This window comes from Scleropages formosus, chromosome 11, assembly GCF_900964775.1.
Source record: "Scleropages formosus chromosome 11, fSclFor1.1, whole genome shotgun sequence".
In the NCBI taxonomy this organism is placed as follows: domain Eukaryota; kingdom Metazoa; phylum Chordata; class Actinopteri; order Osteoglossiformes; family Osteoglossidae; genus Scleropages; species Scleropages formosus.
In genome coordinates this window covers 18,725,245-18,869,423 of record NC_041816.1, presented here as the reverse complement: position 1 = coordinate 18,869,423, position 144,179 = coordinate 18,725,245, and the positions used below count along the sequence as shown (strand labels likewise).

General features: G+C 43.0%; 3 protein-coding genes and 1 non-coding gene across 7 annotated transcripts; 3 read left to right on the top strand and 1 right to left on the bottom strand.

Annotated features, from left to right (window-relative positions):
- The first annotated feature begins 53,993 nt into the window (after nt 1–53,993).
- On the top strand, nt 53,994–57,998 carry slc35c1 (solute carrier family 35 member C1). 2 transcript variants are annotated; one of them, XM_018763400.2, is made up of 3 exons: nt 53,994–54,273; nt 54,785–55,296; nt 56,801–57,998. In XM_018763400.2, exons 2-3 carry the CDS (start codon nt 54,816–54,818, stop codon nt 57,361–57,363), a joined length of 1,044 nt encoding a protein of 347 aa, XP_018618916.2. In that variant the 5' UTR covers nt 53,994–54,273; nt 54,785–54,815; the 3' UTR covers nt 57,364–57,998. The 2 variants fall into 2 exon arrangements, with proteins under 2 accessions (XP_018618916.2, XP_018618915.2); XM_018763399.2 differs by lacking the exon at nt 53,994–54,273 and having other exon boundaries at nt 54,617–55,296.
- An 825-nt stretch (nt 57,999–58,823) lies between these two features.
- On the bottom strand, nt 58,824–58,894 carry trnag-gcc (transfer RNA glycine (anticodon GCC)). The gene has a single exon. It is a non-coding gene; the product is annotated as a tRNA-Gly (tRNA).
- Nucleotides 58,895–60,664: 1,770 nt separating this feature from the next.
- On the top strand, nt 60,665–79,187 carry cry2 (cryptochrome circadian regulator 2). Its single transcript, XM_018763958.2, has 12 exons — nt 60,665–60,921; nt 62,156–62,264; nt 65,444–65,586; nt 67,113–67,297; nt 69,009–69,097; nt 69,384–69,524; nt 70,734–71,045; nt 73,226–73,377; nt 73,836–74,038; nt 75,717–75,797; nt 76,263–76,407; nt 77,245–79,187. Coding segments are annotated over exons 1-12 (1,719 nt in total). The 5' UTR covers nt 60,665–60,763; the 3' UTR covers nt 77,246–79,187.
- A 3,366-nt stretch (nt 79,188–82,553) lies between these two features.
- mapk8ip1a (mitogen-activated protein kinase 8 interacting protein 1a) lies at nt 82,554–132,208 on the top strand. Of its 3 annotated transcripts, none has more exons than XM_029256511.1 (12): nt 82,554–82,758; nt 103,040–103,151; nt 111,359–111,601; nt 116,256–116,337; nt 117,358–118,272; nt 123,427–123,502; nt 125,500–125,672; nt 126,198–126,301; nt 126,656–126,772; nt 128,015–128,085; nt 128,300–128,398; nt 129,217–132,208. In XM_029256511.1, the coding sequence occupies exons 1-12, from the start codon at nt 82,673–82,675 to the stop codon at nt 129,287–129,289; spliced, it is 2,151 nt and encodes a 716-aa protein (XP_029112344.1). In that variant the 5' UTR covers nt 82,554–82,672; the 3' UTR covers nt 129,290–132,208. The 3 variants fall into 3 exon arrangements, with proteins under 3 accessions (XP_029112344.1, XP_029112343.1, XP_029112345.1); XM_029256510.1 differs by having other exon boundaries at nt 126,195–126,301; XM_029256512.1 differs by lacking the exon at nt 82,554–82,758 and adding an exon at nt 83,808–83,834 and having other exon boundaries at nt 126,195–126,301.
- Nucleotides 132,209–144,179: the final 11,971 nt, after the last annotated feature.

Genomic DNA, 144,179 nt, shown 5'->3' with positions numbered 1-144,179 from the left:
GTCTACTGCCCTCCCCACATTAATAATGCAGTTGATGTGAAGCAGCACTTCCCGCACTCCGACAACACGTGTAAATAAAATGCTCTGCAGCACTGGTGACTGTGACTTATGCAAACTGCTGCTGTGAAGAGCTGAAGGCAAATCTACACTTGTGCAATGCCCTGTTCACTTGCGGGCATATGCAAATGTTCTCTCGAATCAGTTGTCTCCATTCCCCACCCCCTACATGCATACATTGATCTCTTGACTGGGGCTGATGTACTCCCAATTACTGCCACTGGACACAGGATTACCTGTGACTTAAGGTAAATTGAAGTCAAGAGCTCCTTAAGAATGGAATGAGCCAACGGCACAAATGAGTCATGTGGAGTCGGCTCATTGACGCTATAGGCAGTTTAGGAAAATCGGACTTCACGCCATTTAAAACAGTGGCCATCTTAGGGATTGTTTGCGCTGTACAAATGCATCGCATGAGAGAAGCGCTATTCAGAAGAACAAACACACCGGCTTAGCCTGTTGTGACTGAGTAGACAGCTGAGGAAGAATAAAGAAAGCAGACACTGTTTAAATATTCATCCAATTTCCTCAACATGGATTTGGTGGTAATAAGGTGGATGTGTCAGTGTCACACCCATGAGTGCACATGTTGAGGTGAACGTGGCTTTGTTACTGTCAGTGGGCTTGTCTAGTGGCAGCTGTTATCTCGTCACAGGGGTTAGTGGTTCCAGTGTAATAAGGGTCCATGACAATAGTGTGTGGGTTCAGATAATACTCAGGGCAGAGCTGTTCAGAACTAGAAATAGTTTGTTTTTTCCCCTTTTTCCCCTCCAGCTCTGCAGATGGGTAACATACTGCAAGAATAAGTAACTTGGCTTAAATTATGGTTACAGTGCAGGGAATTTGGTGAGACAGCTGCATCCATAAACCTCCCATTTGACGAAATAGCAAGATGCCCATTCAACCGCACAGCAAGACACCTGGTGTATTACTGTACTCCACAGCTGCCCGGTTACGAGTAATTGGTCATACACTGATTGTTGGCAGTTGTTCTGTTCCTGCAAAGCTTGCATTCTTGGTGCACTGGTGGGCAGGACATTTCATTCCGGTCTCCTCTGTGTACAGCATCATACGTCTGAGAAAAACTAGGGCAAAAAGGTTTACCCCACTCTTTTCCTTGTGCTGTATGATATATCTAGGTTGTCAAGGTACGCTATACTTCTTGGCACAATTTTGATGAGTACAGTAACTGTCATGCAAACACACACACAGTGGCCAGAGCTGCTTGTCCTACATAGGGGTGTGGTGAACTAGAGCCTAGCCCAGCAACACAGAGTGCAGGGGACACACCCCAGACAGGACGCCAGTCTGTCACAGAGCACCCCAAGCAGGACTCGAACCCCAGACCCACCAGAGAGTAGGGCCCGGTCAAAACCACGGCGCCGCTGCGCCGCTGCGCCCCTTCTTATGCAAGCAATGGGTTTTAAAAAAGCAGAAACACCCCAGGTTCAAAAAATATAATTACCCCAGGTTTAAAAATGAAATTTCTAGGCATGATGGCAGCTTAGAGTCAGAAAGGCATAAAATGTCTCTCCTCATTTTTGCTGTGTTGAAATAGCGATGTTTCATGGCACTATGAATAATTAATCTCTTTTTAAATGTTTCAACCCCTAATGATTTTGCACTGTTCTTCAGCCGTCGCAATCAATAAGGGTTTCTGGGAATTAAGTAGCTATTGATCAGCTTGCTGCGAAGTCTTCCCCTGGAGCAAGGCTGTCTGTCACCTCCCTTGGCCCACAGAATGCCTACCTCCTGCCCCCTTGCATTCTTTTTCACGGAACACCCCAATCACTGATGGATGGCTCGGTCAGCTCCACTTATCTCCCCGAGATGCTGGATCCGATTTGAAGGAATAAAGCTCAGGAAGATTTATGTCCTGCAGGACAAATACCTGGTGGCCGGCACTAAACCAGCTCTGTCAGGTGTGTTCCAGGGACATGCTGTGTGTTCACCAGGAATAGGCCGGTTTAGGCAAATAGTCACAAGGAAGTCCATCAAAACTACAGAAGCCCTTTTTTAAGACTTCGAGTATGTATTCATGAAAGACATGTTTTATTTTAAAAAGGTGAAAAACTCCTAGTTGTCACGTCCACGTCCACAACACAAGCGACAACACCTGACTCTGCACTAGCTCCTGAGTAATCGCTCACCCTGTGAAGACCCTCTTCAGCCCCCATACCATTGCGGAATCTTGTTTTGGACAACCGCCCTTCCTCACGTTACTTTGCGCGCACACTTACTCTATTCTCTGTTCACGATCTCCGGTTTTTTGACTCCTTGCTTCGTTTTCCGACCACGTCCACGGATCCTCCTTCCTGTCCTGTTCGCCGATCGACCGACCCTTCGCCTGTCCCTGGTTTTGAGAACTTGCCTCTTCCCTCAACTTCAGAGGAAAAACACTGCACTTGGGTTCAGCCCTCCCTGCTCCCTGTGTTCCGCGTGACACTAGTAGAGAAAGGTCCTACTAAAATGTAATTGGATCGATGGAAAAAAGGTGCCACCAGTAGGACAGAATGGCACAACTAGCAGATCTACTCATAACCAATCAATGACAAAACCTGCAAGCATATTTACTTTGACCCATTTAAATTATCCTCATTAACTGATGTCCACATTGGCATATGTGGGTTGTACAGTTTTGGAGATACTAACTTTTAAAAGAGACAAAAGAAATTCAAGCTTTTGAAAGATCTGTTGAGTCGGTTAATACGCAATGTTGAGTCTTCAATGCCAAACAGAAAATTGTACTGTGAGTATGTTTCTTTTACGTGAACATTTATGTTTCAGAAATCTCCTCATCAAACACTGGAAAATATTTTTTTTATTCTGAGAGTAAAGGAATTTTAATAAATGGATGGGCAACAGAATGTTCCTTAGGGCAAAAGTCCAAGAACCTCAGCACAGGTGAGTAATTTGTTTTAAATACTACAGGTCTCTGAATGAAATACATGCTCGAGGTCCTCACAGGGAGGTATTTGCTTATTTTGAAAAGATGTAGTAGGCTGCCACTGGGCTTTAGGTTTGCTGCAAGAAAACACCCGGACTCTGATACAAATCTTGTCTATCTGAGAGCGAAAGAATCTAGTCACATGTGATCAGGTCAGCGTTGTGTTGCTCCAGATTAATGAACGCTGCAGTCTTCCTTTTGTCATGATTCAGACAGGCCGTTTGCAGCAATGTTCCTTTCTGACATTCATTATCTTGATATCCTCTAATGGCATAGTATTAATCACAGACTGAGCTCTTTGTAGTGCAGAGAGGCCCCTAAGAGCACGGAAGCAGAGCACGCAGGCAGTAAGCGAAAATGTTGCTGGATTTCCAGAAAAAAAAAAACACATTTTAGTAGACTTCCTGAAGAGGAGAGCTACCAACATTTTTGTTGTTGTTGTTCTGCTTTGCCACCTTTTTCTGTTTCATTAAGCTGTGAAAAAGTCGTTTCTCAAAGGAGAAGCACAACAGAGGTGTGCAGTCTAATTTCGAGAAGATGCTGAGATTTGTGTTTACCGGAGGAGTAACAGGGAACTAGTGACCTGGGGGTTGCTGTATTCTGTAAATTGCAAACAGAATAAATAGGTTGATGTAACAAGCTGGCAGCACCTCTCCATCCGAGTCTTAATGGCACTTTGCATGAAATGAATTTGTGGAGCCTGCTGACTGAATTCCCATTTCTGTGTGTTTGGCTATCGAGCCGAAAGACGAAAGGGATAGTGCAGTATTTCCCATAGCATTAATATAAAAACAAAAATATGACAGGACTACAGAGAATGGTCCATGTTGATTTTAAGGTAATTGCCTATGCTTTGAGATTTCACAGGATCATAACACACAGTCAAAGAAAATTACAAATAAATGAACATTAGAAAGAGAAGAGACAACAAAATTTCAAAATGTCTTCAATAACAATGCAGTTTGTGGCCAATCTTGATTTCCAGCTTGTGATGGGAATAACATTTTTTTTTTTTTGCATGAAAAGGAAACAAAGTAGATTTTGTCAATCTTGTCAGTGTGAATTTATATCAAGAGTGAAGCAATTTAAGTACAAAATAGATGTAATTTTCTTATTCATTCTAAGGTACAATATAAATATTGTGGTAAGAAAAGAGTTTGTGAACCCTTTGGCAGTCTTATCCCACCTCAGGAAAGCGAATTATCTTCCTGAAAAATCCTTCATGATGTGAATTCTCATAACTTGAAGATGGACATTACATTAGCTTCAATTGTGAAATGCCATTGGTAAAATGCTTTGAGTTAGCTAAAAATGAAAAAGTAAAATCAGAAAACACATCATGTCGAAAAAATAAAACAGACAGATTGTCAGTAAGATAAAAAGCTACATTTTCTAAAAAGACAAAACGTTTATAAAGTATGTCTTGTAAAGGTTACTAAAATGTTCTCAGAAACAGTCTGCCTCACAATCGTCATGAATTCATTCTACTGTTATCATGTCCTGTTGAATTTATTGATGCGACTATGTGTTTTGTGATTTTTAAAATGCCTGTCTCAGCGGAAAATGATGAGGAAAGTCAGCAGCTCAGTATTGGATTTGAACTAATTTAGTTCAATCAATCGTACATGTGTTCCGTAACAACGTCTTAATAGGCAATTGATCTGCAACTCAAGACATACTTCCTTAATCTCTTTCAAGGGAGTCATGATTTTTTATGAGTCTTGACAGGCTATATCTACTATTAAATATTTATTGAAATTCAAGGAGGATTGCTTCATGTCTAACTTTTTTGAAAGGTCATAACAAAAAAAAAATCAAATTAAGACAGTGATTTTGAAGAATATGATATGCACTGGGCAGTGTAATGATATATATTTTATTCAGTATATCAGCAATTTAAAAATGAAAAAACTTATAGAAGTGTGAACTTACAGTACAAATTCCACTCTTTTTGTAATTGGCTTCGTCAGTTTCTTCTCAAGACGTCTTAATTGTTTGTCTTCTCTAATGCCCCAGACAAAATTAGCAGCAAAGACACCGAGGATTATCTGAAAGTATGTCAGCCTATTCTGAATTGTTAGACTTCTTAAAAACTTAAAGATCAAGCAGAGCAGATGACGCCAGCTGGACCAGAAGCAGTAGTTTTGTTTCGGCAACCTCTGCTGATGTCTAATGAGCTTTCCTGGATGATACCCTGAAATATAAGGCCACCACCAGCTGTAGCCCTTAGCAGCACCACGTCCCAATGCCACACATGTACAATTACTGAAGGGAAAGAGAAGATTAAGGACTTCTTTTCGAGACTTTTTTGCTCATGGAAAAGGAATGATCTATGGGTCTTACACATCCAGCGCAGGTGGCTTGGAGTAGTTCCTTGAGAACGGCACACTTCATAGTGTGTATTTGTGGAGCGTAGGTAGATAACTGGACAGTGCAGTGTGGAAACAGCCTCTCTGGTCAGCTTGTCGGGAACACATTTACATTACAGAGAAGAGGGTTCTGACCTCGAGCCGGGTTCCCTCCCCCACCCATCCACTGGGACTCCTCCAGTGGCCGGCTCCAGGCCCTGATGATTTATCATCTTTACCTGCAGGCAGACCATTTGTTATCCTTAGATCTGATCTCCATCAGTGGGGAAGCGTTTATTTCCGGTCATTAGGGCAGCAGCCCCTCATTCATGACGAAGAGGTGCACTTCTTTTGCTCCAGTACACGAGACTTGTAGGAAGAAAGCAGAAAATCCTGCTTACAGTATGCCACAAGGCTTCAGTATTTGCATTTAAATGGCTGGGAGAAGATACATATCATACAATGCTTTAAAGGATTACCTTCACGCTGCGTGTAAATCTTGTTGGGGAATACATAAAGGTTAAAAAGCTAGTACTCCAAATCTCAATGAGAACACCAGTCTAAGTGCACTGGGTGCATTTTAGAGTCACAAGGGGCCTCCCAAAGTGTATCTTATATGAACACACCACTTCCTTCAGATGAGGGGGGGTTTGAAACGAGCAGTGAAAGGACACTCGGCTGTTTCACTCTAGTTTCTGTTCATTTCCATCCCACTGAAACAGACATTATGGGCGGCTGGTGGTGTCATGGTTGGTGAGGCTGCCTTTGGCTCCGAAGGTTGACAGATCGGTCCTTGCCTCTGGCTGTAGTGCCCTTGAGCAAGGTGCTTGCCCTGTAGTTGCTCTGGTACTTTCTCCTGGCTGTGTGCATGGATGCCTAGTGTTGGCCCTGCAATGGAATGGCGTCCCATCAGGGTGTGCCCCCCCACCCCTTCAGCCTTGCGCCCAATGTCTCTAGGATAGGCTCCAGCTCACCATGACCCACTCGGAATAAACGGTTAGTGAAATTGGTTAGTTGAAACAGACATAGCGCACTAAGGATTCATGGTGTAGCTGCAGAGGTCTAACCAACATTCTCATCATAAACATTTACCTTGCAACTGGCAGCAAGTTGAGCTTGTTTCATAAATGGTGGGAAATAAACTTTATTGATTTTGCTTGGCAGGTGGGTAAATTGTTTGATGTGTCCAAGTCTTCAGCATCTTAGCGTGAAAGTACAAATGAGTGTTTTAGAGTCGATACCCATTTCAGGCTAATTCCCTGGTTGAAACGGTGATCAAGAAAGTGGGCTATTTTTATACCTCAGTGGGGACTTCAGGCACTCCACCTTTCAAAGTATTCAACAATTCCTTAAGTTTATAGCTTAATATGTTCTGCTACAACACCCACCGGAGAGCTGGTGTGTACTGAGAGCAGCAAGGTCAACATGATTTGTGTCTGAGAAATTATACCAATATGAGATCCAGTTGACTAGAGCTTCACTCAAAATCGGATGGAAGCTGGGCCTGGCAGGGACCCATGAAGCTCCACCCACAAAGCCCTGTACCTGTCAAAGTAATTCATTAGAAATGAAAGGGAAATGCCAACTTCGACGGTGACTCCAGCCTTCCACGTTGCATTAATTCCGCTGTCTCCGTTTAAAAGTGAGCCACCATTTCAGGCAACTCAAGGAGCCTGGATTGATTGGTCCAGGGCCTGTTTGATCTCGGTAATCGTGCAATCAAAGTCTTGTCGCAGCCATGGGCTCCCGTTGCACAGTCTCCCCAGAAAAGTGTCATTAAGTTGTCTGAAGTGTTGGCTCCTGAAGAATAAAGAGGATCAATTCACTTTAAACTGCCTGTGGGAGTGCTCCTTTCACCAGGGTTGATTTCCTAGTGACAGTGTAATGTGGGCTGTCGGAGGAGCCGCGTCGTAATCTGCAACAATCGTCTTTATGGCTGGCTTTTCATTTCTCCTTTGCGTCCACCGGGAGAATGCTCGTGCCGGTTTGGGCCTACAACAAATGGATGCTATCTGGGTTGCAAAATGCAAATTTGCCACATCAAACCTCAACAAATGTGTTTTCAGTCAGCTGCTGTTTCGCTCAGCACGGCATTTTGTCTGCGCTTTATTTCAGAAGAAATGAGTGTTTTTTTACATCACGACTTTTAAAGCCGCCTCGCCTTTCTGAAACTACTTTCCTGTATTTCATTTTTGCGTAATACAAAAAGAAGGCATTTTATTTGCATTATCTGTACTGGAAATACTTCCGTTGAAGGGTGTCACAGCGGTGTGGCAGGTAGCTCTGGTGCCATGCAGCTCCTGCGTAGTGGGTTTGACTCTGGGTTTCAATCCACCTCAGTCTATATGGAGTCTGTGTGTTCTTCCTGTGTTTGCATTGGTTTACCTTAGTTGCTCGAGTTTTTTCCCCACAGCCCAAAGACATGTGATTTGGGTGAATTGGTGACTTTTCCCATAGTGGGTATGTGAATGAGTATGTGTAGCTCGGGGGTGTGGTGGTGCGGTGGATTGGGCCGGTGCCTTGCTGTGTGGCAGGTCTGGGGTTTGAGTCCTGCTTGTGGTGCGGTGGCCCTGTCTTTCTCCCTGTGTTTGCCTCCCCTGCCATGCAGAGGAAGGACCTGGCAACCCACCTCTGTTTCCTCCCTTAACTTGCCTTGAAAACCACACAAGTGGTTGCTATGGGTTGGCTTTGACTTGGCACGTACCATGCTATGTGTAGCTCATGTCCTATGCTTCTGGGATAGGATCTGTGGCCTGGACAAATAGTCATGGATGGACTTGGTGGCACAGCAGACAGGGCTGCTGTCTCATAGCACCTGGACAGTGCCTTGTGTTGAAGTGGATGTCCTCACACAGTCCAAAGACATGCTTTCGGTACACTGGTAGCCTGAATGAACTTCCCTGCAGAGGTTAATGAAGCAAACATATTATTATGATGAATGATTCTCATGTGAGGGGGCACGGTGGCGGATCCTGCTCTCTGGTGGGTCTAGGGTTCGAGTCCTGCTTGGGGTGCCTTGCAAAGGATTGGTGTCCCATCTGGGGTGTGTCCCCTCTCCCTCCAGCCTTGTGCCCTCTGTTGCCGGGTTAGGCTCCGGCTCGCCGCAACCCCGCTTAGGACAAGCGGTTTCAGACAGTGTGTGTGTGTGTGTGTGTGTGTGTGTGTGTGTGTGTGATTCTTTGGTTGAATACTTTGTGTCCACATCACATACAGTAATGAGCAATTGCATTAAGAACCAAAGTAAATAATATTAGTGTCCATGTATAACCGAATGGATCGCATCCCATAATGGCTACTGAGAACTGACCTCTGTCAACCATTTGTTGGATTGTGAATGAAGTTTTGGACTGACAGCTTTTGGACAACTAACAATGTTTCTGAGGAGGGGAGCACTCAATGGAGAACCCAGAATGTGTCGTGTGATTGACAAGCAGATGTTCAGGTTGGCTGTTCATAAATGATCACCAAACCTTGAGCATTTATCATGCTTTACAGACTGACAGCATGCTACAAGAAGCATCTTTGTCTTGAATACACAGTGGAAATGCAGTCCTACTCTGTATAAACTGAAACAACTTAAATATATATTAAAATAGACTACCGTTTTAATTTTACACAGCTCTCTCACATATTTCAAAAAACATATTCACCCAACTGTATCAGCATTTTCCCGTCTTTTTTGTACAATTTATACACATATGGCCATAACTTTTGAGCATGTGAAAAATGCGATGAATGACTTTCTCTGGTTTGTAATTCATGTACACCACAGTCAGTCAGCCAACTAAAAACACGATATGTGCGCCCAATCCTGCAAAGGAACAGCTGTAATAAAATTACTTGTCTCATTATAGCTATAATGTCTTTCACCTTCTTCTCTATCTACTATGATTCCCTCAACTTTGGGCATATCATAAAATAAAAGCTATGGAAATTGGAGTCTCTTTCATATGCTTAAAAATGCACAAAGTACTCTTTGGATTGGGTCCTGGGGTCTCTGTAGACTCAATTTCCTGCTAGACAGAATCCAATACAGAATATCTCTTGCATCCAGTCAATTAAAAGTTATATTTTCAGCACATTTCCTTCTGTGCTTGCCATTTGTCTTTCTAATTATTTGAATAGCTGCTTGCTAACAAACTATGACTTTCCTAATGATCCTGCATACATCGGGCCAAGCAGATCATCCTCTGCTGGATCACGTCTGGGTAGAAAAACCTTGCTGGCATAGGGGACAGCTATGACATTGGGCACATGTCACATGTCACATTGCACCTCTCACATTAGAATTCCACCCTCTATGTTCTAATTAGCAGCAATGCAATGGTGGGAGCTGCAATCAACTAATGTTGTGAGAGCTGATTAGCACCTACATGCCCTTGTAGCCTCATTCTACAAACGCATACCTGGGCTTCTGCTCATTGCACACCCTGCCAGCCTGTAGCAAACCGGTGTTTATCTTGAAAACACGTGTGTTATAAAAGTAGGCACCAGTAACCATGCCACCATCTTCAGGCATAATATCCGAAGATTATTCCTTTACCAGAAAAAAAGACTTACCAATGGAATTTCTGGACCAGATCCACTGAAGCAGGCCTACATTTGCATGTATTCATTTAGCTGACACTTTTCGTCAAAGAGACTTACAATGCTGAGCTACTTAAAGTTATTATCCCATTTATACAGCTGGGTAATTTTTACTACAGCAGTTTGGGATAAGTACTTTGCTTAAGGGTACTACAGCAGAAGCAAGTGTTCAAAAGAAAAGAAGCTTGGACTACCACCTCTCTCCATAGCATCAGATTGTGCAGTATTGGTCCTTTCGTACAAGATGATTGTTTCGCGGACACTTTTCTCAAAAGCATCTTACAGTGTTAAGTTACATACAATCATGTATCCAGCTGGGTACTGAAGCAGTTTAGGGTAAGTACCTTGCTTAAGAGTACTACAGCTGGAGGAGGGATATGAACCTGTGACCTTGTGGGCTACAGGTAGCAGCTCTAATCCCTACACTACTACATAGGCATACGTTCAGTGATGTCAAGATGTAAATACAGAATGCGGTTATTCATAGGTGTTGGTCCTCCTCTAACAAGAAGTGAGCTTGGTGTACCACAACAGATAATTGTTGATAGATGAGTGTTGCTGAGGATTAGATATTATTCACAACAAAGTGTAGTAGTTCTTGTGGTAGTTCAGCCTGCATTTTTACCTTCTTAGCTTAACTATTATTTATGAACAGAAGGGTAAATGGCTGTATAACAAATATTAGAATATTAAAAAATAATTTTCTTAGGGTTAGTTGAGAAGCAGTGGAAATAATCGGTTATGTCTTTTTTATTTTCACAAATACTGAAAAAAACCTGCTAAAGCAGTTGCTGGAAAATGAAAGAGCCTTTGTGCAGTGCTCACAATGCTTGACACAACAAGGAGTACATGAAATATAAAAACAATAATAGACTTGTTCCATCAGTGACTAATGTAGTAAGTGGCACACACAAGTACCATGCAGCCTTGAGCTCAGACATCCTGTGTGGGAACTTGACACCAGACCTATAGTGAGCTAAGATATGCACATGATAACTAAAGGGAAAAAACGGAAATGATCAATATTTTTACAAATGCCTGATTAGTGCATATGTGGTACAAAGCACCCACTCTCGGTCCAGTCTTCAGATACATAATAATAAGAAAAGATAGACTCTTTTATCTTTATCAGCTGCAGATATGGCAGATGTTTCAATGCAATGCTTGATAATAGAAAAATGGCTAAATATTTAGTACCAAGTTAGACTTTAATCTAGAAAATATTATAGAAAATGTTTTAAAATATTCATAATATATTCCTTTGTTTAAGCTGTTTATATTGCAGTTTTCTGACAGTTTTCCAGAAATAGATGTCCATTGACAGAAACTTAATAGCATAATTGCTATAACTCGTGTTAAAGCCCATCCATCGAGCCCAACATTTTGGGGATTCCATATCATTGGGACAGGGATCCTTTCTCTCCAAAGCATTTAACTGAGTTCATGTGAGGTCAGGTGTTCAGGTAGGCAACACTGTTAAAATGGTAAGGGATGAGTGTGACAGCTGGACCAAGGTTTCGCAATTCCCAGTTCCCTTCATCTCTTGTTTAGCAGTTTTTTAACTTTACATAACAGCGTTTACATAATAACAGTTTACATAACTTGAGATGCGGTTGTTATATATATGCTTTACTGATTTCACCACATCTCTACAAAGAATATATCATTTGACCATTTTATGAAGGATCAATATTATTTGAAATGAATCCTCAGATTACTAGTTGCAAACCGGAGTATGCCTGTTATGTAATGTTAAATCATCACCCAAAAAAATCAACATATCTGTTTGAAAGGGATTATGATGGTTGACATTAATGAATAAAAATATTATTACAGGAAACCACTACCACTTCGAAGAGATTTAGACAGAAGGGCCATTAAGTACCTGTTGTGGGCTAATGGGATTTATGATCTTTGAAATGCTGAAGCTAAGAAGTGCTTTTGGAAGAGGTTTGAGCATCGAGCAATGCACAGAGTCCATCCAAGGAGGATTTGAGAGTGGGCCGCAAAACCAAGCTCTGACCGATGGAGCCCAAAATTAAAACTGATGGCACCTCTTTGCGAACACCACGGCATGAAACAGCTTATTTCATGGGCTAATGGCCAGTGGTGTGTGTTCCCCGCGGCTGCGTAACGGACAGGGCGGAACGGGAGGGGCACGGTCGCCCCTTTCACCCGTGTTCAGCGTTTGAAGAGGCGGCCCCACAGAGCAGCTCGCTCTTCTCTGAGCAAAAACAAAAAAGCTGCCCTTCTGTAGCCGATACTTGAGCTGTGCTTTAATCCCAAAGATCCAGAGTATGATTTTCTAGAAGTAAACTTTGAAGTCTTTCCAAGAACTGAGGAAAAGCAAACTTTTTGTCCCTTTGTTTGATGACCAGATTTTGAGGACACTGTGTCCAAAAAAGAAGTAAGATGGCCCCAAACTGCTGTACGCACGGTGCAAGGATTGGTTATCCCAGACCTAGGAGTGGCCATACACAGTATTTAATTTTCTCACAGTTATCACAGCTGAGGTTCCATGTAACTGGAGATCTGTGGTCAATGGTCTTGGATTCATGGTGATCCAAGAGTTTGGGTGCTTGTGTGTGATGTTGGTGCCCTTTGGTGTATAATCAAGTTAATTTGGTTTGTGAAGTCACAATATAAAGTACACTGTGAACATTTATTCAGATGTATAATTTGCATTCTGAGATCTCTTGGACAATCTATAAAATATTCATACCAATGTACCGTTTTACCTTGTAAACAACTGCTGTTCTTTCAGAAAATCAAAACACTTCCTGACAATTTTGAGCAATAAGAAGTATATGCATTAAACTAGCAAGTATCCACCGCCAGAGATTTAAACTCCTTATTATTTTGGATAAATCCTTTAGCACATAAACAAAGCGCAAAAACAAAGTAGCCTGGGGACTTTGCAATCCGATTAGCTCTGCATTTTTGACGCTGAGCTGTGATTCCCTCTGTAAACATGTCTGCCTTTCATTATCCATTGAGATTTAAACAAACATATTGACTTCTCTCAAGCAGTTTGACAGGGCCTCGGCAAAATTTAATTTCCTTCCGTTTTAACCTTTGTCTCTCAGGCAGTTTTTCATGTCACCAAAGGCTATTTAGTCTGTTAAAAAGTGAGTTTTCTGCCATTGTAGCACAACTCAAGTCAGTAGGAATCCAAATCTGTTTTTTTTCTGAATTTCCCAAAGTAGTGAAAAGCATTTTAATTAGATTTTACATTTATTAGGACAACCAAGGAAAAGTTCATTCAAGGGTCTTTCCGGCATGTCATTCAGAATTAATATACTCCAGTTATGATTCACTTTATTACGGAGCAAATTTGACCAGCTAATATTATAAACCCAGCACAACTTGCAAAGGTTACTCCTGGATTTTCAAACCTGTGCTTTTAAAAGCTGTTTTTTTTTTTAGTGTTTGCCAAAATACATATTATCCAGTGACTTATAGCTTTAAATCTTACCTTTGCTTGGGCTAGCATAACTGGAATATATTATAACAGCAGCACGTTAAATTGAATTATAATTTTCAGCTATGTTTGACTGCTGTTAGAGGTTAAACATTTTCCTTCTCTCAAAACTTTCTAAAGAATAACAGCCATTAATAACTGCCATCAATACTCACAGCTTGTGGTGAAACCAAGCAGACGAAGGAAGTTAGGAGATTGAGCGGCCAGCTGCTGTGTAATAAAGTCCCTTTATGCATTTCCTGATTGCTTCTCTGTCCAGGGGATATGCTGAGCATGTTCACAGCTAACCAGCTAATTCCTTTTCATAAAATTGCCTTTTGTTGAATCCAACACAACTATATGGATGTTACTGTAAATTCCGATTAGGTGAGTTGCCAAACAGGTGAATTAATCACTGTTGCCGTAACAATGTGCTCACCAAGCTATTATGATGATGGCGCTCATTCATCACGGTGGCAAAGCTATGGCCTGGCACAGCTTTTAGCAGCACGTGTTGATCATTACTATTTCTGCATGCTTCCTTCTCCACTCTCCCCCCTTACCTTCTGACCTGTCGCCTATTTTTGCACAACCTGTTTATGCAGAAAGTGGGTTTAAAGTTTTCCTTTGCCCACAACAAAGCATACAATATGAAGAAATGTAAATATGTGTTATGAAATCTCATTTGTGTCTGATTTGGGATAATACCCCATGTATCTTCTGGCACAAACTTGTACCAAGATTCATTCAAAATACCTGTTAACATGGAAGTAAAAAAAGAATAGCTGAATTATCCAGGCTTGACTTTAAAGGTTGCAAATGCTTATCATTGCGTACAATTGCTAGACATTAGACGCAAAAGCTGGAGTGTGAACTTGAAATGGTATAGGGCTGTTTGGGACTGAACTAGTTCAATCCTCACCCATTATCCATGTAGTGTAGTGGTGCAGCAGCATCTCATGTAATGTCTTTTTCACATTTTCCTCACTGCTTATAAATTGTACCCAGTGATTTAAAAAAAAAAAAAAAGAAAAAGCAGCCATGGCAAACCAGCAAAGTAGGTCTGCTATTTTCAGAGAGTAAACCTTCAAAAGAAAGTGTGGATGCCAGCTGAGCACAGGTTAGATTACTGGGCTAACTTTTTGGAGAAAGGCATTAAGTACTGCCATGAATCTTCTCCTTCGTCCAAATGGTGGACTGTCAGGATGGAGAGAATTGATTGTCCTTCCTCCTCTGTTGCCCTTTCTTCTCCAGGACCCAGGATTCAGCTGAGAGTGGTATAATGCAAATGAATGGTGGTTTTACCAACAAATCAGTCCTCGGGATGGTGCCCTGCCCTTTGTGGAAGGAAATACTTACAAAGCATACGTACATCCCAGTGATGCTATGATGAGAGCATCAGATGGACCTTAGAACAGATTATAATGATTGCTTTTACATCATGGTTTCTCTCTCCTTGGCAGACAGATATACCTATTAGCAACACAATAAATTACCCCATTATTTGCTTTGAAAAAAATCAGACTTTACTCTAAGACTTTTTGCACTAAATCTGAAAGCATGTTTCAGGATGAATTTTCCACCTACACACATAGCGCAGGCTTAGTCTCTTGCTGCACTAATTTGCACTGGAAAAAAACAGCGACCAAAGTCGATAAGTACAACGCAATATCTCACTCTCACATCCACAAGAACACCCTTTAATGATAATTAATAAAAATGAAGGAAGGGCTCTGCTGGGTGGAAAAAAAAAACAATCATTATTCACCCTGTTTAGAGACTTGATGCTCTGCATGCAGTCGGAGTCTGATTGAGACTAAAGTAACTACAGGCTGTGTGCTACTTGAGTTAACTACCGCGTAACGATCACAATTACAACTCGCGTGTCTGCTGCGCCTTTTCATCCTAGCATCTGCAAGTGGTTCACGCAGAGGTGATAGCTCTTCCGATCCACCGCTGGGGCACAGCGCGAACGAAGAACGCGGCCCTTGCGGCTTCGCCTGCCGCCCACCAATCCGTGCAGAAGGCCTTCATGCTGGCCTGCAAATGCAGCGAGCCAGAAGAAGGGAGTGCTCTGCTGCTCCACTCAAAGGGCAGCTGTCAGTCAGAGGTTAGGCCAAGTGGCCATCTGTTTCCCCACTGCGGGGGCCATAGTGGGGCCAGGGGCATCTCGTTTGCTGTTTCCGCATGCTCATCATAGGAGGTGTCAGGCTGTTAGAGTACAGAACTCTGCGGGCACTGTGGGCCGCTTCCTTTAAATATGGTTCTGCAGAACCCATCTGCATTCACATTGGATTGTGGCCTTCACCTCCTGGGATGATAAGGAAGAAGATAACTTCGCATAAATTACAGCAAAATCTAGTAAAAAGATAGCGAACGATAAAGAGAAAATTCAAATCTGTTGTCCATTTTTTGGTTCGCTTATAAAAGGAGACGTAACACTTAAATTGTTTTGGGACAGTTAGTGTAGTGGTTAGCGCTGCTGGTGCCTTTGGACCCCCAGGTTGCAGGTTCAATCCCCACCGCTGCCTGTGGTACCCTTGAGCAAGGCACTTACCCTAAATTGCTCCAGTAAAGTTACCCTGCTGTATAAATGGGTAAGGGGGTGCGGTGGCGCAGTGGGTTGGACTGCAGTCCTGCTCTCCGGTGGGTCTGGGGTTCAAGTCCCGCTTGGGGTGCCTTGCGACGGACTGGCGTCCCGTCCTGGGTGTGTCCCCTCCCCTTACGCCCTGTGTTGCCGGGTAGGCTCCGGTTCCCCGTGACCCTGTATAGGACAAGCGGTTCTGAAAATGTGTGTGTGTGTGTGTGTGTGTGTGTGTGTATAAATGGGTAAAATATTGTAACCTTAACATCTGAAGGTGCTCTGGAGAAAAGCATCACTTAAATGGACAAATGTAAACAGAAGAGAAAGGTACACAACTTGTCAAGTTTCAGTTCCATTTTAACCCTTCATTGTCAGTCATGCATTAGCTAGATTACCCCTTCCGCTAGATTTCCCTTTACTACCTAAACAGATTACCCCTTCCGCTAACGTTACTGTTCTTTCCCGGCACAAAAGGTTTAATCAAAATGTAATTAACTCTATCATGTGCATATTACTTATTGTTTGCAGAATCAGATTAATCAAATTAACTTTTAGGAAATCATAACATTTTTTATATTTTTGGTAGACTTTTGGGTTATTATTTAAAGTGGTCTTGTCAATTTACCAATAGATTTGGGAGATTTATAAATAGCCAAATATTAATCTTATAAATGAAAAGGTTAAGCAGTTTAATGTCTTTGGAAAAAAGGTTTTGATAGCAATCAGATCTAATAATTTAACATGCATCTAAAAATAAAGGCATTTAAAAAACAATATTGTCACACCTGGCGTCCCGTCCTGGGTGTGTCCCCTCCCTCTCCGGCCTTACGCCCTGTGTTACCGGGTAGGCTCCGGTCCCCCGCGACCCCGTATGGGACAAGCGGTTCAGGAAATGTGTGTGTGTGTGTGTGTGTGTGTGTGTGTGTGTGTGTGTATTGTCACGCCTACGACAACATGCCTAACAGCTGCACCTGCGACCACTCAAGCAGGCAGGGGAAAAAAGGACAGCTTGGAATCTCCTGGGTGCAGAACCTCTTTTTGAGAAGACACAACTCATAGCAGTCACCTGATAGCCTCTTTCCCTGTTTCCCATATTGTTCCCCTCTCCTTCCCCCACCTTGTGCTCCCTTGGTTTTGGTTTCCCAGTTCTTCGATTCCCATCCCGGTTCTTCCGTGACCTCGACTCTGGTTCTTGTCTACTCCTCCGAACAACATACTATGATCGATCAACCCACGCCTGTCCCTGCCCCACTGAGCCAACACACACCAGCATTTGAGTCTGTCTGCTGGATCCCCAAGTGCATGACATGACAAATACACACACACACTTTCAGAACCACCTGTCCCAGACAGGGTCACAGGGAGCCAGAGCCTATCCAGCAACACAGGGCATAAGGCTGGAGAGGGAGAGGACACACCCAGGACAGGACACCAGTCCATCGCAAGGCACCCCAAGTGCAACTCGAACCCCAGACCCACTGAAGAGCAGGACTGTGGTCCAACCCACTGCGCCACCACACCCCCAACATGACAAATATTTACATATTATTGTAATCTGCAGTATTATTACAATGCTATATATAACACACTGCATTACGTAATTCATTATACTGTATATATACAATAATAAAGCAAATGATTTGCATAATTCTTTTGAAAATAGGCCTGCAAAGAAAACACAGCATAATTTTTTGTTCAGACTTGACAAAAGCCCTGGATTTCACCACATCGCTTTCGTGATGAAGAAAGTTCAGTGTTTTCGAGCGTTCAACTTGTGCCTTTTTCTTGAAATGGAATGTCATTTCCATACAAATTACGTTTGTCTTCAGACACTGCAGCCACGTAATGAAGACATCAAGCTTTCCAAGTTGAACAAATCCCATCTCATTTCTGTGGACCTGCCTTGAGTTGTATTCAATTTTTCCTTGCATTACAGAATGTCATTATTCTTTGACACAGCTGCCCATTACAAATGGTATATTTAAAACCTGAGTCTGCTATTCTATACCCTGAGTACATTTTTACAATAAAAAATGTGTCAGCTATCATGCAGCTAAATATATGATAGTTGTCCCAATTTTAAGTCGTGAATTAAGATTATTGTGATTTATTTCAGCAGGCTAAGTTTCTTTCAGAGAATTTAAACTGCCAACATGTAGTAACACAACAGGACATATCAGGTGCTAAACAGCATTTTTGGAAAATCAGTAGTGACAGAGTGAAGGCACTCAAACAAAGCAAAATAATCATGCCCCTCATTTGGTTATTCAGGTTCAAGGCACTTTGTCGCCAGTCTTTGTTCTGTGTGTTTATGCAGTGTTTCCGAATGTTTCTGTGTCGGCTGCTGTATACAACCGACCCCCCTCCCAGGAAACAATAAAGTATTTATCTATCTGGTGTATTTATTTATTGTGGAAAAGTAGGTGACAGTTGTTAGAGCTGCAGCCTTGCATTCAAAGGACCAGGACTGAATCCCAAATCCTGCTGTAGTACCCTTGAGAAAGGTACATAACTTGAATCGATAAAATAAAAATTACCCACTTGTATGAATAGGTAAATAATTTCAAATATGTGAACATTGTGAGTTGCTTTGGAGAAAAGCATCAGATAAATGTATTTATTTTTGCATTGTAAGTTCTTTTGCAGTCTTTAATTTACTGGTACCATGGCCTCCACTGGGGTTTGAAGATATTTTTCTAGAGCTATAGTAAGCGAGCTGGTGGATGGTCCAACCGAGGGCAGGAGGTGAGAGCATCACGATGGACAGTTCCCGAGGATCCAGCCAGCTGCATCCGTTCAAGGACAACGAAGGGGACTATAAAGGCAGCTGGCCTGAAGGCTTTCGGAGGGGTGTTTGGGAATGGCCTTGTGGAGGGCAGCCTTTGCCCCCACCATACACCCCCCCTTTTTTTCTTCCACTTTGATTATTCTTATTGGTGCTCCCTCAGAGAGGAGTCCGCTTTGGTTTAGAATAAACCAAAAAAATTTTTCTTGGAAAGGTTGCTGCCATTGCCTGCGCCTGTTGCTGGCTCTGCCTCCACAACTGGCCACAGGTATAAAGCAAAAGTGAGCCTGCTGGTTCCAGCTCCTGTGTACCAGCTCACTTTTAAAACCCTCTGTGACATATTCTGGAAAGTAGAGAGGTGTGAGGGGTTATATCGGCGCCCTAATCGTTTCGATCAATCTTCTACCTTCCCTATCAAAGACAAAGTGAGATTTTGCCTCGTGCAGCAGACGTGTTATCAACACGTCAAAAAGCTCTTTCTTGCTGCTGTACAACAGGGAATTACGAGCGTGTGCCAAATCCCAACGGCGCTATAGGTGGAATGCTTCTAAATAGGCCATTTGAAATATCTGATTAGCTGCGATATGCTCCTGTTTGGATGTAAATGTTCTGTTATCAGGCTGTTCATGCCATCTCTGGTTTGTTTGCAGGAGTCTATTTATTTCACGTTACTTCATTTGTGTTCTGTAAATTGGCTACGGGCCTGCATGGCAGCCCTGTCTTCCGCGATTTGCTCGGCACCGCATCCTGTGCACAGAAACCCAGCAGCTCCGCTCCCTCTTTCCATGCTCCCCGACTCTCTACATCTCCCCACGTTTCACTGCTTTGGTGACATCCAGCTCATAAGAATTTAAAAGACAAGAAACTGAAAGTTCATACTGCAAAGTGCAATTGGAACATCTGTCATCTAGTGTTCTATTTTTTATTCCCCTTTATGCAAAGAAAAGTGCTTTGTTATGAATCCAACCTTGTTATGGAGTGGTTGGTAGAAATCATCCAGATAGAATAGAATTTTATTAGAACACGCATTGCTTTGATTTTTCGCAGGCTGTAATGATTTTGATTATTTTTCTGTAATATGAGTATGTTTCATACGCTTAGCACATTTCCTTCAGGGACCAAACAAGGAGAATCATCGGAGATTAACAAACATGTTCTTTCTTCAGATATTCGTTGTCTCCATAACTAGATGTGAATATATTTTTTAAGGGCTGTAGGAGTTGTTAAAGGTGAAATACATCGCAGCTTAGTTAACAAGCAGAAAACCTGGAAACCCTAAGAATTTTCAAAACTCAGCTGCATGTACTCAGTGATATTCAAGTAAAACAGTGTGCTGTGTGTATATCCACATATATGTCTCTGTATAATCAGTAGTATGAAATATTAAAGAATGTATAATTTTGTTTTGATTGACACATCAAAGTTTATCTAATGAAGGCCCTGAAGTAGATACCAATCTTTTTAAAGCTCACTACAGCCCAAGAGACAGTCATTATTTCTCTGGGTTAGAAGACATGACCAGAGGGGTAAAATAATGATGTAGCAATAATATAGTTGCTCCTTTGGTATTAAAATAATTTTTTGCAGGGAACAGTTCTTTGACAGCTTACAAGATGGGCAAGTTACCTAATAGTGTAATATTAGCTATTATGACCAAAGACTTCACTGAGGCTTTTTCAGTTGGCGACAGCGGAATGGTTTACACCTTCTCCCTGTCTGTTTGCCAACAGTGCACTGTCTTTCCTTTTCCTATTTCTCTCTGTTATCTCCAGTCTCTCCCCTGTCACTGCTTCTCTTCTGTATGCACATGGAGAACCAGGACAGTCCTGTCCGCGCAGGCAGCGTGGAACAGAATGCTAGTCCATCTATTATGGCCCGTGAAATTCAACAACTGATGCATAAAATTAAAATGAATAGCTGATTCCCTCCATAATGCCTCATTTCCTTAGTCCACACTCAACATTAATTCTAATTACACGCAGGCTGTCCGCACATCCATCAGAGGCAGGTTTCTTCAGCTGGCGGCCTGGTGTCAGCAGTGCTGTCAAAAGAAGTCTAGTGTGATGGAGCAGGGGGAAAACAAAAGGTGCTTAATTCGCACCTGTAATCAGATTTATCAAGCTGTCCTGGGCTCGGGGAGAAAAGGGCAGTGAGCCTGCTCTTATGGCGCCCCCTCGTCATCAGCGGTCACCTCCTCGCCGGAAGCCCCGGATTTACTCACCTACACTCACCAGGCTGCTTGTCGTCAGGCGTAGGCAGAACCCGGGTCCCATGCATACATGCACACACCACATGAACGCCCACACGTGCACGTGCACGCGGGAACGGGAGTCCACGCCCACGCATGAGCCCATGTGCTCCAGCCCATAAACAGGAACTAATACAGATGACCTCCAAATGCAACAATCAGCTCTGCGTTTCGAACAGCCCCAATACGAGGGAACAAAAGAGAAAGTTTGTTTCAAGCTGACAGCCGTAATGGAGGTTTAAAGTTCATTCATTTCTCACAAGTTGTACAAATTTTCATTAACAACTTATCTCACCAGATAGTGGCAGTAACCAATTGGAAATTACTTATCTCCTAACTCCATTAGCTTGGGTATCTACATTATGGCTGATATTGACTTAAATTTCAATTTAATGACTTACCTATTTTTTTCCAATCCGTACTGTTAGATAAGGAGTTGTTTTTTTTGTTTTTTTTTTTATAGAAGCAGTTTACAAGCTCAGAACCCGATCAAATTACGACATTCCCACACAAAGCAGAGCTGATTTTCATTTGATTCTGCTGCAGCGGCAGGCTGTGCTGTGCTCCAGTGCTGTGTTGGCCTGTAGAGTTCAGTGTGTCTGAATGGAGACTCACGGCTGCCTCAGGTTGGCTTTTGAGGAACAGGCTTCAGCACCATGGACAGATACAAACTAGGCATTTCCTCAAAAACAACATGATCAGTTAAATGGCTGCGCACAGAAAAAAGATACAGGTCATAACACACACACACACACATTTTCAGAACCGCTCGCCCCATACGGGGTCGCGGGGAGCCGGAGCCTAACCCGGCAACACAGGGCGTAAGGCTGGAGGGGGAGGGGACACACCCAGGACGGGACGCCACCCTGTCCCAAGGCACCCCAAGCGGGACCCGAACCCCAGACCCACCGGAGAGCAGGACTGTGGTCCAACCCACTGCGCCACCGCACCCCCTTCCAGGTCATAACAATTCATCACAAAAATTTAATCTCAATGTAAATTATTATTGTCTGAAACCGTTTGTCCCATAAGGGATTGTGGGGAGCCGGAGCCTAACCCGGCAACACAGGGCGCAAGGCTGGAGGGGGACACACACTCAGGACGGGACGACAGCCCGTCGCAAGGCACCCTAAGCGGGACTCAAACCCCAGACCCACCGGAGAGCAGGACCCGGTCCACCCCACTGCGCCACCGCACACCCCAATTATTATTATTATTATTATTATTATTATTATTATTACAGGGGGCGCAGTGGGCACTGGGTTGGACTAGGTCCTGCTCTCCGGTGGGTCTGGGGTTCGAGTCCTGCTTGGGGTGCCTTGCGACGGGCTGGCGTCCCGTCCTGGGTGTGTCTCCTCCTCCTCCGGCCTTACACCCTGAGTTGCCGGGATAGGCTCCGGTTCCCCGTGACCCCGTATGGGACGAGCGGCTCAGAAAATGTGTCTGTGTTTGTGTGTGTGTATTATTATTATTATTATTATTATTATTATTATTATATTGGTATGACCGCTGGCCTTGAGTACATGAGATGGTTTTTTTAATACGGTTTGCTGACAAGCTGGAGGCACATAAATTCTTATCTGGCAGATCCCCACTGTGCTGCCAGAACCTCAGGAAATCAAACATGCTAAAAATCAACAGTTACCAATGGGTTTACATTCAACGAAGCATGCAAAATCACATTCATTATTTCAGCTGTGTTTGCCCTAAATTAACAAGGAAAAACATGGTTTAGTTCTTTGGTTTCAAATTATCTCAGCTTCTTTCACGCCAAAACACACAAAAAAAATATTGTTTAACTGCTATGTAGTAAATGGTGCAAACCCAGATTTGAAGCTCCACTATGCTGTACGGTAGATTATGCTATATGCTGAGATGTACGCCGTTTTGGAGAAAAGCATCTGCTAAATGAATAAATGTAAAATGTAAATGTAAATGTAACCTGTCTGTTTCAAAAAGGCTCTGCAGTCACAAATTGGACCACGTTTCCTTAGGTGGGTAATATTTCTGGGGTCGTCTCCTCGTCGCCTGTGATGCCTACGGGGCTGCAGGCTGGAACTGGATGTGTTACATTGCCCAACAACATGTGCAGCGCGTAGAGTGCAAAACACGAGAGGTTCGCCGCATGCACAGCAAAGGTGTGTCCCCGCGTTCACCCTTCCTGAGCTGGCGCTGGCGTCGTGCTTCAAGGAGACGTAGGATCTGTGTAATTGGTTACGATGACATTGGAAGAAAAAGGCGAATACATACCATCATTACAGGTTATTATCCATTTAAGAAACAGTTATACGGATGTGTTCGTTTATATACTGGTATTGGAGCCCTACTCTTACTGTTATTCATATTTGCATATGAATGTGCATTTACTTTAACAGACATTCAAACATAAGCAAAAAGCACATCCGGCATGCCGCTGAACCCATTGTTCCAAACAGGAACACCTGTACCGGTCCGTAATTAGTACTATAACCTTCTAGTGTCTCTGCTCTCAGTAAGCAGCGATAGCACAATTAATGCAAATGTTGTATGATTGTTTTGGCTTTGATCCTGACGCGGACTGGAGCAGCGCATTAAAATGTATTGCTCTCACAGCCTCTCACAAACACTGCACTTACTAATCTCCTGCATGAGTTAGCACTTGGGACAATCACACAAAGTCAAATAATATGGACCAGTGCTCCTCAGACAAATGTTCCGCATTACCATTTGAATATGTATTGTGGTCTAATCTCCTTTCGCTCTGGCACATTTTAATTTGAATATAAACCAATTTCCCTCCCCTGCGTTCTGAATTAGCCGCTCTGCATTTTGCGAAGGGCTCCTTTAATATTTAATGCTGGGTATTTATATCTTATGTAAGTTTCCAAGGTTATACTTGAGCATTAAACTATAATACTGTTTCAACAAAAAAAAGGTATTATGTGCGAGAATTACGAGGGAAATTCTATTTTTCACCTCGGTGTCCTTTGTCATATAAAAGGTGACAAAGTACAGTACACCAATTTTCTTTCCTCCCCCCAATAAACCCATTCAAAATATTTCACGGAGATTTTAAAAAGCCTTGTTTCTGTTTCTTTTAATAATAGATAAGAAGCACCGTGAGACCAGCCCCTCTCCCCCCACCCCATCAACACTGACTTAATAAAAAAAGTTGCCTTTCCCGATAGCGGGCTTTGTGGGACATTGAGAGAACATTCATAATTCTCTATTTGATGATGTCAGTCTGAGGCAGAATGCTGAACAGCCTTGTGCTCAGACACCCATATTAAAGATACAAGGAAGCGAGCCCTATCGCCGAGATAAGTCCGCCACCGCGGGGTCTGCACCTGCAGTCCGTCACAGAAATAGCAGCCCGTATCTGCCGGCCTCCAAGAGCGGCCCACCCACGCCTGAAAGAGGCGCGGCCGTTTACCCTGCTCACGTACGCCGTCAACACAGAAAGCAGGAAAAACCAGCATGCCTTTCAAAGGTAGGGGCTGCTTTAACGTGAGCTCTTCAAACATTGTGGAAGCAAAGGTTCTGCCTATCATTTAATTACCATCTAATAAGTCTCGAGCAACCGCTCAAAGACCGGCGTAATTGCGCATGTGTTCAGCAGAAGAATCCCGCCTTTACTACGATCAGCATGCTGACTCACGCTGTCTGGGCTCTGCATTTGGATAGGGGTTCTGACCTGGCTGAGTCTGCGTTCGCGCGGGTGTCCTTCAGGTACTTTGGCTTCTTCCCACAGTCCGAAGATGTGTTTCCGGTGAATCGGTGACTCTAAATTGCATACAGTCGATACATTTGCGCCGATATTGTCACGTCCACACCCGCAAGCACGACGGCAACGCTCGGTACCGTTCGGCCCAGCCGGGGATAAAGGCAGTGCCATCCTGGTACCGGGTGCGGAATCTTGCAAACGCCTCCCTACTTGGCTTTGCGACATTCAGCGTTCTTCTCCCTGAACCCAGTTTCCCTCTTTCGTGTTTTGACTCTCCTGGTTTCCGACCCCTGCTTGATCTCCTTGCTTCGCCCCGGAAACGACGTCCACGCCTCGAAGACCCACGCCTGTCCACGACCTTTGTTTTTGCCTGTCCCTACGAACGCATCCGCACTTGGGTCCAATCCCTTACCTCTCCCGGCCTCGGCGCTGACAGATATACTGTGCTTTTGGGTGAACGATTAAAGGGAGTTTAGCGCATCTAGTTTTGTAAGTCAACTTGAATGAAGGCATCATCTAAATACAAGTTAATGATCATTGCGTGTCGCTTTGGAGAAAAGTGTCGGCTAAATTGATGAGCAAAGGTACTTGCGGGCTGTCACTCTTTGACAATTCTGCGTTATTACAGAGTCTTTCCTTTTGTCAGGCAAGAGAATTTGTACCAGTGATGACAGCGAAGCACACACTTAGAACATGTTCGTGCAAACTATTTTCAAATCGTCTTTGAGAGCAAAAAAACGCAACTAAAGATGATGCATATCAAAAGCTTGAATTTATTCCATAATTTGAACATCTCAAAGACTTTCCTCCAGAAACAGGCCCGTGCTCCTGGAGGACACAGCTGCCTGAAGGCATTCAGTAAGTGTTTTCACACCATTAGTATGCAACAAGCAGCAGGTTGTGCAGGAGTCTTTGCACAGTTACAGTCATTAGCTCATTGTAGCAGTAGAATTAATGACCTTAGACTACTTCTGCATTCTTCCATCTCTTCTCAAATTACCTTGCAAATTAGCTGCGCTGATGCCGGCAAAGCAATTATTTCTTATTTCTCGAAACACTAGCTCAGCTTTCCTATGGAGATCTTACTTCAGTCAGGGATACATGGACAGTACTTTTTGTGTAGACAAGTTTTTCTGCACCCCCCATCTTTGTTATGCCACGAAAAGTAAATGCTCTAAAGGCCTGTTTGTGTGTTTCTGGTAATCTAATAAGTCTTCGGGGCTTTCGGAGTACATAATTGCTGTTTAGCCTGAAATGAAGCACAGAGGTACACGGGTGAGTGGTACGCTACGGGTGAGTGTCCTCCGTACTTAATATTTGTAGGAAATCACAATTAAATAAACTGCAATCGCATACTATGCTGTACTTAATAGCAAAAAAAAATGAACTTTTTAATTCCAACATCTCAACTCTGAAAAACATGCAAATTAAAATAAGTTCGATTTTTTTTTTTTTTTAACGAGGCTCAACAGAAACATAATTTAGAATCAGAATTACAACGATTAACAAATCCATTCCAGAGATGTAATATAATCTTGCGCGAAACACAAACTGGATTTAACCTGACCTGTTGAACTGTAAATATATCAGGAGTCATATGACACACACTCCTGCGCCATAAGGAAGAAACACATTAATAATACATAATTACAGTAGGCCGTTATCGATGTAGCATGTGCAGTAAGGGAGAATCTGGACCAAGCTAAGTGTTTTCATGGAGCGGATCTCTCCGTAATGCATCGCTCTTTCAAGAGGAAACAGCAGAACTGAAAGCTGCTCTCTCATGAGGGACTCTGCATTAACCCTCCAGTGGAAGTAGGATAATGGTGTGTAGGTACTTAGCCCTCATTTTATTCCAAAGTCCATAATGACTGATGCCCTACTTGACATAAATTACACAATAAGAGTGTAATTCACTTTGAGACAAAGATGGTGGGTACTAACAGGATTAATGTGGGGGCCTACTGTTGCGCCTATGATCCGAAAAGCCGGAGGCAATGAACCGGTGACGAAACACCAGAAGGTTGAGTGTGGGCCTGTGGTTTGCGTGTATGCGACCAAGGCGGGAGCTCACTCTGCTTCAGTGGCTCCTGCAACCCAAATATAGCAAATGATTACGTCGCATCTGAATAATTTCTGCTTTTAATCCCTGCAGCAGGCATTTTAAATTGAATTTCCTATCCGGCGGAAACTTTGTGAAAAATGCGTTCGTAGATTTTGAAGGACAAATGGTCAATTATGAAGCGCTGCCTTTTGAAAATTGCTGCACGTCCTGCCTTATTCTCGACAGCGAACATCAGCAGGTACGAATGCAGAAATGGACGTTTGCGAGCGAGTGAGTCCAACGCCCCTAACGTGCGTGCAGCTCCAGCCGAAGGTCACGCTACAAAAGCGCATTCCTGCTGATTTCTCAACATCAGGGGAGCCTCTGAATATACCAAACAAAGTGCCATGCCAGGAAAATCTGGAAAGGCAGCGTGACCTATTTTAAACCGGGGACGTTTTTTTTCCATGAAAGGGAAAGGCACAATCTAAAAAATAAAGGAAAATTGAAATAAAAAAGTGGAACAGCACAGACGGTAAAGCTTTACGGAGTGAGTCCCGAGATTTGCTGTCCCTATTTCACGCCGGTAGCTCTTTGCGGTGTGGCTGACCTTGCATGCCATCGTATTTGCATGCCGACACATCGGAGGCCTTGCCGGCGCACCCCTGCCTCCGCAAACATGGCACATTAACTTTCCCCCCGCAGTCCCCTGCGCTGTCATCCAAGGCCAGTTGTGCCTGACCAGGCATCCCACTGCGCACTAAACTCCACATACATTATTAAACAGACTCTCACACCATCAATTTCCTGTAAGACATACCACCGGATGTCCTCCAGGCCCTCAAGTGCTCCTTCACTGACTTGCATACTAAGACTACCATTGTGTGTTGCCCCATTTTATGCCTCCCTGGTAGAGAGTGGCTGGGCCATATTTCAAAGGCCCCCCCTTCCCTCGAACCTCCTTTTCCTCAGGTGTTTTATGGCCTTCGCCCCACTGTCAGTTGCTCGACTCCGCCACATGCCCTAATTGAAGGATGATATTATGCGATAAAGCAGTTCATTAAGCGTGGCCTTGAGAGCACTGATTGCCCGATTAGCGCACTCACGTGCTCCGTCGTTCCAACCAAAAGTCATTTTTAATCCCGGAGTGCTTGAGAAAGCGGACAGACCCAGCCGCTCGTCCCGCCGGCAAGGAGGGTGCTTTTCTCCTTCACGCCCCGCAGAACCTTCTCCTGGCCGTTTCCCCGCCGTCCACTGGTGGGCTTCTACAGATCGGGCCGATGGCTTTACGCTGAGGTGCCACCTGCCTGGACATGGCCCATTTCAGCATCATCGGCCTTTCTTCTCTGAGCACCTGTCTCTCCGACACGAGGAAAACAGAGGCACATGACTCAAAGTTCTTCATGGGAGTCATTTTAACAGACAGATAGAGGCTGCTTGTGAAATAACATCTCTTTATGCAAGATAGAAGAAGACATGGAAATGTGGGAAAGAGAACAGGAAATCACAGGAAATTACTTGAAAATGTTATCATTGTGTTTCGTTAACACGTGCATGCGCATTTCCACTGGATTGTGACGATCCAGTCAAGAGAAATACAATATTATTCCCCAGAGTTAGCAATTGTAATGTTTTTTTAAAATGCTCTTTAAAGTGAAATGTTTGAAAATCGTTTTTCCCGTCACAGAAATGAGTCCCAATTTTAATGAATAACTTAATGCTATCTTTTTCTCAAACATATGGAATTCAGTTAAAATTGCCCATAATTATATATCTTGAATAGTACAGCGGATGAATGATACTTGAATACTTAACACAAAATGGAAAGTATAAATTTAACACATTCAGTGTGGGGTTTTTACAGTAAATGTATGGCTCTGCAGAGGGAGGCCTTTAAGGGAATGTTGGTCAGACATTTTATGATAATCATATGACTGTTGAGTTTCTGGGTGGAAGGCAGGATGCAGCACACAAAGGAGCAAAGCGGATCTTCAGAAAGCGGTTGACGTCTCATTGACGTTTCCACAGTGGTTGCAATTCCCAAATTCCCAGCTGACAGGCTAAGTAATAAACAAGCTTGTAGCAGTGCATCCCAGTGAAAGAGTGGCTTATAAATTAGCTCCAAATTGTTCAAGTAGGTCAGCGCCTCACATCTATTTAACTTGAGAAGCAGTCTCTTATTCCCTTTATAGGAGTGGAATAATGGAGGCCAGTACAGCAGCTACCACAAACAGCTTTAAAGTTTTAAAGTACTGAGTGACAGCAGCACCTTGTCTTGCACTGAATATAGATTTCGTGCGTTTTCATGGCTGATTTTAGATTCCTTCTGTATTTTGTGATTTTAGAGAAAATGTCTCTAGATACAGAGGCAAAATAAGTTGCTAGGGAATAAAAAGCCATGTCTAGACTTTCATGCCACACTTGTTCCGAAACGTTTCAGTAGATCACACTGAGCACTTATAAGAAAAGGCTTTCAAACATAACCGAAAAATAGGGCAAGTTAGCCTAGTGGCTCATGTGAGGCCAGACTGGCCCTTGACCCTCAGCATGGACTCCCTACAGCCAGGTGCCACTGATAACCACATCAATAACATGGGTTTTGAGGAAACCATCGAAAGACCTTAGAACATCATCAGCTGAGGCCGTCACTCTCAATAGTCATCACTCTCATTAACTGACATAGCATTGGCCCTGAGCACTCCACCTCTGTCAATCCCCAGCCAGCCCCAAGATAACAATTCCCTCTGCCAACTTTTGCGGCAGCGTGGTTTTTCGGTAGGCGACACGTTTCCACATCAAAGATTACCTCCATGATTATTTAATGCATCCTGCTTTGAAGGTACCAGGGAGGAGGGGTCCAAATTTGCCTCCTCCATCCTTTGTAGAAAGGGGCAAGAGCTAGTTTAATATTACACCAGGATTGCGTTTCCAGAGATGATAAGCATGCTGCTCCAGACCGCAGGGTTTGTATTACCTCGGGCTGAGGACTGCACATATAATGACCATGATACAGGTGGACATTTGGCTCCATCAGTGCCCCATATGCTTTCATCTTTGATGTTTTTATTTATGCTTTCTGATTGTCATTTGACATATACAAGCACAGAGTTTGTTGGGAAATGAGTAAACATGAGCATTTTACCTGGACATTTATGGTAATATCCCATCAATGCAGTGGTCATGTGGATATCTTCAAAACGTGGAAAACTTGATCTGCAGAATTTAAGTCCTTGCATTTCAATGAATGAATACAAACTTCTCGACATTTTCAAGAATTTATTCATGTACTCATTTTTCATGTGGAAGATATGGTGCATTTAAGAAGTACACTTACCTCATGGAATTTATTTTGAAGGTGTAGTATTTGGTACCGTTATGTGAAATCAGAACACTAAATGTACATATGTACTCTTGTAAACGTCATTAACTCTGAAATGAAATGTGTTTGAAACCCTAATGATACTTACAAACTGCATGAGAAATAGGCTCAGTCCGAATGGATTCCTGGTTGGATTTTGTGAAAAACACAAAACCCATGGATGGAAACCATGAGAAGGGAGAACAGAAGACTCTTTGAGGATGAACAGAGAAAAGGGTCAAAACAAATGTCACGACAAGCTAAAATAAAGGAGAAAAAGAAACCATCACTCCAGCATTACAGTGTAAATGAGGTGAGAAGTCACCAATCAAAGCCATTCATTAACAAATGCAATGACCTTTATGTAAAGAATCTAATTCCGAAACAAATGCAATATCACTCTTCTGTGCTTACTGAAGACAGCTGGATTTTTTTTTTTGCCTCCAGCTATTTCTTGTTGTTGTTTTTGTCTATTTACATAAGAGGGAACTCAATCAGATGGCCTTGATGGTTTAAATAATAGGATACATTTCACCAAAAGCATAAGCATTTGTGAAGTACTATAAATGTAATTAAATTCCTTCTACAAAAGTTCTAAATTTATAAGAACAGAAATCATTGTTTTTGTCCTGAATACATAATTTCAATATGGAAACAGTGACAATAAATGTAATAAAGTCTACTGCTGCACTGTGGTTTCTTAATGTTTCTCAAGCTGGAAAGCATTATCATACTGCCACAATATGTCTATTTAATGTTTCTTCCGATATGATGTGCACTTCACATTGTGAGCTGCTTCTGTCAGCACTAAGACACCAAAAGGATTTGAGGAGGGGTGAGATTTTGGAAGAAAAAGTAGCCTTGTGAAAGTCAAAGCAATGACAACATGCCATACAAGAGGGTACATCTGGATCCGCAAACGATTAGCGATGTATTGTATGCTAAGGTAATAACAAGTCACAAAAAGAGCAACCAAACGCCTGAATGTTGCAAATGTTGCATTACACCTTACATTGCATTGCTGCTTAACATAATGAAAATCTGTATTGCTTCTTGAATGATGACACACTTTATTCATGATAATGGAAGTGCCCATTATTTTATGTTATTATGGAGGACATTTGATTCAAAATATTGCATTATGCAATAATACCTATGGCTTAGTGAAGATGATTTTATCTCCTTAATTAAAAGACCATGATGAATAGAGGAATCTGATTTACACTGATCTGCATTCCCTTCCACAGACATACATATTCTAATCACCGAGATAAATATAGGGGCATAGCATGACTCCCTTAGGACTCTTGAAGTACAAAGCAACATAATATTATTATTACACTGCTTACCTAATGCATTTATCCAAAACAACTTTAAATGTAGCCTTTTCACTGCTGTTTTTCATTAATTTGAGTCAACTCTTTTTACATCTCATTAAAAATAATTTTCCTTTGTGTTCTTTGAACATTGATATCTCCAAGACTGTACACTCTCCAAATGCAGTTATAGACTTAAATTAAAGATGACACTTTGGGGCGTACATCAAGTTTTAAAAGTAAATATTTTCACAATTTCGGTTATTGAATGAGATACAAGTAGATTTGATGGCTGTGGCATTCTATCCCTCGGGCAAGACAGACTGTTCCATGAATTTATTAAGTACTTTGCAATAGCTGATCCCCTAGAGGGGCTTGAACTAGAATTGCTCAAGATAAAGCCTGTGTCCTTCACTAGCACCTTTTCTGCTGCTGTGTCTTTTTTCTCCACAGCACCTTCAAAGTTCTTTCGCTGAAAATGCCTCGACAAGGCACTGGCTTCTGGGTGTGGTGGGGAAGGAGAAAAAGACCCTTAATGTGGCAAGAACATTAAAAAACATAATTGGCTACAGTCACCAAGTACAAATCAAATATTACTTTGGGAAAGGCAGCAAGGCATTTCCACCACATTTGGTGTTACTGCCATCAGTAACCTTCATTTTTTGCTATTGCAGTCACACTTACGTACTTTCGGCTGTCCTAAGCTCTGTGCTTTGTTCAATAAGAGCGCCTCTGTCCAAAGCCATGGGCCAGACGGGTCAGGACTAATGTGTGTCCTACAGCGAATACCAAGAGAGTTCACATTTTCCTCCAGAGTTTCCCTCATGTTGCTCTAGCAGAAGCTTTAAATTGCAAGTAGATTTAATGTCAGCATTCATTTTCCTCGTGGTAATTGAAGTGGAGGGATGACAGACTTGGAAACAAATAAGAGGGAAGCAAGGGAGAAATGGCGGCCAGAAAAAGGGAGGCAACATCGACCCTAACAATGTTTTTTTTGACTGTACGCCTATGTGGGACTGTCAGGTCCCCGCAGTCCAAACATGAGGGCGCAAGCTGGATTTGCTGATCAGTGCCCTGTGCGAATCCAAAGACTATGTACAGAGAGGAATTATGGACCACTGAGTATGTGCGACGCAAAGTAAACTAACGGACGGTTATTCATGCAGTCGCCATGGTGCTGATTCACTAGCAGGCTGGTTCCATTTGTGACTCCGTGACGCGCATCAGAGCAACAGCCCTTGGGCTGAAAATCCAGCTCTCCGGGGCACAGCAGGGAACCTGGTTCTCGCTCTGAAGTGGGGAGGCACATCCCCGGAAGGAGGAGAAGGATGAGGAAGAGAACGGAGGAATCCAAAGGAGGGTCCTGCAGCTCCTTGTGAATATGCAGCAAATGCAGCACTTCCCACAGTAAATGCACCCCGCGATTCATGCAAAGGCACCATTGTAAGCAGCTGATTGCACAATTCTCAGCACATGTTGGCCATTCTACCTCATCTAGCTGACTGAACTGATTGTCTCCCGTGCCTAAGGGAGAATTTTTCAGCTTGGGAAGCATGTTTCAAACGTGCTGATTTCAGCAAAAAAAAAAAAAGATGCGTGTCAAAGGTCAGATGAGGGAAACTACGATTAGAAAAGGCATGGAGAATAGGATGTAAAGCTGAGTATATGAAATAACACAGCTGCCTGTACCCTGTCATCAAGAAGTTGGACTTTGGCTGGAATTAAATTATAATTATAAGGCTGCCAGTACAAGTCCCTGCAGTTATACTCTTGAGTAGTGTACTTAACCCTAATTGCTCCTGTAAATATCCAGCTGTGTAAACATGAAGAATAGTAAGTTACAATGCATGAAAGTGTCAACTAAGCAGCAAAATAATAATACACTTAGAATTTGCTGAATTAAATAATGGGAGATGTGAAGTAAAGGCCATTTGGCCTCAAGCAAATTAGATTTGCTTCAGATTTGTGTAATGAAATTAGTGGAAATGGCAGCACTTTCAGTTTACAGCTATTTATTTTAGCATCTATTGGTGATTTAAATGTAATTATTTCAAGAGTAGTGGTGACTGGTGCATATGAAAAACGGAGGTATTAGTGTAGAGTGTGTATGGAATGGTACTCGTTCTGTACCGATTCAGAAAGTCGTTAATCTATAGTACAGAGAACAGAATGAAGTGTTACTCACTGCCTTATAGAGGCATGTTGTGATAAAGTGACTCCAACCTTAAAGTGCCATCATTTTGCTGTTTTTAAATTTTATGGTTTTCAGTAAAGATGTTGCTTAACGATGGGGGTTATTAAATAGTGCAGATCTAAAAATTAAAATGTTTCCTATGTCTTTAGATGAAAATCTCAAAGTCATTAAAGACTTGGATACCACACGCCACTGTATGTTACATTATTGCTTGTCCGAGAGAGTAGACTGAAGCACCGAGGATGCATGAATATAACAGAAATACAATGGAAACACCAACTTTGAGGCAAAACTGAGATAGATAGATAGATAGATAGATAGATAGATAACAATAATATAAAATAAAAAAGAAGTAAAGGAAAAAAGTGGTACAGACAGTTCAATACCAAGCAGAGGTCACTACCACCCCAACATAGACAGGACACATTACATATTTACTATATTACACAGACTAATGGCCATTGATAGGATTGACCTTATGTGGTGCTGCTTGGAACAGCACAACCGGACCAGTCTGTTGCTGAATGTTCTACTCTGTTCAGCCAGGGTGGCATGCAGAGGGTGATCTCACTGGTCATTTATTCTTAATTAAAAGTATATTACCGCTGGAATCTACTTTCTTTGTCACCATCTGCCTGTGATGGCATTGGCTATTTCACAGAAAGAGAGAGAAAAATTGCCGGTTTGCTGACTGTCGTAACTGCAGCCCTTAATATAGCTCTTACTCCAACTACAAAGCACTACCACACCAACAAGATAACCAAAAAACGAGTTAATAAAAGACATGGCTGTTCACAAAGTTTGTTCTTTTCATTTTCACATAGGATAAGAGAGGGTAATACTTTTTAAATCCCAGCAGGGAAATTTACAATATGGAGACGACTTTTGTCCAAATCAGGAGACAATCTAAGTTAGAAAGGCAGGGCAGAATTGTCAATGCACATGTCTTTGGAGAACATTGGAAAAACAGATCTCCACAGACACCAAAAGGTGGATAAGAACCTCAGCCCTCAATCTACAAGGCACCAGCACAGTCCATTAAGTCACTATGCAACCTGTATAAAAATCTGTTACTGATACAACTCAGTGAAATATGCGCTTTGCTAGTATTTTATAGTTACAAAGTCAATGCATGTAATCTTTGATAACATCATCTGTGAGCCCATGCAAAACAAGATTTGGGCTTTAGCTTTTTGTCTGATGCAATTTTCTTCATTGTAACTGCCCACTTGACCGGCAACCACCAAATGTTAATAGTAATGAATGAAATATCTAAGCGCTATATCTGGAGAATGCCAGATCTACATCCTGGGGAAATCACATTTTCAGATGGCTCTGTTGTTTATGCTGAATTCAGTTTACTGTACACTTTATTGGTTTTTGGTATTTCAAATTTAATTTCAGATCATAAATTTTGTACATTAGTCCTTTAAAATTTTCAGAATTTCCTACTGAGTATCGTCCTCATTTCCTTCCCGTAACAGCCACTGCTGGTCAAGAGAAATAAATCTATCTGGTCCTAGAGTCAAATGTCCTGGATCAATCACCCCTGGGACCAACGGAAGCAAATTACTTTTTTAATGTAGTATAATACAGCAGTAATGGAAAATGATATTTCACCATGAAAAATAGGGACATTGGAAATGGCCGAGGGGTCATGAGCAGTGATTTATCTCCTCAAATGAGCTAATATCATAAATATTGGATTATGCTTGTGCAAAAAAGCTGAAGCTGTCCTTTTATCAGCATTTCTCAACCTGTCACAAGAGGATATCAGGTATTGGAAATGGAGGCTAGTATGGAAATTAATTTTCTTCCATTGCTTGTAAAGGTTGCACGTTCTTGGTTGTCATGACTTGAATGCCGTCAGCTGTCCAAGTGAGAAGTGAAGCGTTTTTACTAATCTCATTGTATGAGGCTATCTATATGAAATATTTTAATGGAAAACAGTTCAAGGATTTTTTCAGGAGAATATTTTAAAATGTTGGCGGGAGCAATCTAACCTGAGCCCTATGAGCTAACGTGTGGTTTTTAACCTTGCTCGTGATTTTAAAATCACCTGTATTCCTGTGCTTCTCATAAACATATTCAGGTCTGAGCAACCTTCAGACTAGTTTTTTAGTGTTAATGTATTTTAATGAATCGTTTTTTGTCAGCGTGCTGTTGATTCAGTAATTACTTATTAAAAATGCGCAAGACACATCGACATACCATATTATATAGAGATTAAAAGTTCAGTTCAGCTCACAAGTTGGGTTTATGAGGGATCATTAAATGAGGGCAAATTTGAAGTCCTAGTTTGAATGTGTTGGCTCTGTGCGGGGATTCATGTGTAATGTATGATCATAATTAAAAATTCCACTCATCGAAATATCTTATTTTTTAATACATTATACATTTTGTTTCCTTTAGGTCAGGTCAGCCTTGACTTGAAGTATCCTGCACTGAGGCTGTTGAAAGAGTCTGCTTAACCGCGCCAGAGTAAATGGTTGACGTAAACCTGCTGCAGTAGTCTTGGGTCTCAGCAACATGAAGCAGAGCTGCAATTGTAGCAGAGGCTCTCAATGTAGGAGCAGCCCATGAACGGTCTCTGTGATGCTCATTCAGCCAAGTGCATGCCTTTTTTTAAGAACATTAAGGCATAGGCAGCTCAGCTGTGTCACATTTCCTTAGTGCTGGGCAGTCCTCCAGCCCAGCTGTGTCCTCACTGAGTTCTGGTTCAGGTGTGTCTCGCAAGCCTGTCCTGCACACTCCACGAAAGCAGCCAGGAGAGCCTTCGCATGGCTCTTTTGGAACCGCTAGAATTTTCTGCCCTGGAATGGGATTAGGTCTCACAAAAACAGTACTTATGTTCGGAAAATCCATACCCTTTCAAGAGGACTTTATTACATTGTGCAGTCATTCGATATAATGATTAGTACAATGAGGGTCAGTGTTAAGTTAGTGGTTGGGTATGCACAATAAGAAACAAATATCCTAGTTCAGTCAGTCTAAAGTGGTGTAAGATATGCATAATAAGTAAGGGACACGGCAAGGATATCGTCTTCCCCCAAACCTTCTGAATCTGATATAACTCGATGACTTGAAACAGCACATAGTGCAAAGATGATCTTGATGACTAATCTGCCCAAAGAAGAATGGATGCTTTGTTTGCAGATGCTAAAATGACTTTTACTTTAATACAACCAGAGCCCATTTCTGTTGAAACCCCTAGCAATGGCGCTGAGATGTTTAGTGTTACGGTCTCAAGGGTGTTCTGTTAATATCATTGTGATGTTGAAGAGGTCATGAGAATAGGTTCTGAGAATTAAAAAAAAAGACAAAAGAAAACACTTGTTGTCTCTATAGCTTTCCACAGCTGGTTCGGCTGTACTATCTGCTGAACAAATTTTATCTTGACTTTGACTGACTGACATTGTAACAATGACTGACAAAAGATTAGTTTGACATTCTGCACAGAGTTTGTAAAAGGGAGGTTTCCCACCAAAAGGTCCATCGTGCGTAATTAGCAGTAATTCGGTAGCTATTTATTAACAATAAGAAGATTCATAGCAGCGGAAGCAGCAACAGCGAAATGAATGTGTACAGTTTGGTCGTTTGGCCTATTCAAACTGTGAAAAGTCCGCGTGAAAAGTCAGTGAGCATGCTCCCTCATTACAAGAATCACTACAAAGCCCAGAGACTTAATCTCACCAAAAACTTGCTCTCCTCTCAGCCCGAGTCCTAATTCTGCAAATAGCATATTTTCATTATTCAGGGTCTTTGTTCAGATTCCTTAATCTCTCGCCTGTCGTGCCGCACTTTTATTACTGCGGCGTGTTCCTGTTAATTAGAGAACTCAGTAGACATACATAACAAGTTCCATTGCCCTTAATCCTCGCTTTTCCGTAGTCGCATTGGAAAACGGGTGAACTAAGAGGTGGGTGCTCCTTGGCTGTTTTGCAGATTTCTAAATGCAGAAAGAGCCAGGAGCAGAGCTGCGTGGTACCTGCTGGGCTGAGCTACAGCTGTGCTTTTAGTTAATCTGAGAGCATGAGAGTCTGGAAGCACTTGTTGGATGGCGCTCGGTCGGATAGCGCAGCATTCGCTAACTCATTATTGACTGATTGCTCAGCACCCAGCAAACTCACTCAGTGGGGCTGAGTTCATGATGCAGTGAATTCCAAAGGGACTGGAGAAGGACATGTGCTAGGTTACAGCTAGAGCAGAGCCGTGGACATGGTTGTGAAGCCCAGTACAGCCAAAGTGGACAAAGAATATGCATTCTTGCTGGTGGCTGGGCCTAGGGCTGAAGCAATGAATGGAATTGGGCTTTCAGCTGACCCTGTCGCTATGGGTACCTCCAGTGTCTGTTGGAGGGATTTTATACTCACCATGCCACAGTGTTTGGTCATCTGTTCCTGAGATGCTGAGGAGTGTGAAGGGGAAAAACTGAGGAGGAGCCATAACATTACTAGATTATTACAATTAGAGCACATAAACACAGCTAGTAGCATAGTGGTTAGAGCTGCTGCTTTTGGACCTGAAGGTTGTTGATTTGAATCTCACCTACTGCTGTAGTACACATGAGCAAGGTACACACACACACATTTTCAGAACCGCTTGTCCCATACAGGGTCACGGGGAACCGGAGCCTACCCGGCAACACAGGGCGTATGGCCGGAGGGGGAGGGGACACACCCAGGACAGGACGCCAGTCCGTCGCAAGGCACCCCAAGCGGGACTTGAACCCCAGACCCACAGGAGAGCAGGACTGTGGTCCAACCCACTGCGCCACCACACCCCCTCATGAGCAAGGTATTTACCATAAAAGTGCTCCAGTAAAATTATCCAGCTGTATATTGATTGTAAGGAGCTGTCATACTTGGAACAAGCAGGCTGGAGACAGGTAGGTGGTGGACCCAACTGCAGGTCAGTTTTAATCTTTCAACGAGGTTCTTAGGACAGAACACAAACGAAGTCAGGGACAGGCGAAGGTCTTGCAAGGCACGAACGTCACAGTACAGGCAATCCGAAGTCAGTAGTCAGGAAGAAGGGGTCAAAAACCAGGAACAAGGGAACAAGCAAGGAAAGGCCGCTGAGACTGCAAAACCACGAAGGTGTTTGCAAGAATCTGCATCATGGTGTGGACTCAGAGCTCCTTATATCCCGGGGGTTCTCAATTAGCTGCAGGTGTTGCTGCTCCGCTAGTTCCCGGGGGCGTGACAGTAGCGTATCTAACATTGTAAGTAATCTAGCATGAATAAGGTGTGGGGTGATACTACGACATAGTGTATATTGGAAGTTGCTTTGGAGAAAAGCATCTGCTAAATGAATAAATGTAAAATGCATAAATCAGTAAGCCGTTGTAGGTAACTTAAAATTGTAAGTTCCCTTGGAGAAAGGCAGCAGCTAAATGAGTAAATGTGAATCATCAAGGTGTTGAGATTAGAAAAGGAACTTTCCTAGATCCACCCCACACATCAAAATCCCTTTTCCAGATGCTCAAACTGCTAGTCAGCTGGGAACACTAGGGTGAAGAAAAAAAAGCTAAAAGAAAACAACAACCATTAATCACAGGACCCTTAGTTTTGCATAGCAGCCCTGGCCCCACTTCGGCCCCTGACTTTGCACCATCTGTTCCGACTGCTATTTCCAAACCACTGGCTTCTCACGCCCCTCCTCTTGCCCGGCCGCATCCTTTTTCGAATAAGAGAGCCGTGACTGAGCAGTTTAGCCGTTGCTTTAGCACAGACTCTGCACCTCGCCAGGCTCAGCAACAGCAGCAATAAAACAACCCAGTATAAGAAATCACATGCCAAGTAACAATGTAAGGGCAGCTTTTCCTCCATTCAGTGCCACCTAATTAAAAATTACCGGGGCAGGATATTAGAATTAATTCCCACACCTAGAGCGCCGCAATAATTCTTTTTCCTTGATATAACTCTGCATCTCATCAGCAACCTGGTTGATTAGCTGAATAAAAATTGCCCTATAAAAACAACCGGTATATCTGCTGTAATATTCAATCTGCCATAAACACTGCACAGGCCAGTGGTAACCATATAAATTTGCATACGTTGTAATTTTTTTTCAAATTTCACAGCTTTTTAATCTTGGCCTCTTGGAGGCCATAAACTGTATCCAGTTAAATTTCCAATCTAAACAGACGGTTGGCCAAAATTAAGCTTGTCAGATGGGTGTGGGGTGGGGCAAGAGGACTGAGTCCCTACAGAGAGCCAGTGGTATATCTCCTCATAGGATGCTTACTGCATAAAGTAACTCCTTAATGTAATTAATAAAAATGCCCATCCAGAAGGCATGACATTAATTTTCTCCAGAAAAGCCTGAACGTGTAAGAACAGAAGACAGCAAGCAGCATGCAGCATGCTAGATAAGGACATGGAGCTTCAACACAAAGGAGGGATCCTGATTTGGAGGAAGTCTTGAGAAAATCTTGAGAAAATGACATAACCATTATCATAACGGTTAAAAACCCAGCAGCAAAAACTGCTAAAACTGCACGTTACCTTGGAAAAGGCAGAAAGCCTTCACATGTCTGCTGGGGAAGCTTGGATGGGTGATGTAAGTTTTCTCCTCCATCAGATGATGAAACAATGAGCACACTTAAAACAAACTGAACCTTTCTAAAAGCCATATTGCAGCGAGCTGGAAACAAGAACAATAACAGAGCATGTAATGTCTGATGCAAAATGTGTTTTTTTATTTTTTAATGTTAACAAAATAATTTTTAAAATAAAACATTGTATGGAAATTATTGGATTTATGGACTGAACTATGCTCTTGCACAAGTAACACACTGTAGGTAATGTATTGCGATGTGTTTTTTGTTTGCCAACGGCAGAGTTTCCTAAACTTCATGAAGGAGTATTGTCAAAAGTTTTTAATCACCTGCTAAAGCTACAATGCTATAGTGTGTGCATTTTCTCCACACCTAGACTTCCTAGATAGCTGGGCTCCAGGAGGTGGCGGACCACGAGCTGAAGGTCTGCGGTTCTTCACAGAAGATCCAAGAATCACGAATACCGGAGTAGAGATTTTCATCAAAGCTGGTGCATATTTAAGAGACCTAAATACAAAGACGCGGGTATCTTGGTTGCTATGAACATGCACGTGAAGGCTGCAGACTGCTGATTCAAGTCCCAGAAGGGGCCCTGCTGTAGTACCCTTGAGGAAGGTAATTACTCAAAGAAGAATTGCAGCTGAACAAATAAAAAAATCCTCTGCATGAAAGCACCGTCTAAGCAGTGAGACGATTAAGTGGTTCTAAATAAAAAAGTTTTTCCTAGGTGGTTAAGGCATATTTCAAGTACTGATTGAATACTATGTATGTCCAAATGTCTCAGTTAAGGTCTTGAACAACTAACTGGAAAAAATGCACAGGTGGCATGAGAGTACCTCTCCCTCCTGTGAGACATGGCAAAGGCTGTCTGATGGTCAATAAGAGAGAGATGAACAGCCAGGCCCCCCACAGAGCCAAAGCAGGCGGGAAACCACCGCCGGGCCTCTGCGGTGACGGACAGCCAGCAGTGGAGCGCTGCCCAATAAATCACCAATGTGTTCGCTTTCAAAGACAATCTACCCTGCCTGGCAATGAATTAGGACTAATGCAGCGTGGGACTCTCCAGCACCTGCTCCCCAGCGACAGGCTGGAGTTGGAGGGAAAGTTCAGCTTCCAGGTGCGGACACTAAGGTCACTGAGATGGGCAAACCAAGCTGGACGAGCCAGTTACACGGATCACCACATGAAGGTCAACTGCCCCCCCCAAGACCGAAAAAAAGCGTTTGCTAACCAGCTCCTCAAAGAATATGAGGACTCACTTGGGACATGTACTTTTCAGTACAACAGCACTCAATAATTTTGATAGGATGCACATTGGAACGATGTTCATTCGACCACACTTACTCATTTAGGTCCAACTTACAATGTGAAGCTACCTATAACTACAGTATTTACCCATTTATACAGCTGGGTAGTTTTTCGTGGAGCAATATAAGGTAAGTATGTTGCTCAAGGGTACTATACTACCAGTTGACCACTAATAACCTATTAAAAAGATTCACAACATTTTAATTGTCCCCTTCTATGTACCTGTTAACCCTGAACCCTTGTTTAGCTCTCACTGAAGTTATGGAACGTATGCTGATTATTCGGATATATCTGGCAGGGAAATCTGTTTAATCGCTGTGGTCCACAACAGAAGTTTCCTCCACAAATGTGTAGGTGACTCAAGAGTCTTTCTTCCATAAGACAAGTTAAGGTTTAACTTGTATTGCAATTCTGCTGAATTTCGGAAGATATGGGCAAATTTTCGGAATTACTTTGATTCAGCAGGAACAGCTCTGTTAAATATTTTAACCTTTTGCTCTTGTACCGTATATCACTGTAACTCTGATAACTGTCTATTTACATGATGTAATCTCTCAAATTCATGCTGGTTCACTTAAAAAACATGTTTGAAACTGTTTTCTTGTTTTTTTCCAGTCAACTGATTCTGATTTGTTGTGACCTTGTCATCTTGTTATTTAAAATATTTTTAATAAATGTTAATCAACTACAATTTTTTTAGAAAGTCTTGACACCAAAAACCAGATGATATCACCAAGATGGGACTGGGACAAGTAATCCCACCAGAAGACCTACTTACCATCCCTAACCATCCTAATCATTGGAATAGATATTACCAGGCATACAAAGTTTTTCGTTTGTTTGTTTGCTTGAATACAGTTTTACGCCTCATCTTTTATCCACATGTAATGTACCTCTTTTTTGTATATTGCATTTGCTGGACCACAGAGATAAAACATCTTATAATTATGCTTTATCTTTCTATATCTGGACGTGCATTAGAGGGGCGCTCGCAAAACCCATTTTAAGATGCAGCATCTGTCTTGTGCCAGCGACCATTAAAGTGGGGGGTGCGGAGCAGCACTTTGCTGTGATTTAGATTTGCAGAGCGATACAGCAGGGACAGCGCGGCCCAGACAGCACAGCACAGAGCCCAGCTCTAAACACAGCAGACCTGCCAAATGCAGAGGCTCACAGCTATGATCTCAGAGTGTTCTGGAGCTCAGAAAATAGAGGGAAGGAGCAAGACACAGAGAGGTCATTGACACACATCCAGCACCCCTGTACACACCTCATCACTCAGCAACGTGTTATTCATCTGTAGCGCATCAACTCGAATCCAGGGACAAAGGGTCAGGGGTCGATGGCATGAACAGAAGGATTTATTGATGTGAGGAATATCTTCTGCATATAAACCCACTTTGTTTTGACACAAGATTTCTGGAAAATGATGACATTACATACACAACTATCATATTTTGAATTTCTATTATTATTATTATTATTATTATTATTACTGGGCAGCAGCTAGTGTGTCAGTTACAGCCATCACTTTACGACTGAAGGAGCCAAGTCTGAATCCCTGCTCCAGCTGCAATACCCTTGACCAAGGTACTTAACCTGAAATGGTACAATAAAAATTACCCTACTGTATAAATGGTTAAATTATTGTAAGTGCTATAGTACATAAAACATTGTGTGTTGCTTTGAAGAAGGGTGTCAGTCAGATAAACACATTACATGGTAAAACTATTCATAATTAATATGTTTTAGGGCAGTCATGAAAGGAGAGTCGTCAACTTCTGTGGTGTCACAATCACGTATCCCTAACCGAGAACTTGTGAAAGTTTTTTTTTGCCAGTTTTCTTTCCCTATTAGCTTCGGCAAGCAAGAAGGTTTTAGAACATCCAATAAAGATGCCAAATCACAGCACATGCTCTTCATCTTTTCACTTAAGCTGATAAGATTACCTAGACAACAAACCGTTGAAGTGTATCACTATTAAAAACGCCAGTCTAATGTGATTCATCAAAGTAAAGCTCATGAGACAAAACATTAAATATCTCACTTGAAAATGGAATTCTGGTGGGGGGAAAGTACGAACCGGATCTGTTTGAACGCAATTAACTTTGAACAAATTGCCCTGCCAGAACAGGCCATAATAAAATGCTCTGCAGCCTTTGTGGTAGAAATAATGAATTCAAGTGAAACATTGCTAAAATCAATCTGAAGTATCCAAAAGCCACCCTCAAAACCTACATGCATTATTTAAGGTTTAATTAAAAACTAGTCCTTTGGCCCTCTCTATTGCACACAAAGCACTGACTCACATTTCCATGCCAGTCCACTTTACAAATGTTCCAGAGACATGTTCTTACAAAGCCATGCATATGAAATATGAATGACCCCTCCTTTCGGGATCATATTGCTGAGTCAGGTTATTAAGCACACATTGTTTTGGTGGATTAAAACTCTTCTCAAAGGATCAGACACTTATCTCTGAATTTTAACACAGAGCTTTTATCAAATTCTGCAGCTGATGGATTATTGCACAGAAAGGAGAAAGGCCTTCATGATTGTTTTAGGGTGGCACTATTTTCACAACAAAGTGATTTCTGATAAACTGCCCAGTTTGTTGTCAGAGCACCTCCCAGTGGCAAATTATAGACAAAGTGGCACAAAAATGTAGAATTTTAGGGTTTTTTTAGGAAAGAAGCCACGAGTTCAGAAAATTTTTCAACGCCTATTGTATTTATGTATAATAAAAAAGCATATTAAAAGAAAGCAAAAATATTTGAACTGGACACTCACTACAAAAAATTTTAATTAAATATGATTAAACGTACTTTTGGATAATAAAACTCGTGGCAATCGAAATTTAATTGGCCTGTCCCTGTGCTTTGACTTATAATAATTATTATTATACCAATAAACCGATTAGCGCAATCAGAATTTTTGGGAACATTGGAAATCCCTCCTCTACCACTACAGCTCATACAATTTGCGTTTTAGGTTAGCTTTATTTACACCTCCCTTAGGGGTACTTTGTATTTTGCTGAGGAACAAAAGCACCTGAAATCACACATAAAAATTTGTGATTTGTAGCATCATGTGCCCCCCCCCCCCCCCCCCCCCCAGCAGTAGGGGGCAGTAGTGGTGTCTCTGGGGCAGCACTGCTACAGTAGACTGCCACATGGAAGAGGAAGCAAGGGGTAGTGGCAATGAAAGGGCCTGGTACCTTTAGAGTCTTGTGTAAACTCAAAGTTGTTCATGAGTCTTCGCTCAGTCATAGTTAATAAAAAAGTAACAATTTCTAGTGTAATTTCCTCCAAGATGAATAGAGTTCATGTCTAAGTTCTTTTGTTGAAGCACCAAGCCTGCCATTGCTTGCAAACCCCTTTGAGTATTTGACCTTGGTCTCCATCCGATTCTGACCTCTCCCAGCCTCACTTCTGTTGCTGAACTCCTGCCTGACTTACCTCGGTTTGTGTCCCGTGCTACTGCTTTGATTCCACACTTTGCTCAAGGTCACTGGTTCAAATCCCCCTCTAGCTGTAGAACCCTTGAGCAAGATACTTACCCTAAATTGCTCCACTGAAATCACCTAGCTGTATAAATTGGTAAATCAGTGTAAGTCACTTTGGAGGAAAGTGTCAGCTGAAATGAGTGTGTGAGTTTACATTTATTTATTTAGCAGACGCTTTTCTCCAAAGCAACTTCCAGTGAACTCTATGTAGTGTTATCAGTCCACACACCTTATTCACTGCAGTGACTTACACTGCTAGATACACTACTTACACTGGGTCACTCATCCATGCATCAGTGGAACACACTCTCTCTCTGTCACTCACACACTATACGTGAACCTGAACAGCATGTCTTTGGACTGTGGGAGGAAACCGGAGCACCCAGGGGAAACATTTACATTTATTTTCTGAGTTTTATCCTCATACACTGTGTCAGTCATTTAAAAACAAAGTGATACTAAATTTCACTGTATTTTAATTAATCAGTTTCATAAAGAAGAACTCAGTAAATACACAACCCAGATATAGTTGCTATGAGTTTCATTCCAAGTGAAGACAGGTCTGCCTGTGGTGAGAATCAAGCCACAGTCTCGGGACGGAGGCCTCAGGTGCAAAAGATCAGTCTGGACACCACTACTCTACCTGTCCTTACCTGTTCAGTCAGGGAGGGTTAAGTGTGAGTTACTTGTGTGTGGAACTGGGCACTAAGTGTGTGTTTGAGTCACAGGTCACTGAATGGATTACTTCGGTTCGACTGTGAGACACTCAAGTTTGAGTGAAAATCATTCTGTTTAAGAAAGCTGCTGGTTGAACCTTTGCAAAATGAGAGAAAACGCATTAAAGTGTGTTTTTTCTGCATTCCTTTAGAAAGCATATCAAAAGTAGAAATACTACATGCAGATAATGTGGGTTATAATAAAAAAAAAAACCTGCAGCAAAGGTTTACTTTGAAAAGGTGATACCGCTAATTCTGCAGTGTAATTCTTTACAGAAACAGTTAAACTAAATAATGCAATGCCCTTTTGTTTATTCTGAGTTGTACATGGCTTTGGAGAAAGGCCACTGCGAAACGACTAAATGTAAATAAACCTCAAAACTCATTATTTTTTAATGACTCATGGCTCATGCCTCCCCTGACATTTCTAAAATTTTCAGACGTCTAGTCCCATGACATAGTAGCTCAGGTGTGACTTCAGTCTGAGTGAGTCATTTACCGGAGTGCTGCTGGAAACTGAGGCACATTGCCCTGCGGAGACATTTTTCTTCTTGACTCCGATTTTATTATAAAGTCTAATTTTATTACTCTCTGAAATAAACTATAACTGTAAACGAAATAAATATTTTAGTTGTGCACATTCCGATGCGAGAGGCAAAGAAAAACACGTAATGGTTTTTTTTTTTTTTTTCAGCTATTTATATCACTGTGGGATTTTTCTACACCAATCAATACACTCAAGCTGAGTAGCGCTTCCTACCCATCATGTGTCCGTAAGACACAAGAGCACATGTGAGATCAGCCAGTGATGCGGAAGCTGACAAGATGGTTGAGACAATTTTCAGCCTATGCACCGCTGAGCATATTCCACTGAAGCTGGATGGGGTGATCATAGACAAATGGGACCGGGGATATTAGACATCCCTGGAATAATCACATATAGGCAAAGACTGCTTAGTGACGCCTCTAAAATCACTACGCTGCTGCCTCCCATGTGGAGCTGCCACAGGTGAAGGGTACAAAGTGAAGAAGCTCCTTGACTTGTTACAGTTTGTACTTCTGAGCCCACTGTAGTGACACTGCTGAAGACAGCCCGTGGAGAGAATCCAAGACTGATCTCCACAGTTAAGCCACCCACCCTGGCACCAGTACAGCAACTTCTTTGAGGATAGAACATGGTGAAAATAAGCCCTGATCTCACGGACTGCAGGCTGTGACCCAAACTGCATCACCGATAGGCTAAGGCCTCTAAGCAAGGCCTCTGGGTTCACTGCAATATATGTAAATCCATCCAAGCGCAAATTTTCAATAACCATCTGCCCACTGCAGGGTCAGGGTGGTCCAGAAGCTGCTCCAGAACTACAGGGTGGCAGTGCACACCCTGGATGGAATGCCAGTCCATCAAATGACAGTCACAGTACACACATGTTACATGCAATTTAAAGTCATCAGCTTACCTGAATCACATGTTTTTGGACTATGGGAGGGAACCAGAGCACTTGAAGGAAACTGAGCCCAGCTCCAAACTCAGAGCCCAGAGCTGTGAGGCACAAGTCCTACCTGGTCTACTGAGTCATTCATTATACATTGCTTGCATCATAGGCATCAACCACAACTAAGCTGAGGAACAGCGTAATGGCAGCAGGTGCGAGTCAGTAGAAAAATTATGCTTATGCAGCTTCATCTAGAGGGGGGTGTGGTGGTGCAGCAGGCTTGACCTCTACCTGCTCTCTGGTGGGTCTGGGGTTCAAGTCCCTCTTGGGGTCCCTTGTGACGGAGTGGCATCCCGTCCTGGGTGTGTCTTCTCCCCCTCCAGCCTTGCCCCCTGTGTTGCCGGGATAGCCTCCGGCTCACCGCGACCCCAGTTAGGACAAGCGGTTTCAGTCAATGCGTGTGAGCAATACTGAGCACTGAGGGGATGTGTCTTAGATGCTTAAAACCCCATCGATACATTTCTTGTTTCCCAAAATGCCCAGCAGTTGGGAATGGATGGAAGGAAGTACCATGGACTGAAGACCAAACTCACGTCAACCAGAGACACCATTTCCAAGGCAAGGGAGAGAGCAGATGTGGTTTGTCAGCGGGCTCTTCCGTACACGCGCTGCGCTCAAACCTCACACCCATCGGGCTGCTTCGGAGTTTTGAGGTGCCGGCGTTACCCGCCGTGCCACTGTACCCGATGATAGGGAGTATACGAGTTCAATCTTCTGTTTTATAGAAATGAGTGAAAATTGACATGGAGAAAATCAAAGAATTTTTGCGCAGTCTTGATTAAGTTGTGCTTCAGTCGGTACTCATTATTTACTAGACTGAGAGAGGACAGAACGGAAGGAGAGCTGCGGAGTTAAAGCTCGCTGGAGTGAGTCATACCCCAGGCTGTTCTCTAATAAAAACTACTCGGCTCTAATGAAGGCACTGAAAGCAGCGCCGAATCCCCTGGTTTTAATGGCTGGGCAAATTCTATAATGTGGACCTCTGTCATTTTGGGCTGTTACAGTTGAGGCTCATATGAAGTTTTTTTAAAAAAAAAGAGCTCTCATAGACTCTTAGGTTGTAGTGGGAAGGGGGAAATCGAGTCGTCCGTTCACCACCCGGACGCATCACATCCGGTCTCATAGGTGTGTTTCTGAATGCGTGCGGTTATGTGCGTTTGCTTGTTAAGGGAAAAAAGAGGAAGCTTAAGAAGAAACCCGTAACCCTGAAGTCCAGCGACTCCGTTCGCAAATAGCAGAGAAGTACTGTATATTAAACTAAAATAAGCATCAGAGAACACTTCAATTTCACATACACAGCAGAACGTGTGATTTCAGACCCATCGGTATTGAACAAAATGTATTTTTCTACTATAATGATTGTTATGGGTGTTGTGAGTGTATTGTTGTGAGCATTTGTTGGTGTTTTACACAGTGTTATAACCAGTAGAAGGCATTTTATTTCCAGGTTTATGGAGAAAAACATTCTTATGAGGATTTGAGATGGATACATTGTTCATATTCCAGCTTTCAGAGACCACCTTCACAGCGCTCGGTTTGTGAGCTCAAATCAATTGTCTGCTGCTACAAAGGAGAAATAAATGGAAGTAAATTTAAGGACCTCCGGTGTGAATCTCACACACGTCGGCTCAATACTGCGAACACATCAAAAAAAAAATGAGAGAAAATGTTCAAAGCGCACGGGCAATGCCATGCTGTATACAAGTAAGACTCGGAAAGAAGTAAAATTTTATTTTCACAAGCATCACCCAACAGAAGTGCTATTGCACAAGATTTTAGGGGGCAATAAAAGATGCGTTTAAAATCGAAGCTTGCTCTTAGTAGGCTCCTGCGAAACAGCTCGACAGCTCAGGCTCCTATCGCACTCAGATGCTACCGGTCGCATGGCAGCGAAGCCTTTTTGACACGCGGGGCCCTCTGATGTGTGACGGCGGAAACCGATCGTGATGCCCAGACCCGGATCGAGCCCTTTGCTGAGGTGTGCCATAAAGCTCATTGCGCTGTGCATGACTTGAGGTGCTTCTGCGTATGTGAAAGGAGCCCTTACTTGGGATCCTCTAAACCGCAGGGTCAGTGGGAGAGCAACAGCTTCCGTCTTATTAAAATCACCCCGCATTTGATGTTTTTGTCGTGGCTAGAAAAAAAAAAATGCAGAAATGATGTAGTATAAGGCGACATGATTAAAGTTAATGTGGGGTTGCGCAGCCTTGTATTTCGGGATAAAGCTGACCTTTTGTATGTGAGCGTTTTCCATTCTCAGCAACTGGGTCCATTTATATGCAGGGTATGCCTGTACATTGGCATCTGGGGTTTGGCAATATGAATTCATACTTTCAAAAAAAACATCATAACTCTTCTAGATGGCTGTTTGCTTTTCTGAAAATAAAGGTTATTGTGAAATATCCGTTGAGGCCTTTTGACTGATGGACACGTTCAGGTTGTGTTATGCAAGACTGCCACCTACTGGGTACGCACGCGCTATGGGATACAAACTCATTCCGGTTAGAAATGTTGGATAGGGCCTCCGTCTGAGCCTTTTCTTTAATAAAAGGAGTCATTCCCGCAGGCAACCAAAGGATGAAAGTGAGGCAGAGAAACCAAAGTGATGTGAGATGTAAGATAGACTTTGTTGCTGAAGCTGACCATGAGACGCCTTATCCCACCACCTTCACAGCCCTGGGCTTTAAACTAATACACTCGAAGGCATCCTGTATATACACAGTATTCCCCTCTTCTAAAAGGGGGAAGAGCATCTTCGGAAACAGTGCAACTCACAGGAATAGTCTGGGCTTAAAAGCGCAACAAATATTTTATCAGAAATTAACCTTCAGAGACTTCTTTGAACATATAAGTAAGCTATATAATGCTATATAATTAGTTCAAGTGAAAGGACAAAATGTTGGCTAATTATTTTATCTGACGATGAATTCTGTCTTCTCCAACAAAAACTCAAGTTCAGATTATGAACTATGATTAATTTCATTCATTAATGAATTTGTCAGCTTGAGAACTATCTGTGGTTTTATTTCATTTTGTTTTTATGGCCGAGGGGGTGCAGTGGTGCGATGGGTTTGACTGGGTCCTGCTCTCTGGCAGGTCTGGGGTTTGAGGCCCGCTTGGGGTGCCTTGCAATGGACTGGTGTCCCGTCCTGGGTGTGTCCCCTCCCTCCCCCTCCAGCCTTATGCCCTGTGTTGCCGGGTTAGGCTCCGGCTTGCCGGGACAAGTGGTTTCAGACTGTGTGTGTGTGTGTGTGTGTGTGTGTGTGTGTTGTTTTTATGTATTTGTTGTTTCTCATACATACAGGGCAACTGGTAACGTACTGGTTAGTACTGCTGCCTTTGGACTCAAAGGTCACAGGTTTGAAGTTCACCTCTGACTGTAGTACCCTTGAGCGAGGTACTTACTCTAATGACCCAGCTGTATGAATGGGTAAGTAGTTGTAAGTATCTTAACAGTGTAAGTTGCTTTGGAAAAAAGCAGCATCTAAATGTATATACTCACTGTTACTATATTTTTCTATGGATGAGACATGGGGTGACACAGTGGTACAGCGAGTAGGGCTGCTGTCTCACACGAGGACATGGGTTTGATCCCTGCTCAGTCTGTGTGGTGTTTGCATGTTCTCCCCGTGTCTGTGAGGTTTGCTCCAGTTTCCTCCCACAGTCCAAAGACATGCTGTTCAGGTTCCCCCATAGTGTGTGACAGAGAGAGTGTGTTCCGCTGATGTATGGATGAGTGACCCAGTGTAAGTAGTGCATCTAGCAGTGTAAGTCACCGCGGTGAATAAGGTGTGTGATCTGATAACACAACATAGAGTTCATCGGAAGTTGCTTTGGAGAAAAGCATCTGCAAAGTAAACAAATGTAAAAGTACATGCAATTACCTTAAGTTGAATTTAGTCTATGTCTAATAAAGCATAACAACATCTAGATGTCTTGTTAAAATTTTCAATTGTATTTTTGTTTGCCTTGACATAATGTTGTGAAAAAGGTTTTTTTTTTCCTCTAGGTTGTCATTATAAAAATTCAGTGGGAAAATATAAGGGGGGTGTGGTGGTGTGCAGGGGGTTTGACCAGGACCTGCTCTCTGGTCAGTCTGGGGTTCAAGTCCTGCTTGGGGTGCCTTGTGACAGACTGACATCCTATTCTGGGTATGTCCCCTCCCCCTCCAGCCCTGTGCCCTGTGTTGCTGGGTTAGGCTCCGGCTTGCCACAACCCTGCTTGGGACAAGCAGTTTCAGAGTATGTGCGTGCGATATGTTACAAGGTCAGGGGAAAAAAGATCAGAAACATAACATAATACAATTGGTGTCCTTAAGCGAATCACATTATTGCAGAATTGGCTATTGCTCCTCCAGCTATGGGTTAAAAAGGTGAGCTATTCATACGCATTGAGTTATTTCACTTAATACCAACAGCAAGAGCTTAATTATAGCTTAAAGTTTGTCCGTAAAAATGGAGTAGACCTAGCAAAAGAGCACTTGGCCTGAGCTCTGTTATAGTTTGTGAAGACTATAATTCAGCTCAAAGCAGCAACTATTTGATGAAAACTGTATTTAAAGCACCAAGGATGTAAGAAAAGTCTTTGTATAATTTACATTGCATTTCTCTTAGTAAAAACCAAAGGCTGCTGAGAGCAAGAATATGATTTATTCAGACTTCTGAAGCACATTTAAAAATGAACATGCACATGTGGATTTGATGATGATTCAGGCAACAGTGTCCTGTTAAGGTCAAACAAATTTTATTAAATCATTCAAATGAAGTTACTATTGACGGACCGGGGAAATGCAGACAATCAGTTTTGTTTCATTTCTCGTGTGTTGCATTAAAATTGGTTATTGTACAGTTCACCTTCATTGGTCTGACACTATTTTACTGGAAAAGATGAAAAAAAGATGTAAAAATCTATTAATAATGAACTTACACAAAAACCTGTTCTTGGTCAAATAATTCAACCTGCATGTACAGTACATATTTGAGTCCAGAAGAAATGTTTAGGTATTCATTGCATGCTTTGGCTTATCTGTTCCTTCAGATGAAGCACAGGTTCTTCACGGCCTCTGATGGCTTTAGAAGCAAAGAATCACAAGACATTACAATAATATACAATACACACACAATCTGAAACCATTTGTCCCGTACAGGGTTGTGGGGAGCCAGAGCCTAAGCCAGCAAACCAGGATACAAGGCTGGAGCACACCCAAGACAGGACACCAGTCTATCACAAGGCACCCCACACAGAACTCAAACCCCAGACCCACTGGAGAGCAGGACTCAGTCAAACCCACTGCACCCCCCCCCCCCCCCGCACAATACAATAGAATACTGATCTTTCTTTTTACTTTTTTCTGAAGTGAGATTTTAGAAAAGATCTCTAGATGTTTCTCAACAACCTCCTCATGAATAAGGAACCTTTTTCTTGAACTCAGCATCTTAAAATATGATATTTTGCACCTACTCTCACAGGTCTTACCACAGGTCTTCCCCTAGAAAGTATCACTTTCTCTCCTTCATCAACTTCAAAATTATTATTGTCCATTATTCAGCTGACCCTTTTGTCCAGAATAATGCAAAGTGTTACACAGTCAACTGTACCCATTTATACAGCATGGTATTCTTACTGTATGAACTCAAAGTGCTTTGATGTGGGAACCAACAACAGTTTCTGCAGGCCTTGAAAAGGGAATGAATGAATTAGTGTGTGTGTGTCACAGAGGGGGGGGGGGGGCGCGGTGGCGCGGTCCTGCTCTCCAGTGGGTCTGGGGTTCAAGTCCCGCTTGGGGTGCTTTGCGATGGACTGGCGTCCCGTCCTGGGTGTGTCCCCTCCCCTTCCGGCCCTACGCCCTGTATTACCGGGTAGGCTCCGGTTCCCCGCGACCCTGTATGGGACAAGCGGTTCTGAAAATGTGTGTGTGTGTGTGTGTGTGTGTGTGTGTCTCACAGAGAGAGTGTGTTCCACTGATGTATGGATGAGTGACCCATTGTAAGTAGTATATCTAGCAGTGTGAGTCACCACGGTGAATAAGGTGTGTGGGCTAATAACACTACATAGAGTTCGTTGTAAGCTGCTTTGGAGAAAAGCGTCTGCTAAGCAAATAAATGTAAATGAAGGAACTATAACTACTGTAGGCCTAATCACTCATAGTATATTACTCATCTCCAGAGTGACTTACAATATTAGTCTACCTACAACTACTTACCCATTTATACAGCTGGGTAGTGTTACTAGAGCTATTCAAGGTGAGTACCTTGCTCAGGGTTACTAGAGTCTGAGGCAAGATTCGAACCTCACCTTTGTATCCAAAGCCTTTGGCAAAGGCAGCAGCGCTAACCACTACACTACCAGTGGTCACACTGTCTGAACTGCTTGTCCCATTCAGGGTCGCGGGGAGCCGAAGCCTATCCCGGCAACACAGGGCGTAAGGCTGGAAGGGGAGGGGACACACCCAGGACGGGACGCTAGTCCATCGCAAGGAACCCCAAGCAGGACTCGAACCCCAGACCCACCGGAGAGCAGGACCCGGTCCAACCCACCAGTGGTCCCCTCTAGTATTCTTCTTCTTCTTCTTCTTCTTCTTATTATTATTATTAATTAATTAATAATAATAATAATAATAATAATAATAATAATAAGAAGAAGAAGAAGAAGAATAGTAATAATAAGGGGTGCTGAGTTCATTGAAGTTGTTCTGTACGATGATCTCTGACTAGCAGCGATGGACTGGTGGTACAAGTCGAACCTGCCTTGTCTGTCCGGTCGGTCAGGATGCCTCGCTGGTACTGCACGTGCTGCAGCTGAGAATTCAAAGTGTTTCGATGCAGCTTGAAACCTTATACCAGCGAAAAGTAAACGCAGCGTGAACAAGGATACTACACGTTATTCGTGTTTCACCCCCAGCCTCACGGATACGGGTCCGGGTCCGGGTCCGAGTCAGCTGAGCGCCGCGTTTATTAATATTCACACTGCGCTACTTCCTACTTCCTCGAGTCGAGGCAGAGCAGAGGCTCCTCGCCGGACACACGGCCACGGAGAAACACACACCGCGAACGCGTTCCGTAAGTACATGATACTTCACTTTACACCTTTCGTTTCAAAGCAAGCCTGCTGCTTCTTCTTAAATGAAACCAATCGCCATGGTAACTACGGTATTTTTTACAGCAGCAGCAGGCACAGTGATTGGGGTACTAGGTAGGTAAGTGGAGTGAATGAGTCTTGAACCGACAACTTTCACTGGCCTGTGTGTGTCCTTTAAAAGTTTGTGTTACACTTGTAGCTGTGTAAGCGGGGGGGACGTTATCGGGCTGAAGTAGTGTCGCTCTTTCGGAGTCCTGTCGCTCTTTCGGAGTCCTGTCGCTTTAAGAAAACGGTGTCGCGCGCTGTGCGTGCAGAACCCGGAAGTGCACGTCGGCGAGCAGGCAGTCATGTTTTGAAGCGAGAAGACGTAGCTAGCTCAAGAGCTAGCTACAAGCCGCAGGCGGTCGTTGTTGTTTATATATTATTGCCCGCACAAGTACCGTATCGTTAACTTCGCTCTTTCTCCCGCCTCCCCCCCGACACAATGAACAGGACACAACTGAAGCGCTCGAAAATTCTGAGGATGGCGCTAGCCGGCGGCTCGGACTCCGAGGAGGACGGCAAGACGGAGACGTTCCTGCTGCGAGCCGTGAAGATCGCCTTCGTGGTGGCGCTCTACTGGTTCGTGTCCATCACCATGGTGTTCCTCAACAACTACCTGCTGGACAGCCGCGAGCTGAACGCGCCGCTCTTCGTGACCTTCTTCCAGTGCGTCGTGTCCGTGTTGCTCTGCCTGGCCATGAACGCGCTGTCGGCGCTCTGTCCGAACCTCGTGGACTTTCCCTCGGTGCGCTTCGACCCGAAGGTGTCCCGCGAGGTGCTGCCGCTGTCCGTCGTCTTCATCGGCATGATCACCTTCAACAACCTGTGTCTGAAGCACCTGGGGGTGGCTTTCTACACCGTGGGCAGGTCGCTCAGCACCGTGTTCAACGTGCTCCTGTCCTACCTGATCCTGAAGCAAACCACCTCTGTGTACGCGCTGCTCTGCTGCGGGGTTATACTAGGTGGGCTTATTAATTAATAATTAAGAATAATAATAATATTATCCTCTATCATTATTATTATTAGAACCGGTAAAATAGTGTGTAAAGACTTGTATAGTAGTAGTGGATCTTTGTCCAAGATCATTTATTTACAGTGTTAGATAATTAACCAAACACTGATTTACCTATTTACATAGTAGGTTAATTCTTACTGTATCAAGATCACTTACAGTGTTACATAATTAACCATACACTGCTTTACCCATGTATAGTTATTCTTACTGTATCAAGATCACTTACAATGTTAGATAATTAACCTTACACTGATTTACCCATGTACATAGTTATTCTTACTGTATCAGGATCACTTATAATGTTAGATAATTAACCTTACCCAGATTTACCCACTTACATAGTAGGTTATTCTTACTGTATCAGTTCAGCGCAAGTACCTTGATCAAGGTACTGCAGTAGGAGGTGGGATTCAAACCAGTAACCTTCGCAGTGTAAGACGACATTCTTGAACACTACCTGCTGCCCAAGACTTGTAAGGTCTTATCATAGATTTACTGTTGATTGATATCATTTCTGTAGTGTATTTGTACAGGAATCACACATTACTTTGGCACTCTTGTACTGCTGCCTTCAGCAGTTTATGTGATGTTAGAAAGTGTCAGCTTTGCTTAATTAGCATTCATGTTCATGTCAAAGTCATCATTTGCATTGTCCCCCTTTTTTAAGTTAGTGTCTTGCTCTGCCACAAATGAATTTTGGTCTGCAGACATACAGGGCTTGATCATCTCCTACACCGTCAACAACAGTTCTGCTCTCCTCCCCCTCTAGTCAGCTACTCTTTCTATCCACAAGGTGTTCAGATTGAAAGGATGCAGCTTCTGGGTTTTGGCTTCATTTTATTTACTTATATATATCATCATTTGCTATGATCACCTTGGTATTTGAACATTACATATTCTATATCTAAATATTCTCTATGAGCAAAATGGTAGGGTCAAACAAGCTTTATTATTGTCACATCATCATCAACATAACATGTAGAGAAGAGTGAAAAATCTTGAGTGCAGCTCCAGAAAGTGCAGTATTAAAAGTATGTCATAAGAAGAATAAAAAATAAATAAAATAGATTAAAAATAAATAAATAAATAATTAAGAAAAATAGAGAAGTAAAAAACAAAACAGAGAATACAGGGAAATAAAGCAGCGGATTTGAACAAACAAGCTGTGTTTTAATAATCAAGTCTATGTAAAGCTCTTTAACTGTTGTTAAATGCACTTTTCTTAACTCTTGAGTTTTATGTCACATTTGGAGAAAAATGAATGAATATATTAATGTAACCTAAAAATGTCCCAGGAGCTGAACTGAAAAGTTTACTATGCATAAGTTTAATTTTTCATCTTCTTTTTTTCAGGTTACATACATTTATAGCGAGATGCATTGTTTAATGTTTGTCACGCAGTGATGGGCAGTAGCCATACATAAAGCCTCTACTTTTCTGTCTTGAAACAGGGGGCTTCTGGCTTGGTGTGGACCAGGAGGGGGCACAGGGATCACTTTCCTGGTCTGGGATTCTATATGGGGTCCTGGCCAGCATGTGTGTGTCCCTAAATGCAATCTACACAAAGAAGGTGATGCCAGTGGTGGACGGAAGTATATGGAAGCTGTCATACTACAACAACATCAACGCCTGCGTGCTCTTTGTGCCGCTCATTTTAATCTTTGGTGAAATGGCGAAAGTGTACAGTTCCACTCGACTAGGTGACTGGCATTTCTGGGGTATGATGACAGTGGGAGGTGTGTTCGGCTTTGCCATCGGCTACGTTACAGGCCTTCAGATCAAGTTCACAAGCCCGCTGACGCACAACGTATCAGGCACAGCTAAGGCCTGCGCGCAGACAGTATTGGCAGTCATCTTCTCTGCCAGCATCAAGAGCTTCTTGTGGTGGACAAGTAACATGATGGTCCTGGGTGGCTCCTTTGCTTATACCTGGGTAAAAGGGATGGAAATGAAAAAGGTCCAGGAAGAGCCGCAGTGCAAGACCAAAGCAGAAAAAAGTGGCTCCGGTGTATAACGGATGCAAACGTGAGCTCATGATGTGAAATGAATGTTTCAACCAGGACCTCATTTATAATTACTTTGAAGGATTGATGGCCTTACTCTCTTAATGAGGATTGTTAAAAAATTGTTTGCAAATAGATCTTTTTTTAAAAAATAAAAAATATTTTATATATATGTATAAAATTAATACAGTGGCGAGAGACTATTTTACAGGGTTGGTGCACTTTTATTTTTTCGTCTGAAGATGATCTGTCTGATTCACCAGTTTATTTATATTGGTTATAAGGTTTATATTTGGAAATAATTTTGGTTTACATGTCGGATGCAAAGGACATGTTGGAAGTTTCAAACTGAGTTTTTCTTTGCGTTGAGCAATAAATGGTCAGATTTTCATTAGCTGTAATTTTAATGTATGTTCCTGACAAGAATTTTTTGTTAAGCTGGTGGAACCGCTTACAGAAAATTGACTGAAAAAAGGAATTTTCCATGTATACATTGTATACCAGCGTTTTTGGAGTGAACACAAAAGAACAATCTAAACACTATGGGTTAAAGCTTTTATCTTTTCTGGTTGTGGATAAAAGTTGAATTAAGGCTTTTATGTTTCATCTGAGATGGTTTTTAAAAGAGAAAAATATTATTTTGAACTGGGTGCAGTCAGTGTAAATGTGGTTATCAAAGACATTTTTAAAGTGAATAATAAACACTGATGGTACTGTCAAGTGTTTTCTAAGTGCTGTGCAAGTTTGTGAAAAGACGGTTCCTTCTCAAATATCTCAGTATGTATTCCATATTTTCTCATTATCGGGGGGCGCAGTGGCGCAGCCGGTTTGGCCGGGTCCTGCTCTCTGGTGGGTCTGGGATTCGAGTCCCGCTTGGGGTGCCTTGCGACGGACGGGCGTCCCGTCCTGGGTGTGTCCCCTCCCCCTCTAGCCTTACGCCCTGTGCTGCCGGGTTAGGCTCTGGCTCCCAGCGACCCCATATGGGACAAGCGGTTCAGACAGTGTGTCTGTGTGTGTATTATAAATCTATCCTCTTACATGTAATTGCATTGTTATTAATTTGTCAAGAGTCTAACAGGGTCAGGTTTTTGTGGTACGTGAGTGATTTCAGGATTTTAAGGTTATGGCCACAGATGTCAGAATGTCTGACTGGGGGTAGGGGTGTGTGACCCCTCATCATTAAAAGTAACTTACATGAATGCATTGATTAGTACTGCTGATACGTTAGGATGGGACATGTTAGTAGTAATCAACCATCTGTGTTTCACATGTTACACTTCTAGGTTACACAAACGGATGGAGAATGAATGAATGTCAGAACTCTATAGCCGGTAACTATCCATGGTAATCCTTCCTCTGAAGAAACAAATATACCGTGGCTTATATAATACTGGGTTTTTAATTGTTCCAAAAGGCTAAACCCATTAAAACGACCTCGGAAAAAAAAATAAAACAAAAACTATAATTCTACTGCATTGGCCGGGAATCGAACCCGGGCCTCCCGCGTGGCAGGCGAGAATTCTACCACTGAACCACCAATGCACATATCTAATGGTTTTCCAAGGATGTATCTTTGTTACATTTTTAGCATGATTCTAAACATATGTATATGTGTATTTGTGTGTATGTATGTGTATATATATATATTATAAAACATTCTACATTATGCAAATATAACACAAACAGAAAACCATCTGAGGAGCAACACACAGTGTGCGTAGAAACTTGAAACTTAAACACGCGTTTTACTTTTCACAAAGTAGAGCACTAACTGTAACTCACTGACTAAACTGAACTGAGTGAGTTTTTCAGTTAAAACCCCCTAAAAACCAAAAAAGTATATAGGTTTACTTTTACACCAGTGCTAGTCATTTTAAATTTCAGGTATTTTATGAGTGAGGTGTATTTAATAAACTAAACTGTACTTTGAAGAAACGCGTCTAAATTAAATTCATGTAATTAACCTTATATAAACCTTTAGATGAATCAGCTACTCGTGATGTAACATCATTTGTGGAAAGAAACAAAAGTAACTAGTCTGTACTTTAGAATCACACGTCTGCAGCTAAGTCTCTCTTCCTGCTAATTTAATGCAAACATTGAATTTTCTATGAGAAGTACGTCGCTTTGGAGAAAAGCATCTGCTAAATCAATAAATTTAATTGTAGATGAATTAGGGTTTAAAAAGGAGAACGAACGTACTGGTGGCAACTGCGTTAAACAGTGGCAATTGCAGAACCTAACCGACAGGTGGCGCTCAGCTCCCGATTCTTCTCTTTATTAATAATTACATTACCGTATACCGAATAGTACATGAATTAAAACTTCTGCATAACATTATCAGAGAATAATTTTACCATAAAATGGAGGAGTAGCTGAAAACCGTGTTGATGCCTGTTCCGGTTTCACTCAGTGTTCACGTTTCATTACTACTTCTCAAAAGGAATAGCAACCCGTATTTTTCATTGTAATCACTATAATTTACACGGAAAACATGCATGCATGATGATACAAAGTGAAACCCTTCATTCAGTAATAAAGTAAGTTTAATGGGCGACACAGGACTGTACAGTACTGCAACGGTACTGCACGAGACGTTTAAAGCAGATTAATATCATACTATAATTGCGGTAATTTAGTTATGCTAAGTTCTTTTAAATATCCCGTAGACAACTTATATAAACAAGCAGGGGTGCAAGGAGGGCCCTTATTTATATAATCTCTGGTGGCGCAGCACGGACCACGCGCGGCGCTGCATGAATGTCATAGACTCCCAAGCCCGTCAAATACTTGCGGCACACTTTCAAGGATAATTTATTACACATCCGTTTATTTTTCAAAAAATGTTGCAGATATATATATATATATACCTATTCACACACACGTGTATATATTATTTTTTTAAAAAATATAATATAATATATAGCGTATTATCTAGTGTGTAGCTGTGGCTGGTGTTCTTGATTTAATTTGCTATCTTGTGATTATGGTTCGATACTACCTTTAAAGGTTTACATAAGAAAACGAGTTGGCCCAAATACTTCCTACTCCAGACCGGGACCGTGACGCGTCTAGCGCCGCACGAGCCCAGCGCTGCTCCGCGTTCTCCGGTAATTATGACAACACGCCTCGGAAATGTTCATGGGCGGGAATACACGTGCCGAACGACCAATCGCCGCCGACCGAGCGCGGCGCTTATTTTAATACTCGTTACACGTGTCGCTTCGCAGCCAATAGGAGTGCGCGGAGGAGGGAGACGGTTACGTCGGGTCCCGTTGAGTAGACTCGAGGCAGGAGCGGTGCTCAATGTGGCGCTCTCTGTCCTGAGCGATGGCTGCGTGTCCCATCTAAGACTAAGTGAGGTTAGCTGACAGCATCTGGACTCGTTTCTATCCGCCTCGTCTGACAATCATGGTGGTGAACTCCGTGCACTGGTTCCGGAAGGGGCTGAGGCTCCACGACAACCCGGCTCTGCAGGAAGCGCTGAAGGGAGCCGACACGTTGCGCTGTGTTTACGTGTTGGACCCCTGGTTCGCGGGTTCGGCCAACGTGGGAGTGAACAGGTGGAGGTGAGTGGAACCGGTCCGCTTCACTCCGTCGTCGGCAGGCACACCGCTGCTTCACCCACGAGTGAGGAAAAGTGGCATGTTCCCCACCACGCACGCGTGTCTTCCTCGCTGACTTCTTCAATTCGTCCCGCTCTGCACAGACAGACGCGGCGTTCGTTTCGTAACGAAGCGTACGGTGCACTGTGCAGTGTGTGACTCCATAAACGTCACTATATATGGAAACGCCGCGCGCGCACACACACACACGAGACACGGGCGCACGGGGTCTGCGCTGCTTCCACACCCTTCTTCGCTGACACACGACACGTGCTGCACGTTCCGCTTAACTCTGCTCGTTTCACTCAACTTTACTGTCCTTTACTACAGTATACTAAAGGTCTCCGTATTTTCACAGTGAGTAATGCCTTTTTCAGGCGTCCCTCCCTGGTTCATCTGATCACTTGACTTGTTGTTGTGGCTGGACGCACGCCCACCAGTGACTTGCATTTTATGTAACGCACCCTCAGTAGACTGGAGAGCCCGGTACTTCACAATCACTGCACTCCACTGAACTCACCTCCTAACCCTGCCCCGCTCTGCTGTGTCCCACTGTACTAAGGGTTTCCCATGACAAAAGTGGCTGTGCCAACAACATCACATGACTTGAACCTAGGTTAGTATGTTAGTATAAATAGAGCAGCAGGTAGTCTTTATTTAGGGTCCATAATCTTGCAGGTGAAGGTTCCCACCTCCTGCTGTAGTAGCCTTGATCAAGGTACTTATCCTACAGTGACACGTTAAGAATACCCTGTAAAGTTGATTATGTAACAGTGTACATTGCCATGGAAAAAGTGTCGGATACATAAAGGTTAATAATAATAAAAATAGTAGTAATAATGATTGTTATTATTCCCTTTATAATTGTCACCATAATAAAGGTAAGTGGCCTGTATGACGTATCTGCTGTCATGCACAACCTGTTGTGTTTGAACTCTAAACACTGACAGCAGGGGTTTCGTGTTCTTCAACCGAATGTTATTTCTGGCATTCCCGTATCTTTCATTGCTCAGCTTTTGTGTCCTGCTCCAAACGGTTCGGTTGCGGGGACGTGACGCTAACCCAAGGTCTGAGATCAGCCCTTTCTGTTACTGCTGCTGGCCGAAATTACCAGCAGAAGATTCTGAATGTTAACTAGTATCAGGTGAGTTGAAAGGGGAACTTCTTGAGTCACACTCTTGTCATTGTGTCTCTGCAGATTTTTGCTTGAATCCTTGGAAGACTTGGATGCTTGCCTTCGAAAATTAAATTCGAGGCTCTTCGTGGTCCGGGGTCAACCTGCAGATGTATTTCCAAGGTTGTTTAAGGTCAGTGTGGATACTCGGAATGCGTTTACCCTCATTTTAAAGAGCTAAATAATTTGTCTGTGTGACATCTCAATAAAATTTGTTTGTTTCATACTTGTAATACTATTAATAAACAGTTAAGTTTTTATGGTCAGATAACAAAGCTGAATTCATAACTCATTGGCAAAGTTGTTAGACCTTTACAGAAGTGTTGCGATGGATATGCATGTTAAATTTGTTTCACTGTTTTGTAACCTGGGTTTTACCTGTAGGAATAATGTATTTCCAGTGCCTGGTGAATTTTGGAATGTCTATTAATGCCTGAAGTACTTTGTAATAAAACAATTAGGTATCTGATAATCTTAAATAACTGCAGTACAATGTTTGGTAGATTAGAATGTTAGAAATCCATGCCATGATGAATATGACTGTACCTGAAATAATTGTTCTCCCTTGAGCCTGTTTTTTTTTTTTAAATTTAAAAAAAAAAAAAAAAACCTTTTATAATAATTATTTGTAACTTTTTGAGCTGAAAAAAAGATCCAGCAAAGGACATAAAGGGCCACTAATATTAAACTAAAGGATCAAGGTATTAATTTAAACCTTATTATAATAATGTAATATTTGTTGTAATAATTATACTGTGGAATACATAATAGTTGATACAGTAATATAGTAATTGTTCAGGTTTGACTGTTAGCATTTGGACATCCTTTTACCATATTATCTTCTCAGGTTCCGTTGGAATAGCATCGCACATGTCTCTGTGACACCACAGTAATCGGGATTAGTTCATATGTACCATGCCACCTAAGGCATTATGTACACTTTTATAATGCCCATGCCAAGGGTCACAGATACAGGTTGTGGCTTCTGGGACAGGAAGGCATACAAAGTTCAGGTTAGCCCATCCTCTGTAATATAAGGAAGGGTTGGGTCACTCAAATCACTTACCTCAGGTCAGCCGAAAGGTAACATCATCGCTTAAGATACAGAAGCTGCTATGTATTAGGATATGAATGAGGTTTTAGTGGGGATGTCGTAGCTTCCTTGTATCGGTCTCATTTTATTTTTAAAAAAATCCACATTATTTTTACTTCCAAATTCCCAGGTCTACCTTGACTATCATAGAGGCAAAATTGTAGGTGCAGTTGTGAGAAAAAGTTTTCGAACCCTTAGTGATTATCTATTTCTGCATGAATGGCTCCTAAAATGTCATCTTTATCTAAGTCATAATAATTAAGTCTTATTCAACAAACTGCATAAACATTTTTCATTGCTATGTCTTTATTGAACAAATGTTTTAACAACAATTAAGGTCATTAATTGAAAAAAAGTGTACGAATCTTTAGGATAATGACATCTTGTGGGGGGGGGAAGGGTATTTGTGGTCTGGTGTTGCAGTCAGTTCAGGTGTGCATTTGGTCTGCCCTGCCATATATTTAAAATTTAAAAAAAAAAAAAAAAAAAGTCTAAGAACTAAGCACAATATGACCCAATCAAAACATGTCAGAGGACTTCAGGAAAAGATTGGTTGAAGCGAATAAGACTGGAAAAGATTACAAAAGAATTTCTACAAAGTTCTACAGAAGAAGTCATACAAAGATCAATAAAGGGGCTTTATTGCAGGGATCTCTTGCATTTGATAACATCTGTGTTCATGAGCCTACCCTAAGAAAAATACTGAAAAACTATTTTGGTCAGGAGAGGTTACCACAGAGGACACCACCTGGCTCAAAAAAAAGAAAAACAAACATTGCTGTGTGTGTCAAATTTGCTAAAAACCACCTGGATGTTGCACAGCGCTAATGGAACAATGTTATGTAGACAGACAAGACACAAGTGAACTTGTGGCAATGTGTTTGGAGAAAACAAATCACTTCATAGCAAAAACGAAACTTCGTGCCAAACGTGACGCTTGGTGGAGGGAGTGATTTGTTTTCTCCAAACATGTGTACTTGGTGCGGTCGTTGAGGGACCAATGATTTCCAAGCTGTATCAGGACGTTCTAGAGCAGAATATCAGGATGTCTGTCTGTGATCTAAAAGTCAGAAATGATTTGAGTCGTGCATCATGACAATGATCCGAAACGTGGGAGTAAATCAACAGAGCAACTCAGCCAAATTTTAGAAGGGCCAAGTCAGAGTCCTGACCTTAGTCTTACATTTATTCATTTACCTGATTCTTTTCTTCAAAGCGACTTACAATGTTAATCTACCTTCAGATACTTGCCTATTTGTACAGCTGGGTAATTTGCCTGGAGCAACTTAGGATAAGGACCTTGCTCAAGGGTACCGGAGCCCGACGTGAGATCTGGATCGGCGCGTGCGAGAACCTGCGTGATTTGAACATGGGTCCAAAGGCAGCAGCAGCTCTAACCGCTATCAGCTGTCCGTAGTGTTACGATGCGATGTCATCTGAAGCAGGCTGTTCGAACAAAATCTCCCAAAATTATACATGAGTTGAAAAAGTTTTATAAGAGGAATGAGCCAGAATGCCTCCTACGTGTTTGGATTGCTGATCGCATTGCCGATCAACAGCTACAGAAAGCATTTAATTAAGGTCATTGCTCAATAAATGAGGTTCCACTAGTTGCAGAATTGAAGGTTTCATATACCCTTCGAACAATGAGCTTAATTGTTAAAAAAAGTTGTCCAGTAAAAGTAAGGCAGCATAAAATGCTGTGTGTGTTCTTTCTTAAACAAGACTATTTTTATGACTTCGATGGAGATCAGACCACATTTTTTGCAGCCTTTCATACAGAAATCCAGATTATTTGAAAGGGCTCACAGATTTGGCTCAAAGCTGTATTATATGAAGGACTGTTCAAGTGATGAACATGGTAGGGACTTAGGATATACATCTTCTGTGAGAATGCGCGCAGGCTTTCGCAGTTATTTTGCAAGTTGTGTGGGCGAAACCAGCAGGAACCGGTGAGTCACTAATTGATATACAGAGCTAGAAGCTGCCTTATCGAAGACCTGCCCTTCCGTCACTTTCTGCCTCATTTCAGTCAAACTTTGCAGGTTCCAGCCTCTCGGTTTCTGTCATCACCATTGCAAGTCACCTTCGAGACTACAGTTTTGACCTCATCTTAACCTGATGTCACGTTGTCACCATTAGAGCTACGCTCAGATTTTTCCTTTCTTCTAGCCTTGCCTATTTCAGACATCCCATTTCTCCATGTTGTCCTCCATCAGGAGTGGGGAGTCACGCGTCTGACCTTCGAGTACGACTCCGAACCGTATGGGAAGGAGCGGGATGCTGCAATCATTAAGATGGCCCAAGAATTTGGAGTGGAGACGGTGGTGAAGAAGTCGCACACGCTGTACGATTTGGACAGGTTGGAAATTTCTACATTAACTCAACACATGTTACGTGTTATCGGATACACTGTTGACTCCTACTTTTAGTAAATGGACTTTCAGTATACTTTGGGACAAAGGGAGAAAAATGGCTGGCATGGTCATCAAATTGAGCATCTCATGCTATAAGCAGAAATGTCCATAGCTTAGATCAAAATATGGTTCCCGTTTTATAACATTTACAGGCAGTGTTATTAGTGATTATCGATGATGGTGGTCAGTGCTGGGATTGGCTCTGTAATTATTACAGTTTTGAAATTCCTCTTCTTACTCTGCATTGCTACCTTTAAATATGTATATATTTACTCTGGAATGTTTGTTTGTTTGTTTTTCTTTTTTTTTCTTTTTTTAAGACCTTTTTTTTTTCCGGTCCAGTACATGCAGGGATCATAATACTAATGTTGAGTAGTGTAGTGTATTTTCTAACCGTAGAAGATACAGTGGTAAGACCGCAGTAAAATGTCTAAATGGACATCAAGGAAAGAACAGAACTGGAAACATCTTTGATTAAATTCCACTGGACTGAAATCAGTACTTGCATAGAAGATAAACTGCTTCAAACTATTAATTACGGATTATTATTATTAACAACACAAAAGGTAATAATAGGTATTGGTCTTATCCAGAACTGTATTGTGAGTGTGCCTTTCCAGTTATATAAATCTGATCAAAGTTGTTAATAAGAGTGTAGGTAGTCGAGGCCCAGCATCCGACTCGAAAGGGAAGAGATGTTGCTTACGCAGGTTTGGGAAGCCTGCGGCAGGACGTGACGCGCTGCTCACCCTGGAAACGCTGCGCGCGTGTCGAGTGCTACCACCTAGTGGTCCTCCCGGCTCGTCCAGTCACGCTGCAAAACACGTGCTGGTGGTGGGAGGGGAAATAGCTTCAGTCACCAGCGCAAGCATGTGTGTGCGCGCGTGCTCCGCCGTGCTGCAGCGCACACACGGCGTCGTCCTGACACGGGGGGAGCTGGCAGGAAGTGACCTAATGGGCGGAGTCAACCGGTTCCCTATGTAGAAGCCATTGTGTAAGCTAGGACAGCAGCCCAGGGTTATGCGCGTCAAGTTACAAGTATAGTAACATTGAGGGCATGTTTTGATATAAAATTATCATACTTTGCATTATTTTTAGATTTTTTTTTTTTTTTTTGCTGCCTCATGAATTTTTTTTAAAAAACGGTGTTTTGCTGTAGAGATAAAAAAAAAAAAAAATAATCTTCCCCTAGGTAAACAGTATAGATGAGCAGGCAGAGAACAACTATAATGGCAACTCTTGCTTGACCTGTCTTTCATTCTTGAGACCAGCATATGAAATTTAAAAAAAAAAAAAAAAACATGAATGAGAGTTCTTATCAAAGCGGGCGTAAATAAAAAGTACAAGAAAAAAAAATATATAAAAGGTTATGAAATTGAGTAGTTTTATGTTTTGAGAACACAGTGTTCTTTTGTCAGGTTGCTGCCCTTTAAAACGGGTCATCGACATTTCTTTGGTCGTTGTTGTGCAGAATCATTGAGATGAACAACAGCAGCCCTCCTCTCACCTTCAAGCGGTTCCAAGCCATCGTGAACCGCCTGGGGCTGCCCAGGAAGCCCCTGCCTACGGTAACCCGGCAGCAGATGGACGGCTGCTGGACGGACGTCTCGATGAACCATGACGAGCGCTTTGGTGTGCCCACCCTGGAGGAGCTGGGTGAGGGATTTGTATTGCTCTGTCAGCATCCCATCTCAGACACTAAGACCAGCGCACACCTCGTTTTGGGCTTCTGGTATTGACCCGTAGATGGATACTTGCGTATATAAACTGTTGAACAACGGATAAATCTTCCCGCAGCTACTCGTGTGATGTAAATGTTTAAAAAAAAAAAAAATCATTAGGAACGTCATTAGGAATTGTCAGTTATTTGGATAAACCTTTTTATGCAGCTACTTTTGTGATGTACATTGGTTTGCATGGTGGAAAGTATCTAACTGTACTTTAGAATCACGTGTCTGCATCTAAGTCTCTCTTTCTGCTGATGTAATGCACACATTGTATTTTCTGTGAGATGAATAAATCAGTAATATATATGTACAGCGCTGCTTGAAAGTATGCGAACCCTGTAGGGATGGTTAATAATGTTGTATAAAATCTAAATCATAAAAGGAATAAATAATTCCAATTTGCACACCTGATTTTATTTACCTACTTAGTTCAACCAGTGCATGTTTTTTGCACTTATTTTTGTACCTGCACTACTTCCATTTTTCTACTACACACGATTTTGTGTAAACTAACATATGGAATTGTCATTACACACCTACTATGTCAGATGAGGAAGATTGTTTCTGATTAAATTACCGTTTTGTAGTAAAACTTATGGGGCACATGTGCATGCATATGTAGATAAAATACAGTATATATGTAAAATCTTTGTTAATCTCAAAAGAAATCGCACATTGGGAAAGAAAGCAGAAGTGTAGAAACCCATAATAAAACCAGTGTACTATCTTTTTTTTTTTTTTTTTTTTTAAAAAAAATGAAATGGCTACTCAGTGTGGATGTACATTATAACCTCGAGCTGCTGTTTAGTATTTCTTTATTCTGGAAAATTCTCCAGTGGTGAGGAAAACTTGAACTACCCTGATGAGAATTTCCCACCTGATATCTGCAGGACTGCTGAACCATTGGTTAGTGAATGCCAGTACAGGTGGTCCCTGATTAATGATGGTTTGACTTCTGAAATTTTTTTTTTTTTTTTCACTTTACAATGGTGAGCTGGCAATAGACATTCAATAGAAAGCGTACTTCCAATTTAGAATTTAAATTTTTTCCTGGGCAAGCGATACGCGAAGCGATACTCTCTCGTGATGGTGGCCAGCAACAGCAATCCGAATCTCCCATTCTGTCACGCAAAGGTGTGTATTAGGTGTATTAAATGCATTTTCGACTTAGGATATTTTCAACTTATGATGGGTTTTGGGGAACGTAACCCCATCGTAAATCAGGGACAACCTGTAATGTTATAAAAATCTGCATAAAACAAGGTTACAGATTTTATGTAAGGTCTACCTGTTTAAGGATGAAAAAAACGTATCAGAAGAGACAAACAAGGAAAGAAATGGACATTTTAGACACTGTGCCAGGTTAATCTGTTTCTGACTTTGAGGATTGCAGTGACTTTTTAAGGTCTGTATTGTTAGAAAACATGTGATTAACCCCAGACTCTGCTTTGCTTAACTCATTTGCACCGAATTATTATTTTTTATTTTTATTTTTTTTTCTGTTTCTCCCACACCTAGTAGCCGCACACCACACACAGCAATAAACCTTCTTTGCTGACTCGTTAATGCGACTTCAACACACGCCATACGTAACGCTGCGGCACTGCTGCCATTAAGGATGCCTTGTTCTTGCTTTGCAGGTTTTAAGACACAAGAGCTGAGTCCTGCAGTGTGGAAGGGGGGTGAGACAGAGGCGCTGGAGAGGCTTAAGAAGCACTTGGACAGAAAGGTGTGTGAGTGTGTGTCCCGCTTCTCTGTTGTTGTAAGCTTGGAAACGGAGCACCCCCCCGGAGAATTTTTTTTTTTTTTTAAACCTTGAGATGGAGGACCATAATGGGGCCAGGTTAAAAAGACTGAAAGGAGGCTGTCAGCATAACTTGTTCATGAGAACATGCATGACTTGGCAAAAAAAAAAAAAAAAAGAAAATAGCTTTCTTGAAGCCTAAGATGTATGTGGAGAAGCTGAGCACGTGTTGCCCTTCTAACTTAATCCATTTCCTTCTGTTTGCTCGCAGGCTTGGGTGGCGAACTTCGAACGGCCCCAGATTAACGTGTGTTCGCTCATGGCTAGCCCCACTGGTCTCAGTCCTTACCTGCGGTTCGGCTGCTTATCGTGTCGCTTGTTTTACTATGAGCTGCGAGATCTCTATCTCAAGGTAACATCCTGCCGCATTATGTTGGTTTTCCTTGAACTGTCATACACATTTATTTTACAGGGAATCATGCCAAAGGCTGATGGTAAACATTCTTGTACTGATGTCTGTGCCAAACGTGTCACTGTTCAGTACTTGGAGTGTTGCTGATGTATCGTGGAGGTTTATCCACGTATGTTTATTGGACGTGGGGGGCGCGGTGGTGCAGCGGGGCTGTCCGGGTCCTGCTCTCCAGCGGGTCTGGGGTTCGAGCCCCGCTTGGGGTGCCTTGCGACAGACTGGCGTCCCGTCGTGGGTTTGTCCCCTCCCCCTCCAGCCTTACGCCCTGGGACAAGCGGTTCAGATGGTGTGTGTGTGTGTGTGTGTGTGTGTGTGTGTGTGTGTGTGTGTTTATGGGATCTTTGTTGACGGGGACAACACATGTGAGGCAGTTACACGGACAGCGGTTGCGTAGAGTAGCCAGTAGGGTTAGAGCTTTCGCTCTGTTGTCTGAACATCCTTGGTTTGAAGCCCGCTCCTGCTGCAGTACCCTTGAAGGATATTTACCCTGAATTGATACAGTAAGTTTATCCTGCTGTATAAATGGGTAAATCCTTCTAAAGTGAATTGTCTAAGTCTCTTTGGAAAAAGGCATCAGGTAAATAAACATTCATAATAAATAACAAATACTGTTCTCCTGGCAATGTATTCTGTTCATCCAATTTAAATAGAGATGAGTCTGACTGATGGTCATCGAGACTTAAAGCAATACTGTGTCATTTGCGTCTTGTGAATTTCATATTAGGCCTATTTTTGCGTCTTGTGAATTTCATATTAGGCCTATTTGGCCTTTTTATTAAAGATAAAAGAGGTGAGGAGCTCTCTGTGAACAGAACCAGTGTGGTTTTGATAAATATCGGGTCCAGTTGGGTCTGGAGATATTCTGCAGCACTCATTCTATAAATGAATTTGAGTTTAAAATTCGAGCGTAACTCTGAGAATTGGATAGGAACAAGGTCTCCATTGTTTATAGCCGCAGAACTGGAACTGATCTGGTTCATAGGCAGAGCGGTGGTAATAGGCCAGCAGAATGGATATGTATTTCAAAGTGGTGAGAAACATGATTGGAATGGAATGGAATTTTCCTGAATGCCAATATTGTTAACTGTGAGACGAACGTAACAGAATGTCTGGAAAAGTCATACACAGACCCCGCTTCCTGCTCTCCTCAAGGTTCGCAAGCACAGCAGCCCACCGCTCTCGCTCTTCGGCCAACTGCTCTGGAGAGAGTTCTTCTACACGGCAGCCACCAACAACCCCAACTTCGACCGAATGGAGGGCAACCCCATCTGCGTGCAGATTCCGTGGGACCACAACCCCGAGGCGTTGGCCAAGTGGGCAGAGGGCCGCACGGGCTTCCCCTGGATCGATGCCATCATGACCCAACTGCGGCAAGAGGGCTGGATCCATCACCTGGCCCGGCACGCCGTCGCCTGCTTTCTGACCAGGGGGGACCTGTGGCTCAGCTGGGAGAGCGGCATGAGGGTATGCCGCCATGCAAAACAAAGCTCGTCTCTTTTTAGCCTCACCCTCTTCTCCTATCTCTTTGTCAATTCGCAAGGTTAGGGTTAAGTACACGTTTTCCTGTAATGGGCTTCGCGGTTGCTCGTTAAATTCACTGCTATTCATTTCCGATTCTTTTCTCCAAAGCAATGTGCAGTTCAGGATAAACAAAAGTGCATTCAGCAACGGATGAAAAAATTTCCATATATCTACACAATTACTGAAACGCAGCCTGTTTGTTCAGTATCGCCGTTTTGCAGGGACGCATTACTCGACAGCGGCGTATTGAAGTGGGAATCAAATGGAAAATGCATAAATAGGTGTAGCGGATGGTGTTGAAAAAAAAAATGTTTAAGCTTTCTGGATGAGAAATGGGTCTAAAGGAGAGCGGTTTGTAGTCCCCTCTTGAGTGTTGGGAGGAATTTGGGGGCTTCTGCAATTCAGAGGTAGAAGGGGCGCTTGATTCGACCACTTGGGGGTTTTTGATTTTGTGCCCCTTGGGAGAGGGACAGAGCGGACAGAGGTGAAGGAGTTCGGCCTTCTTGCCGGGGTGCGTTGAGCGATCGAGTCTTGTAGGTATCGGGGAGCAGGTGCGTTGTCCGTAGGCCATAGGCACAGCGTCACAGCCGGTGGAAAGACGCAAGAAAGGGAGACGCATAAGAACACTTTTTCTTCATTTCTGATTGTAGCCCTCTAATGACTCCCACCCGCCCAGTCCTGTAGCTATACCGGGGTGTTATGAGCGGACTGTCCACTGTGGACTCTGTTGGGAGGTTTGGCAGGTCTAGGCAATGCAGCTGGCTCTGGATGAGTTGGTGTCAGGCGTAGTAACATAAGTGCGGTATGGCTCTGTGTGTCTTCACTTAGTGAGAAATACGTATTTGAAGGCAGTAACCAGCAAGAGTATCTAGTGTCATAAATTAATTACATTTTAAATTATGTCCGTATTGAGTTAGCTACAATTATTCCTCTCAAAACGGTCTCGTAAAAGAGCTTGTGGAAATATTACACAGTTTTCTATCACATCAGTTATAGCCTGCAAAGACCTTTTTAAGGGAAGCTTTTGATGTGAATGACTTTTTAATAAGGGAGCATAGGATAGTTACGTGGTGTGGTATAATCCTGGTTTAAGATGATCACGCGTAAGCAATTGTTGTTGATATCCAGGAATTTGCAATCTTTACATTTATAAATTTGGCAGATGCCTTTCTCCGAAGCGCGTACGTCTCGAAGAAAATACAATTCGTGCATTAAATTAGGAGAGAGAGACATAGCTGCAGATGTTATTCTTAAGTACAGTTTCCTTCCTTTCCCCATATGTTCTGGCGTTCATCTCGGCGATTCCTAATCACCTTCCTTTTTTTTTTTTTTAAAGACTGCCCCAAGCATGATCATGAACATCTGTACCTTAAGGGCATAAACATTTATACCTTACATGGACTTAAGAGATCATGGGCAAAGTGACTTCGGAAGAGGTTAATTATTTTGTGGATTTTTTTGGTGGGTTTTTTTTTTGTTTTGTTTTGGGTGGGGGTGTTTTCTTTTGGCTGAAGACTGTCCCAATTTCCACCGTGTTTAACTCTCTGTCCCCAGCACGGTGCATTGCTGCGTAAGCAGTTCCTTGGTTCAAACAATGAGCATTTGTGAACAGTACAGTTGATCTATGGTAGAGACACCAGGGTCTTGTCTTCAGAGTCCATATTACTATGGAAACAGTTCATTCAGCACTGCCGAGGGGAAAGGGTGCGAGCAGGGGATAATGCAAACCTGCCGTCCATCAGTTACAAGCTTTTCACTCAGTCTAATCCATTGTGTTGCACCACAACTTGGAAGTTCGGTTACTGAGCTGTTGCGGCAGTTTTAAGAATAAAGCTTCAGGTAATTTAAAAATGACGTGAAAATAATGTTACATTTTGTCGTTATGTATAAAGATGATTATTATGGCCAAGCAGGACTAATCTTCAGCATTTTCAGTTTGCTTACATTGGTAGGCAGAAATTGTGTCCATGGAAAAGGTTGTGCTAAGTTCCCGTCGAGTCCCCCCCAAAAAAAAAAAAAAAAAAACTGAGCTGGAGTCCTACTCCTCTTTGACCATGGTAACTGTGGTGTTTTACATGTGTGCTGTGCCTACGGACTGCTCTGACCCTACCAAACTCCCCTAGGTGTTTGAGGAGCTGCTGCTGGACGCCGACTGGAGCGTGAACGCGGGCAGCTGGATGTGGCTCTCCTGCAGCGCCTTCTTCCAGCAGTTCTTCCACTGCTACTGTCCCGTGGGCTTCGGACGCCGCACCGACCCCAGCGGAGACTACATCAGGTACGCAGGACTCCACCCGACAAGCCAGCACTCGCGTCTGCGGTTTATCTGGGATCAGCTGGCCTCCTTAACGTAATCGCTGTCTAATACAATTACCATTTATTCTTATATTGCGCTCTGTCCCCGCAGACAGACTCAGAGTGCATTCAGAAGGCTAAAGCAAATGACAGACCATCACATGGAACACATACGCATTTAAGACACCATAAATTAAAGTAATGAGACCGCTCAAATAATAGGAACAAAGGTGCACCAATGTATAATATAATATAATAATAGTTTATAAATAGTTTAGTTTCCTTTTGTTGTCAAGTGCAATTTTTTTTAATGTGTAGTATAAACTGATATAGCACAGTGGGCAACTTTCCTGTTTCTCCTCCTCCTCCGCCTCCGCCATGTTTGCCTACTTGCTGGTGAGTTAAAAGGAAACGACACAGACGTTCGTTTTCCTTTCATAGGAAGTACATCCCGAAGCTGAGGGACTACCCAAACCGGTACATTTACGAGCCCTGGAACGCCCCCGAGTCGGTGCAGAAGGCAGTGAACTGCGTGGTGGGTGTGGACTACCCCAGGCCAATGATAAACCACGCCGAGGTCAGCCGCCTCAACATCGAGCGCATGAAGCAGGTCTACCAGCAGCTCTCGCACTACAAGGGACTCAGTGAGTGATACTCGAACCCCCGCCGCGCTCTCCCGGGTTCGCGGCCCCTCTGCTCGGCTTTTAACCGCACGAGGAGCGCGCGAGGTCCGTCTGCGATGAGGCCGCCCTCGCCCCCGGGGTCGTACTCTTACACGGACGCGCTGCGTACCGCGGTAATTGGCCCGCGTTCGGTCCCGCTACCTTGACAGGCCAGAGTGCGGGGCCCACTTCCTCCGCAGTCTCGCGCCTTTCTCGCACACCGCATTCCCAGAGTTTTTTGCGCACAGCACTTCGTCACAGTTTACACCTCGCTGTAATCTCTCTGCCTTCACGCCTTGGCGCTCTGGGGTAGCCGGTTCTAGTTTTGCACTGCTCTTCCTTTTTGAAGTTCTCGTTTCCCCCCTCGAAACTTTTTGAACCCTAAAGTTTCAAATCGCTCTGAGACTGTGCCGTCAGGAGGGGGGAGAAAAGGTTTTCATATCCAGCAGTTTTTGGCATTTACCGTGAAGCTGGCAGCCCCATATTGGCATACTCCTTATTAGTAGCCCGAGTTACGGTGATTGTTGTTGTTAGCTGGATGGTAATTTGTGGTATCTAGGTTGTTGGTCAGCAGGGTAACTCTTGCACATGGACCAAGTGTGTGTGAGACAGGAGTCAGTCTGAGTGAGACTGACCCCCCCCCCCCCCCCCCCACTGTGGTGTAGACCCCATTGAGTGTGTGCATAACTAACACTTGCAAGGCTTTTGAAATCCACAACTTTTTTTTTTTTTTTTTTTTTGCAGCCTTACTCCAAAATTTAAAACGTTCACTGTATTTCCACCTGCCAGGGCCCTCATTAGGATGTTACAAAAGCGTACCATTTTCTGTCTGAATGACGGTCGGAAATAATGATTTCTACCTGGAGCTGAGCAAATCGAAACGCGATGTCACAAGTGCCCCCATCCACAGAAGAAGATGAAAAAGCTGCGGTTGATGACAGGTGTCATATTAGCAGGGTGCTAGATTAGCGTTGCATCATAACCGTAGTCCAATCAATACGGTACCCCAGCGGGTCATTGCTTATTATAAAACTGTCCCCGGCACCTGGGTACAGGATTTGCAAATTGGGAATGATGTCTTTTTACGTTTTCGATTATATAAGCAGCCTAGATGACTCCGAAACATTTGACATGAGCAGTATGACATTTGCCCTGGTTTTGTAATGTGAAGTGAAGAGGAGGGCATTTATTGGGTTTTAACAGCGCTGACACAGCACGGACACCGTAGATGGCCTTTTGGAAATATGGCCATGTTCTAGCAGCTGCAGTGCCATTTAACCTGCATTTTCCCTGTGGTTTTACCCCAACTAATGCTGTTGGGAGTGAAAAAAAAGAACTTGTTTGTTCATGTTTAAACGCATGCTTCAAGTGGTTCATCAAACAAGAACAAATAAAATGTTCTTGTTAGATGAGCGTTTAATGTAATTGTGAGCAAGAGTAGCTGTTAAGTAATAACGTTATTGAATCTTATTGCTGTTTTTAGTTGGCATTTGGGTAGGTTAATACAATGATCTCATCTGTGGTCACAATGCCCATGTCATGCTCCTGCATTCAGTGCTGACTCACTGTTCCCAGATTCCCCCCTCCCTTTGCATCCTCCCATCACCAGGCGAGTGTTTGTTCTCCCATTGTGCTGAGATTTGTCTGTCCCTTTGCCCAGGTTTGCTGGCCTCGGTTCCCACCATTCAGGAGGAGGCAGAGCTGCCGAGATCGGACGACTCGCAGTCCCACAACAGCAGCGGTATTGATTTCATTGCTTTTCACATGACGGTGACATTTGCAAGAGGGGTTAATTTTTGGTGTGAAACGTATAATAACGCTTAATGCACCGAGGCGTTCATGAGTGCCAGAAGGTGCGAGTTGCCACGGCTGGGTAGGTTTACTCTGAACCGTGCTGGTGTCCTACCACACTGAAACGAATTCGTGCCCAGGAAAAGGCGAGTGCTTGTCACCGTGTGCCCCCTGCTGGATAAAAAATATTTATTGTAAAGTTGTTTATTAAGGTCCATATCCTGTGTATGTCAGCATTTTATACCGTCAGTGCTGCAGTGTTTCAGCAGAAGTCCTTAAGGAGAACAGCAGCACAAACGTTTAATGAGAAAACCGCTTCTTTTCCTTTTCGTGTTCATTGTTTGTAAAGTTCCGTTTGACCTGGAAAAAGGATGTTGAGTTGGGGCTCTGTAAGCAGAGGAATTCTTTGTTCCAGATGTGCAGTCTGATGAACCCAGCAAGAAGGCCTCTTTAGGGAAGAGGGAGAGACCTTCAGAGCTCCAAAGACCCCCTGCATGCACACAGCCCAAAGTCCAGCGCCGCAGCACTGCCGAAGGGAGCTCAAGCAAACAGCAATATTAGTACGTACCTGTGAGCCCGTTTCGCTACCGGCTGTCTCCACGTGGACCGTAACCACAGTCTTGAACTTGATGCAGGAAACTAATGAAAACAGCTGGTAGTGTAGTGGTTAGAGCTACTGCCTTTGCACCCAAAGGTTGCAGGTTCAACCCCCACCTCCAGCTTTAGTACCGTTGAGCAAGGTACTTACCCTAAATTGCTTCAGTAAAATTACCCAGCTGTACAAATGGGTAAATGATTGTAATCGTAACATTGTAAGTTGCTTTGGAAAAAAGCATCAGCTAAATGAATCAATGTAAATTAAAAGAGACAACGAGGGGAGATGTGGAACACTTTACCATCAGGCATAGTGAACTCGACGGCAGAGGCTAGAAGACGAGGCGGGCGGTAGTTGCACTAGTCGAGGCCGAATATCATCATGGCTTGGACTAAGGAGTTTTATAGAGTGGGTTTGACGCTATGGCAGGATCTTGTGGAAGTTATATAGGAGGTGTATATAGGATCGGGTTAGGGGTTTCATCTCCTGGAAGAAGCAAAGACTTTGAAAATGGAAATATGAAATGAGTGAATTGCCCATGAGCTGCCAAATTGTGAATTTGATAAAGAATTCCCAACAAGGGTTGGACCTGCTGGGATTAAAAGGATCCCAGTCTTGGGGAGCGTGAGTGTTTTAAATACTTGAGTAGTTTGAAATATCTCCAAATTGAGAGTCCTTTGTTGCAGAATCTTAAGTATCAGATCTTTGACCCCAGGCCTTTTCATATGCATCCATTCATCAGCCCATGTACACCAAAATTGATTGCAGTTTATTTTATGGTGTCTGTTTCTCTGTTTCCCAGGAAACACCCCAGAGATAAGCCATGCCTGTATGATGCGAGAACTACTGCAGGAAAGAGCTACAGCTGACCATCAGGCTCCAGCCCTGTGGGTAGATTGAAATCTGTAGTAGCTGTTTTTTTTTTTTTTTCTTTTTTTTGAACAACTGTAAAAAATAACTCACCTAAAAACACATTGCCAAGAATGCTGCAACAAGATTAAAAAGGATGCAATGCTCTTGCTTCAGCATTTCCAAACCATTTATTTTTTTCTTTTATTTTTCATTGCCAGCCAAGCATTTACTAAACATGTGAGTGACGGATAACTCCCTGCTATCTTCATCTCCAGTATGAGATTTTTTTGGACACTGAAAATTTTGTGGAATCAACAGGAATGTCTGGATGGCTTAGTAGCACGAAAGCTTATCTGCAGTAAACTAGCGTACATTCCGTGTGTTGCACAGCAAGCCATACAGCACTGCTGTCGTATGAAAGGTGCAGGATGACTAAAGAAAAGCGGTCTCTGCTACCACAGCTGTCATTGATGTGATGCCACCTCTGCAATTTCTGAAGAGTAATATTCTTTCCCTATATATGCACTCTTCTTTCCACATATTTCAGCCTTATTTGTAGAATACAAAAAAGCAAAAGAAACTCATTGCCAAGTTTGCACAGCGATTTCTACTAATCCAGAGTCGTGTTTTTAAAGCCGTTCGACGTTTGTTACACCATACAGTTGAGGTTGACTTTAGTACAGATGTTCCTTGATTTACATTGGTTCTCTGTTCCTACACCCTCTATCCAAAATAAGTTAAGCTTTAAAATAGTTTTAAAAGCAATGTCATAAATGAAAATTAAGTGAAAAGCCCATTTTTTTTTTGAAGAGCCATGATCCAGGTATTGGTAATCAATAGATAATTGATAACTCAGAGGGCTCCGAAAGTATATCTGGTTCCCTTTGTGTCTGTTCTCAGTATGTCTTTACTGTGGGATACGCTCAAAATATTATTGGGAGCAGAAAAAAGTTAATACTCTGTGAAAGCGGTTATGGAAAACAGATTGCTGCGTGTGTGAGAATAAAAGAATGGGGACGCAGGAGGACGGGGTAAAGCCGGTGCCTCGCAGTTCCTGGGCAGCTCAGTGGACGTGGGGTTCGAGTGCAGCTCAGAGTGTGTGGAGTTGGCACCTTTCTCCTTGTGTTTGCACCCCCAGACATGGGCAGAAGAAGGCGCAGGCAATCCGCTTCTGTTCCTCCCTTGCCTTTTAAACCACGCAAGTGGCCGTTATGAGTTGGGGTTGATTCGATGGGATGTCCGTTGTCATAAAAAGGAATACCAGCGTTCATAAAAGGCCAAACCTTTTTTTTTTTTTTAATCCTATATTAGACTTGTAACTGATGCAGACATTCCAAGTAAAAACACAAGTTCACAGATACTACATCTTCATAAACATAACTAATATTATTTCCTTTTTGTATCATACAGAAGTTTACATTTATTTAGAGGACTAATTGAGCCAATTAATTCCTAAGATTAGAATAATTCTACATGCCAGAATTCATGTAGACACTCCCAATGCATTTCACACACGGGCTAGTCATATATAGCGAATGAATACAAAAGTAAAGAAGAAACCAAATTGCTTTCAAGAGAAGCGAAGCCTGCATAAATTGTCTCTTTCGTTTGCTGGTGTGGCAATACCCAATGGCGGTGGAAATTAAAATGCTTAATTCCCCTGTGCTCTTTGTTAATTAGTCCAATTTCAGATTGTTCGTTAGTTTAAATCGAGAGGATTAACCCTCTCTTCTCTGTTGTCGCCAAGCCTCTCTCTAGGAGGACAGTACTCGATCATCTGAGAATGTAGTGTGGGACAGAGTGGGACACTGGCCCTTGCTAGTAACACTTTAATTTTCAAATGCAAATAGGCATTTGTCATTTAGGCACTTTGGATAGTTTTTTCCTGTGAAGACATGCAGTATGTCTGTCTCTTGTATCTTTGATTGATGCATTTAAACCAGTTTTTTAAATGTATCTTACTAGAAAGGATAATTTGCTTATGCAATACATGTACTGAAAATGTCTATGAAATACTTACTACTTATTTATCAGAGTAAATGAAGAATATTTATGTGCTGCAAAGCTGAGTTTATAAATGTTATGACTAACCATCTAATTTGCATAAGACAAAACTGTAGTTTATATTTCAGTCCACTGTAACAAGTGGAAACATTAAACTAGACTCAGAATTCTGCATGGATGCCTTACACATGTGCAGCCCTGTGTATAGTATTGCTCAGTTCTCCTTTTTCCAGGCCTGCAAGTGCATATCAGATGCGATGATTTATAATATGCACATACGGAATTGTTGGAAATTATTTCAGGGGTCATATTTATTAATGTTTGTTTTGTTTTGAATGGCAGCTTTGGGATGTAGAACGTGATACAGTTTCCCATTACCAGTTTGCTTCTGTTTCTTACATGTGTAGGCTGCATAAATACATACTATTTGGCAATCCTTGCATCCTAGGTACACAAGGGATATGCCAGACCCATTCAGCAACCATATTTGTACCAAAAGTAAAATAACGTATATTCAAGTGTTACTAGTAGTTACTGTTATTTATTTAATTTTATTTAATTATCAGTTCTATCCTGGAACACTTGCTCCCCATAATAGGATGGATAAACATTTTAAGTTTCCCCTTTTGTTCTTTGTAATGCTGTGGCAAGGCAATAACTTTGCTTCATCTTTACAGAAAATTGGGAATGAGATATATGCCTCATTAATCCATTTATTTAAAAAGTCTTTTCCAGAAGTTGTAAATTTGGATGTAGTTTTTATTTTATTCTTTGCCCTTCACTATTAATTTTCCAAGACCTTTTGATATGTGTGTATTATAAATCTTTGTTTTTGTTTGTTTTTACATAAATTGTAAAGAATAAACTACTTTTTTCCTAAATAAATTCAGCTTCTGTAAGTTGCTGTTTTGTGGCCATCTTTTGGTTTTTCAGGTTCTGCCTCTGAGGAGAACATAAACCGGCTGTATGCCGTCATGTTTTATGTTCGTCACCACGCCGGTCCGTCCACTGTAATAAATTAGACGGAGCTGTAGCTTTGATGCCCTGTGATTGACTGGTGTTTTGTCCAGGCTGTTCACTGCCCTCTCTTCCTATGCTTCAGGGACAGGCTCTGGACCACCATGAGCTTGCGTCGATGCCAGAATTATGGCTACCATACAGTGAGCAACGTGCCCATTGCGTTTTCCATTTTGCGCGTTGTATCCCTCACAAAGGAATTGAATCCCCGAGATCCGAGGGAATTTCACAAAGTAGGATCTCTGTTTGCTGGACTGCCGAAAAGTCGAGGTGTCCGAACTGATACTTCTGACATGAAATATCTCTGTGTGAAAGGCTTGTTTACAAGATGAGAGTTTTGACTGGGCCACTGCAGGACATTCACCTTTCTGTTCTTGTCATTCCAATGACTTATGCTTGGGATTCATGTCCAGCTGAAATGGGAACTTATGCCCAGGCTTCTGTTTTTCTAGGAGACTGATGCAGGTTGTCCTGCAGTATTTCCCAGTGTTTTTTCCATCCATTTTCTCTTTTATTTTAACTAGTATCTGTTGATGAAAAGCAGCCCCGCAGCATGATGTTCCCACCACCATACTTCATTGTAGAGATGTTCCTTAAGGCATTGGAAGCATTAATTTGGCACCAGATATAGCATCGTCTCATCGTCACACATCATCTGAACTGCTTGTCCCATACAGGGTTGCGGGGAGCCAGAGCCTAACCCGGCAACACAGGGCACAAGGCTGGAGGGGGAGGGGACACACCCAGGATGGGACGCCAGTCCATCGCAAGGCACCCCAAGCGGGACTCGAATCCCAGACCCACTGCGCCACCACACCCCCCGCCAGATATAGCTTTTAGCCAAAATTCAAAGCCCTATGGGTCCAATGCAGGAGCACAAAAAGGCCCCATGTTCAAGTCCGCAGTTGAGTTGCTCTCGTGCTTTCTGGCAAACTCCAGATGAGTTATGCTTCACGATGGTAGTTTTGGAGTAATGATTCCTTTCCTGTCGCCATATGCAAATCTGTTTTAGTAATTTAAATGAGCAAGGCTTACCCATCACACGGAATTTAGGCTGCAAATTCAGACAGTGGCACAACAGAAACTTGAACACATTCACAGTTTTGCCTCCCTAAAAGCAAATTTATGACAGTGTTTGTTTCTTCACTAATGATGATGTGCTCCCCTGTGAAAGAAAACTACCTGATAACCAGTTTCTTGAAGTCACTTCATTCATACTGAAAAGGAAACATTTTTTGTTTTTGTTGTATTTAAGTGAAGTAAGGAAGCTGTTGAGTGTTTGCAGTTTGGGGCCTGTTTGAGGACCTTCAATAACACGCACAATCAGTACTTCTGTGCCTCCCGTCAGCTGAACTGAGCTGAGCCCAGCCGAGGTCCAGCCTAACCTCACAAGAAAGGTAAGTTATACAGGGTGTCTCAAAAATGTAAACACATTGGACTTTCGCTACTCGCCCACCTACCAATTTTTGGACGTGCCTGTATCTTAATGGTGAATATTTTGAACCCTTGGCCTATTTCAACAATGTGAGAAACCCTTATTTCTTTGATCACGGGGTATGTCTATTTCCAGTAAATTATGTTAAAGACCATTGAGGGACATTGCAGTGTGTATGTATTTAGTTTCACACTCGTTAACTGTTTCCCATTTCAATATTAACTCATTTATGATGCATATGCCATATGTTGAGCACAATATTTCCACCATAGTTTTTTTTTTTTAAATTTTCCACCATTGCATCTTTTCCATTGTTTACAATGGAATTTAAAAAACATTGTTTGGGGCAAACCATGCACGCTGAAATAAACAATACTTGAAAATTGTGAAGTGAGTCACCTCCAAAGAGATAATAGGCTTAATGCCTGTCCAACTGGTCGGTTCCATCTCTTGGTTTGCGGGGAAATTGAGCAAGCTTTGGAATCTATTAATACTGTTTTTCTGTAGTCTTGTAAGGCTTCAGTTAACCTTTCATCATGGCCAGGGTCGCGGCGGTCCGGAGCCTATCCGAATCACTGGGCACGACACTAGGGGAGGGACACACCCTGGAAGAGACTCCAGTCAGGTCGTTTAAGAAAAACATGAAAACTGAGAAGAACAAAGAAGAACAAAGCCGCGTGGCGCGCGTCCCGCTTTGTGCAGCTACTGACTTTTTTTTTACTGCGGTAAATGTTTGGCACAAAGCAGAGACCGTCGTCGCTGTGTCTCCGCGGTCCGTCCCTCGAGCTCCTTCACCCCGCCCACGCCACGCCACCCCACCCACCCGAGCGCGCAGACGGCGCCCTCAGCCCCCCGCGCGCGGCGCGCGTCTCAGCATCCTCCCGCATCGCCGCGCTCCCGCACGCGTGAGTGAGCGCGCGGAATGGCGGATAGAGACAAGCGAAAGCCCCCAGCATCACCCGGCTCTCCCTTCCGCGGCTTGAGCATCGTGTCTCCCCCGCACTTCAGGTGAGCGTGTTGTTCGTGCTTCCGAGAGGATGGATGCGGGGGGTCTTCCGACACACACACACACGTATGCATACATACATGCATGCATGCATACATACATGCGCGCGCACATACACGTCCGCTCTGCTTGTTGATATCGCCAAGAGTGTTTCGCGAAAGCCCCCCTCCCCAGGCTTCTCTGTCTGTGTCTCTCGGACCCTCCTTGCGATGTAAGCCAAACGCAGAAGAACGCGAGGGCTCCCCCGGCGAATGCGTTTTATTCTTCTTGTTTGCATAGAAAACAATATTTGTTGTTTAGGCGTTTCAACGCGCGAACGACAGGGCGTGGGCTCGTGCCACACCCCCCACCCCCCAGGTACAGAGGCTCCGACACGACAGCAGCCGCCCTCAGCCTCCGCGGCAAATATGTGCTGTTTGGAAACAATATCACGACTGTTTTTGCACTCAAACGTGTTTTATTCACCGTGTTTCGCTGTGTTCTTAATCATGTCAATATATCGTAGTTTGATTTAAACAGCTGCTCTGACGTTTTCCACAAACGCCGGGTGACGGGGTCGGTTACCTCAGGTTAGCACAGCCGCGCGTCGTCGGAAAACGGCTTTTAGAGCTATTCCGACTCCGAGTGCTAACTGGTGAAAACATTATTAAAATAAAATAAGCAAACAATTACAGCCGTCTGAAAGATACGTTCAAACAACGTTATCACCCAGTTAGGTGACGGAACAGGCGCGAAATGAAACGGATAGAGTCTGATAGACTGGCTAAACTTGTACGTTGCGTACTCTGGCATATTTTCTATTTCTACAGACCTAAAATATGCCACCCATTGTTTTAGCTTGCTGAGGAGTTGTGCGGTAGAATTTCGTTATTCCACGCTTGGGTAAGTCTTTTGAAATCATAAAAGGGGAAAATGTGACGTGTGCGACCCATTAGACTAGTTCACTGAGACGGGACGATAAACGCTGTTTTTAACTCGTCTGGACTGGACTGGACAGGACGTTAAGTGGCAAGGATCACAGTACACTCTGCATTTACACTGAAAAGAAATGCCCTTGGTACTGATCAACTAAACAAAGGTCAGTAATAGTGTTTGTTAAATGGAAGTTTTCTCTCTAAGGTGAATTACAGTGTTTCGGTATCAGTTTTATGGAAATTTACTTTTTTTTTTTTATTTTTAACAGCAGGGTCTTCTTGTATCCATTCATAGTGAGTGCTGTGGTTAAGGGTATGACAGCAGGAATAGGATGATGTGAACCAGCAACCTTCAGATTGCAAAAGTGGCAGCCCTAAGCACAATGCTGTGCTCCTTTACATGTCTCTTGAGACTTGCTTTGTTTTGCATGGCTTTGTGTTCTGTAACAAGGCGCTGCTGAGAGATTTCGACTCGGGAGAAGCATGTCTTCGCTGTAGCCCAGACATCACCAGCTCTTGTCTATCATATGTCAACAGCCGACTGCAACCAGAAGGTTCAAACCTGCCGGTTACTGGCACTGTGAATTGAGTGTGAATCACATGCATCTCATGTTTTTTGCTGTTCGACAACATCAGTTTATTCAAATAGTGGTTTAAATAGTCAAGCATCAAGCAGTAGGGCAGCAAGTACACACACGCTGGCTGAAACCGCTTATCCCAAGCAGAGTCTAACCCGAAACACAGGACGTAAGCCTGGAGGGGGAGGGGACATACCCAGGATGGGATGCCAGTCTGTCGCAAGGCACCCCAAGCAGGACTAGGACTCGAACCCCTGCCCCGCCAAGTAGCGTAGTGGTAAGAACTGCTGCCTTTCACTTGAAGGACACAGGTACAAATCCCACCTCCTCTTTGTAGTGCCCTTGAGCAACATCCTAAATTGCTCTATTCAAACTTACCCTGCTATATATAACATGTAAAAAGTGTAAAATTATAAGTTACTCTAGAGGAAAACGTGAGTTAAAGTTGTTGTTGGTGCAGTGAGCCAATGTTCAAAGCCAGCTTAGTCTGTATGGAGTTTGCATGTTATCCCGTGTCGGTGTGTGTTTCGTCTGGGTGCTCTGGTTTCTTGCCATACTCCACAGATGTGTAATCCAGATGAATTGTTCAGTTGCCTGTAGTATGTGAGTGAGTGTCTGTCTGTCTGTGTGTGGCTACCCTGTGATGGACTGGCCTTGCGCCCAGTGATTTCAGGAGAGGCTCTGTACTGCTATGACTCTGACCAGGACAAATGGTTAACATGAGTGAGGTTGCTACATTGATCTCTGTCATATGCAGCAGTTATGAGGGGACAAAAGACGACATGAAAAGGCAGACTTCCAAACAGTTATGCAGTGTGTGTGAGTGAAAGGTCAGAGGGCGTTCAGACTAAACAGTAGCAATCTCCTCTTGCTAGGCTCTGAGCCAGCGGGCTGCAGAAAAAGCACAGCTGCTGAGGAAGGATTATGTTTGCCAGTAGGCAGCCAGGTGAGATGTACAGCTCCTACACCTTCTGGAGCTGTCCCAGTGGCTCCCACAATGCCCTGCACAATCATAAATCTGCCTGTTCACATCCTGCTGCTTGTAGCAAAACCGCTGTAAGGGCTGAGGAGAGGATGCAGCTGGTATCCTCTGGACATGTTGTTTCTTTGCCAGTGAGAAGTGCCACAAAGGAAAGTGATATTTAGTTTATTCATCAGTGTTATCAAGCCTACAGATATCACCTCAAGAATTGAAGTTATACAAGAGTGAGTTTGGAAAAATTTGTTTTCGTAAGTACTAATATGTATGATTACTAAGAGCAGTAGTGGCATTTCTGGAAAAATGTTAGTCTGAATCACAAAAAAATTACTACTGTTGTTTTTCAAAATATTACTTATAATAGCTATGCAGATATATTTGTATGTCATGGCAGTAGACTAAAGTCACCTTTTGCTCAAACTACCCTGGTTTAAATCACATCCTGCTGTAGTACCCTTAAGCAAGGTAAACACTTTGAATTATGCCAATAAAAATTACCCACTTGCATAAATGGGTAAAATCACTGTAGGTAGCATAACACTGAGTCACTTTGTAGAAAAGTGTTGGATAAATAAATGTAAATAACTTGTCTTTAAATATTGTATATTTTCTTTTTCACAGCAAGGAAAGAGGCAATCAGCAGATATGTTATGGTCTTGAATTCAGCATGAGCCTTGTGAGGGTTGTGTGGTCTGTTGGCTAGAATATATCAATAGACCTTTTTTCTAGAGTTTTTTTATACCCACTGTCAACATGTACTTTTGTCTATATGCTTTCATGCACTTACATTCATATGTGCGCACACAGAAAGGCAAACACAGAAAATAATCTTTAAAAAAAATCCCCAACTCCCCAGACGTTGGCAGATTCCCAGCACAAGGCATCTGTTGAGTTGCTTTTTATTTGTAGCACTTGGCAGAGGTCAGCTATGCTGAAACGTATGGAAGCCCTTTCATTTTTTTAAATAAAAACCTCAAACAGTGCTTTAATGGATTGCTGTTCTGAGAGCTCTCATGTACTGTGTGGGGATTTTTCCTCATGATGAATTACTGATTATATTCTGGAAAAAAAAAAAAATATATATATATATTGTATTATTCAGGGAACACTAATAGGGCCCAGCAAATGGAAGCACTAAAAAGGAAATGTGTTTTTACAGCAGACCATCAGTTCTCTGGCAGCCTCTGTCCATTTCAGATATATATGTACCCATTTGTGACATATTAATCCTCCGGCAGAGATACTGAGATTATTCTTTTTTTTATTTGTTGTCATTATGGAGCACAGGTGAATTTTCTTCTTTGGCTTGGGTTCCTTGCAGTGTTTTAAAGCGCTGAACATTTTAGTTGTGAAGAAATAAGGCTTCTTCAAATGAAATATCACTAATAAAGAAAATGCTTTTTCGGCAACAAAATGGGAATTACCATTTGTATATTTTATATGTGTAGTGCGTAACGTTACTGTTCACATCTATGCTTAATTACAAGTACTGCAGTTATTAGTAAGAGTCCTTTTAAGTAACAGTGGTCAATATTAATAGAAATAGGACTGAAATAGCTAAAGGCTATAGTAACTACAGCGTTCTCACTGTGCTGCAGTCATTACGTACAGAGAATTGTTTAATCCCTGTGAAATGTGTCTCACGCATGAAGATCTTGTTGAGCTTATGGCCTTCTGAACTGACACTGTTCTTGGCTGCTGAGCTTGAAATGGAATTGTTGTGAAATGCACTTTTTGTTGCCTCTGAGCTGTACATGGCTTTGGAGAAAAGCATCTGCTAAACAAAAAAGTGTTCATAAATGCCAGCGCAGTTTTTCAGATCAGACCAGTGCAGTGAGCAGTGATCCATTTTCTTCTACTGCAAAAAACATGGATTAGACTGAGGTCAGTAAGAAGAGCTTTGAGGCTATTGATCATGCTCATTGTGTATGATGGTCTTCTCTGGTGCTCAGAGCAGGAGTGTGTGGCATGCATACTGAGAGGCAGCAGAAAAATTGAAAGGGGTTTCTTGACGAGGTTCCTTCATGCATTCATTACATTATCTTCAGTGAAAATGTAAAAGCCATATAAAACACTTATGTCTTGAGCAGTCTTTATGTTGTTTGAGCCTCTGATGTGAACATGGATGTTGCTGTTGTAATTTGTATGAATTAGGTGCAGTCGAGTAGGAGATGGACTCAGCTGGCTGCTGTGTATGTTAATGGGCAGGATTAGGCAGGTGTCGAGTGTCTGAGGGTCTGGCAGCATCGGGGCCCTTCCAAACAGTAGGTTCATTTTTTATGTGCGGTGATGCTTCCATTACTAGTCTTTTTATCAAAGTAACTGACATTGTTCATAATAAAGCAGGCAGCACCATCCTTTATTCAACAATAATTTTCTAGAGATGTAATTGTCGGGTGAGTTTGACAAATCCCTTCTTCACATAAAAACACTTCCACAGTGCAGAGTTTAATATAAAACCCTGCCATCACACTGGATACTCCTGGTGAGCAATAAATAACTAAGTGCTAAATAACTGCCAGCCCTGTTCTTTCATCTCTAGTCATTCACCTTCTCTATTCCCTTCACTTCATTTAGTTTTCCATTTGGAAATTAATGTCAAAGCAAAAATACTTTGAAAGAGGAGAGAACTTATTGGCCGAACTTGAGACTCACGTTTGCAACCAAATCTCTCCTTTTGTTTATGGAATGCACCTTTTGTGTAGTTCTGGGAAATGTGTGCCACTTTTGCAAAAAGTGTCTGCTAAATTAAATTTAAATGTAAACTGTAATACCTTATGCTTAAAATGTGGCAAATCTTTTTAACTGCTCAGGAGCACCACGAATCTATCTTTATGGAAGCTTAGATACTTTTACCTTTTGCAGTTACATTGTACAGGACAAATGCTCTATTTCCTTGTACAATAGGATGCGGGGATTTCATGAGTAATTGTCTGAGCTCTAGACACACTATCATCTTCAGTCATCCAGAGAAATTCCCTTTCCTATATTTTCTGTTTCCTACTGGAACTGTATGGGTTTCTGTATTAATACATTTAACATAGTACTTTGTGTAAAATAACTGTGTATATCTTCTACTGTACAACACCAGTATTTCAGTATAAGTCAGAAGTGTGGGTGCACTTGCTGTAAACCAGTTTTTTTTCATAATTTATTCATTTAGCAAACGCTTTTCTCCAAAGCGACGTACATCTCAGCGAAAATACAAATTTGTGCATTACTTTAGGAGAAAGAGACATGGTTGCGGACATGCGATTCATAAGTAAGCCTAGTTTGTTACCTTCCGCTTGATGCACTGATGTTCATCACTGGAGCAGGTGCACGATTGAAGTCCTGTGTTGAGTAAATATTTGGAAATTCAAATGCTGAAAATTCTGTAAATCATGGATTTGTCAAAATAGTGACTGTAACAGTATCACAAGCACCAGGCATTTCAAAGGACAGTTTTTGCAGGTGTATTCAAACTTTTGACTGGTACTGTGTGTACATACATGTTTAACCTATATCCATCCATTTTATAGGACTACCAGCACTTTTGCATATAAGTTGTAAGTATATAAGCATGGTATCTGTATGTCAGACAGTATGAAAAGCAAGTATTACTCTTAGTTTCAAATGCATATGTACTGTAGGGTAAGCTGCACACAGCGGCACATGCTTATATACCTATAACGTTTGTGTTACAGACATGCAACTCTGGGAGGTGGATGATAGCTTGGTAAGGTTGTGGCTTAGCTGCACATCAGAGGGGACTGTTAATGAAAACATGGTACGAAGAGAAATGTGTCTGTGGCCTATAAGCATCATGTATCTTGATGTGGAAGTGCTAAACTGCTAAACCACCATGCATCATGGGAGAGATGCTCACAAAACCACATCCAAAATCATTGGTGGCATCTGATTGCAGATAATAAATAGTATTGTAGTGATTTTACACTGATCATTGTGTTAATCATTTTGCATCCATTCTTTTCAGTGACATGTGCTTGTTTTGAAAATATTGCTTGGAGAAGTGAATGAAGTGCTGCCGTGTGACTTGTTGCTGATCTGGAAGTAATAGTTCCCGAATTCTGAAAGCATTATGTTTGTTTGTTTAATAATGTAGCTTTTAGTCAGTCTTCAAAAGAAAAGATTAAAATGAAAAGTGAAAGTCTGTTTTTTAAAGTGGATTGCCATGTCTCTCACAGGAATTATGTATGGTTGAGATCCCAGAAAGGGCAGTGCCATGCTGCAAAGCAGCAACATCAGCATATGAGCCTCCAAAGCACTGCCAATGTACTTGAAATAAAAAAAATTATGCATAGCACCACAATTTACAGACTTCATTGCCTAGAACGTAGACTTCAAATGTGCTCAGTGTATTTGAAACACACAGACAGTCCATGAATTGCTATGGGTAGTCTCAAATAATCCAGAATGACAGGGGTGCCAGGAGTTACACTAGCAGTTGCATTTGATTGCCGTTTCCACAGGCATACATAATTTTTCCAGAAAGAAATGATGTTGAAACAGAAAAAATAATTTTGGTCAAAGAAAAGTTAGACATTGGTGAATTTGGTGTACGTGGGCCTTTGTTGCCGATGTTACATGGTCTTTCACTATTATTATAAAGCGCTGCCTAACTGGCCCTGCACTTTGCTGCTGCTGTTTAAGCTTAGCAGGAACACTTATGGTGGAATAGGGGTCATTTAATCAAAGTAGACTCTTGTTGACCATTTAAATGGTGTTCATGGTAAGGGAGGGTATGGAAGTAGTTTACCAATATGTTCTTTCCCACATATTTTGACTCATAACACAGAGAGCACAAACTCCACACAGACACAAGTGGATTTGAACCCTAAATCTGGGGGGGAAAAAATCTCAGGATTTTAAGGCTGTGCCTTTCTGCATATGATGTACATAAATAACCCAGTCATCTGCCTGTATAGCTGATAGGGGCCATCAGTCTTACTGCAGGAATCTCAGATGAGTGGTAGGCAAAGTGATACAGGGATATGAAAAGACTTTTGATTCAAGGATATTTTTTTTCCTTGTTTTGTATTTGTTTTGCCATTACTTGTCACTTCTTAAAGTCAGATTTTTCTTGTCTTGTAGAGAGTGCCATTGTGCCTGTAATTGCATCAACTGTCTGCCCTATGCCATTTTCAATGATTTGTGCTTGTATTTTGGGAAACTGAGCTAGTAGGCCTCTGCTGGCAGGATGAAGTATAGAGATGAGGCTGCAACCTTTCCCATGCAGGTGTCTCTCAGCATTCATGCTGACATCATGCTGGCTCTGCTGGGACTGCTGTCCTCCAGGTTCAGTACTGTCAAAGCTTTGGGCTTTCTGCAGCCCGCTCCTGCAGGACTGTTGGTAAACTCCGTATCAAAACTCTGCACACTGAGCAAGTCTAAGCACAGTTCTTGTGGTGTTAAAAATGTTTTCATATAATTCTGAAGTAGGAATAACGAGATGACAAATAGTTTCTTGTTCAATGCAGGTCGGTTTGTTCTTTTGTTTATTTATTTATTTATTTATTTATTTATTTTTTTTTTTTTAAATGGTTTACTTGCTTTTCCACACTCTGGCCTGTGCCAGTGTTTAGTTTTTTTTAGCTGGTGTCTATTTCATTGCCAAGCTGACACTCTGCAAAACATATAATTATACCCACCTATGCAGCTGTGATCAGGACTGGAACCAGCAATTCTCAGAGTGTACGTCTGTCTTTATAGTCATAATGTTATCTGCTTTCCTAGATGACAGGCGGGAGTCAGCTAAGGTGAAGGTACTGAACTAGCCTTGCTTCAGATTTGATCCTCTGTGAGCCTCAGGACAAAACATCTCTGACTCATTGAGCTGGTTGAATGGTCTCAGCTAGAGAATGGTCTCTCTCTGCGGCAGAAAGCAGGTAACTTACAGTGATGTCATTAAGGTCACCAGTGGCACATCACCATGGGTATCAGTATCATGCCTTTGCAAAGTTCTTGCCCCTTTTTTTTTTTTTTTTTTTTTATTTTATTTTTTTTTTTTTAACTGCTACAAGGTCAAATTGAAATACATTTGAAGATGTTTTACTACTGACAAATGAGTGAGTAAATTTATTTATCTTGCTAATACTTTTCTCCGAAACAACTTACAACATTAAGCTGCTTACAGTGATTTATCCATTTAGACAGCTGGGTAATTTTTAAGATAAGTTCCTTAGTTAAGGAGGTGGATTTGAAACCTGGATTCTTGGAGTGCAAGGTGGCAGCACTAACCACTATACTATTTGTAATCTTGAATTGAAAGTTTTTCTGTCTTTACAGTTATATTAATAATAAGAACCTTAAAGTTAATGTTTTATTCACGTTTATGTATTGTCAACCCAAACTGATGGTGGCTGTATCATGCTATGGGAATTTTTAATCTGTATGAATTATGGGGATTCCTGTCAAGAGCAAGATCTATGAAATGAAGTACACTAGACCCTTCCTCCAGGGGTTCCATGCACAGCCCCCCATGAAAATGTATGCAGAGAACTCACTATTATCTTGTAGGCCCAGTAAACCTTAATAAAAATTAGCAATTATGCAGTAACAAATCTTTTATTTCTCCATAATACAGAATAGAAGACACTAAAATAAAAATGATACAAATTCATTGTTTTTACCCTTATTCCAAGTCTAGACTAAAGACAGAGTGGTGAGGAAGGGGCTACAAAGAAGCCTGTATTTGCTACAGTCTGAGGAGATGGTAGTACAGCAGGAAAAGCTGGTGCCTCATTCTCCTCGGTGGGTGCGAGGTTTGCATGTGCCTTGCCATTTGCCTCTCTGAACATGCACAGAAGACAACGGTGACAAACTGCTTCACCAGGTTCCTCCTCTTGTTAAGGAGCGTGAGCCTGCTGACCCTGCAAAGAAACCTCACTTTGGCCACTTACATCTGCAGCCTTATTTCAGTCATTACCCAAAGCTTGGATGGGGTTGTAGTTTGAGCAGTAACCTGTGAGCTTTGTCCCAAGGCTCAGCTCCCACTTGACCACCACAGATGGATATAGTGGCTTCAAAAAGTGTTCATGCTGCACCAATCCACCGTTTTGTTCTTTTCTGTCGTTTTGGAACAAGATCTCAAGAGACTTGAACGCCTCCACTAGGTGCGGTTGTTCTCGTGGAGAGAGAAACACACTTTTCTGGGGGACAACCATGGCTTTATATTTGGAGGTGTTTTTTTTTTTTTTTTAATCGCAGCCACCTCACACTTGGAAGTTATCCATTTGAATGTACACTAGATGTGACTGTAAGGGGCCAAAAGGATGACATAATCTGCAAACAGCATAAATGTCATGCCTGGTCTTCCCAGCTGGACACAAGATGGCTCCACATCACCATTTCGGGATGAGCTTGACTGGGTTATGTGGGTCTTCCAGCGGTTGGTCTTGTAACCAGAAACTGGGTAGGTATACTTTTATGCATACTTAAAAGAAAAATTGTGCTCATGGTGGTCTTTATGAGCTATTCTTTGTCTAGACTCTCTCCTTAGATATGTTCACCATGGGAGACCCTGTTGGGACCATAGGGCTCCAGACAACATATCTGTGAGGTTCATTGACATACTAAGGCCCTACCTTCATGCTGAGGTGATAGTCTTCCCCCTCCAGTGAACCACCATCGGAAAATTTCCATGGATGCAGTTTTTATAACTGAAGAAAATGCAAATATTTACAGAAGGCCTATAGATGAAATTGTCTGTTCTTCTGCATAAAAGGTTAGGGTGTCACAGATGGTTGAGACACTGTTACTGCCATTCCCTGAACTAAATATAAGGACTTCCAAATGTATCACAAAACGTACAAGCTACACACACGCAAAATTTGCACAATAACAATGTTATTCTCATTTATAGTAGAATAAAAGCATGAAGGCATTTAACTTTCAAAGCATTGCTGTTTTCCACTGGTGTCATAGATTTTTACTAAATGCAAATTGTGCCAGTACAGTTAAGAATTACCCAGAATGCCTGAATATGCCGATGTACCTGTTATCCAGAGATGTACTGAGCTGTTTTACTTCTCTGTTTAGCTGCTACTGCTGCCTGTGTTGACCTGTTAGAAGTGATTGATGCAGTAATTTGTTTTGCGTATGAATTTACTGACACTTTTGCTTGAGCTGCATTTTAATATCTCAGCACCAGAGGGCATCCACCTTCCCCTTGTCCCTTTTTTATATTACAATAAGCTTTCACTCTATGAATATGCTGATATCCTATTTTTCTGTTCGGTGGGAACATGTTTGTTTTTTTTGTTTTTTTTTTTTTTTGTTTTTCTTAGACACTGTAACATGCTGTGTGTGTTCCTTAATGGTACCACTGAAATGGATTGTTTTGAAAATAAGATAGTGATGAAAACAGCGAGTCTGAAATCTTACATTTATTTATTTAGCTGACACTTTTCTCCAAAGCGACTTACAATGTTAAGCTACTTAGTTTTTTACTCATTTATACAACTTGGTAATTTTATTATCGCAATTTAGGGTCAGTACCTTGTTCAAGGCTACTACACCTGGAAGTAAGAGTTGAGCCTGCGACCTTCAAGTCCAAAGGCATAAGTTATCACTATGCTACCAGCTGCAAATTGTGCAGTTTTAACTAGGTGGAAGGTGTCACTGTTGGATGTTTTTTCTTCATCAGCCTTGCCTCTGACAGTTTATTATCTCTCATATTTAAATGTTACTCATTATTTACATTTACATTTATTCATTTAGTAGATTAACAGGAAGAGATATAGACGTGATTAAGTACAGTTAGTTTCTTTCCACCATATGAATCAATGTACATCACACAAGTAGCTGCATAAAACTTATCCAAATATTGGCAATTCCTTCCTAGTAATTTAAAATATATATATGTATAAACATTTACTTTATAAGGGGGGGTGCAATGGCGCAGCAAGTTTGGCTGAGTCCTGCTCTCCGGTGGGTCTGAGGTTCAAGTCCCGCTTGGAGTGCCTTGCGACACTGTCGTCTTGTCCTGGGTGTGTCCCCTCCCCCTCCAGCCCTACGTCCTCTGCTGCCAGGTTAGTCTCTGGCTCGCCGCAACCCCACCTGGGGTAAGCAGTTTCAACCTGTGTGTGTGAGATTTACATTACATTGCATTATTACGAAATTATGAGTTTATGAAGGTAATATGGCTGTGCTGCCATTTGAAAAGTCAAGAAATGTAATTATACTTGGTAGTTATCTACTTGAATGTACAGCAGACCTAGCCTTCTCCTTGGTTGATTATTATCCGCACATGCATTGTCCTGCTGATGGATGTATGAGTTCAAGTCCCTCTTTTGAGGAAGGGATTCTTTTAATGTCTCTTGTGACAACGTTTTTGTCTGTAAAGCTGAGGCCTTTTGACAAAGCCTTGCCTCTAAGGCCAACCTGTCCTACTTTCTTTGTCTGAGCCATTGTCCTCTGAATTTGTGTCAGAGTATACATTTGATGGACGTCCTGATGGTCACAACTGTGCCGTGTGCCCACAGGCTGCATAGATAACAGCCCATATGAGCACATCTGTGCAGTATACCACAATTCTCTTAAAACATGTCTCAGACATTGGCACCAAGGGTAAGAGAACATTAAGGTTTACTGGTTCCATGCAACATGAGCCAGGTTTGCAGAGAGGTCTACCTAGTGTGTATAGAAAAACACACACGTCAACAACCACTTGTCCCGAGCGGGGTCATGGCGAACCGGAGCCTACCCCAGCAACACAGGGCGGAAGGCTGGAGGGAGAGGGGACGCACCCAGGACGGGACGCCAATCCATCACAAGGCACCCCAAGCAGAAGTGGGACCATGCTCTTTGCTCTTACTGCGGTGCCCCTAAAATACACTCACGCTGATATGAAGGTAGAGACTGTGGAGAAAACAAGTTTGCTTCCATAAGGTTTTAAAATTTAGTACCTTTTTGGAACAGATTTGATGGTGAAGGGTTTAGCATTATATATATTAGCATATTTTATGTTCTATATTTTTACTGAAATATCTTATCCCTGAATTTTGATCAGACTAGACTGGCTTCTCACCTTACAAGCATCATTGGGTTTGGCAGTTTGTAACTTCATGTGTTTGCAGTCAGTAAAATTATTTTAATAATACAGATGTTAGTTGATTTATTTGTTGGTTCTGTGAAACTTCAGGTAAAGCTACAATAAGTGAAAATACTCTTGATTTTTAGTTCATCTTTTTATTAAGTTAAAAATGAAATGAGTCAAATTAAAGTACACACGCACACTGTCCGAGGCTGCTTGTCCCAAGCGGGGTCGCCGAAAACCGGAGCCTAACCTGGCAGCACAGGGCACAGGACTGGAGGGGGAGGGGACACACCCAGGACGGGTTGCCAGTCCGTCACAAGGCACCCCAAGCAGGACTCGAACCCCAGACGCGCCAGAGAGTATCACAGGCCAAAACCGCTGTGCCACTGCACCCCCCTCCAAATTAAAGTAATTGAAAATAAAAATGTTGTCTTCACAACCTCCAATTCCAGTTGTCACATTATGTTTGCATTTGAATTAAGGTTGCAGACTCCTGCTTGACTACGTTGTATTGCCAGTCTTCTGCTGGGTGTGAAAACACAGAGGCTTCTGCTTCACAACAGGCTAAAATTTTAGAAAATAGATCAGTGAAGGCAATGCAATTAATGTATAAGCAAATGCTCATTTATGAAAATGTTATACCTTATTTATAGAAAATTTATAGTGCAGAGCCAGTATATACTGACCTTTACTAAAACCTGACAAATATATTGACTGGACTGTTTTTTTGTAAATTACTTTGCAACAATTTTTAAAGCAGTCTGCTTACTGAACAAATGTGAACAAATAACAGGAAGTACATTAGCATTTGCTTTAGTGGGTGTTGATGTTGACTCTGGGACTAATCCTCATTATGACATCAAGGAAAAGATCTGACATTTGACCACTACTTTCTTGACATGATTTGCAGCAGCTCCTGGAGAAAATACAGTTCTCAAGATGTTTCTTGAAATCTCTACCGTATCCGAGTGCTGACACACACACACACACACACACATTAATTTTTGTCTGAGATAAAAATGTCTTCCAATTATATGATCCATTAAAATGCAGTTAAATGATTAAAATGAGAGCGTTAAAGATGAAAATGATTTTTAGAGACTGACACTGACAGCAGAATTGTGTCAAAATCCACACAGATGGATGCAGAAATACTCCTGGCATTGATGAAATAAGTGCTTTTTTAACTAGGTCAGTGTAGTGTTACAATTAAAATTCACACAGATGCTTTAAAAAATTCAAGATTCAGTTTTTGGGAAAATATTTAAAAATTGCACTGTATTAAGAGGGAAGTTTCTCTATATGTCTGCGTTTTGTAAAATTATATGTGCTCGTTTGCATCCTTGCAGGTTTAATTCATAAACACCCTGATTCATTGTTGTGTAGCTTTTTTTTTTTTGCCTGACATGCATAACCGGTGTTAAAACGAGGATTATTTGTGCCGTTGTCTGAGAGATCTGACAAAAGTGCGGTCAGAATAACCTTGCCTGCTCCGCGCAGCCCTTCACTCTGTATTACAGTCTTTACTCTGGGGCGACGCACTAAAAATAGGCAGGCCAGCTGTCCCCTTGCGCCGCTTGTCCACGTACAGCCACCCCTGGAAGGACGCAGGGAGGGCGGAGGGGCGGGAAGCACGTGGGGCTTGAAGGAGGCTTGCGGTTCCTCTCTACGTGCTTCTCACCTCCCCAGCCTGCACCGCTGGAGAGCAGGAGGCTGATTTTTCAGCAGATTCCATTGATCACGGCGACTCTACGTACCGCTTTCTCTTGGCTGGACTAACAGATGGGGGGGCAACCTGAGTTGCATTGATCAGCTGTTAATAATTGAGGAAGCGAGCTTTTTAGTGAAGTGCCTTCTGCTGAGGCTTGAGGTCAGCGCTTAGCTTTTTTTTTTTTCCTGTACAGAACAGCATTCTCCCCTTCATCAGGGTAGTAAGTCTAAGGGTCCTGTGCAAATGTAAATAAAAGAGACAAGTGTGTCAGCTGCAGTGTGGGGGGGAGATATCAGACCTCTTATTCCAGCAGCCAGTCTTCGCTTCCTGAACCCGGAGCTCCAGAGAACCCGAATGGCACTCGGGAGAAAGGATAGCACCGTAATTGCCCGTTAGATCGATCGCGCTCGGTCCCGTGAGCAGCCCAGCACATGCCGCTCAGTCGCAACATGGAGTCCAGTGAGGAAGGAGAGAACTGGATGGAGGATCAGTGGGAGAAATGGTAGGGTACCAGTCAGACGGGTTTGAAAAAAACATAAATACATAAAAAGGCCAGGTTGTGGCGTTTTCCCTGGGACTGCAGCATGCTGCTCTGACCTTGCGTGCATGTGCATGTGTGTTTTCGTCCGCTTTTGCTGATGGGCTTCATGTGTGCTCTATGTGATGCTTCTATCTAGGGATGCCCTTGAAAGTGAGAAACTGAAAATGCATGGTAAAGGGGGTTTGTTGGACTGCAGGTCATCTGATTACGCTTGCCTCGGGATGAGGAATATGCGTTAAGGCAAGAAACGTCCTTTAAAGCTGCAAATATGCGCTGCTCTTCCGAAACTTTGTTTTTAACTCCGTGGCTGCTAGTTTTGTGCTGTTTCTGCAGCTGTTTGCACGGTACATGCAAATAGTAAACGCTCTACAGATTAACGCCATCTTATATATGGATGAATGAAGACATCTCAGATGCCTTGTGAGGTCTAGCTGTCACTGTAGTGTATTACAATATAATTATACTACTGATATTTATACAGTATAATGGAATTGACAATACCAGTACTTAAAAAATGCTTACTCTTTGAGTTAAGAGCAGAATGGCAGTGGGTTTGTATTTCAATGAAAATGCTCATTATATTTTCAAGATGTTCTGTGCTTTTGTAAACGTTACAAATGTTAATTGTGGACTAAATTTGTGCTACCGCACGTGTTATTAAATTCCTTGGTGATAGTATCAGTTAATGACAACCAGAAAGTGAAAGGTGTGGAAGCTGTAAGGTGTGAGTGATCAGCTGAATTTCAATGTAATTCTTACCACGTTCTGGTTATTGCACGTAAGAATGAATCTGCGAGAGCTGCAGTGCAGTGATATCTAATGAAACAGCACATCAAGATAACATGTTCGAATGGAGAACATCCCTCGAACTGAAAAAAACAATTATAAAGTATTTCTATGAAGGGCTTCACAGGTTTAATTCTTCTTATTCTTCTCTTCTTTCCTCTTTAAACAATAGCTGTAGTTTTCTTGAAGCAATTTCCCTTTTGAAATTACTTTATTTGTGTGATGATTTCATGACGTAGAGAACAGGCTGGTCTGATTTTATATGACCCTTGTTAACTGATATTAGTCCATTTGTTTTAATATTTATAATTTTGATCTGATGTCATGTGCTCTCTTACGTAGATCCAAAATTTTTCGTAATTCGGATAGTAGCCAAATCGTATTTACTGATTTCGGCTCTGATTAAAAATGAGGGGTTTTGATTATCCAGTCGAAACTGGTCTGTCATCACATGCAAACGGATGCTGTAGCAATGTGGTGCTTTATTTAGGTGTCCTGATTTGATTCCTTCAGGGCATGTGTGCATCAGAGGGGCTCGTTTTGCAGGGACTCTTCTTGGGACTTTTCCAGTTTCGCTTTAGCTCCGAAGATGCTGAGTCATTTGGGACCAATCGGAGGTCCCCTCTGTCTGCAGTGGTGCTGCTTCTCTATAGGTTTTAAAAGGCTTCTCCTTAATGCCCTGCTTGGGGGGAAACCCTGGCATGCGGTTCGCAGCGTCTAACCTTCTCTCGTGTGAAAGCAGCTGTTATATCGACCACTAAACTCGCTCCACTGTAAATATGCAAAAACGGGGCCAGATGAAAGCCCAAGCCCAAGCAACATCCAGTCCGCAAATCCCTACTTAAAGCTCGATACTCCTCAGTGTACATGTTTGGTATCGCTCCCAGATCCAGCAGCCCAGCGCGAGTATCCTGGCTGCAGATTTATTGCCCAGGACACTCCTTAGAGGCTTGTGCTCCCAGCAGTTAATTGGTCCTCTTTATGGGATCGATAGCTTTTAATGACCTCACCAAGAAGATGCGCATTATTTTCAGGAAGTGCAGGAAATGACTCCATTGAGGGGACTAAAATCGTACGGGACATTGCTTTAGGGAGCATATGACAAAGAATCTATTGAGCAATGCATAGTGTTTCTTAATAAGGGTATTAATTATTTATTATAATTTTGAACAGTGTATAAAATAAACGGCAGCTCCAGTTACGGACATTTTCTAGCTCATATACCATCTCTTTCAACGGCTGCAAAATACTGCATATCGTATTACGCGTTGAGACGGATTTAACATTCATAAGAGGCATAATGGATATTGATATTTGTAATTAGATATTTCATTTTTAAGGAATTTGCCTGTCTCACAGACTGATGTTCTGTGAGGGGAAACTGATGTATCCGTGTTGGGACTCTGCTCGTAACAAGCACAAGTTTTCCGCTCGGAGCTAAAAACAATGGTACAACAGCGACGTGGCGTGGAATTCAAACGTTTAAACCACTCGTTAATGAGTTACTTAAATTTATTGGTATTCATGGTATTTAGTGGTATTCCTGATTTGTAATTCAGACTTCAAGCCTCATGTATGACCGTCTGCGGCACATAGAGAAGAAGAAGAAGAAGGTTCTTCTGGTCTCTGTGCATTCTAGGTTTGCTACATTGCAAGAAAATACAAAGTTGCCTATATTTATCCACAAAGTACAGTTATTAAGGATTTTGATGCAAATGGAGTGAAAACCCAACACTTCACACCATTTCTTAACCACTTGTTCAGCATGGCAACCATGGTGGTCCAAGCAGAACTTTTATGTTATTGTTTTTCATTAACTTCAAACGACGTGTGTAGTATTTTTGAGCATCTGACCACTTTGTTTGCTTTATGTCAATACAATCAATACAAGCACAGTAGTAGAGCATTAGGGGACACAGTGGCACAGTGGGTAATGCCTGCTGCTTCACAGTTGCTGAACTATTCGGTGAGTGTGGGGCTAAAGTGCAGCTCAGGCCGCATAGAGTTCACATACCATTCATGAAAGAAGGCACTTCCTTGAATTGGAAGTCAAGCCTATAATTGCTGTGAGTTGGGCTTCACTTGATGACATATCCATCCAGTAGAGCATTACTTTGATTTGTTCACGGGGTAGGTTCTGTTCAAGGCTTGAATATAGCTATAATAAATGAAAAATATACACACACAATGTCTACAACCACTTGTCCCCAGCAGGGTCACGGTGATCCGGAGCCTAACCCGGCAACACAGGGAACAAGGCTGGAGGGGACGCGCCCAGGACGGGACAGCAGGCCGTTGCAAGCGGGACTTGAATCCCAGACCCACCAGAGAGCAGGCACAGGCCAAATCCGCTGTGCCACCGCCCTCCGAAAAATACACTCTAAGACTTTTAATAAAAATGTTGATATATTTACTGAGCTGCGTCTGAAGTAAAACAGACAAAAATGCATTGTCTGCACTTATTTATTTTTTAGTGCAGATTGATGACTGATTTTCATATAAAGATGTGCAGCATTCTTTATCTTATTGATCACCAGCTTTCACGAACACCAGACATGGTTGTAAACCCTGGTAGCAAGCCAAGGGAAGGCAGTCCTGCGCTATTATTCTGTTTCTCTTATGTTTTCGTGTGTTTTTCTGCCAACTAATGACTGAACACGGGAACACGAGTCACAGTCGCTCTGCAACAAACACTTACCGACTACCGGTAAGCACTTGTCCCCGTCAGGGGTATAGCAATCTGGAGACTTCTCCACGGTCTCATGCTCCTTCATGATGATGGGGTGGAGCTGAAGACAGGGAAGTTTATTCTAACGTAAGCAATCCGAGTCCTAAAGTCACCTCGCTTACTGTCAGAAGCTGTTAGGTCTGGTCTGGCAGACTGCTCCTTCCGGGCCCTGTCGGTCCGCCCCGGTTCTCGTCCGGTTCTCCCCAGCTACCGCCCCTTCCGTGCCCACCTTGGCCCCCATCCTCTCTCTCTCTCTCCTGCTAACAACACTTTTCTGGGTTCTCTAGCTGTGGCTGCTCACTCGTACAGCGGACAGAGGTGGACTTCTACCTGCCCGAACGTTCTTGGCTTTTACAAAACGACTGTTTGCTGCGGAAGGCTGCAGGCTGCCTAAAATTGCGTCCGCCAAAATAGCATTAAAAACACAGCACGCTGTCACGTTTAATTGCTTCGCAACCGCTCATTCCCTCAATACAAGATACGAGAATTTGACTGCGCAAGGGGTCTCGTTTAACACCCCTGCTTCGTGTTGCGAGACTTTTCTTTGCATTTACAAAGAGAAAATGTGGATTTTGTGTGCTGAGCAGAAAACAGACTGTGCTGCAACACTCACATCCTATACATTTAAAAGTACAGTCCAGATGTGCGAGGACTTGTTTTCCATCACTCCGTTCTGGGTATTAGGATGGTGGACGAATGGGATTTATATTGCTGTTGATCATGCATTATGCTAGGGCTGTTCGACTTTTCTTTCCCCAAACATATGTCAGTACTGTAACTTTTTACACCACATTCTGAGACTTATTAGATCTTTGATGTGTTCTGTGTTGACCAAAGCTGTGATGTAAATCACCTTTGTGCAAAGTTGTTTTCATGTGGCATGTACTTGTTTTAAGATGCGTGTTTGTTCATTTAAGGACTACCACTGAGCACTTACTGCATCACTAAGGCAAAGTGGAGTATTTTTATGAAAACTAGTGAACAGGCAGGAATTGTCACCAGATGAAGTGGTAATCGCAGCGCCTGGGTGATGCGAGAAGACGTGGGTTCGATCCCCGCTCAGCCTGTGTGGAGTTTGCATGTTCTCCCCTTGTCTGTATGGGTTTCCTCCAGGTGCTCTGGTTTCCTCCCACAGTCCAAAGACGTACTGTTCAGGTTCCCCCATAGTGTGTGAGTGACAGAGAGAGTGTGTTCCACTGATGTACGGATGAGTGACCCAGTGTAAGTCACCACGGTGAATAAGGTGAGGGGGCTGATAGCACTACATAAAGTTCACTGGAAGTTGCTTTGGAGAAAAGCATCTGCTAAGTGAATAAATGAAAATGTAATGTAATCACTGGTGATTGCGATTGAAGAGGTCTTCCTAGTGGGTTCTAACATCCTGAAGCAAGTGATGGAGGTCATTATGTGCAAAGTGTGACCAGACAATGTGCTGGGAAAAAAAAAACCCACTGAAAATGGGTGAAATATCAAACTGTGCAAGCTGAGCATGTCATCTTGAATTTGAGCACTTAGATCAAATCTGTTACAGGACGTGTAAGGCCACTGCTTTGCTTTTATGTTACATTTAAATGCTATTTATTGTCCTTCCCTTTAGTTCTGATTTCAGTGAGCTGAAAAATACGGTGGCGTTTACACCAGTGCAGATGTGTTACAATTACTGCTTTTTGGAGCATTTCCGTCTCCTTGCAGCAGTCAGCACTTCTCTCCCCTCCACATTGACTTCAGCTGTGCCAAAACTTATTTTTTTCTCTAATGCATTTCAGCAGAATTTGAAAACATATAAAAATTATGCTTGAGTTTTAATGTTTGTTAGTATATATTTGATGTACTTAGCAATTAGACAATGTTTTGGAACCAGCTCTCAGTGAAATATTGTCCTATAGATAAGAGGATATCAAAATTTGCAACTGAACCATTTTCCAGCAGCAGTTCTGTGTAAGCAAAAGGAGGGGTAGAAATATTTTTGACCCAGCTATCATAACTGTTCATGTTCTCTCCCCTCAGGCTGACCCATGATATCAGTCTGGATGAATTTGAGGATGAAGACCTGTCGGAGATTACGGAAATCACCGACGAGTGCGGCATGAGCCTCAACTGCAACAATGTGGATATCAGGGTAGGGTTCTATATGCCCCATTGGCGAAAGATGGGCTTCTTATGGATTATAACGTGTATACTCTTTGCATTTTTTTTGTAAACTGAACCCTGGGAATGGGGCCATGGACCTGTACTACAGCTCTGTGTTTTTAACTTTTACTAATTCCACCTATGATGTCCATTAGGCAGAATTGTTAGTTATAAGCTGGTTCACAGATTTAAGTATAGAAACCCCTGAGGAGGGAACAGTTTTGTCCCTGAGAAAAGTTCTGAACCGGAACTGATTTTCTGTTTGGTGAAGCATAATTCATTAAAAGTGTAAATTCTAATGTAATTTGTATAAAAATGTTAGTAAACTAATTAATATTCTGCTGTTAAAACTAGAGGGGGGCGCAGTGGTGCAGTGGGTTGGACTGGATCCTGCTTCCAGGTGGGTCTGGGGTTCAAGTCCCACTTGGGGTTCCTTGCCACGGACTTGTGTCCCGTCCTGGGTGTGTCCCCTCCCCCTCCACCCTTGCACCCTGTGTTGCCGGGTTAGGCTCCGGCTCCCCGCAACCCCCGTACGGGGCAAGTGGTTTCAGACAATGTGTGTGTATTAAAACTTTCCTTTCCGCTCCATGAACTTCAAAAAACTGACAGGGGTCATTTTTCGTCACTTTGTCAAGGCCACAGCTACAGTCTGGATACCACTTATAATCTGTTAGATCTCTGAAATTGCAATCGTTAAATGGTCACATTAGGGATACCTTTGGACCCAAAGGTCATAGGTTCAAATCCCGCTTCCAGCAGTAGCGTCTTTGAGGGAGCTGCTTATCCTAGAACTTCCCAAGTAAAGTTATACAGCTGTCTAAATGGGTAAGTAATTGCAGTTATCTTGACATTATAAATTGGTTTGAAGAAAAGCATCTTTTGACTAGAGATACTCAATTTTTGATTTACAGTATAAATAAGTATAACAAAGTTTTTCGGAAGCCTGCCCAAAAAAAGTTTAGAAGTCTTGTTTTGCATGAGTGGAATGAAGTGCAGCAAGGTACTGTTGTCTACTGAATAGAAAATGCAATTTGCTTCCAAAGTGTATTGCCTAGAAACATACCCATTAATGACCTCATTGTTTGTTAATCATGAAGTGTTTTCTACCATCCTGAAATCGTGGTTTGAAAGTTATTGTAGCTGCAGCGTAATAAAGCTCTATGTTCATTTCTTTAGTTCACCAACAGCACAGCAAAGGTGTGTAGTGGCATCATATATATGTTATGCGGTGTTTTAGTGATGTTTGGGGTTTTCGGGTAAGTGGGGAATATATTTTTTTCTTGTTTAATTGGAAAGGGGCTTGGTATTCGAAAATTCGATACCGGTAACGTGTTCTGTAACAGGTTAGTTTTGAATAGCAAGGGATGCCTGTATTGTAATAAAAGCCTTGGTAAGCGCTGTGCTCACAAATGTGCATGTTATGTACTGAGTTCAGGGTATTTTGAAATAGTGGAAGGAGGTTCCCACAGGAGGGGTGCGGTGGTGCAGCGGGTTTGGCCAGGTTCTGCTCTCTGGTAGGTCTGGGGTTCCTTGCGATGGACTGGCGTCCCGTCCTGGGTGTGTCCCCTCCAGCCTTGCGCCCTGTGTTGCCGGGTTAGGCTCCGTCTTGTGGTGACCACGCATGGGACAAGCCATTTCGGACTGTGTGTGTGGGTTCCCACAGGTGAGCTGGCTGGTACATGAGGCAACAGCATCCAGCAGTGAGAGTAGCTGTGCGGAAGCTCACGCCAAGTACTACTTCCATTTTTTTTTTTTTTTTTTTTTTTTTTTTTAAAAAACTTCTGACAAGATTTGGGGTGGGCAGCTGTTTTGAGCCAGCTCACTGAAGAAGGGCCAGCCTGTCGCCCACACATTGCTTGATGGAAAAACAGTTCACACAGCTAACTATACCACAGTAGCAAGATATTTTAGTGTGCATCAGTTAGTGTGGCTGAAAACTGAAGCGTCACTGTTGTTCATGTAACAGCAGGCACCGAAGTGGTTAAAGGCACTTTGAAAGCTGAAAGCTATGAGTTTGAGTCCTGGCATGGGCCTGAACTGCTCCAGTGTAGCCTAATATCCCACACACACACGCACCCAGTCTTGCTAAATGCTATAATTGTAATTTGCTTTATGCAGAAATACTGAGCGAGCAACACAATATTTATTCCTGGTGAGGGCATTTGTGAAATTAGGGGTGACTTAAGGCCTTGGAATAGTGCAGTGATTTATAAAGTGCTGTGGGAGAACTTTGTTGGATGGTTAGTATAAATTGCAGCGGAATGGTTTGTGTGTTTATAGCGTGGTTCGAACCAATATAGTTTGCTAATTGAATGAATTTTGCAGCAACAGTGAATTTAAGTACTAATAAAACAGGAGAATTAGAATTACTCTATGTGAAACTGAAGTAATTAGTTTTACTCTATTTCTGGGTTATTTATCACATAATTCAGATATGATAGGGACATGCTGCTAGTGTAGAGGTTAGAGCTGCTGCTGCCTCTGGATCCGAAGGTCACAGGTTTGATCCCCATCTCTTGCTGTAATACCCTTGGGCATGGTACTTACCCTAAATTGCTCCAGTAAGATTACCCAGCTGTATAAATGAGTAAATAATTGTAAGCTTCTAATACCTGTAGAGTTAACGTTGTAAGTTGTTTTGGAGAAAAGCGTCAGCTAAATGATTGTTTTTCGGTAGCCTCAATTTTACCGTTGAAAAGCAAGTAAGCCGAGTTGTACGTCGCTGTGGAGAAAAGTGTCTGCTAAATGTAAATGTCAAGCAGTTTTCACAGAAAACATGAGTGTTTTAGAAAACTGAGGCCGTAGACCTTGTCGGGATTTATGACAGGCAAGTGGAATTATGAATCTTGTTTATGAGACACCGGGCCGCACGATGGCACGGCAGGAAGCTCTGCTGCCTTACGACTGTTGAGCTCTGCATTCTAAAACTGAATTGAATGCAGTTCAGTCTGCATGGAGTTTGTATATTGCCCACATGTCCACGTTCGTCATTATCCTGAGATGGTCTAGTACCCACTCCTGTGTCATGCCCTTTTGCGTAAAACTCCATCTGCATTGTCTTAAGACGAATTATAATCAGAGCCTGGACGTTATTAATAACTTAGTTATTAAGTACCTTGCTGAACAGTCCTGTAGCTTGAAGTGGGATCTGAACCTGTGGTTTTGGGTCCAAAGGCTGTAGCTCTTACCGCTATTCTAACAGCTGACCCCTGTGGCTTTGTTACAGCAAAAGAAAGGAATGTGTGAATATACTTTCAGTGGAATATCAAATAAGTTAAAATACTTTTACATTTATGTTCATTCATAAATTTATTTAATATAGCACACACTCTTTTTTTCTAAAGCGCGGTACAATGATTAATCTGTATTGTTATATCTTGTAAAAGACTGCAGTAATGTATTTTCTGACTAATGTGCAGCCAGCACCAGCTGCTCGGGTATTATGTTCTCCGTTTCGATGACGTATAAAGTCTCAGTAGACAGCCGTGCTGTCACAGAACATCACAGAAGATTATACATTTCAAAAGCGTTTGTCTTGATTGAATCGCATCCCACAGTTTCCAGGTAAAATGAAGTTGCCATGGAAATGGAACTGCACCATCCATTCAGAAATTCTTCCCTGGGTTCGTTTGTCTGCTCGTTATAGATAAAGAGCTCCTTGTCGAACAAATAATCCAACTTGATCATTTAAATTTGGCTAGCAGTTTTCAGTGCAGTTCAATTTCAACAACCGCTTGTCCCAAGTACGGTTGCAGGGAACCGTAGCCCATCCCAGAAGCATTGGGCATAAGGATGAGGGGGGTACACTCTGGAAGGGATGCCAGTCCATCACAGTGTGGCCACACATGCACACGCTCATTCACCCAGTTCTGAACGCTATGTCTTTGGACTGTGGGAGGAAGGCAGATGATGAATAATAATTTTATAAAATTTTGCAGGATAGGAAAAAGTATTACATTTCTTGATAAACTGTACCAGTTACAATAATAGTGCTGTCTTTTATAAATGACAAGTGTCCCATGAATGCACTGTAATCTCAAATGAGCAAAAAACACGAGTGGCTTTCGACCTCCTTCAGCTAACATTTTTCTCTCGTAGACATCCTTGGATCATTGTACTTCTCCTCCCATTTTTAAAGGACCCCTCATTGATTTCCGCTAGGCTGTGGCATATTCCTGTCAACCCCTATCACCATAATCCATTCCAGATGAACTTGAGGTGCTCATTGGATCCTTTCTGGTGACTTCTGTGAAAGACTTGCATATACCTTTACCCCGCTTCATCAGCCGGATACCACCCCTCGCCGCCATGCCCTAGTCAATAATTGAAGAGGTGGGGCAGAGCAGTTTCCCAAGGGTGCTGAGCTCAGAGATGAGGTAATCCCTTCCTGAGCGTTTCACTGGGCACGTGCACAGACACTGATCTTCCCCCTCCTGCCTCACTGGGGCAGAAGGTAGGGATGCTTGCAGTGAGACAGGTGGTTCTCCCCTTTTTATGACGGCATATTCCTCTGTGTTAGTGCGGATCAACGAATGTAAATGGGAGGTGGAAAACGGAGGAGGTGTATACGCATCTGTTGTAAACTGAGGGTCATATGTGGAGCCCGTTGTGTGGGTGATTCTCGCCTTGGGAGGAATCGGGAAGCAGAGGCTTTATGGTTCAGTAGGGCTTTGTTACATTTATTTTTATGGCTTATTAATACCACTGGAGAAACAACCGAGAATCTCAGAAGTATTCCACTGGATACAGTCCGAATATTTTTCTAATGAATTGTTCCAATTATTTACTGAAGACTATATGAAGTTTATGTGCCTAATTTTTTCCTTATGTACATTATTTTGCATCTGTAGACTAGGGAAAATGAAGCACTCTAAAACATGTATCAGAAATGTGATTAGGAATTGTCGAATATTTGGATCAACCTTTATGCAGCTGCTCATGTGATATTGGTTCACATGGTGGAAAGTAGCAAACTAACTCTAATTTAGAATCACGCATCTGCATCGTCTCTTTCTCCTAGTGTAACGCACACGTTGTATTTTCTGTGAGATGTACGTCGCTTTGAAGAAAAGCGTCTGCTAAATGAATAACTTCACGCATATACATTTTCCGTTGGTACGTTTAAAGACAGAGAGCACTTCCTTCATTATGACTTTGGCAGCCTTTACACTCTGGAATATTCAGCTGCATAGGACATTAGAATATCTGAAAGTCTGCAAACACAACATTTTAAATGATGGCATAAAAGCATTTTATTTTTTGCTCCTGGGACCTTCCTGTCTGAGACAGTCAGGTAGTCTGGAGCCAAACCTGGATGAACAGCATGCTGGACAAGTCAGGATACACCAGTCTATTGCAAAGTAGCCAGACAGAGACAGACAAAAATGCGATGCAGAGTCACCGATCCCCCCGAGACACATTGATTGAGCAATTAAACTGAAGCACCTGGAGGAAACCCACTTGAACGTGAGGAGAACCTGCGAACTTCGTGTTGACTTGGCTGGTTTGAAACCTACACCCAGAAAACACGCATCCTGTGCCACCTGATTATTTTATTCTGGAGCCCATAAATGTTTGAATTACGCTTACTTGGAAATCATCGAAAGTGTAGAGAACATTTTAAATATTAAAAAAAAATATTTTTTCAGAGAATGTATGCTTATTAAGCTACTTTTAAAGATATAAAGGCATATTAGTTCTAAATTTGTCTCTTTTTTTTAGGTTTTGGTTATGTCACATCATGCAGATCCCAGATCTATCCAATGTGGGAAACAGCAGGGATGTAAGCAGCCAAAGCAAGCCTTGAAATTCTCCGGCAGTGTCTTCTGACCCTGTCTCCAGCCGGTTGCCTAGCAACAGAAGGAAAGTTCTTAAAGGGACCTTGTACTTCGTAACATACAAAACAGGGATTAAATCAAGTCCCTACGGAAACCTGACTGATTGTTTTGTCTCCTTTAGTGGGCAATTTTACTGCAACTGTCGCAGTAGCAGTTTCACTACTCAGCTGTAAAAAAAAATTTCGTGTTTTATTTCATGAGCATTAAGATAGGTTTTTATATTGTTTGTAATTCTTTGCACTTTATCCAGAGTTATTAACATTATGCTTGTAAAAATGATTTGTTTAGTAATACAGATCCTTTGTGAGGAAAGCATGAAGTAAATAAAGATTTTAGTCTGATGTCCGTCTTATCTGACAGTGAAGGGTTTTCAAGTGGATCTCTGCTGGGGGAAAAATCAAGCAGCTAAGCAGAATTTATTGGTTAATTTTTAGGTTTCTTATAAAAACCTGAGGTGAGGATTTGAAAAAATAGTGCTTTGCTGCAAATTCATGATTTATTTATACTTATGCTTAATTTATTTTGTGTAATTCTAAGTAGGATTAGTATTTAACACATTGATTTAAAATGTATTTAGGAGACTTAATCTGTACTAATCCCATAAACATGGAGGTTTTTGTGCCATCTTTTTACTGCTCCAATCTTGATTTTTCCTTTAACGTCATTTGGCGCCGGAGAACAGTATGCAGCTAGTGGCTGTAATCAGTGGACTCTCTTCAAAAAAAAAATAATATTGGACTATGGAATATGGATGAGCGACCCATTGTAAGTAGTGTATCTAGCAGTGTAAGTCACCTTGGTGTGGCCTGATGACACTACGTAGTATCCACTGGAAGCTGCTTTGCAGAAAAGCATCTGCTAAATAAATAAATGTAAATGTAAGTATTGTATTCAGTCTGGATTTGACTCTTTTTAACACTAGTTGAATGAACTAGATGATATACAGCAATTTTGAAGACCAGGATCTTTTCTTAATACATTATATGTTGGGCTGTTTGAACCTTCTTCCTCTATCTAGCCAATATCATACTACTTATTTGCTTTAAAAATAAGGAAAAGTGATGTGGATCCGTTACTCCTGCGACGGAGTCCTGACGATCTGTATTTGACTGAGAAACATGAACAGGTTGCATGTGATCTAAACAGGCCGTTCATTTATTGGCTTTATGTCGGCACTGACTTCACACAAGCAGAGCGAACTTGAAGTGATAGGTGTCACCTCTCATTAGGCACAACCTCTACTCGTTCCAATTTTAAAAGCAAAGGACTGAAAAGTCCAGGTTAATTGACAAGCCATGGGTGTTTCAGGGATGATTACAGACCTGGACTGAAAAGGTATTAAGTGTTAGAGGGAATCATACCTGCACGGACACAGACTATGGAGGGTTTCTCTACTGATCTCCCAATTGTTTCTCAAAATTATTATTACAGTTATTCTTTTAGGTGATGCTTTTCTCCAAAGTGACTTACAGTGTTAAGGTTACAATTATTTACCCATTTATACAGCTGGGTAATTTTACTGGAGCAATTTAAGGTAAGTATATTGCTAAAGGGTACTATAGCCGGAGGTGGGGATCGAACCTGCGACCTTTGGCTCCAAATGCAGAAACTTTAACCACTATGCTACCAGCTGTCCGGTCATATTATTATTATTGCTATTATTGCTGCTGCTGCCAATGTTATTTTAATATTTTTTTGAATATCACAACATATTTAAATATTGATTGATTTAGTTTGTCACTATTTTTTTATGGCGATGTGACTGCACGTGAAGACAAGCCATTCTTGTCCAAGAGATTTTTTATTTTTTTTAAACTGCGTTTTAATTGATGCACAAATTAGGTCATGTTTCCGAGTTCGGATTCTTATCCAGGCTCGTGACCCCCCATATCACGCCTCGGTTGTCACTAGTACCGTTTCAATTCACGCATCAAGAAATGGCCGTGTTTTCCGGCCCGAGTCGGTAGCGAGAAAAAGGATCTCTCGTGGAGCTAAACAATGACTCACTCCCACCTCAGGCTGAAGGAGTGCCCCTCGCAACCTTAATCGTTTCCTCGAAGTAAAAGGCATGAAACGCAGCTCCGAAAGCACGTTTCTCGTGTTGAAACGCAACGGCCGTATGTTTGGAAGAAGATGTCAGGAGGGGGCAGCGAACGAACAATAATTCCTTGTTCTTTGCCGTTAAACATGGCCACGTTCTGTATCGTACCGCAGTGGCGCTGAGAGGGTTATGCGCTGATGTCAAGCCGAGCTATAATTGGCTAGCGTGCCCCACCCCCAACCCCCAACCCCCAACCCCACCCCATGTTGCTGCAGCCAGCTCCCCGTTGACAGAAATGTTGCTGCCCAATCTTCCCAGGGCCATGTGACGCGCGAGTCCAATAGCGGCGCAGGGAAGGTGGACCGGAGCGCAGCCAGCAAGCTGCAGGCGGAGATGCTTCACTTAGACTTGATCGATGCTGTGGGTGAGATTCAGGACGAGGAAGCTGCACTGCCCTCCACAGAGCCCCCAGCCCAGGAAAGTGCTCCTGTCACCATGGATACCTACCGCCCCAAGAGACCCACCACGCTTAACCTCTTCCCTCAGGTGCCTCGGACACAGGTACTGTAACACGGTCTTCACCGTTCTCGTGCCGCCTCGCTTTCCAGGACTGTATTAAAGCCTAGGGGTAGATTATAAGTATGTCAGGTGGCTCATCATTTTGGTACCCTGAGCTTTGTCTGGCATCCCTCCGATGGCTTGTCATAAGTAAACGAGCTCATGTTCTATGACATTTTTGCGTGTGTGTGTGTGTGTGTGCGAGCGGCTGAGTGTCTGTCTTTCCCTTTACATAAAGAGCTCATTATTATGTGTTCTACACACCGAAGGGTTGGGTTGGGCCCCTCTATGTGTCATCGTGTGTTTGTGTGTGCCAAGTGTTTGCTGCCACCCCGGGATCTCTCCTGCCTCACAATGGCATCACTTGAACACGAGTCTCAATGAGCTTCCTGATTGACCGGGGAATGAATTCAGCCACACGTTGTCGGTGGCGTGAGATTCGCCACGGCCGCGATGGGATACTTAGAAATTCTGGGTCAGAGGTGCTGGTCAGGCCTTTGGCCAGGTACATGGGAGACGGCGGAGGCGGTGCAGAGGAGGAGTAGCCTTCCTAGTAGCAATCCAACACCCAACACCTCCCTTCTCGTCTCCTGCAAGGTGGCCATCTGAAGATGAGAGAAGCTATTTTTGGCCTCCAAGGATGGTTGTTTATTCCAGCTTTGATAAGGAGCCGATCTGCTTTGGCTTTGATGTGAGCAGCTGTAAGAGTCGAAGGCAGAACTGTCAAGGAGGAGAAAAGGAATCTTTAAAAGGATTTCTCAGTTTGGCTTTTCTTAAGCACTGTGGGGGGGGGGGGGGGGGGAGACTTCTGCTGGCATGGCTGCTCTGTGCATTTTCTGCTCTTATGAATAGGACTTAATTCTTGTTCCTAAGTAGGTTACAACATGACATGTGCAAGATCTGAAGCAATGCTCTTGGAGCACTGACAGTGTGACCTATTGTTTGGGCAACAGTTGCACAGTAAACTTCCTGTAAACAGCTGGGGGTGATGTGTGGTTGTACTGTGTTTTTTTTTTTCTTTTTTTTAGTGGCTGCAGGTGATGTTTAATAAGGGCAGAGACATGATACCTTAAGGTTTTTTTCCCAGGAAGGCTCCTGCTGTTCATGCACTTCAGCAAGTCATTTGCTGCTGTTAAATACCCAGTGGTTTATAATGGTAAAATTGGCTAAGCAACAAGACATTATAATAATCATTTAGATGAATGAATTAATCATGATTGTGGTGAGTTTTATCACATCATGTTGTGATATAATTTTCAATAACCATGTTCCATAGAAGTCAGATTACGTGTCACTGATTATTGAAAATCAGCTCAGTTAAGAGAATACATTGGCCAAGAGCACTTCATATTGATTTTGTTTTTTATTACTAAGACCTGGTTTTCTTTTTTGCTATTTCCAAATATAGATACCTGAATATCTTTTATTTTTTGGAATTATTTTCCCTTACTCAACTTTAGGTACCATTATTTATAACGACTGTGGCGTTCCTGTGCTTTCCTTTCAACTAAAACTTTGTGTTCTCCAGCACTCCCACCCAGAGAAAATTGATATAATTTCTGAGACTTCCAGCACAATAAGTTAAAATGGGATTTTCCTTGTATTACAGAAAGGACACACTCGGCACCCTCAACCTAAATAAAAAAATCAAGGTATAACAGTGGTTTACGAACCAAAACCAAAATGTGAATTTTCGAAATCTTCCATCGAACTTTTAACGTTCTTGTTAGATTTCCACATTACTTAAAACAATTGTTTTATGTGCTATTCCTGAAATACAAGGTGATTCAAAAAGAAATTAACAAAGTGTATTACTCGGTAGCTACGTATCATATGAATATGTAGTGTGTAATTTGAGCATTTGCAATATAAAGAAAAAACTGCATTTCTTTACGAATTGGTTTAGGCGACATGTTCATAGGTGCTTAGTTACTAGGTAATACATTTTTGTATTAAGAGTTTTGAAAGTGTCTTTTTTGAGCAGTTTACATCTGTGCAGCCTAGTATGGGTTTCAGCAGTATTGAACATGATTAACTTAATATAATCTGCAGCTTTAGGAGCTTCAGAGTACATTGATGTGACTTCTGCTTTGAACAGAAGTGGTCCTGTAAACCATGTAGCGATCGGGTACTTCACGTAAATGTGTTTACCGAAAATACAGTTTAATGTAGATTAAAAATGTCGAAATGTGCCGACTGCACAAATAGTGAAATGTCACTGTAGATAAATGTAAAAATATATATAAAATGTACAAATTGTAGGGGAGGTGAGTCATTAACAATAATGAGTTCCAAGGTTTATTTACATTCACGTTTACTTTTATTCATACAGCAGGCATTTTTTCCAAAGTGACTTGCAGCTAAGAATAAACAAAAGCGCATTTCACAACCGATAGCTATAGACGCATACATGCGATTGTCTATACGCAATAACTTTGTCAACGATGCCTGTTTTTGCTGGCAAATTTTACGCAAGTAACTGCCTATATAATTGATACGAAATTCACTGGTGATATCTCTGAAGCTGTCTACAGCCATTTATATCCTCAATCAGTTATTATATTGAATTATTATAATGTAAATATGTGGACAAGCTTTGTTTCAAGTGTTCTCCAGGTGATGATCAAGAAAGTAATGAGGGGTCCTGGCATTAGCATGTCTCCGTCCCTCGGTGTTTTGGAAATTTCACAGGCTGGACTGCCTTTCTGACACGGTTCTTTCTTTTCTCTCATCCTTCATTTCCTGAGACTGGTGCGGTGGCATATAGTGTCAAAGTCTGAAATTGTGTATGAGCCCCCAAGAGTTCAGGCCTCATCACTGACTTACTGTCATTAACCACTTTTTCCAGGTGGGGTTGGAACAGTCCCAGAGTTAAAGCCTCATATTATCTAGAATGTTCTGTATTAAGTAATATTCCAGATTAAAAGGTTTTGTTTTAATCTGGAATATTAAACTTCTCTAAACCTCCCTTTGAACCTATGTAGAAACATTCTTGGTGTAAAACATGTGCACAAGATTTGTTAATCTGCTATTAATGGCTTTCAGTGTTACTCAAGATGGCCACCATTCTGCTTTTCTCTGGTAGCCTGTTTGCTATTATTCCTTTTTATGCTATTACTTAATACAAAGTTTAAAAAAAAAATACTTTGTGTAATGAGTCATGAAAGAACTGAGAAATATTAAAAAAGCATCTCAAGTTGCATTTGGAGGAGTCCTTGTCTCCCAGGTAAGGCTAGACTTGCGCGGTAAGTGCCCGTTTCTTGGGCCAAACTCTGTGGATTTGTGGTAAAGAAAGGTAGTCATGCCAGCCTGTGACTCATACAAATGTACACATTTCCAAAAAGCATTTTATTGCTGCCCTCCATCAGATCCTCGCCTCTCTCTGCCTACCATCCTCTCGCCCACAGTATTACCGGCAACGTTACCGTGGCAACAGACGTCACCCGCTTGCTGCATCACAGAAGTGAGTCAGCGATTAATGTGGAATGGGGCTAAAATCTGGCCATGAGGAAAACACCCCTGCTATCCATATGCAGCTGCCAGCCTGTACAAGAATGGTTCTTATACTGAGTAACCATATTGAATTTTTGGGGTGTAATGGTCCCTGAGATATCCAGAGGGCTGAGCAGGAGAGGTGGCTCATGATGTGTTCGGCAGGTGAGTGATATAGTGTGGTTGTTGTCAAATTCAGGACTCAACGCAGATTCAGATATTGGTATAGAAGATGATGACAGCTTTTCCCAGTCATCTTGTGTTTCACTGTTTCTTGGTTTTCTGAACCACGCCATTATTTGGCAGAGTCTTAAACATCTGCTGAATTCAGGGTAAAGAAAATCACTCCAACTAAAATAAAAGCTGCGGTAGAATAAAACAGTTTGCCATGTAGAGACAGTTACAATACATTAAAATTTCCTAGTTGGAAGAAAGTTTTCTTTTTTTTTGTATTAAACTACAGTAGTCATCCTGAAAAAGACAATACCACTTTTCAACAACACTTTCAAAAATTAGTTTAAAATTTCTCAAGTCAAAATGTCTACCTTTTTTTTTTTTTTTTTCCCCCTAAGTATGAATAAATAAATAGTACTTTAGTGTTTTATTCAAACTTTACAAGTAGTACTACCTGAGACTGGAGCTGTGGGGAGTAAACTTGGGATGAGAGGGAGAAGGTTATGGAGAATGAGAATGGAGTTAACGTAGAAGAACCCCAACTTTTAAAACAATTCACCCTCTGTGACTGGTCGCAGGGCCATGTGTATATATATGTGTGTATGTGTGTGTGTGTGTGTGTGTGTGTGTATGCATATGCATGTTTGTGAGTGACAGAGAGAGAGTGTGTTCCACTGATGCATGGATGAGTGACCCAGTGTAAGTAGTGTATCTAGCAGTGTAAGTCAACATAGTGAATAAGGTGTGTGGACCGATAATACTACATAGAGTTCATTGGAAGTCGCTTGGAGAAAAGTGTCTACTAAATAAATAAATGTTTGTCCTTCCAGGATGCAGAAAGTTTGGCTGGGAAAAAAAAGCCCCCCCTTTGAAAGCTTTCCCCTTTAAACGCATGCATGAGCTGTGGTAGACAAAAGGTCCCGTCATTCAGCAGAATCAAAGCCCCCTTGTCTGTGTATTCACTGTCTCCCCCTCTCACTTTCGCTCCCAGGATACGCTGAACAACAACTCGTTCGGGAAGAAGTACAGCTGGCAAGAGAAGGTGTCACGTTCCTCCTCTCCTCTTAAGACAGGTGGGTGCGGCGTGGGGGTCCTGTGTGCCCCTGTATGCTTTAGCTTTGGATGGAGTGGAATGGAAACGGCCGTCCGGCTTCCCACACCGATGCCCATAGAGTGGGACGCATTAGCATTCCCTCAACGATTGCTCACCAGCGCACCCACCAGTGCCTGGAACAATGGCCGTTCCCAGCCACCACCCCCCACCCCCCCAGTGAAGTTGCCAAGGGGAGCCAACCACCGCTTTGTCGGGGCTTCGGAAGAGAAATTGCTGGTGTCAGTAGTTACTCTCTGATCACATGGGCGGTCATTTTTGGGCTCACAGTGAGCAGGTGTTGACTTTGCATTTAGTATTTTGTGATTTCGAAAATTTTCTGATGCGAAAAGAGAAAGTGAGTATGCTAGGGGACTCAACACTCATGCATCTTACAGTGTGTGATTTATGTTTACCACATATGAAGATATAGTGGGCGGCTGTTGTCTTTAACTTTAGCTACTAAAGACGAATAATGATTTTTCCGCATTCCATTTCAAGGACAGGAAACTAACTGAAAAGCATAGTATACATTATTTAGAACGGTGGAGCGTTATTAATTTTACGTAATGTGCTTTCAAAAACAGCACAATCGTCACAACTTGCTGTGTCCTACTGAAATTGTGGCTCATGATTCCCTAATGCTTTTCATACCGTAAATCAAAGTCAATGTAGGAACATACATGAAAGAATGAAGAAACTGTTTTTATGTTAATTTTTGTTAGAAATGAAAAAAAAAAAAAAAAAATTACAAGGCATTCTGTCTTTGAATTTGTTTTCTGACACTGTACTTTTTCAAAATCGTTCTTTCGCTTAGAGTTTAGCTAGTGAATGCCACAGTCGATCGAGGTGCTTAACGTGTGCATGTAACAGTGATTACCAGTGTGCTACCCTGTGTTTATGATTGATTTATCGCGGTTTCCAGTGCTACGTATAATGCAAATGTATTATATGTAAAGAAGATTTTTATTCAAAGTCCTTTCTGTCTGTGTGTGCGAGACAGGTGAGTTGACTCCTCCTCATGACCACATTTGCCTGAGCGACGAGGACAAAGTACAACACGGCAGCAGCGCCCAGACCAAAGACAAAGGCACCTCCACAGACGCCCTCTGTCCTAGGACCTCCAGCCAGAGCGGCGGGGGCGCACACTCCAAGCTACCGGACAGGCCCCCCCCCCAGCCGCCCACGCAGGGGGGCAAGGGTGGGGCGGTGGGGGAGGGCCACCGCGAACGGATCCGCTACCACACGGACGTGCGCCTGGAGCCCACTGAGGAGATATACCTGACCCCGGTGCAGAAGAACTCGGACCCCATCGAGCAGGAAAGGGCCTTCGCGTCGCAGCCGAGCGAGAACAACCGCATGTCAATCAGCTCAGACGCCGAAGGGCCCCCACCCTACCAGCCCCTCCCCGATCGGACAAACCCTTCCATCAGCGAGGAGGATGAGGTGTACCAGCCTGCCTCCTCCTCCTCCACTGCCACCACCTCCCGGGACCTTTCCTTGCAGGGGGCTGCTGAAAGAGGGGCGGCAGTGGCTATTAAGGGACAGATGGGGACTCTCCAAGAGCAGGGGGCAGATGCAGTGCCACGGACTTCCATCAGCTCGGAGGCCAGCGGCCTTTCCTATGACTCGGTGAAGTACACCCTGGTGGTGGACGAGCACGCGCAGCTGGAGTTGGTCAGCTTGCGCCAGTGCTATCAAGGCTATAGCGATGACAGCGACTCGGCCACCGTCTACGACAACTGCGTCTCATCGCCCTATGAGTCAGCTGTCGGGGAGGAGTATGAGGAAGAGGAGGAAGAGAACAGCCTGAGGCGGGATGCTGCCTGCCTGTCGGAGGACTCCACCCCCGAGGCCGACTTACCCTTCTCTCGCAAATTCCTCAATGTCTTCATGAACGGCCGATCGCGCTCTTCCAGTAAGTGAAACGCAGTTGGTAACTCGGGTACAGGTCGGTAAGTCCAAAAAAAATCTTTCAGTAGCAAGCAAGTAGGAGATGGGAGGCGCCTACTGAAATGTGTTTAGTGGCTTTCGTTTAAATATGGCATTTGCATTATTGAATGAATATACTGTAAAACCAGAGGTTAAATGAATCTGGCAATTTATTATTATCTATATTAATTTTGGGACAAGCGGTTCAGAAAATGTGTGTGTGTGTATTCATTTTCAGTGGTATGTATTATGCCAAAACTACACAGTGGGTTTCCTAGTAGTTTGTAGTTTTAAGCTGGAGCTACTCACGTGGTGAAAACTGCTTTTGACGGAGAACATGTTATGTAATAGTAAAGTTCCCACAATCAGAAGGATTTTCTCATAAATTACAGGATTTAGGAGAGGGTCTCTGAGCAGCACAAAGTACATCAGTAAGCTCAGACATGCAGGATTTTTAAAACAGCTGAGGCTAATTTGCATCGCCAGAAATCACCAGGTGCCTACGCTGCATGACTCGTGGGCTCAGGCTGCGGACAATATGGTGGAGGTCCTGGGCATTTTGAACGTCCTCTATCATCGTATTGAGAAGTCCCCATTGCATTACACTGTCACTGACACTATTTCCTCAAGTCAACAAAAAGGAAAATTTTTTTCACTATGAAAACTTCATGCTAAGGTGGAGGACTTATCTAGGGGGCTGTCCTCAGTGGTGAGGGGCTGGTTTTCCCCAGCCTTTGTCATCTAGGGTATTTTTCTTCTCTTGGTGCTGAGTCCTTAGTATCCTAAGTCCTCAACTTATGATCAAGACTGAGTTTGGAAGTCTGTCTGTAAGTCGATTCATTTAGAAATGCTTAATGCAGACATTCTTTGACCTAGGCCCTGCAAAAAAAAACTCAGATAAAGTTATCATGAATTTAAATTTTCTGTAAGACTTATTTACTCCATTTTCACCACCCACTCATCCACTGCACAGTCTATTCTGGAAATATATGGAGTGAACCAGGCAACACAGTCGATGGAACCAAAGTCCTTTGCAGGGCTGTTATTTTATTATTTTGCTAACTTACAATATGAAATAACACGTTGTAAGTCCTATACCGTGACTTTCATGCAAACCCTACTTAGATTGGCACACGTCTTGCCTTCCAGCTAAGTGACACTGTTCAACCAGGTTCCACTCGTTCCTCATACCTTGCTACCTTTCTTTCATTAGCCTCTGACATTTATTCTTCCCAAGAAACAATAAGCTTGAACGTGATGACATGCTTAGCAGTTTCAGACACCAGCACAATGTCTGGCCTCAGGGGTGTGTCTCTGATGGTGGCAGGAAACCTAAGTTGTCTTCCCAAGTCAACTGTCAACCGCCAGTCTCGTGCTGTCACCAGGAACCCTGAACTGGTGTCTTGGCGGCCAGCTGGTCATGGTCTATCCTGTCCCCACACTGATATTCTGCCACAGCTACGAGCACCTGGTTTTGGTGCCAGCAATACTGGTCCTTGTATAGCAAAATCTGTGGAAGATGTGTTCCAGTGTCCCTCTGTTTGGACATAATGGGCATATGGAGAGTTAACTTTCCTAGCTGAACAGGTTGGATGGACTAGATAGCACATCATAGAGCTCTGCCCACAAGGCTTCACATTCTAGCGTTTTTTTCTCCCCACCTAGTCCACACATCCTGCTGCATCACTATGATCCTAGCCAACTATGTTTTTTCCATTGCTGTGCATACCTTCTTCAGAATCAGATGCTGCTCCTTCTGCCCTGAACCCTGCCGTATCACTGTGATGTAACACTGTGCAAACCAACCCATCCGCATGCCACTGTATTGCAGTCAGTACACTCCACTTCCTTCCTCTCCTTTTTTGATGCCTGCTCCACCAACCTTAGGATTACTCCAGTCCCTGTATTGCATAAGTAACATTTGTCAACATCTGATCACCTTTGGTTTGCTTTATTATCTATACAATCAGTGAAGGTGCAATAAGAGAGATGTACCTCAGTTTATTTGCTTTGCAGGTTCTCTAGAAGTCTCCGATATAGTTAGATATAATAAAAAAAAATACACTCCAAGACTTTAATTTGAACATTTTATTAACTTTGCTATTACCAATTCCTCTTTAACAGCGATTGACCATAAACATGTTTGTCATCTTGCATTTGATAACACTCACAAGCACAAGACAAATACTATAAACTGTATAAGAGAGATGAATTCATCTGGTCCTGAAGTCCAACTAGTTTTTGGCACATTTTACTGGCAGCTAATGAATGGATCCAGAAATACAGGTAAGGTTCCCTCCATGACAATCAGGTTTCTCAAAATGAATAAAACACAACTAAAATTTAAAAAAAGAAAAAAAAGGCAGAAAAATCCTCATATATTTCAAAACTCGTAACTTGAACGTTTATGTGAGGACTGAGTGCTTCGGTCCTGGCATGTTGGCATGCAGGTTTCATCCAACTTCTTCATACCTCTATTTAAAGTAATTTAGAGCTTTCCCTCCGAAACTGATGCTTTTTAAAGACAAAAGAAATGCACTCACAAGAACCAAAACCAGGGCCCCGAGAAACAGGGGGCTTAATAAATGTTTCACAAATAACCACTAATTCATTTCATACTGGTTCATAGGAGGAGCTCAGCTTTAGAACAGTTGTAAATGTAAAGTGTGTTTTTTTTTTTTTTTAAAATAAGTATGTATTTCTGTGTTTAATTTATAGTTTGAGCTGTCTCATAGAGGGCTGTCTTGGAATTAGGACTCAAAGCTGCTATGCAACTTTTCACATACATCCTGCTCATTGCTATTCCAATCATATAAATCCATTTTGGGTAGTAAATATTGATTGTAGGCACACTAGTAAAAATTCCAAAGGCATCATAAAGTGACTTCTGCTCACAAACCTTTCTGTCCGTGCAGTATTGAAAAAGTTCAGTGTTTAAATGCCTCTTTGTCTGTGTCGTAGAGGTTGGGTGTAGGAGGACAGATGTTGTGTAAGTGCATACATTGCAGCCTCTAGTGAAATATTTTTTGATTTTTATAAAAATATAAGAATTTTGTATTGCTAAAGGTGTTTTCATGGTCATGGTTCGTATGTGTCTCTAGTGGTGTTTAAGGGGATTTCACAGCTGTGGGCATCAGGCGATCAGTGACCACAAGTGTGCACTGTCAGAGCTGGTGATACTGGTGTGTGTGTGTGTGTGTGTGTGTGTGTGTGTGTGTGTGTGTGTGAGAGAGAGATTTGTGTTGCTGCCTCACAGTCCTCTCCTCTTTCTGCCCCGGGGTTCTACAAGTGAATGGGATGGATGACACACTAGTGTTTTGCACCGCTACCAGTTTGCACATAAACTTTCAAGCCTTTGGAGCAAAATATTTTCAGCGGTGTTGCGTATAGTACAATGTGACCGCTCTGCAGCGAGTGTTCAGTCACTGCTGAGTCGATGTTGTCACTGCAGACCAGTGACGAGATTCGCTTTAGGAGACCGCAGTTCTCGCACCTGTCCCCGGATACAGGAGCCGCATAGTAAGAGAGGCGATCGAAAAAGAGAAGCACCCCGACAATTTCAATCGGGAGGAGGGCTTCAATTTATCTAGAACCTGGACACCTCTCATCTCGAGTCTCCGCGCCAGTTCCGCAACAACCCGACCGCCTCTCATTAAAACTCACTTCAGCGAGCCGACCTCTAATATGAAAGTAACGGCGCAAGCGGAAAACACAGCGGGGGGCACCACCTATCGGGACCACCCGCTACGACCTCCGACTCCGTTCCCGCCCATAGATAACCCTCGTCAAACACTCCATTCCACATCTAACCTTTACAAGGTGTGTCGCGGCTCCCTGACGATGCTTCCAACAGGAGAAGCGAAACGTTGGAATCAATGTCCCACACGACGCGGTTGTGCAAAACTCCCAGTCATGTGAACTGTTACCGATATTGTGTGAGGAGCGTTTGGTAACTGTGTGAATAGGTACAGGGCAGCCGACAGCATAGGGGTTAGAGCTGCTGCATTTGGATCCAAAGGTTCTGGCTTGAATCTCCCCTACCTCTACACTAAGGTACTTACCTTTGATTGCTCTAAGAGAATTACCCGGCTTTATTAATGGCTAATAGTTGTAGGTAGGTTGAGATTGCTTTTGGGAGGGGGCATGTGATCAAGTGCCGACGAGGCCATTGGTGTAAACAATCGCATGCGGTGACGGTGTGGGGGGAGGGGGATAATTAGTGTGTTACCTCCTGCCCTGTATGAGATGTGGAAAACTGAAGGCAGGAAGAGTTGGGTTCCTTGTGATAACTGGCTGACCTTGTGCACCTAGTGGAGTTTGCCTTGTTTTTGCTGAGGTTGGGAGGGATTCTGCACTACAATACCGAGTTGTTTGGAAATCTGACTTTGAGCCGGAGTCACTGTGGCAACCTCCCACCCCCAACACAGCGCTCTGCCAGCACCACATCACTGGCCTAAGCCTATTTGCATGTGTGTGGTAAGGGGGGAAGTTGTACGAATAAATGTTCAGTTTTTGTCAGTCTTCGAAAGTTCTATTAGGTAATACTATTAACACGTCTAGCTTTTAAATCATACAGAAGGAAATTACAAGTCTGCTATGTAGGATTTTTTTTCTGTAGTATATTAAGAAAGAAGGGGGATTTGGTGACGCGGCAGATTTGAGCGCTACCTCGCAGTTTGCCGGGTATGGGGTTTGAGCCCTGCTTGGGGTGTGTGGCGGTTCCACGTTTTGTCCCAACGTACGGAAGGCAACGCTGGCAATCCCCTTCTGTTTTTCCTTTGCAATGAAAACCGCACAGGTGGTCGCTATGGTTCAGGTTCGACTCAACGCCGCCAACAACAATAGCATATTAACAAAACAGTGAAGCAGTATATTTGTTTATTTAGCAGGTGATTTTTCTCCAGAGCACTTTGATTTGCCCTTTTTACTGGGTCCAATTCAGGGTAAGCACTTTGCTCAAGGACACTACAGCAGGAAGTGCAACTGAAACCTAAAGGTTCCTCGAATCCAAAATGTTGGCTCTAATCACTATGCTATCTGCTGTATGAAAAACTTCTTCAGTGTGGTTTTCCTTCTGGTTAAAAAATGGTGGCATCCTCTGTGTGAAGCTGTACACATAGTCTCTCTTCCTCCCACCCAGGTGCAGAGTCCTTTGGCCTCTTCTCATGTGTTATCAATGGAGAGGAGCGGGACCAGAGTCACAGGGCAGTGTTCAGGTAAGTCCCCCAAACATGTCCCTTGTTGCCATCTCCCTCACTCCACAGACAAAAGCAGTGGGATGTGGAGAACATCAGGCTGGTGGCAGAGCTCTGCAGGATCACACTACTTCTTGATCGGTGTGCTGCATGCTCTACAACATACCGGTATACTCATTCACTGATTTGCTCACTTTTGCCGACCACTTCTCCTGGTCTGGGTCGCATTGGTCCAGAGCCTATCCCAGAATCACTGGGCACAAGACTAGGGTGGTACGTCCTGGACGGGATACCGGTCCATTGCAGGGTAGCCGTACGCACACTCACCCGTTCCAACACTACAGTTGATTTAGTGTCATGGATTCACATGAACTTTATGTCTTTGGACTGTGAGAGGAAACAGGAGCACCCAGAGGAAACCCAGACAGACACAAGAGAGAGCCTGCAAACTCCACACAGCCTGAGCTAGATTCAACTCTTTGCCTAATAGTCCAAGCACTGTGAGGTTGCAGTGGTACCCACTGCACCGCTTGACGTACTGCTGCAACTTCATCGTTTACATATATTCATTTGGCAGATGCGCTTCTCCAAAATGACCTACATGTCACAGAAAGTGCAATGTGTGCATTACATCAGCAAAAAAGGAATGAAATAAGTAATCATCATAAAAGGAGTGACACAGATGAAGCTATATCCTCAACCAGAATAGGATCCCATCTAAGAGAGTTTCCGGACTAAAGACGCGTACCTCTTTCTCATGTGCTTTCAGCTCAGCCTCTTAAATTGTATTTCTGATGGCAGCAGAGACTGAGGCTCAGTTGCAAGACGTCGAGTTACTGTTAAATTTCACGGCTCTTCAGGTTAATCATGAAACCCACTGCTGAGAAGAATAAACTTTTTTTGCTTTGTGTACAGGTCTAAGATGAGACAACAGACCGTACAAATGCTTTGGTAACAGAAGCTATTCATAGATGCCTCTGTAAAGATATCTCACGTAGGTAATCTGGCTTGATGTTGCTTGCTTGCCATATTTCATAATTACGCACATTGTGAATTTACTAAGGCCACAGCCCGTTTACTTTACAACGACTTTACAACTCTCGTGCCTTGTTCTGCCGAGTACACGGTAACACTTGAGAATGAGCTTCTTGCTGTGATATGACCGATACGTACACTCCACATCCCACTGCACACTGCAAAAACGGATTAGTGCCGGGAGTTCCTCTAAGATCTTAATCTGTTAATGTCTTTAGAAGGTCTTCACAGCTCTGTTGGGGGGGGGAGCCCCTATGTAGAGCTGAGAAACAATAACAACCTGTTTCTCTCTGCCTCTGGCTAGAAAGAGTTATATAGTTAAGAGGCAGAATGTCATCTCATGTTTATTTGAATAAATTTGAAATAGAGATCAGGCAGGAATTTAGTGTGACTGAAACTGCATAAATGTAAATGTTACAGTGGAGACCGGCTTTGAATTACTCGAGCCGTGGTCATCTTCCCGCAGTAGTGCCGCAGTTTCGATTAAGCCGTAGCAGTTCTCTACAGAAGCTCCAGAAAGACCCTGTAGTTGAATACATTGTGTTCCCTGTCTCCGGTTTTCTGTCGGGTCCTGCAAAATGGTTCGAGTCTGAAATCCTACTTTGCTCTATCAGAGCAGCCTGGATGTTGTCAGTCAGGACAGGAATCTGAGCAATGCTCCCATCTGCCCTGTTGGATGGGTGTGTATGGAGATAGCCGGTAGCGTAGTGGTTAGAGCTGTTGCCTTTGCACCCAAAGGTTGCAGATTCAATCCCCACCTCTTGCTGTAGTACCCTTGAGCAACGTACTTACCCTAAAAAAAACAATTGTTCCAGTAACATTACCCAGCTGGATAAATGAGTAAATAATTGTAGGTATCTTAACATTGTAAGTCGCTTTGGAGAAAAGCGTCAACTAAATGTACATGACTACACCTATATGACTGTACACGTGTTTTTGAAGGCTCTAACCTCCCCTTATTTCCCTGTCCTCCTGGCCCTCAGGTTTATCCCACGCCATGGAGATGAGCTAGAGCTGGAAGTGGATGATCCACTGCTGGTAGAAGTACAGGCTGAGGACTACTGGTATGAGGGCTACAATATGCGTACTGGTTCCCGTGGCATCTTCCCTGCCTACTACGCCATTGAGGTCGCCAAGGAGCCTGAGAACCTAAGAGGTTGGCTGGCCATCTTTGCTAACAGAAATTTTGTGTCCTGGAATTTGTACATGATTTCAGAACTTAATCACTGTTTTGGTTCTTCATTCTTCTGGTTCTCATTTTGGGGACAAAAACAGCAAACCATTTTAAGTGCAGGGATAAACTAAGAAGAAAGAATCCAACTAACGTAAGATTATAAAAGAAGCGCAGGGGTCAATACTAAAAAAAAGTCATGTTGCAAATTGCACTCTTGCTCCTTCATGCTTGAGATCAGCTGCCTCTTGCATTGTCCTTGCTCATCCCTCCTTTGGAGGAGACTGGGTTTTATTACCTTGGAGTTGACACTAAATATGTATTTTGAATCTTACCATCATTCTAAGCCAGTCCCAGGCCATGGTTCCACTTGCTAACAACTCAAAGCCTTTTTTAATATTAATTGGTTTGAGTTTTTTAAAGCATGCTATTTTTGCATTTAAAAAACAACTGGAATGCTTTTTTTTTGTCAGCAATAAAAGTATGTATTTCAACTTTTTTCCATAGCAGAAAGAAGCAGTGACTGGGTGGACAAATACAGAGTAAAATTCCTAGGCTCCGTTCAAGTGCCATACCACAAAGGGAACGATGTCCTCTGTGCTGCGATGCAGAAGGTACGATGGGTTGTGGACGTCGGGAACCCATCCTGTACGGTTAGGGTATCAGGAAGAGTACCCCGGTACAGGATATCAGTCCATCACAGGGCAGCCACACATTCACACACTGCAGGCAATTTAGAGTCACCATCCCAGCTCTGAAACCGCTGTTTTTGGACAGTGAGAAGAAACCAGGGCACATGGAGGGAACCGGAGCAAAGACAGGAAGAACATGCAAACTCCACACAGACTGAGCCGGATTCAAATGTCTGAACATACAGTGCCGCTGCTCTAAGGCTTCATTCCTAGCCACTGTGCCAGCAGGCCACCGTCTTATTTTAGTTGTGAAGCTTACTTTTTATGTTTTCACAGATTGCCACCAATAGAAGAATGACCGTGCAGTTCAACCCACCCTCCACCTGCATACTGGAGATCAACCTGAAAGGGGTAAAAATAGTGGTGCAAGATGACTACAGTGCTCTTGATAGAGTAAGTAATCCTCTCTTGCTCTCTCTGACCTGATCAGCACTTGCATTTAAAGCGTGTAGCATCTAGAAGTGCAGTATACAGTCATTTCATCTCGCGGGCTTAGTCTTTATGAATGAAAAATGCATAAACGATCATTTGAAACTTCACAGCATAATACAATAAATAGAATGGAGACTTGACAATCGGTTCTCCTAAGTGCAGCATATTACATGAAGATCAGTGTGTGGAAGAAGGGGACATACTGCCTCCTTGTGGTTAGTGTATGCTACTGAAGCACATGATGTCATTGTTGTTGCATAATGGCCATTTAGTGGTTAGTTTGTCCGGGACATCTCATCCTCTCATGTGAGGACAGCGAGGCCTCTGGCCACAGGTAATCGGTTTGTTTTCCGAGCATCTGGAGGCACACAGTTACAGGGCGGGCTCGAGTACAAGAGGTCTATATAATCAGGTAAAGGACATTATACACGTGTCTTTAGTGCCAACGCGACAGGTGGTGCTCCTTTTCAACATCGAAAATTAGGGGTCATTTTCCGAGTACTTGAAAGGAAAGCATTGTAACGGCGGCAGAAAAGGAAATTGCATTATGTAAAGTACGTATCAGTAAGTTGGCAGAGCCCCTTCCCTCCAGCAGGGGTGAGCGCTGTCAGACACGGGTTGTGTAATGGTTAAGTAGCACTGCAGTATTTCCCCGAAAGTCTGGACGGTTATATCAGCTGCAGTCTGCAGCGTATCTCAGATTTCCTACTTGTACCACCATCGGTCTGTTGACCGGGCTGGTTCTATCGACTGTTTCCGGCAGAATCTGAGGAGGTGCAAGAAAATACAAATGAAAAAGCGGAGGAAGTTTTAAAATGTCTGTAATCTACTGGTGTGCAGACAGAAGAACAGCTATTTTATCTCAAAGAAGAAATAGTCGATTAATGTAGTTCGGTGTCAGCAGACATCAGAATCAAGGGCGGAAACTTGCGTAGAGGTAGTAGTCGAGTAGACGGATGCACAGATTTTCGTGAGTGGAGATATACTCAGGTATTGGTAAGTACAGGTATACACAGGTAGTCATCTGACAGGTCCTAACAGCTTGGCTGGAAGACTGTAATTTGTTTTTCATCTTTGCAAAAGAAATCACAACCCTGATGACATGACACTGATTTGTTCTGGCCTGGAGCGCCACAAACACCTCGCACGTGGCACTGCATTATGACTTACACATGCATTCATGATTCTTCTGTGTTTCCACAGGGAACTAAATGCAGTCACTTTTTCCAGCTTAAGAACATATCCTTCTGTGGATATCATCCGAAGAATAACAAGTGAGTCCGTTCGGAGATTTTGCTGTTCCATCTTGGAAACACATGCTTTCCAGTGATAGCTTCAGCTTCCTTTGACATACTTTTATATGTGATCAACAAGTGTGGTGCCATGAGATTCCCCACAGTAGAGAGGTTTCCTTCGTCAGATGCTGAGGAATGTCTGTAATTGCTGTTGTGCTTCCAAACCGAAGAAGGCAAACTCTGTTTCTTTCAGGTATTTTGGGTTCATCACAAAGCACCCAGTGGATCAGAGGTTTGCCTGTCATGTCTTTGTGTCTGAAGACTCCACCAAGGCCTTGGCAGAGTCTGTAGGGTGAGTTGTATACCCCCCTCTCATTTGTACCCCCTTACATAATATTTACATTCTTGTCCTAAGCAGGATTTTAGGGGTCCGAAGCTATTCTGAAAACACTGAGCATTGGGCGAGGTATACTGCAGGGCAACCACATGACAAACTCAGTCGTCCAGTCATACACGCTAAGGAAAATATGTCGTGTCATTGTCAACAACCGCTTGTCCCGAGTGGGGTCGCGGTGAGCCGGAGCCTTACCTGGCAACACAGGGCGCAAGGCTGAATGAGGAGGGGACACACCTAGGACCGGATGCCAGTCCGTCACAGGGCGCCCCAAGCGGGGCTCGAACCCCACACCCACCACACAGCGAGCACCGGCCAAACCCATCATGGGGAAGGGAAATGCGAAGTCACAAATTTACCTGAAATAAATCATTAGTCGCTGGGAGGAAACCAGAACGCCTGGATGAAACTTGGGCAAACACAGGAAGAGTATGCAAACTCCACACAGACAGAGATGGATTTGAACCCGTGTCCAAATACACAGCATAATGCACCCACTTCTACCCTTTATATATGTGTCTATTTTAGAGGAGCAGTTTTATGTGTTAACATAAGAGAATGTAATCTGTATATCAGTTCTCTATGTACCTTTTTTAATAGTAAATTCCCTTTCCGCACTTGGATTTTCCTTCTTCAGTTAGAAAGCAATTCCATACCCACAACACATTAGCCTAGCTGTTCTTTTGCCACTCGGGTGTAGACTGTCTCGTTACAAAGCTGGAGACTGGCAGCATCGATTTTTGAGAGTAACTCTTCTTTTTCTCTGCCTTGAGCAGGAGGGCCTTCCAGCAGTTCTACAAGGAGTACGTGGAGTACACATGTCCTACAGAAGACATCTACTTGGAGTAGCCAGCTCTCTGTGCCCTACAGCCTTGTATATTATTGTGTGTCATAACTTGTTGCATGACAGATTCAAAAGAAAACCCACTAAGTTTGAGAGAGAGGGAGAGAGAGAGAGAGAACGAGAGAGAAGGGGACATCTGATTTTTGGGCCCGAAACATATTTTGGATAAAGGTAAAGTAGACAGTGGAATGTTGGAGGGGTTTGACTGTGCAGTAATATACAACTGAACTATATGGTTCATTGGGAACTCTAAGCAAAGCACATTATTGTGCTTCTATAAGAGAAGCACATTGGGCTCTGTTACCCCCCTCATTTGACATGGCAGTGATTTATGAACGAATGAGTTCTTTCTGTTATCAGACTCTAAGAAGTTAATAAGCAGTTGTGCTCAAGGTGCAAGGCACCGAAGAAAACGATGGAAGCCGCAAATCAGATGTCCGGTCCATAGTCTAGGTGGGCAGTATCTATCAGTTGTTCCTGTGGTGAGATGATTGTGAGCTTTCCAAGCGAGTTGTTTGCACACGGAAAGAGACCAAAAGTGTGGCAGGCTGTTTGATCTTTGAACTTTTACATTTCCTTGGCCGAATGTACTCTGGTTCTTGCCACGTTTAGCTCTGAATGACAAGTAGTGTTTGGGGAATTAAGTCAGGTTGCTGGTTTTTTGGGGGGGGGCTCTACTCAGCTGAAAGATACCCTGGAAAAACTTGATACTCCACTTGAAATGAAGGCTGAAATCCCACACCCACGTACATTGTGCAGAATGAGAAGGCTCACCAGGTAACTGGAAGCAATGCTGTAAACCAAACTGGAAGGGTTCTTGAGCTTCCTTTCAGGAAAACCTTCCACGAAGTTGTGCTCATTAAACTGAAATAGAAAGGTCCTTTCCCAAATGTGGACAAGAACAACTTGGACAGATGTAAGGCCTTCTTGGCTTGGTGATCTCCCTGCCCTGGTTCACAGAAGTAAGAATGGGGTTTTGAAATTGCTGCCTTGCTGCTCTAGTCTTGGAGGCCTGTCAAACACTGATGTGATTATGTTGTTGACCTTCTTTTGTGTCTTGCTTATAGAAACCAATAGATAAAGAACACTGGAGTTTTTATTTTTTGGCCATTGTAAACAAGATCACTCCATTTTCCAAGCTGCTTCCCAGCAACCAATGAAGGGCTAGCATTGTCAAGCATAGTGCACTTTTACTTCAGGGTAACAAATCAGTGACACACTCTGAAATGCTGAAACCCTACCCTTAGTCCAAGGTTTCGACAAACCTTCCCAAACTTTTCAACAAAGCTGCCTATGTACAGTAGGTTAAAGAACATCTTTAAACTTGATTCAGGTAGCAGTGTAGTGTAGAGGTTTTATTTCGGAGAGAAGGGAATTACCACACATTATACTTGTATGCAGAGTACTTAACAAATGACCTTCTACCCAAATCATAAATATGTCTATGATGTGCGATTTAAATTGGTTGGAAACTTTGGGAAATCTCCCCCCTCAACAAAGGACAAGTTTTTTTTGTCTGGGAAGCGCATAGTCAACTGGAGTCTTGGTTTTGTTCAGATCTTCACAATTTGTGCCTATGTTTTCAATGATTATTCTTCTGATTCCGGAAGATTTTCTTTTGAATTATACCAAGATTTATCAAGGAGCTTTGCAAGTTTCTGAGGGAAGCACTGTCTGGGTACGAATGAGTAGGGCTGTCTAACGCTAGCCGAGAGTCCAAGTCTTACTTAAGCTTTACTGAGGACTGACTTCAGAAGATGCTTTCCAACTTGTACCTCAGGTTTAATACGGTCATGCAGCGCTGATGTCATCTAAGTATGGAGGTGCCTCGCAACATAAAGTTCCACAGATCATCAAAATAAAAGTGAGCAGAGGGAATTTGTTAAACATTTTGAAATGTTCTGAAACTACTTCTTAACTGAAATAATTTAATTGTTAAACTGTATGTATTAAATCCTTGACTTGAATATGGATGAATGGCTGGCTGCATTTTTACAATAACTCTTTATGAACGTAATTAAGCGCATGTTCTTGAGACTTGCTGTGAGTTTAAAGAAAGCTTGACCTTACACAAGTGGACGGGGAACACTGAAAATTGTTTGGAATTATGTCAGTCAGACTCCTGGATTTTCACTTTTGGTACTGGGGTCCTTACAGGATTTTTTACTGTGTTAAAGGTGTTAAATCTCTGCTAAGAACATGGCACTAAACCCTCTGATTGTTCATTCAGTTGAGGACAAGTCCACTGACTTCGTCGGTGTGGTAAATACTACATTTGTGTCACCAAAACTGGGATATGCCCTTTATGGTAAGGAAGGAATCCTTACATTTTCGGCATTTGATGTGTAATCGCAGTATGTCTAAATTCCTGGTCCCCCAGATTCGGGCACGCTATGTACCCAGGATTCTCTAAGTGTACAGGACAAAAGTTATGTCTTAAAAGAGTGATCCCAGTAACTTTGTCGGCCTCCCTCTATATTCTCGTTGCTGAGTCTCTGATATGCTATTTTGTAAAGAAATCAAGTCCACTGGACGGCTGTAGCAAGAGCCAACTTCCCTAGACAGATACTGGTATGTGGGTGAAGTTTAACTGTCCTCAGCCTGGTAAAGGGCCCTCACTCGTCTCCACGATTTTATGCAAACCGATCTGTCGCTGCAGCTGCAGACCTACACAAACGTTTGTTTCACTAGATGTGCTGTCGGCAGTATTCTTTGTATATTTTGTAACATAGACAGCCTTGATTCACAAGTGAATAAAAGCGAAGAGGATGTTCCTAACCCCGAAAGCGTAACATTTCCATAATTCGTTCTTGATCAAACCTGAGAGAAACTAATATGAGAGATTTTGTGCGTCTTGAGCTCTATTTTCAAAACCTGACATTAACGTAAGAAGAAATTACAAAGAATTACGAAGGTGTAAAGATATGCCGTATAAAAGCTATATATACTATATATATTGTAATTACAGTGTTACACTGTACCAATTCATACTGTAGTATGTGAAATTCTTATTTTTTTTTGTTTTTGTGAATTTTTTCCTTTATTTAAAGTTTTCAAAGCTGCACCCTGTGTGTCCTGTCATTATTTTTAACGGCATTTGCGGAGTGCATTCCTGTTTTACCTTTCAAACAGTATTTCTTTTTTATTTCGCATTAATGCCAGGAATAAGTGTCTTTATGCTGCCGTTTTACTTCTCATTCATATTTCTAGCCACAAGAGATGGCAGTGAAGTGAAGCATTACAATTTTACAGGCATGGAATCTGAGAGCCACATGCAGTTCAGCTCAGCAGCAGAGCAGGTCCCAGCCACACTAAACAGTGTACACTTGGAGAGATGTCCTTTCATACCACAGTACAAGTTACCAGAGTGGAAGTGGAGCTGTTCTCCAGCTGACAACCCTGGTAAGCATCATACTTTTTTATAAAGGAGGGAGACTTGCTGTCCAGGTAAGATGATCCTCAGATGGTAAACTTAAAGAACTTGGGTGATCAATATTTGGGAGTGATACACAAAATTCTGAAAGGTAAATAAGTTAGTATTTAATTAATTTTTAATCCATTAATTATTGACTTTTTCAAAAACTTGATACCATATGTGAAATAAGTTTAGTGCAAGTGCCTGGTGACAAAACTCTGGACACTGAGCAGATTATATAGACCACTGACAGACATGATGGTTTAACACTGCCAAAAATTAAAATTATCTTTCAGCTATATACTATTTTTTGCTGAAAGAACTTGCAGTAAATTCTTGCTTTTCTCCTGTTGTGTAGCTAATTTGACAACTTTTCAGTGTTTACGTAAGTAACGATACGTGCTCAATATTCTCAATAATCTCAATATTTTGTGGCATCTCTGTGTTTCGTTATGTAAACATATAGTACAGTCCAGGCAACTGTTTAATGGTGTGTCATATCCTGGTTTTTATACTTAACACTGCACACATTACAGTATGTTGAAATTCAGAAAGAAAACTTTAATTTTAAAGCAGGCAAAATATACAGTACTGTATATTATATACCAAAAAAAGTCCCGCTCACCCCCCACATGGGGTGGTGTGTCTTTACATTTATTCATTTAGAAGACGCTTTTGTCCAAAGCGACATGCATCTCAGCAAAAATACAATTTATGCATTACATTAAGAGAAGGAGACATAGCTGCAGACATGAAAGTCTCAAGCAAACCTGGTTTGTTCCCTACCACTTGCTGCACCGAGGTTTATCGTTCGAGTAGGAAGCTCGGGTCCTCTACCAGAGGCCTTGCAGTTTTGAGGGTTCTGTTCCTAGGACTGCACTCGTCTGGACAGAGACTTCAGAAGTTGTTCCCGGAATCTGCTGGAGCCCCTCTCCCAGTTTGGGGGTCACAGCCCCCGAGTGCTGCCGTTACCACTGGGGCCACTCTGGATGCCACCTTCCACATCCATTCCAATTCCTCCTTCAGCCCCTGGTACTTCTCAGTTTTCTCATGTTCCTTCTTTCTGATATTGCCATTACTTGGGGTTGCTACATCTATCACAATTGCCCTCATCTCCTCCTTGTTGACCACCACTATGTCTGCTTGATTGGCCAGCAACTGCTTGTCGGTCTGGAACTTGAAGTCCTACGGCACCTTAGCTCTGCTGTTTTCATCCATCTTTGGTGGCGTCTCCCATTTGGACTTGTGGACTTCCAGTCCGTATTCTGCACAGATGTTCCTGTACACTATCCCAACCACTTGGTTATGCCTCTCTGTGCGCTGTCCCAGCTTGCATCTTACACCCTGCTACTATGTGCTGGACTGTCTCAGGGGCCTCTTTGCACACCCTGCACCTTGGGTCCTATCTGCTATGGTAGAGCCCGGCTTCTATGGATCGGGCGCTTAGAGCTTGTGCTGCTGTGATCAGAGCCTCTGTGCTGTCCTTCAGGCCGGCCTCTTCCTGCCATTGGTAGGATTTCTTGATGTCAGCCACGTCCATCTTGAAAACTATAACATCTTTCGGTAAGCTTGCGTTTTCTCTCCCTTCATTGCTCCAAAATATATAGAAACAAAACGGATGCTTAAAAATGAAACTAAGAATATATTTATAGGGGGTCGCAGCAATGCAGTGGGTTGGACCGGGTCCTGCTCTCCGGTGGGTCTGGGGTTCGAGCCCCGCTTGGGGTGTCTTGTGACGGACTGGCGTCCCGTCCTGGGTGTGTCCCCTCCCCCTCCAGCCTTGTGCCCTGTGTTGCCGGGTCAGGCTCCGGTTCCCCGCGACCCCATATGGGACAAGCGGTTCTGAAAATGTGTGTGCGTGTGTGTGTGTGTGTGTGTGTGTGTGTGTGAATATATTTATATGAGAAAATAAGAGGTACCCCTTCAATGTAATGCATAGTTGAAGCAAAATGTTTTAAATGATGCAAGATATCTGTAAAATGTATTTATACAGTACATATGTATCTTGCCATTTTTAAAAAATTAATTCATTCATGTTGTCATGTGAGTGAAAAGTTGTGCTTGATTTACCTACAGTTAGAATCGAGGACAGACTTACAGCTTGGACCTTGCTAGTCACCTGTCAGGACACTCTGCTCTCACCGCAGGGTGGGCAAAGCATCACGGAGTGACCATATGGCCCAGCGTGATGGATGGATTTGCATATGCATTTCTCTCCTTTCTGCATAATTATCATTTGTGTAATTAGCAGTAAAAGTCTTATAAAATTAACTAATGGAATGAAACTGTAATGGCTTCAGAGCTCTAACAGTAAAAATGCAATACAATACTGAGACCCAACGGAAACAAGGAAAGCAGTGAACGACCTAATGGCTCGGACTGAAGGGCAACTGCATGCTAAACTGCTCTAAACTCAAGCGGTCGCCCTGTGACCAATATGCAAGAAGACTTCCTCTATGATCCAGTCGCAAACCCTTGCCAGTCTTTCCCTTTCCCCTCTGCTCTCTTCAACATCTTAATTTTCCACACCTTCTTTCCATTTCACGCTCCCGCTTGCCGCACTTTTGGGAAAACTACGGCTGTATATTATCAAAGAAACCAGTACCGCTGTTCTGTGGATGTACAGTACATTTTTAGGAAAATGTCTCCTCTGGGGGAGTAAAACAAAAATAGACCTTCAGCATGTTCATGGAAAAAAGTTCTGAAAAATGTACGACTTGATCACGTTATGCGCTAAGCAATTTTGTTTGGGTAGGTTTAAGAAACGGATTAAGTTGTGTAAGAGACGTCATCGCAATGGTTTGTATACAGGTGTGTGTGCGCACTTATGTACAGCCCTACATCGTGAACACTGCTAAAAGAACCGTGACACTTCCGACCTAAATGATCCGGTTCCACAAAACATCACCGATTGTTCTCTTCCTTCTACTGCACCTCGAACGAAACTGGGTGCCAGGAGCTCGAGACACATGCCAGGCTGTTTGAGACCGCAGCTCACAAATCGTGAGCACAAATCGTGCCGGAGAGCTATTTCTAACCCCCAGGCAAAACCCACGGTTAAAAACTGGACTGGGTACACTGCGAAAAACAAAGCAAGAAACAGAATACTTTTCAAACAAGTCATCGACCAGGTCATGGGGTACTTTTTACTGTAACTTTACCTCCGAATTGCTTCGCTGCAGTAGGGAATTTGACCGCAGTTGGTGCAGAGCAGCGATAAATTATATCGAGGAAACATTTTCTGTAATTTTTGACAAGTCAACACAAGACCACGAAAACAACTTCCACGAATTAGACGTTTAATAGTGCCGAGGGCTGAATAAAGCAGCCTTTCAATGAATTACTGGAACGTTCTACATTACAGACCTCACCCTTTCATTCTGAATCCTTCCAGCCAAGCAGATGCTGTAAATCTTCAGATTTTAAAACGGAACCAGTCTTGAGCAACAACCACAACTTCTGGATAACACTGGTATTTTACTGTTTGCCAGCATTGTTCATGGTGTTGTAATGTTGCCGTCAGCAAACTCTATTCTCCATTCTACAGCCTACATGTTGTTGTTAGAAAATTTGCATGAAAATAGAAACATATATCCTGGCTACTGGTTTTCAGTGTGTTTGGAGCTGTGCTTGCTGATGCATTCCCAGGAGCATTCAGTGGAATCACAATTAATTTTTAAAATGGTCAGAAATCGTGATGGATATGTTGTTGAAATGGGTTGCATTTAGATTTGAAGTGTTCACTGGGATGTTACACTGTAATTTAAAACCCTATAATTTCAAGTAAGATGTGGAACAGTGATGTCTGAAATCACTTATGAGTCTCTAGAACCCCACAGTCTCATTAAGAATCTGTGCTATTTGGAAAATTATGGTCCAACCAGCCTGAAGCAAATTTGATCAGACAACGGGCTCCCGAAACATCGAAACTGTTGTTGCAGTAGAAGGAGGTTCCACCAAATATTAATGTGTGAGTCTCAATAATTATGCAAATTGTAGTGTCAACTAAATCTAAAAAATTATATATACATATACTGTATATGTACAGATACACAAAGCAGGGCTGAGATTATTCAAGTGAGACATGCATGTAGTGTCTTAACAATAAAACAAGGCCAAGTCATATGATAATTAATGTGGGTCCGTATTTGTAGAGATTAGGGGTGTCGGAGGGAAGGATCTCAGATGGAGTGCTTTCTGACAGCATTCAGTGCCTGCTGTTTTAATGGCCAGTAGATGTCCGTAGGGAGCTGGGTGTCAAACGCTTTGAAAAAGCCACCTTCGCTTCAGCTGTGACAACAATTCTGGAAGCTTCTTTCTGTCCATCACATCACTAATTAAAGGTGTGACTAAGAAAGTGGCTGTGGCAGCGTGCCAGTCAAACCCTGCTCTTCCACCACCTCCCAGCAGTTGCACTTCAGTCTGTTTCAGCCCATCAGGCCTCTGGCGTGCAGGCGGTGACACCTGACACTATTTTAGACAGAAAAGAAGGAAGGAAATATCATTTGTCAGAGACATGCCTCTGAATAGATTTTTCTTTTTTTTTTTTTGGGGAGGTGAATATGGGGTTTTATTTATTTTTCATTTTCCCTTGAATTTACATTTTCAAGCATTCAGGAGGGAAATATTTAAATTGACCCTTGTCTTTCCAACATCAGCTTGCTCTTGCTGCTGACGCAATATGTCTTAAAACGACCGATTCCTTGTGATTGCAGTTTTTTTTGCATGTGCGTGCAGTTGGATGTCCTCTACGCAGCTGGTTTATTAGCTCAGTATTTCCCAGTTAAGGACACAGGTTAAGTCTTTCAGGGACCGGAGACCCACAGCACACCGATTACTGTTACTGGGGTGAGCGAGAACAAAAGACCACCGTTCCCCGGTCCCGGTCCCTGGACACCTGCACACGTTCCGGTGAGTGCCGCTCTGAAGAAAACGCCGAGAGAGCCTCGAGAGAGCGCCGGGACTCCGTTAGGCTCACGCCTCTCACCTGCCTCTGCACTCCTATTGTGTGTCTGCTCTCAGCGAGGGTTTTCGCAAATATTTAACAAGGGGCCTTTAGGGTAAAAGGGTGAGAGGCACCGGCAGGTGTGTTTTTGACAGCGAGCGTTACTCAGACTGAGCTTGCGCTTCCCCTCTCCCGGAGCCGTCCTTAGACGTCCTTCGGCGTCTCTAAAACGACGAGAGCTCCGCAGAACAAAACGCTACAGCTCTTTTCAAAAGCTTGCTGTCAAGGGTAAATTATCGCGAGAAAGACGAGTTCCTGGCTATAATGGACAGGAAACAAAAGGAAAAAAATATAGGGTGAGTTTTAATTAAATTGGGAGTTAGGCTATAATATGTAAGAATTATGACTGCTTTGCATCGGGGAAAACAGTTGATTTAATGACAGTCTAGTCACATTTTAAGGACTTTTGTGTAGCAGAAGTGGAGGTTTCTAGGAAACACCATTGTAATGCATCAGTTCTTTCTTCATATTATAGGCCCCATGGGAATAGTGAGAAATTAGACTAATTCAAAGTCAAATTAATCCATAAGGGCTCAGCAGTTGTTCTAGGTCCCTAACAACTCCCTCCTACTCCCATGCGGCTGCTGGACATGTGTCCTGATCCACTGCAGGCGCTGTTCCTCAGACACTGTGACATGTGGCTCTTAGCCTCCCTGGCGCTCAAGTCCTGATTGGCCCCCGTGTGCCTGACCTGGGCCGTCACTGGGCCACAGGAGGACACCTGCCAGGGCCCCTGAGGGACTTCACCAGTGGCAGATGTTTGAGGGAGATGGGGGTGGGTAGCAGTTGGGGAGGACAAGACAGATCAAGCAAGCGCTGCCCATGTATGTGTGGGTCCCAGCTCCTGGACAACAAAGTATATTCTAAAGCATGTATACCAGCTTCTTGACCTTAAAAACTTTTCTTTATATGCGTGATGAATAATATTAGTCACAAACGTTGCTGCTTCTGTAATGAGAGAATTTGTACGAAGACCATAGATCATTAGCACCAGCCAGCTCCAGGGGTCACGTGAAACCCAATATGATCTCAAAGCGCATTCTTATGGATATGATGTCCCCGTTTTTTGACGTAGAGTCAAATTCTGGAGCTGGGCACAAAAGCAAATGCAAAAAGAGAAACTGCTGTCTTTTTCCTTCTTTGTTAATGACCCCTGATCTCCGCGCTCCATTTTCACGTGGGAAACTTTTAAGGCATGCAGGATCACCACTGTACAGCAGTGTATCAAAGCAGCTCAGTGTCTCGTGTCCACTCTTCGGAGCTCATACACGTGACTTACACAGTATACAATTTGCGGCACTTTATTAGGGATGCACGTGTTATGAAAGAGTCGAGGAAAGACTCTCGCCTGTATGCGTTTGTGTTAAAAGATAGGTCAAAGGATATGGGGGGGAAAAAATGAAAGCACGGTAAAATTGTAGTGCTGCTCACCTAGTTCATCATAAATTCTTGACTGAAGGGACTACAAAAGACTATTATACCTCCAAGTTGGATGTGATTCATGACTTCACAAAAGGCAGAGCCAGCTGGCTCCGAGCCAGGCAAACACGCACCGTTTTATGCGCCGATAGGTTTAATACAGCGCAAAAATGCCCATCTCTGCGGCTCCCGGAGAGACGAAAGGGAACTCATTGAATTCTGAGCTTCACAAAAGATGTTGAAAAGATCAAACGGGTTACGGAAAATCAACGCTCTTGTCTTGTTGCGTCGCGCTGCTGTCGCTGTGGGACAGGTGTGTTTCCTTCTGCTCTCACTGCCCAGTCACAGCTTTTTGCACTATATATGAGTCCCCCCACTTACTTTATGCATAATTACGGACTCCCGCTCCTTTATATTTGGTAGAACCCCCTTCTGCTCCAGTAGCAGCTTTGAGTCTTTATGGGTAAGTGTGCACCAGCCTTGCACATTTGTGTTTTTTAACTCATTATTGAGTTTATTGTTTTTTTTTTGTGTGCTTTTTTTTTCTTTTTTTAAATTTGGTGTGATTTGACTTCAACTTGCACATCTCAAAGGGCACCGTGCAGTCCCAGGAGGAGGAAGAGGAGGCCGCCCAGCTCCCCTCAAGGACAGTGTTTCCTGTGGGCAGCAGGGGGCGCTGTTCCTCTGGAGAAGCGGAGGGGGCCGTCAGGGACTGCAGGTCCTTCTAAATTGCTGCAGCAGGAGGAAAGAGAAGGCATTTGCATAAACACGAAAATTAAAGGACACGCTGTTCTTGTTTGAAAGTATAAAATAGAAAAATTACCATTTTTCATGGGCTGGAACTTTAAAAAACAAACTTCTGGCAGCGGGTACTTGAAACGTGTTGTGGAGACCTTGAAAGTGCCAGTTTGTGTGGACGTGTGACTGCTGTACACTCAGATTATATATATATATATATACCTAAGGTGTTGGATTGTCCTCTGCGGGCGTGCCTCGCCCCGTCGCGCTTTTCTTCTCATCTCCCTCTCTGGAACGCGCTAGAGGCTCCTGTTGCCGGGTTACGCGTTCGCAAACGGAGCACCCCGACCCATGGCGTCCCCATCTTTACCCCTTTTGATCACGCAAAAAGCGGGACCGATCCGTCAAACGCAGGCCCTCGTCCGGCGGCGGCCCGCTCAGGGAGGCCGGACACACGTGTCACGGTTTTCGAAAAAAGAAACTCGTGGAAGTGTAGCGAACCGAGCGAACGTTGTGCGCAGGGTTGCCGTGCTGCGTCCAGCCAAACGCTTCGTCCGGTTCGCGTTTCCGAATTCGCTAAAGAGGATGAGGAAGTCTCGGGCCCACGTGTGGTTTGGGTCGGGGTGTTCGCTGGCGATGAGGGCGAGGCAGCGTGTGGGAAAGAGCACCCCACACACAGGGTGGGAAGAGGGGGGAAAAGGAGTGTGTGTGTGTGTGTGTGTGTGTGTGTGTGTGTGTGTGTGTGTGTGTGTGTGTGTGGGGACAGCTGGTAGTGTAGTGGTTGAGCTGCCACCCTTAGACCCAAAGGGTTGCAGGCTCAATCCCCACCTCCAGCTGCAGTACCCTTGAGCGAAGTAAAATGACCCAGCTGTGTAAATGCTAACTTACAATTCAAACCCTGCAAGTCGCTTTCGAGAGAAGCGTCGGCTAAAGGAATCGCTGTGAACGCGCAGGCGCCACGTTGTTACTTCGTGTGACAGGGCGCACGTGAGGGCCGTTCCGCCCGTGTGCCGAGAACACACCTCACCCAAGGGGACGGGGAGGGGGGAAGCTCTCTGAATAAAGGAAGTAGCATGCAGTTTGCTCATTATTCACGTTACGTAACCGTGCTTTGCTGCTGCGCTGCGCAGACAGTATGGAGGCGCGCAGAGAACAGCTCTTCAGCAGCTTCTCCTCCTGACGGCGCTCGTGACTCCGTTGCCCCCTTCCACTTTGCCGGAGTTCAGAGTTTTCGTTTGTACGCCGACTTCCGCTTACCGACAGAACGAATAAAGTGTTGCCTTCATAATGTGACTTATGTGATGTATGCAGATTCCCGGACCACCCGGGGACACCTGGCAGCAGGCGTGACGGCGCCGCGCGCGTTTTCTGCTCCGCGGCGAACGTGATGCGCAGCCTTGAAGGAAACGCGGCTTCTCAGAGCGCAGGCACTTGATCTCCCTGCGCTTGTAGCCTTGTACAGACTCCTGTTTCTTTCTGCTTTGGCCATCTGTGTTTGGGGGAATCCAGCAAGGCGCAGGGAGATGTTTGGATAGACAGGAAGGCAGATGGATTTGTTAAAGAAATCTCAGTGCCGTCTTTAGCAAGTTTGCTTTAAAAGAAATAAATAAGTGCAGGGAAAATTCCTAAAAGGTTGGGAATGTGCTGTAAAGCAAGCAGCACTGGTGCCTCCTGGTTTCTGGGTTCAGATGTGGCTTCGCATCTGGCTCGGCGCGTGTGGGGTTTGCACGTTCTCCCTGTGTTCGTGTGCGTTTCCTCCGGGTGCTCTGGTTTCCTCCAGCAGTCCAAAGACGTGTCTCGGGTGAACTAGTGACTCTAAATTGCCTGGTGTGTGTGTGTGTGTGTGTGTGTGTGTGTGTGTGTGTGTGTGTGTGTGTGAGGAGTTCGGAGTATTGTTAGCCACCTTGCACAAAAGTGTCAGCTAAATACCAGCTCATAATAATAAGGCGTGACTGCTTTTTGAAGTCACAATATTATTATGTTTTGTTAATATTGTTTTAGCTCAACATTTTTTTTTTTATTTTTTTTAAATTGTCTTAAAGTTTGTGACTTTTTTTTTTTTTATCTGCAATTTGGATGAGAAGTTGCTCTGTTTAGCTTACCCTGCTCTTTAGTCTTTTAAGATAAAATGTACCGAGCTTAACAACATAAAACACCGTGAACCGAATAGAGTGAACGATCAGAATCAGTTTCGTTTGCTGCACGGTTCGCTTTTGGATCACTTTGCTTTCGTTCCGGTTTTAATTGCCGTCCATTTGTCATTCGGAATCCCAGGAACAGGGGCACGGTGGCACAGCGGGTTTGGCCAGGGCCCACTTTGCGGCGGGTCTGGGGTTCGAGTTCCGCTTGGGGTGCCTTGCGATGGACTGGCGTCCCCTCCTGGGTGTGTCCCCTCCTCCTCCGGCCTTACGCCCTGTGGTGCCGGGTTAGGCTCCGGCTCGGCGCGACCTCGCTCGGGACAAGCGGTTGTAGACAACCTCTGTCTCATCAATATTTAGAAGCCCAACCCAGGTCTGGGGTCTTGCTGTTAGGCACCATTGCACCATACCTGCATCAGCAGCCAACCAGCACCGAGTTGGACACTTCAAGACACCGCAGTCAGAACAACTGTCTTGTGCTCAAATTGAAGATGTCGGGTAAGGGGAGAAAAGCGGCACATAAACAAATCTCGGAAAAACATCCCTTTCCTCATCGCGTCTGCAGACCCGACTCGTGTGAAGTTCTGCATGAGCGAGACAACGCAAGTGCGCGCTCATTGACATGCAGAAGAAGTTTGCAGATGGCACCTTCTCTGCAGGATGAAAGCCAGCGACCCAGCAGGGGTCCGACTAATTGGCCCACAGACTGCGGCGACAGAGGGGGTGCGGGAGCGCCGAACGCAGGGCTGCGGCGGCGGGGGGGGAGCCCGCAGGAGACGGTGAAAGTGCGGCACGTTCTAAGAGCGGAGCGCTCTCGGCGCCGCTGTCGTTCAACAGACGCAGAGACCTGGTGCAGGGAACATCAGTGGGCCGTTTGAAGCGTTCGCCTATGAGCTTGGGTACCCAGAGAGGGTCCTGCCTCCGATGAGACGAACGCAGAGCAACATGCTGCTTCCGTCACTCGGTGCTCACATGGAGCAGAACTTGGCGAACCACAAACTTAATGTTAACTGAGAGTTTCTCTCATTCAGTCATCAGTCTGGGAAACAGAATACAGACTTTGCTGAACAATGAGATTCTCTTACGGGCAGAAGATAAATGACAAATGTTTGACTTACTGCGATTTTACACTCGGTTTTAAAACGTGCTGTTCCTGTTGTACCCTTGAGAACAGATGCAAGTTAAGCAAGCCTATAATAATAACTGGATTGGAAAAGTGGAAGGAATTTGGCAAAAGATATTTCGTTCGTACTGTTGTCCATCCGTACAGTTCTTTGAAACTGCTGCCCGCTGAGGCCCATCTTGGCACACGAACGGTCCGGCTATTGCCAACACAAGAGGACGAGGAATTTGCGAAGCAACAGGATGAAAATGGGTAGTGCGCTGTGAGCTTTGTGTTCTAGAACCCTCCGACAAACGCCGCGCAGATCGTAGAGCGAAAAGTCACGCAGCTGCAATGCCTTGATGATAACTGCCAAGCAGCCCCGAAGTCGTCCGCAGACGCGGCCCCCCGCATTAGAGCCATGTGTGCGCATGCGAGGCTGTGCGCTGGTGGCCGCTGCGGAGCTCACGTGGGGGCTGGCCCGTGCACGACGCGCTTGGGAGCCATCCGAGTTAAGTTCGTGTGTGATGCACACAAAAGACAAGGAGCACTCAGCATGTGTATTGCTGCTTAATGAGGTGTCCGCGATGGGCCCGGACTGAATGGGAGCAGTCGCTCTCCTTTGCATGATAAAGGCAAATCAAACATCGCTGAAGGCTTTTGAAACACTGACTCCATGGACGATCGGGCACCCTGAGCGAAATCATGTCCGTGGATCTCCTCGGGAACAGCAGGAAAGCCAAAAGATTTGGGGGGAGGAAAAAAAAAAAAACTAAACTTTTAAGTAATAATGAGAGTAGTCCTAAGAGATCATGAAATTTTTAATGCTCTCTTTTATTGACCATCGGCTCACAAATCTCTTATGCAGGCTTTGCGTATTTTGAGCTAATTTCACCAGATGAATCTTTTAATTGCTAGGATGAGAGCACGTTCTTATGCAACTTTCCACAAAACTAGACGGAGTACCAAACGTCTCCGTCGTGATGAAAAACAGTCTGAGCCTTAGGCCACGAAAACATTTCACACAATTTTTCAACCCGAGAAACAGGCCGACTCATTGCGCTTAATTTCGAAGAGG

Coding starts and splice junctions, on each gene's coding strand:
- slc35c1 (XM_018763399.2), top strand. CDS start 54,777: ATGAACAGGACACAACTGAAGCGCTCGAAAATTCTGAGGATGGCGCTA. Junction 55,297..56,800: donor CTGCTGCGGGGTTATACTAG/GTGGGCTTATTA, acceptor GTCTTGAAACAG/GGGGCTTCTGGCTTGGTGTG.
- mapk8ip1a (XM_029256510.1), top strand. CDS start 82,673: ATGGCGGATAGAGACAAGCGAAAGCCCCCAGCATCACCCGGCTCTCCC. Junction 116,338..117,357: donor CTCCTCTCCTCTTAAGACAG/GTGGGTGCGGCG, acceptor TGTGCGAGACAG/GTGAGTTGACTCCTCCTCAT. Junction 128,399..129,216: donor GCCTTGGCAGAGTCTGTAGG/GTGAGTTGTATA, acceptor TGCCTTGAGCAG/GAGGGCCTTCCAGCAGTTCT.
- cry2 (XM_018763958.2), top strand. CDS start 60,764: ATGGTGGTGAACTCCGTGCACTGGTTCCGGAAGGGGCTGAGGCTCCAC. Junction 67,298..69,008: donor GCCCACCCTGGAGGAGCTGG/GTGAGGGATTTG, acceptor CTTGCTTTGCAG/GTTTTAAGACACAAGAGCTG. Junction 71,046..73,225: donor GCTGGGAGAGCGGCATGAGG/GTATGCCGCCAT, acceptor AAACTCCCCTAG/GTGTTTGAGGAGCTGCTGCT.